The 109,312-nt window shown below is 61.8% G+C and overlaps 4 protein-coding genes across 15 annotated transcripts; 2 read left to right on the top strand and 2 right to left on the bottom strand.

Annotated features, from left to right (window-relative positions):
• Positions 1–15,765: 15,765 nt before the first annotated feature.
• Positions 15,766–43,290, bottom strand: CTBP1 (C-terminal binding protein 1). 5 transcript variants are annotated; one of them, XM_037126823.2, is made up of 11 exons: positions 36,262–36,468; positions 34,109–34,323; positions 30,280–30,475; positions 28,219–28,373; positions 21,649–21,793; positions 19,853–20,059; positions 18,981–19,195; positions 18,255–18,385; positions 17,605–17,732; positions 17,017–17,134; positions 15,766–16,682 (listed from the first exon to the last, which is right to left on the bottom strand). In XM_037126823.2, exons 3-11 carry the CDS (start codon positions 30,284–30,286, stop codon positions 16,496–16,498), a joined length of 1,293 nt encoding a protein of 430 aa, XP_036982718.1. In that variant the 5' UTR covers positions 30,287–30,475; positions 34,109–34,323; positions 36,262–36,468; the 3' UTR covers positions 15,766–16,495. The 5 variants fall into 5 exon arrangements, with proteins under 5 accessions (XP_036982718.1, XP_036982719.1, XP_036982717.1 ...); XM_037126824.2 differs by lacking the exons at positions 34,109–34,323; positions 36,262–36,468 and adding an exon at positions 42,334–43,290; XM_037126822.2 differs by lacking the exon at positions 34,109–34,323.
• A 5,444-nt stretch (positions 43,291–48,734) lies between these two features.
• On the top strand, positions 48,735–69,096 carry MAEA (macrophage erythroblast attacher, E3 ubiquitin ligase). 4 transcript variants are annotated; one of them, XM_037126865.2, is made up of 10 exons: positions 48,735–48,846; positions 59,058–59,240; positions 61,178–61,381; positions 62,194–62,316; positions 62,872–62,985; positions 65,090–65,166; positions 65,918–66,026; positions 67,390–67,523; positions 68,129–68,311; positions 68,435–69,096. In XM_037126865.2, the coding sequence occupies exons 1-10, from the start codon at positions 48,778–48,780 to the stop codon at positions 68,631–68,633; spliced, it is 1,395 nt and encodes a 464-aa protein (XP_036982760.2). In that variant the 5' UTR covers positions 48,735–48,777; the 3' UTR covers positions 68,634–69,096. The 4 variants fall into 4 exon arrangements, with proteins under 4 accessions (XP_036982760.2, XP_036982761.2, XP_036982762.2 ...); XM_037126866.2 differs by having other exon boundaries at positions 48,736–48,846; positions 68,129–68,324; positions 68,435–68,623; XM_037126867.2 differs by lacking the exon at positions 62,872–62,985 and having other exon boundaries at positions 48,736–48,846.
• Positions 69,097–75,132: 6,036 nt separating this feature from the next.
• On the top strand, positions 75,133–98,933 carry UVSSA (UV stimulated scaffold protein A). 5 transcript variants are annotated; one of them, XM_037126911.2, is made up of 14 exons: positions 75,133–75,208; positions 75,904–76,003; positions 77,005–77,335; positions 78,407–78,527; positions 79,196–79,594; positions 80,244–80,356; positions 80,431–80,559; positions 86,229–86,340; positions 90,170–90,308; positions 90,717–90,842; positions 91,360–91,543; positions 91,938–92,049; positions 94,326–94,500; positions 95,145–98,933. In XM_037126911.2, exons 2-14 carry the CDS (start codon positions 75,906–75,908, stop codon positions 95,236–95,238), a joined length of 2,133 nt encoding a protein of 710 aa, XP_036982806.2. In that variant the 5' UTR covers positions 75,133–75,208; positions 75,904–75,905; the 3' UTR covers positions 95,239–98,933. The 5 variants fall into 5 exon arrangements, 4 of the variants coding, with proteins under 4 accessions (XP_036982806.2, XP_036982807.2, XP_036982808.2 ...); XM_037126912.2 differs by lacking the exon at positions 75,133–75,208 and adding an exon at positions 75,458–75,540; XM_037126913.2 differs by lacking the exon at positions 75,133–75,208 and having other exon boundaries at positions 75,752–76,003; positions 77,005–77,074; positions 77,159–77,335.
• Positions 98,934–104,350: 5,417 nt separating this feature from the next.
• Positions 104,351–107,533, bottom strand: NKX1-1 (NK1 homeobox 1). Its single transcript, XM_037126815.2, has 2 exons — positions 107,071–107,533; positions 104,351–105,213 (listed from the first exon to the last, which is right to left on the bottom strand). The coding sequence occupies exons 1-2, from the start codon at positions 107,531–107,533 to the stop codon at positions 104,351–104,353; spliced, it is 1,326 nt and encodes a 441-aa protein (XP_036982710.2).
• Between the last annotated feature and the right edge of the window lie 1,779 nt (positions 107,534–109,312).

The raw sequence follows: 109,312 nt of genomic DNA, 5'->3' as shown, positions 1-109,312 counted from the left end.
GACTTCCCTTGCTCCTGTGGGAATCCTGACCAAACCAGCCTCACTCCAGGCATGAGGGTGGGCAGACAGGCCCCAGTGCAGGAACTGACTAGCACCCCTCAAACCACCTGAGACTGTGGGTGTAGGGAGACATGGTCATGATGCAGCATGGGCCCTGAAGGGGTGGAGGGGCACGAGCAGGAAGGCCAGTGAAATCTGGACGAGGGCTGCAGCTGGTAGCGCAGGTGTCAGCTTTAACATCCTGGTTTTGATGGCTGTGCAGGGATGGTGGTGGATAAAGTATTAACGTTAGAGGAAGTTGGGTGGAGGGTACAGGGGGTGCTACCGTTTTTGCAGCTTTTCCGAAAGTTTAAAATTAGTTTCACAAACTGGTTGTGTGTGTGTGTGTGTGTGTGTGTGTGTGTGTGTGTGTGTGTGTGTCTTGACAATAGACTTGGTGAGAGCAAGACATATGTGATCTGCCTGAGGGTGCCCTGTCCCCTGTCCCCCCAGGACATGCCTGCTTAGAGGACACTGAGCTCACCTGGTCAGAAGGTGGATGCCTTGTACCCCAACCCCATCCCAACATGGGGTCCCATGGCCCTGCCCCACCATTTCACTGACCAGATGAGATGGTGCTGGAAGCTCCCTCACTCTTCCCTCTCACTTGTAGGTGGTTGGGGGGTGCGGACCCTTTATTTTAATCAAGGCTGTCAAACTCATTTTCACTGGGGGCCACATCGGCCTTGTGGTTGCCTTCAAAGGGCTGAATGTAATTTCAACTCCTTAACAGTTAAAGAGTAGTTACATTTATACAGTCCTAAAATTATTTGACACCCCTGATTTAAATCGTTCAGAGCAAGGCCTACTTCCTTTGCTTTAAGACAGCCTTCAGCTTTCGGGAATTCCTAGGAGGAAGGGAAGTGGGCACTTCACAAAGGGCAGCCAGGCAGTGTTGGCTCCTGCTGTGTCTCAGCTCCAAGCCCCCAAGTGGCTTCCCACTATGGCAGGTGCAACTCCAGGGTGCCCTCCTGGGGTGCAAATGCTTGGCCCTTCAGCAGTGGGGCCTCTGGCACCCAGGAGCATTGGGATGCCTGGGCAGGCCAGAGTGAAGGTGCTAGACTTGGGTGCTGTGGGTGAGGGGCCCTCTGGGTCTGCCCGGGTAGGTGTGGCTTATGGGGGTGAAGTGGACTGGGGAGAATGGGGTGCTTGCCTTTGGTGACAAGCCAGCCAGACCAGGTGTCCAATGGAGTCACATCAGGAAAAGGTTAATGAGGGACCCTGGGTGGGTGCCGGGGGATCTGGAGAGGCTTGTGTGCCAGGGTCCCTCCCTCTAGCTGAACAGTGAGGAAGTGGTGGCTGGAGCAGGGGCTCCACCGGGGTGGAGTGGTCCCTGTGGGGCTGGGGCCCCCCAGGCAGCCTGGCTCCTCGTGCTTCCTTCCACTGGCTCTGGCCTCGGGCCAGATGAGCTAATGCTGACCCACATTTCCACTGCACCCGGCACAAAGTAGGCCATGGTGAGGCTTGGAGGTGGGTCGTGCAGCCACAAGGCTCTGGGGCTGCCAGCATCCGCTCAGACTTTCCAGGCTCAGAAGTGGGTCCTGAGGAGGGAGGAAAGCCTTTCCCTGGTCCTCCTGGAGGTGCTGGCCTTGCTGGGTTCCAGGAGGGGCAGAGCCCTGCCAGGAGGTAGCTGGGGCGAGGGTGGGGGCAGTGCTGGGTTACTCTGGCTTAGGCTGGGAGCCCAACCTGCCCTCTTCCATGTGCCCCTCTGCTCCCTCACCAGAGCCAGCCCTCCTAGTGGCTACGCGTCCCCTGGAGGGAGCTTTTCCTGTGGAGATGCAGCTCCTGCCCTTGTGCTCATCAGAACACAGCTGTGTGGGAACAAGAGCAAGAAAACCATCGGGAAGAAAGGATGAGAATTAAAGCATAAACCCCTAATCTCAGGTCCCCTTCCCAGGAGCCACTGTCAGGCCTGCTGGCCCCGGGAAGGCTGCCAGCACCACCAGCCTGACTCAGAGCTTGAACTTACTTCCAGCAGAGCTGCTGGGCTGCCTGTGGGTCACAGGGGAAGGGGTCATCTCCACTGAAGTATGTGGAGGTGGAGGAGCCAAGGGCCAGGGCCATCTGTGAGCCTGTCCCATCCCACGCTCTGCAGAGGGGAAAGGAAGTCTCAGGAGGGTGTGGACATGCAGGGTCAGGCCATGGGAGCCATGAAAAGGCCTGTGCAGAACCCTCGGCCTGCATCTGGCTCAGGGCTCCCTCTGCCTGGCCTTGCGGAGGAGGAGGTGAGGGGGTCTCAAAGCCCGAGAGCATCTGTTGCCCCCTCAGAGCCCAGGAGTACCTGGAAAGGGGACCTGTGACTAGTGGGGCCCAGAAGGAAGGGGGCTGGCTATGCCAGGAGCCCCTGTAGGGTCCTTCCACTTTGATCCCAACACCACTGGGATCGTGTGCAGGGAGGCTGTGCTCTCGGAACTTCCCGTGTGCCTTCTGGGCAGTCTGAGTACAGCAACACTGCCCCTGCTGCACCCTGGTGGGAGCACCACTGCCCCCCAGGCCGTCTCTGTGGCATCAGTTCCGTGGAGGGTCCCAGAGGGGCAGTGTGCAATGCAGATCACCTCTGGCCGCCCCTCATGCTCTCACAGGCGTCTGCTGATAAACAGACATCTAAGTGTCATCTCCCCAAGTTGGCATTCTCCTCTTACAGGGACATTTCTGTGGAATGAAGGCAACCTCAGAGCCAGCTGGGCCAGGCCATGGCCCAAGCCTCTGGCCCTGAACTACCTGGGACACAGGTGCTGCCTGTCCTGTGAGTGTTACCTGGGACACGGCTGCTACCTGAGAGCCCTGCCCTGCCAGCATAGGAAGGACACTGTTGTCTCAGAAGGGGCTGAGCATGGTAAGCAGCCATCTCCTCAGCAATGAAGCTATAAAGTCTTTGACAAGAAAGATGCACACTGGACACGAGAAGAAGCAAACAGGAAGTGCTAGCCAGTGTCAAGACTCTGCCAGCTCCTGGGATTGTGGGTGCCTGTACTTCTTGTTGGAACCCCAAATTTTCAGTTGGGTGCAGCAACCTCCAAGTTACTGAGGAAAAGGAGTGCCTGGCAAGTAGAAGGAAAGAAGAGGAGGGACCTGTCCAAATCCTGGCAGCGGTCAGCTGCTTGACCCCGGCACTGACTGAGCCTCCCTGTCTTGGTTTCCACATCTGTCATATGGGACAGCGGGTGAGCACACGAGAGGTGCCTACAGCAGTGGCTGGTGCCTGGTGAGCTGAGTAAAGGTCGCCCCTCAGTAGTCCTGTTTGCAAGTCCAGCCTGTGCATCTTCGCACTGAGGGCAGGTCATCTGGCGCCTGGAGTAGAGTCTGCAGCTGGACTCTGGACCCTGTGAGAGGCCCCTGAGTGAGAGACTGGGGCAAATGGTGGTTGTGATTGAGACCTGAAGATAACATTTACAGGGATGGAGCAAGGAGGTCCTTCAGGAATGGCTTGGGGCCTAGGTCAGTGCCAAGGTTGGGTGAGGAGCTGGGACCCTGCCCAGGATGAGGGCTGTGGCCTGAAGAGGGGGTTCTGGGAACCCATGAGGTGTCCATCCGCATGACGTGCTCAGTCTGCCGAGAATGTGTCCACTGTGAGCTCACTGCTGGGGACTGTGGTTTCTGCTGGCTGCCGCAGCTGACAGCTGCTCCCCATCAGGGCCACGCTGACCAGCTGGGCTCTGGCTACCCCTTATTTTCCAGCAGGTAGTCAAGGCTGTATCTCTGTAGGCCAGGTGAGGATGCTCCTCCCACCAGCACCCCTTCTGAGACCTCCTGCTGAGGGCAGGCCTGTGGGCCAGCAGACAGGGCAGGGAGCAGGCAGAGGCTGGGTGTGCCACACTCTCTTCTGTGCGATGTTACCAGGCTGGGGTGGGGGCGGGGGGGGTGATAACTGTATTGAGGGCCCTTGCCACAGGGCACAGGGCAGCCTGTGCTCCTGCCGAGTAGTCTTGGGCACCCAGACCCAGGTGGATAGACACACCCTCCAGACTACTGGCTGAAAGCATCTGGCTCCCTGATGGGTCCCACCAGTCACAGTCTATAGGCAGGGACATTCTGGGTGGTTCAGACCCTCCTTCGGGACCTGACTCAGCCCTGCAGGGCATTTCCCCGCAAGCTCAGAGCCTGGTCCCTGTCCAGCTCCCTGGTCTGGTCCCCTGCACAAGACCAGGGCCAAACCCTTTGTGTTTGAGTGCTGTGCACTGCCTCCTCCCAACCCTGTGAGGTCTGCTGGGGGCCCTCTGGGTGCACCTTGCCTGGGTGCCCCCACCTTCCCACATCTAGCTGGGCCGAGTCCCCTGCTCCCTCAGTCCCACCCTACAGTGGCTAGTGGACAAATGGTGGGGCTCCCCCCAGGGCAAGGGGCAGCGCCAACTAAGGCTGGGATGAACGGGTTTCCCCTGCTCCCCTACTGGACGTTCTGGACTGGAACATGTTCTTCGGGTTAGGAGCTTGCTCTCTGCCCTGCTGACCTTTCCTCAGCCTGCAGTGTGGGGCCAGCCCTTTTCTGCCCAGAGCGTCCCCTGGATGGGCCCTGCCAGGCCCCAGAGCTCACCTCTCTGTACGGTGTGGGCGCTTCCATGGGCAAGGCCTGTGCTCAGCTGTCCAGGTGTTGTGCGTGTCCAGGTTGCCTTCAGGGAGGATAAAGAGGAGGCACCCGTCCTGGGAGAAGGCAGGGGGACATTGCATACAGCAGAATCATGTACTATATGGGCTCCTGCGTCTGCTCTCTCTGGCTTCATGTCGTGTTTTCAATGTGTGCCCATGTGCATACACACGTTGGCACTTCACTCTCTTTGTGCCTAAATAGTGCTCTGTTACGTGGGTTTACCCCTCAGCTACTGCAACTGACACTGCTGTGAACCCACGTGTGCTTGTGTGGACACAAGTTTGAGGTGCTTGGGGTGTGTGCACAGGTGTGGCGCTGCTGGGCACCATGGGAACTCCACGTGTAGCATCTTGAAGTTTGTCCAGCACACCCCACAGCAGCCAAGCAGGAGGGTCTGTCTGTCCACACCCTCGCCAGCACCTGTCCTTCTCTGGTTTTGGACTCTGGCCTCCTGGTGGGTGTGACATGCTGGCTAATTTGACTGGCACCTCCCTGGGGACTCGTGATGCTGAGCATCTTTTCACGTGTCTGTTGGCCATGTGTGTCCTCTTTGGAGAAATGTCTGGGTCCTCTGCCCATTCTTTAATTCAGTTGTTTACCTTCTTATTGTTGAGTTCTTTTTTTAAAAAGTTATTTATTTTTAGACAGAGGGAAGGGGAGAGAGGAAGAGAGAGAAACATCAATGTGTAGTTGCCTCTTGCACACCCCCTGCTGGGGACCTGGCCCACAACTCAGGCATGTGCCCTGACTGGGTCTCAAACCAGCAACCCTGTTGTTCTCAGGCCGGCACTCAATCCACTGAGCTACACTAGCCAGGGCATTAGTGTTGAGTTTTAAGAGTTCTTGAGCACATTGATTTTTAACCACCTCACTCTGGAGGTGACAAGCTTGAGTTCTGCTCCTGTCCTTGGCCAGAAACAGCCCCACGACCTCAACCTAGCTTGAAGACAGGTGCTGTACGGTGGGAATCTGAGAGTGGAGCACAGTAGTAAGAAGAAGAAGCAAGAGAAATTCCTTGACAAGTGGAGTGAGGGAAACAAAGTCTTAAAACAGGCCCAATGAACAATTTACAGCCAGCTGATGACCACAAAGCTTTATCTTCCCTAACCAAGGACTCAGGAGCCAATGGTTTACACATTCCAGACTGCCTGGGGGGGCAGACTGGCCTTGGTCCAGGTCCCTCCTCAATGACGTTCTTGATGACCTTCTTTGAAAATAAAACGGACCAGAAAATGACCCTGACTGCTCTGTGTGCACATTCTGGTAAGTCAGCGTGTCAGAGAACACACCCGAAAAGCTAAGGAAGACCCATCCTGAGACCTCCTCTAGGGTCCCCACTGTCACCAGAGAAAGATAAAAAGCCTCAAGACAGAGGGCCCATTGCGCACTTTCCCTAGAGCATGCCCACGCCACCCTGTTAGCTTCACTTTGTTCCTCCTAAGCTCCAAGGGTCTCCATGAGACTCGGGACCAGGGGAGCAGTGGGCAGTGGCAGTTCTCCTGGGCTAACCCCCTGGGCTAACCCCCTGAACCTGTTTCCAAGGCCCTTTTTTCTGTCTCTTGTTGCTTCTTCTACCTGGAGCCCTTCCTTGTCTCACTATTCCCAGCTTTCATAACTGCATCCTCATAGTCACCGGGCTCATGCTGTGAAGTTTTTCCCATGCAAAGTCAAGAACCCACACTGCCCACCCTGGCCTGGACCCCAGCCGGCAACCAGAGCACGGCCTGACAACATGTAACTGCTCCCCTAGCTCCCACTGGTTGGTCCCCTTTCCCGGAGGCTGGCTCCTTGTGTATGTAGCTCTACTGTGCTTTGTCTGGTGACAGATACCTGGCCATTCACACACCAGCCCGCACAGTGTTGCCAGCTGTGGCCAAGAATGCACACTGACATCAAGTCCCCGTAGCTCCCTTGCTGGTCTTCAGTCCAGAGTCTTCTCAGTCCTTGTTTGTTTTCCATCGTCAACCTTCCCATTGACTTACCTAGTGATAAAGTCTTCGGTGCCACTTCGATGAGCTCAGGATGGGGTGGCATCTTTGCAAGGCTGGGCCTGCCGTCCCAGACAGAGGTGCCCTTCCTCGGGTGGACTGAGTCCTCAGTGGCTTTCCAGGCTCTATCACACACACCTGGCACACGTGTGCATTCAGTTGTGAGCGGTGCCTTCCCTTTCTCCTCTCCTCCATGTGAACACCCATTGGTGCACAGCTGCCTCCTGAATTCCCCTGTGTCTTCCAACAGTGTTCTTGGCTCTCCCTGGGCCTGCACAAAGTTTGGGGTGGGGCAGGGGGTGTCCTGGGTTCTTTCTGGCTCTTGGCCAGCTGAGTCATGCATGGCCCAGCATTATCTGAGGCAGCAGGTCCGACCAGCCCTGCCCCTGTGCTCCATGCTGCCTGCCTGGCTGGGGGCACATTGGCAAGACAGGTGGAGGCCTGAGGCCCCTCGAGTCCGGAGTGAGGTTAGTGTCACCCTGGGAGTCCTGCAGGCCAGGGACCTTCTCTCAGCAGCTGTACAGGGACGAATGCCCATGACCCTGCTCCCCACCTCCCTGTCTGCACAAGAGCTGTGTGGTGCTTGCAGAACTGTGGGCTTTATCAAGAGGGCTCAGAGCCTAGCACAGTGTGGGGGGCTTGATGGGTGTTAGGATTTAGGGCCACGAATGGGAGCCCATTTGTCACTTGGTGGGGCCAACCCTCAGCCTGGCACCCACCATCCCCAGGGCTCCACTGGGAGCCTGCTGTGCTCTTCTCACCTGGCCACATGTCCCACATGTCTACCAGCAGCCCCTCTAGGGGTGGCAGCTTCAGAGACAGTGGGTGGCTGCAGGGGCTGGACGTCATCTGGTGCTGATCAGGCCAGAGGCCCCAGGCCCCTCTCAGCACGCCTGTCTTCACTTACCTGGACACCCCACCCGCAAGTGCCTGGGCTATCTGCCACTGCCCAGACCCCACTCGATGTTCCACCCAGGGGGTCCTACTGGACAGCTCCCCCTCTGAAGCTGGATGAGCTTTAGCTGGGTATGGAGGCTCAGGGCTCAGTGGACAAGCAGGGATTGGGGTCCTTGAGGCCCCAGGCCCTAGGGGACGGAGGCAAAAGAAAGCAACCTCATCGCTGACCCATGACCTTGAGCTCTCTTAGGGACACCCGGTGGACATGGATACCTGCCGTGGCCTCTGTCTCTGCCCAACCCCCATCCCCACAAGGAAGGGGCTGTGAGCAAGAGTAGGGAGTAGAAGCCCCCAGCCAGGCCCTGTCCTACTGACCAGCTTGGACCAGGGGAATGGCCATCCCAGCATGTGGTCCTCCTGCAGGTGTGACTGCTCCTCCCGTGGTGCTCTCCCCCCAGCCTCCTGGGCTGTGCCCATGGTGCACCCACCCCTCTAGGCCCCAGTGGCCCTGGACCGGGGGCCATGGGAGCCGAGAACAGCCAATGGGAGTTGGAGGTGGTGGCCACAATGGGAAGAGGTGGGATGATGGGGCTGGAGGGGCTGGGACACAGCAGGTGGTCTGGGCCCTGCCCAGGCCTGGAGCCCCTGCCCTGTGGGAGGACAGGTCTGCTCACTGGAGGGCTCTGCAGGCCATGGGCACTGGCCACCCCCTGGGTCAGAAGTCCTGATGCCCAGTCACAGCAGTGGGTCCAGCACACGTCTACTCCCCCAGGCTCAGGGCAGGGGCTCCTTGAGGGACGGCAGGCCTTGCTCTGGGAGTGTTGTTCAGGGATGAGAAGAGTGAGGAGTGCATGAGGAGCTGTGGTTTTAGCACCCGGCCAGGAGCATAAAAAGCAAACCAACCCAAGCCAAGCCACCGGGTGTGTATGGGGCAGAGCAGGTGAGGAGACAGGTGGGGGGGGGCATGGGAAGGGAGCAGGTGAGGGCGCGGTCCTCAACTTAAGGCCTCACTAAGGCTGTCCACCTCCCCTCCTGTCCACCCTGCACCCTCTTCTGTGACCCAGGGAGCTGAGGGCCGCTGCTCCCCCATCGCTGTCATCATCTTGGCCAAGCCTGGCTGTGCCCCAGGCCTGGTTTTTCCCCAGCAATTTCCAGGATCTTCCATTTGCTAAACTTACCACTTTCATTGGAAATCTGGCCCCCAGCCCTGGGCCTGGGCAGCCCATCCCGGCTCCCAGGGTGACTGCAGGGTCACCCTGAGCACTGAGCAGACCACAGGGACGTGGAGGCAGAGACCACCCACTGCTTGCGTGGATAGGGACCTGTATTCCCACCGAAAAGACAGAGGGGGCCTCTCTCCCTGGCTTCATGTAGGCCTGCCTAGGCCTACACCCCACACACACTAGCCTGCCCCCCCGTCCCTGAGTACCTCCTCTGCCTGCCCTGCCCTCCCAGGCCCCCTTCTCCCTGTGCCTGGCCAACAGGGGTAGGGCCAGCTCTGTCCTGGTCCTCACCAAATTGCAGTACCCTGGGGACAAAGGACTAGCTCACACCAGATGTAAAGGTCAGGAGCAGGCGAGGGGGAGGGACTTGGAAGGGCCGTTTCCGGGAGTGGGGCCTCCCCAGAGACTCACAGCTCGCGAGGGGGCCCTTCCCCTTTTGGGGTGGGGGGGATACTATGTGTGTGGGGGGTTTGGGGATTCCTGGAACAACCAGGAAGTAAAAGGCAGGTACGGGGCCTGGCGGTGCTCAGAGTTGGCCTGGCTGCTGTGGGGGATCCGTCAGTGCCTGCCGATGTGAAATGAGCCGAGAAAAATGCATTTGACCCTCAAGGACAGAGCGGAGCCACCTGCCCTGTCCCTGCCTCCAGGGTGGGACAGCTGCAGCTCCTGGATCTAAGCCCCACACACAGGCCCCACCAGCCCCTGGCCCTTGGTTGCTTTAGGATGATTTTCCTCCATAGGAAATTCTAGCTTCTGGACCCAGTTAGAACCATCAGATATTAGCTGCCTTGGAAAAGGTCCCCTGGCCCTTAACAGAGCAAGGAGGGAGCCTGTCTCCTGTGCAGGGGACTCCTGGAGGGTACCCTTCCCTCCTGACCACCCAAGGGGCACCCCAGCCTGTGCGTCTGGGCCTCGGCCTGGCCTCCACTCCCAGCAGACTGTTCAGAGGTGCTGGGCAAGCAGGGTCCCAGCTGTGCCTGGACCTGGGTGGAGTGGCCTTCAGGAAGCAGTGTGCGTGGGGGTGTCCTGCTTGGGCCACCAGCCACTCTGTGTCCTCCCAGGGCTGGCCGGCAGAGATGGGTGATAAATGTGCATGTAAACAATGAAGCAGACAGCAAATGAATTGTATTCACAACTCACGTCACAGACAAAATGTCTTTAGTACATACAGCTTTTAAAAGCCAACGAGGAAAAGCCCAGCCATGATTTCCCAAACAGAAAATACGTGTTTGAACGGTGATGCGTGGGGCATGGGGACTCGGGCAGTGCAGAGCTTAGCTGGCACCAAGAGACACCAGCTGGCCTAAGGCTGCCTTTCTCCCAGGCCACACCCGGCGAACACCACGGCTGGGTTGCACATGGGCCTGCGGGCCGTGGGGACTGAGCACTCTCACAGGCTGCTAGGCTGCGAGTGCCTACAGCTCACGTGGTGGAAATGTGTCCCCAGACTGACCTGGGGACAAGCCACAGGCTGACCCACTGTTTGTACTGGGCTGGCCAAAAAGTCCATTATGTTTTTTCTGTGTGATGGCTCTAGTAGCGCTTGGCTGTCTAACTTCATTAGAAACAATTTTGTTAGATTGTATTGTCACAGCTGTCATATCCACGTGCATTAAAGAGACTTATCAAAATTGGTGAATTTTTACACAGCCATTTTAATATTAAAGATGGAAGAAAATACAGGAGTTTTTGGTATGTTACGCTTTATTATTTCAAGAAAGGTAAAAATGCAACTGAAACACAGAAAAAAGATTTGTGTAGTGTGTGGAGAAGGTGCCGCGACTGACGGAACGCGTCACACGTGCTTTGCGGAGTCCCTGGGCACTGCTGACCTTCCAGCCAAACGGCCCCTGGCTGTGGGGCCGTCTTCTGCATCGGAGGGTGTTCAGCAGCGGCACCAGCCTCTCCCCACGAGGAGCCAATAGTGGGAGATCGCTGACAGACACAAAATGCCCAAATCAATAAAGCTTTTGGTGCAAATGAAAAATATGTCTTTCATTTTAAGGAAAAACCTAAACAGACTTTTTAGCTGATCCAGTACAAGCAAGGACGGGAAGGCAGGAGGGGGGCAGGTAGGTCAGCAGTGGCTCCTGACCATAACGCATCCCACAGACGCCCAGGACCAAAACCAGCAGTGACGACTTACACAGAGGAACTGAGTCTGCCACCCTGTGGGAGAGAAGAGCACCGTGTTTGTGCCCCATGTCCACGAACACACGGCAAGGAGCCGCCCTGGGTACCTGGAGGCACAGCTCCTGGGCAGGGCTGTGTGAGCCACGGGGTCCTTTTGCACTTCCTGGATACTGGTCCAGGGTCCAAGTCTTCTGGCAGAGACCCCTGCTGGTCTGTGAGGACTGGAGGGGCAGCAGGCAGCCAGGGCCATCTGGGTGGGGAGAGCAAACTACTGCTTGGGCCTCGGTGCTCCAAGTCTGATGGGTGGGGTGCTGACGGGCCAGTGCATTACTGCCAGGGCCACTGGGTGAAGTGGCCAGGCTCAGTGCCAAGGGGAGAGGCTGCAGGGCAGCCAGGGAGCAGGGCTGGTCACAGGGCCCAAGGTCCTCCTCCGGGCACCGGGCGCTGACCCAGCGGGACCAGATGGTTGTCTTCACACAGGAGTGCTGGCCGCCAGGGCGGAAAGCTCAGCAGAGCCGTGCAGCTGGCCCTCATCTCAGCTCTTCTCCTTGATGTTGTTTTTCCTGGAAGACCAGTTCTGCAAACCCCATGGGCCCTGGCCAAGAGCAGTGGGGGTGCAGCGGTGGGAGCCGTGACAGACTTGGACTCGACGCCTCCCCTCTTCTGTCTTCTCTGAGCCTCTTCGGAGCAAAGGCGAGGAAGCGGGGAGTGGCCAGTCTGGGTGGAGGCTGAGTTCACAGGGGAAACCTGCCTCGCTGCTGTGTCTCCTGCTCTCGACTACCCCCCAGCTTCCTGCTCAGGGCCTAGCTGGTACCCACCCACTAAGTGTCCCTAAGGCCCTGAACCCTTAGAGCAGGGCCCAGATGGAGGGGAGAGGGCTTAGGACAGAGGCTGCTGGGTTCCTCATAACCACGGGGGGGGGGGCCGCCTGGTGGGAGCAGGGTGGCCAGTGCCTGTGTCCTGGAGCCTCCCTGCTGGCACCCCCCCCCCGCCCCCAACGCATCTACCCACTCCCCCGGCCCCTCGAACCAGGCCTGAGGAACTGCCTCTTCACTCCACACCAGGCTTCTCATTTGGTCCTTGAGGATGGCAGGACCGTGAGCAGGAGTAACCCTAACCCACCCCACCCTCTCTCTGCCCACAGACAGCTGCCTTCTTCCCTGTGAGCTCTGCTGTGTCACCTGCTAAGGGTGCAGCCTTTGCCACTGGCTTGTGCACTTCTCTTGGATCACATTTGAGTTTGGGCGCGCATGCATGTGCACACGCACACTCAAACACACACGCAACCACATGCCCCAGCCAGCTCTCTTTGGGTCTGTCTTCTGTGGAGACCCCATTTGTCTCTTGTCGCTCTGTTGCTATGTCTGCTTTTATTTTATTTTTTTAAGATTTTATTTATCTTTAGAGGGGAAGGGAAGGAGAGAGGGAGAGAAATATCAATGTATGGTTGCCTCTTGTGTGTCCCCTGCTGGGAACTGGCCCGCAACCCAGGCATGTGCCCTGACTGGGAATCGAACCGCGATCCTTTGGTTCGCAGGCCTGCGCTCAATCCACTGAGCTACGCTAGCTGGGACCGTGTCTGTTTTTTAATGTGCCTTAAGTCTCATTACCCCAAATTCACAGAGCTTTGTTAGTCTCTAAATTTAGGGGCAAGATTCTTGAATTTGCTGAAAAGAGACAGCTAGCATTTTGTCTGGGATTGCAGTGAACTCCCATACTAATTTGGAGAATATGCATTTTCACCACATGAGCACAGGGGTTCTGATGGTTTAGTGTCCACATGCAGGCCGGTGCCCTCTGCTGATTCCCAGACCATTGGCTGCCTGGTGGCCAGTGCCAGGTACCTTCATTCTGGACCCAGCACAGGTGTTACTCTGCGTGTCCACACAACAGAGAAGACAGTGAGGGACATGGAGTCCCTTCCCTCATCAGCAAACACTGCCTGGGGGCCACTCGCCTGGATGATGGGAGTTAGACTAGCAAGTTAAAGCGCCCAGTGTGGCTTCAGCTCTGGCATGTAAAGAGCTTAGATGTTGTAGCTCCTGTCCTTACAACAAGGAAAAGCTGAAAACTCAACAACTTTTCTTGGGTTCCTCACAGAACCAAGGTCACCGGGCAAGCCAGCACCCTGAAATCTGGAGAGACAGGTAACAGGGTCCCCGCGGGGACCGCTCACCCAAGCAGAAGCCACTGGAGCCACGACACGCAGGTGACTTGAAGGTGACTGCTGGAGGCTGTGTGGACTCGGGTGGCAGTGAGAAGCTCTGGGGAAGGGAGCCCCCGGTCAGTAGATTCTCCGTCCTGCTGCGGGAGCTTCGTCCAGAGGAAGCCTGTCTCCGCACCACACACGCGGCCCTTGCTGTGTGTGGACCTGCGAGGCGGTCGCTGTCGTGGCTGCAGGGCTCTCACCGCACCACCACACCCGACGTCCATTCCAACGTCGGACAGGGCAGTTTCGAGAGGCACTTCTGGGTTTTGATCCTTACGCTAAAAGCAGCTGTCAATGCGCCCGTACACATCTTTTCGTCACTGTATGTCTGCGTTTGTTGGGAATTTACCAGGAGTGGAAGTGCTGGGTCTCGGGTGGGCTCCCTGGGAAAGACTCTGAGATAGGCGTGCGCACGGCTGGTTCACACATGAGCAACCTCAGCAGCGCCCTCCAAGTCACCGGGAGGCGTCACCGGGCAGAGGGCGCTCGGCACTGAGACCTTCCGAACTGTCCTCCGTGAGCCAGAGGGGCCAGATCTTTGTACCACAAGTCACCTCGGTGCTGCGTGTCAGCCTCCCCGGGAGTCAGTTCTGCGTGGCTGAGGAGTATGCCCAGGGAGGACACGTGTGAGCTGTCAGCACCCGGCGCGTCGGGTGGCCGTGGAATGGTCGCTGTGGCCCCCAGGGGAGAGGTGGGGGCCCCAGTACAGGCCGCCCTTTGCTCCCCTCGGAGCCAACGTGCAGAGCAGGTTTGCCTGTCTAGGAGCATCCCACATGTGACTCAGACGTCCTTTTTTTCTGGAAGGGATCCGGAATCAGTTAATGTAACCTCACAGCGGGAGTTGGGAGTGCACCCTCATTGGTATCCTCTGGAAGTTGGGGTGAACTTATTTCTTCTTCAGGTATGTGTGAAGACCAACCCCTGGATTGTGGTTTTCTTTGAGGAGTTGTTTTTTAGGCTCATTTCTTTAACGCGATAGAGTTGTCTGATCTTTTAGGTCCTGGGTCAGTGATGGCATGTGGTTTAGTTCTTCTGAGTGGTTGGCATATCTCGCCCCTCTGGTGACCTCAAGAACCGCAGTGATGCCCGACTTCCAAGTCCTCAGAGTGGATGTACTTGTCTGATTCTCTTCATTTATCTGTCAGTTTTCCAGGTTTACTGACTCAAAGAACCAGCTATGGAGGACTTGACTGGTCGTCTCTCCTGTTTGTTTTCCATGTAATTCTAGTCTTACAGATACTATTTCTGCCCACTATTTTTTAAAAGTATTTTATTCATTTATTTTCAGAGAGAGGGGAAGGGAAGGAGAAAGAGGGAAACATCAATGTGTGGTTGTCTCTCATGTGTCCCCCACTGGGAACTGGCCTGCAACCCAGGCATGTGCCCTGACTGGGAATCGAACTGCGATCGTCTGGTTTGCAGGCCCGCGCTCAATCCACTGAGCTACACCAGCCAGGGCTCTGGCCACTATTATTTTAAATTCTTTTCATCATTCCTTCTCTGGTTGCTTCAGACATAAATGTATCTTAATTTCAGCCTTTCTTTTCTAATCCCTGCACCTCAGTCTCTCGCTTTTCTCCTAAGTTACTGCTTCAGCTATTTCCATGGTCACTCAGCATTCCTAACAGAGAAAACGAGGGAAGCAAAGTGGGCAGAGCCCCCGAGGGCCTCCCCGAGCAGAGGGAAGACACGGGTTCACCGGCTCACGACGTCCAACGGGTCCTGGGAACAAGTGAAATGGAGGCCCCTGCGCCCCGGGCTGTGGTGACAGAAGGGACGCAGAGCAGAGGGTTCTGAGCACAGCCACAGGAGGGGACCCTGGAGGACGCGACCAGGACTGAGGCCGAGAGCTGACAGGAGGTGCGTCTGGGGTGGAGACACAGCAGCTCCTACTCTGGAGTTCCAGGCTCAGCCGACACCTAATCAAGTATGTGGGCGAGACGACACCTCCATGAACTCCCCACAAAAGGTGTGTGTGGGGAGAACAGGCTCGAAAGACCATTAAGGGTGCACACCAGGAAGGTCGATAGAAAGGAGCAGCCAGAGAACCCAAGAGGTGACCCAGGCGCCGAGTGGTGGTCAGGGGCTGCGAGGGAAAGGCAGGTTGGGGAGGGGGCAGCGGGGCACAGCCCCATGTAGTCAGATGAGTGAGCACAGCCTCGAGTTAAGGCCACGACAGTGCCCAGGAGAGTGGAGGGCGGGGGGAGAGGGGAAGGGCTTTGCGTGGGAGCTCAGGGGCATCCTGAAGCCACGGGGCACAGGGAGGGCTCGGAAGGTGGTCAGGGTGCTGCTGTGTGCGTGGGCTCTGCTCCCCACGTGGCTTTCGGGACAACTGGAAACCATCGGCTGTGGTCTGTGAAAGACACACAGTTTCACAAGCACTGGCCCACTGTGGGGTGCACGTCTCTGTACGTTGTGGAACTGGGGTCCCTGCTCTCCCAAGTCCCAGCATGCGTGAGGAAGCGGCACGGAGAGCCGGTGGGCCCCTGTCCCGGCCAAGGCTGGTGCACAGACTGCTCCACTGCCTGGCAACTCCCTCGCAGCAGCACACGGCCGCCTCACACTAGAGGACACGTGACCACTGCCCCCCAGGTCCCCAAGGCTGCCTGCTCAGCCCCCAAGGCCATGACAGCCAGGACCGAGAGCTGCCATTGTCGCATGAGACAAAGCCACTGAAACAGACGCTGGGCGTGCCGGCTCTTTCTGGGGTTTTATTTCTTTAAAATAATTCTTACAAATGGTTACAGTCACAAACATGATTTTAACCAAAATATTGCTAGCCTACCACATCAGCAGGACGGCACCTGCGCAGGCCGGGCGCTGCGCCTAGCATCCCCGGGGCAGCGCCGACGGCAGAGCGCGCCGCGTGCACCTGCCTCTCCAGCCACTGCGCAGTGCCGCCTTCATTTGGAACAGGGGGGTTCATGCCAAAATTAGGAAAAACAGCCTTTTGTTTTTCTAAATTATTCTAAAAATAAGACAAGCAGGTAGAAAAAACAATGCACTGAGTGGCATAGAAAGAAAAAGAGGAGGATTCATTGTCCTGAGAAGTTTGCCAGCTGCCTTGCTCCGGCACGTCCCGCAGGAAAGAGGGCCGGTCTGAACCGACGTGGGGCTGGCTCGGGGCGCTGGTCGTGGGCAGCTAAGCAAACAGACCCTTGTGACGCTCTACAGGCTGCACACAGACGAGGACGCTCGTGGTGGAGTTAACTACTAACTGGTTTTGCTCGACGAGGACGCAGAGAACACGGGGCGGCACAGCCGGGCGGGGCCGGGCAGCGTGGAGGAGGCCGGCGCTGCCTCCCGCGCCTGGCGCCCGGACAGTCTCTGGAGTGCCGCTGCCAACCAAGGGCACCTCCCCTGCACACGCCTGTCCAAGGTCGCGGCCCACTGGCGCCGAGGCTGCGGAGCTGCGTCCGCGCTACAACTGGTCACTCGAATGGTCTCTATCCGCCTCGGGCTTCACGGTTTGGCCAGGAGAAGGGGCGTGGGGCGGGTGGGACACGGGGGGCAGGCCGTGGGAAAGGGACATGGCGCTGGGTACAATGCCTTCCACTGCGGCTGGGATGCCACTGGGAGCCACACTCACCACACCTGGGGGGTACCTGCTGGGAGAGGGGGGTGGGCGCCATGAGGCTGGCGGGAGGGCAGGGAGCTGCACCCCAATGCTGCCCGCTGCGCGCACCTGGCCCTGGCCCGATGCCCCTTCCAATGCCCTGGGCCCTGTCCCAGCGTGGCCCCCACCCAGGCCCCCCTTGTGTCCTCTAGGCCCAAAGGCCACCCCTGCTGAGGCTCTAACACCTCAACTTGTATGGCCACTGGGGCTCACGTGAGCACACACGTCCAGGCCCAAGAGCACCCTGCTGGGCCACTGTCCCACCCAGAATCATCATGGGGACCTGTGTGCCCCTGGCCCACTGTGCCCCTCGCCCACCAGCTCACCTGTAGGCGGCCCCATTGAGCTCAGGGTGCACAACAGCAGGGTCCATGCTGGCCCAGTGGGTGGCGGCTGTCAGGTGATCCTTGTTGACACAGTTCTTCAGGCTGTCGGGGATCCGGCCTGAGCGACACAGGAAGGACAGTGTCCATGTGAGACACTGAAGGCGCCCCAGGTATGTGGCAGCTCAGTGGAGAACATGGGGCAACACACGGGAAGTCAGGCTGCAGGGCCCCCCAGCCACACCTCCCTCCCTCGGCTGTGCAGTCCCCCTCCCAACTCAGGGTCCCACCGTCCGTGAGGCCCGGGGATTTTCAGAGGACAGCTGGCAAGGTCCAGTCCAGGTTTGCAAGTGTAGTATGACTTTTTTAAAGTCTAGGGACAAATGACACACAAGCTGAAACCCCTCAGTGGGTGAGAGTGAGCAAGGGTCATGAGTGAGACAAGTGTTGAGGGCCTGGGCTGCTGTGACGTCTACCTCCCTGCCCAGCACCAGCGCAGGAAGGACTTGGCTGAAGGAGTGAGAGACAGAGGTGCCCGGCCCCGGCCACCCAGCGGGCGCGCCCCTCTGAGAGGCCTCCCGCCCAGCCCACCTGTGATGGCTCTCCGGATCTCCCGGGCTGCCTCCTCGCGCATCTCGATGGACGCCTGCTCGCTGTACCAGGCCGCGTGGGGGGTGCAGATCAGGTTGGGGGCATCCTTCAGGGGGCCCTGGCTGAAGCTTAGATAGCACACCGCAGGTCAGTGCCAGGGCCCAGGTGCCACCCTCTCCCTCAGACCCCGTGGGTCCCCAAGACAGTAATGCCTGCCCACGAGTGTCTGAGAGCAGCGGGCAGCAGCCTCACCTGGGAGGCAGGCTGCCCTGGCTCGCAGTGCAGGGTCCTGAGAGCTTCTGACTGTCAGACCCCAGGCCCCGCGGGACCACCTTTCCAGGGTGGAAGACCTCCCAGGGCTGGCCTGCTGCCCACACTTGCTTCTCAGCTGTGGGGGCTCTGGACGTTACTCCATGGGCCTGGCCGCCTGTACCCCTGGGCAACCCATCAACACAGTGCCTTTGGGCATTCAGCAGGAGGTGCAGATCTGAGTCTCTCTCCCTGCCCAGCAGGTACAGGGCACATCCACGCATCGGAACCTCACTTCACAGGTGCTACGCTGGCTGGTGGGAGGTGGGAGCCTGGGAAAGTAAGTGCCCAACTGGGGAGGGGTGCCAGCTCAGGACCACCCAAGCACCAGCAGTGGTCACCTGAAGGGCTCCGACTCATGCACATCCAGGGCTGCCCCGCGTATCCGGCCCTCCTTCAGGGCCTGAGCCAGTGCCTTCTCGTCCACCAGGCCACCACGTGCTGTGTTCACCAGGAAGGCCCCTTGTCTCATCTGCAAGACACCAACCCAGCTCCAAGCGTGAGTGAGCATGGGAGCCTTCTCACGACCCTGTCGCCGGGAGGAGGGCAGGGCAGGGACGTCACACTGGGGCCTTTCCCAGACAGGCCACCGGGCCTGTGGTTCTGCTGGTGAAGGTCCCCAGGGCTGCACCTCACGGCCCTTGCCCCTGGGCTTACCTCACCACTGTGGGAGGCGGCCCTGCTCCCAGCTCCTGCCAGACACAGGGCAACTCAAGAATGCTGGAAGCTGCACCAGGGCCACCACTCAGCTGTGATGGAAACCTCAACCCTTAGGGAACCCCAAGACCCTTGGACCCTGTTCACCCTGTTTGCTGGGAACTTGGCCTCAAAGGCCGCGGGGCTCCACCTCTGTCACAGGCCCACAGCCCTTTTGGAGCCTCGGTACGGATGGTCCAAAGCAGCTTCGGAGCAGGAACCAGGCAGCTCGGCTGCAGGGGTCGGGGAGGGAGCTGGCCTGGGACGAGGGGGTCCCTCGGCCAAGGTGGGAGGCACTGGCAGGAGCGCCATGTGCCGGCTCCAGCGGGCACCCCTGCCACCAGGCTGGACCTCCCCAGCCCATGTCCCACCTGCTTGACGGTGAAGTCGTTGATGAGGTGGTGGTTGTGCTCGTTGAGGCCGCAGTGCAGGGTCACGCAGTCGCTGTGGAACAGCAGGTCCTGCAGGGTGCTGACCCGCTGCAGCCCCAGCGCCCGCTCTGTGCCGTCCGACAGGTACGGGTCGTAGAAGAGCACGTTGAAGCCAAAGGCCTTGGCCCGCAGTGCCACCGCCTGCCCCACTCGACCTGGTGGGAGACTGGCGTCACCTTGGCAGGGGACCCTCCCTGCCTCGGCGCCCACACTGCTCAGCATGAGGTACAGCCCTCTGAGGCCCAAGGCTTCTGTCTCCAGATACTGAGCATGGGGCTACCAGGTCAGTAGCCACGGGACCCCCACCTGGCCAAGTGGGGCATAGGGGCTTCAGAGAAGGGGTGAGGGCTGGAGGCAACCCCCAGGAAGCACACAGGATGGCTGGTGTGTGGGGTGGGGCGAAGAGTCAGGCTGCTCCGTGTGTGTGCTGGGCCCAGACCACCGTGCAGCCCAGGACAGCCACCTGCTGCATGAGCAGGCAGGGACAGGAGTGAAGGGCTGCGTGGGCCCCGCCCTTACCCACAGTGGCTGCTGGGGACAGCCCTGAAGGGCCAAGGTGGGGAGAGACCCCAGGGTCATCTGGCCCTCACCTGAAGGGCACATCGCCTCTACTGTCGCCACAGGCTGGGGGAAACCACAAGGTAAATGTATGTGTGACCCTGTGGGCACCTGTTTGGTATCTGGGCATGTGGCCCAGGCCTGGTGTTCCTGGGCAGACGGGGGCTTCCTCTACCCCACACTGTACCTGGGTGAAGGGACCCCCTCATCCACTGAGCCCCACAGAGAGAGGGTGGCAGCAAAGGCTCACACACCTAGTCCAATGATGCCCAGGGTCTCCCCACGGATCCTGGCAGCTCCGGAAGCCACTTCCCGGATCTGCTCGACGCTCTGGACCCGCGTTCCTTCCCGCAGCGCCTGGTGCAGCCAGGTGGTCCTGCGGTACAGGTTGAGGATGTGGCACATGGTGGAGTCAGCGGTCTCCTCCACAGACGCTGCTGGCACATTGCAGACAGCAATGCCTGGGGACACAAGACATGCCTGGGTGGTCACCAAAGCCCATCCTGGTCTTCACCTGTGAAAGGGCTGGAGGACATGTGCCCAGGCCACCCCAGGAAGATACAAGACAGACACAAGCAGGCACATGCTCCCACTGGGCAGACAGGGAGGGGACAGGATGCAAGTGTCACACTTGGTTCTGCCCCAGCTGGACCGCCTGCCCCTCAACCTTCCAGGAAGGGATCATGGTCAGGACAGACTCCAGAGCCAGCCCCACAGCCACCAACTCTACAGGGACTGCCCCTTCTGTCTTCCTGGGCTCCCAGCCAATGGGTCTCGCTTTAGATGGGTTGGCCCCCGCCCTCCCATCCCCCACAGCCCCATGATCCTCTTTCTTCCTGTCCACTGCAGGCACCCCAGACCCCCATTACCCCATGCTCTAGCCTCTACCCACCCCCCCAGCAGGGGTCACAGGAGCAGAGGAGTGACCCCGGAGAGTGAGCTGGCTCAAGCTTCCCACATTGAGCCTTGGCCGCCACTTCTCTTTGCATGTCCCCTGCATACACTGGCTGGTTCCACTGAGAGCTGACGCTGCTCCTGGGCTCGTACCCCAGGTGGCCCTGGCCCCCCTTCCATTCACCCCCTGCCCCGAGCCCTGACCCCTTTCACTTTCACCTCTGACAGCCTCCTTGACTGCACTCTGGTGCCCCTTCTGCCTCCCCAAAAAGGAGGCTCCTGGTGGCCAGGTGGGTGCCTGGCAGAGTAGCAGGGTTGCACCCCAGCACCCTGTGAAGCGCAGGTCAGCAGTCATGGAGACTAAATGGGAACCAAGCTGTCCTACCCACCTGAGAGAGCACAAAGGTCCCAGGGACTTCCGTGTCCTCACCTGCCAGGGGCCTTAAGGGGGCGATGGCCTGGCCTGGCCCCAGACTGCCTAGCTAAAGGACAGAGCTGGCCATGAAACCAAGGGCCAGCTCTGCACAGGGCCAGGACCCTGAGGGAAGTGTCCAGGCCACAGCTTGACACTGCAGGTGCCTCCCTGGAGATGTTGCCCAGGGACAGATGTTGGCAGTAGCACAAGGGGCTCACACAGGTTGTGTGAGATCAAACACTCAGCTGCTTTGGTTCTACTTCCCCAAGTTGCACCAAAGGGTAGAGAACAAGGCCAGACCCTAGAGGTACCAGCTTCAACTGTGGGCCTGCTGGGGCACAGCCTCGCCTTGCTGAGCTGTGAGCAGCACAGCGCAGAGAGCGAACCCAAGGGGGCGTCAGGGAAACACCAGACAGCCTGGAGCGGCGTCGGTGCTGGGTGTGAGGTATGCTTCTCTGTGCCACACGTGCAGACACTCACGCGTGTCCTAACTCACAGCACGAACTCTGAGACTGGAGTGCCAACTGCCCAAAAGACAGAGAACAGGAGCCCAGCAAGGCTGAAGAGAGCAGCTGTGACCCTGCACCTGCCCAGGAAAACCACGTGAGGCCCCAGACGCCAGCTCATAGGTCACCTTCAGCCAAACCAGCAGGGTTCTCAGCGGAAGTACAACACAAACTGCAGCGCAGTCACACGCAGGACATACGACAGGACACCAGGGGGAGAAACGGGCCGTCCTACCTAAGTCCCCAGCGGACTTGATGTCGATGTTGTCAAAGCCACTGCCAATCCGGACGATTATCCGAAGGGCTTTGAATTTCTCCAGGTCCTCCCGGGTCAGCGTGATGGTGTGATACATGAGCGCGCCCACCGCCTCGTTCAGCACCTGCACAGAGGACGGCTGCGGTGAGTGCCCGCCACATGCCAGTCCCCACCGGCCTGGCCCTGGGGCGGGAGGCACTGCTCCCCCGGGACCCTAGCAGCCTGACGCACAGAGAGGCCACAGTTCCCTGCAGCTCTGGTTGGGGTGGCCGAGGGGCCCGCAGCTTCCAGGGTGCGTTGCAGGCTTCCTGGGATCAGAACCCCCCTGATCCCACCAAGGGGTCCTTCATCAAGGAAACCAGGGATCCCACCCTCACGCCCGCCCACCCAGCACAGGAAGGGCACGGACAAATGCAACACGCTGAGCCTTGCGAGGACAGAGCGCCTGGCACCGCAGACCACCGGCGGCACGGAGAGCCAGAGGCCCTAACGACACCGCCAGGGGACCGGGGCCGCCACGCGACCGTCACTGACACGCAAGAGCAGTGACTCCGTGGCGGCAGAAACGCACAGTGAGTCTCAGACCGTGAACCAATTCCCACAAAGAACCTCATTGCTTTCAACGCGCGGAGGGACACGGGCGCCATTACCGGGCCTTCCATACCGTGCGGCCCGGCGCCAGGTCAGTCCGGGAGGTCACGCCCGGCCGGAACTCACTGCTTCCGGGGGCGGGGAGTGCGCCAGGCCTGCACACTGTGGATGGCGCCCTGAGACATGGGGAGGGGAGGGCAGGGTGGGCTGGGACTGCGGAGGGTCCGCAAGGTCTGGATCGCAGGCTCAGCGGGCTCAAGCACAGCCTAGAAGTACATGCAGGCCGCGAGGGGCCCAGTGGTTGTAGCGGTGCTCTGTGCACCGCTAGAGAGAGTAGCCGCGGGGATCTGGAATGAAGGGCAGAGCGGTCAGCACAGCCCTGGACCCGCCTGGGTGGTGGCCATGTGAAGCCCACAGAGACAGGTTGGTGCGAGCGTCCCGAGAGTTCAAATGACACAGACGCGCCTTTTCAAAACCGCCAACCGGCGTAGTAACCTCGGCACCGGCAGGGCCTGTGCAGGGTTGCCCCCACAGAGCTGTGATGTGGGGGGACCCTCAGCGCCCCTGCCTGTGCAAGCCAGCCCACCTTGCTCCCCAGGGGGCGCCCGTGGCTCCATGGGGGGCAGCTCTGTGTTGAGTCCACACGGGTCAAGGAGTGGCAGGCCCACATCCCAGGACCTGGTTCTCGTGGGGAAAGGATCCAGTAACAGCCAGACGCGGGCAAAGGACCCACCATGTCCACCCTCCCGGGCCAAGGGCAGAGGCTGCGAACCTGGGCCACCCCCATGGGACCCGACGGAGGCACAGGACGATACAGAACTGTCACTGTTGGAAGATGGGCTTTATTCCGGACAGAGCAGTAGGCCTTGTTATCAGGGACACCTCAGTCTTGGTAACCCAGTGACCCACAGAGACCCATGGCTGCTGCCTCTTCCTCCTCCAGACTGAGCTTCCTGTGCTGGCCCCAGGTCTCCCGAACCCCCCGTACAAGGCCTGACACACCCAGGAAAGCCTGGACTTCAGCCGTTCTGTGAAAGAGCAGCGCAGGCTTCCACGTGTGGGACGTAGTGCTGCTAACTGCCCGTCTCCTCCTACAGTGGCTCCATTTCAGCTGGACACATGTCCATCCAGAATACAGACAGTTCCCGGGGAAGTGGCCTAGAGGATGTGGCCTTGGGGACCACTGACACAGCCAGGCAGGCTTGGACTTTGGAGGTGAAGGGGGTGGCCCTGACTCTGTTCCTGTTCTCAAGGCCCGGGACCAGCTCCTGGAGGCAATAGCTGAGTGGACGTGCAGCTGTCCCGGCTGGGTCCCTGGCCCTGGGGAGGGCATCAGGCCGGGCAGGCACAGACCCTGGTGTGGAAGGGCAAGGACCATCGTGTGACAGAGCAGCAGTCAGTGCCATGATGGGCAGAGGGGCAGTGGACACTTGAGGGTCACAGAGCAGAGGGGAGAGAGCTGGACTGGTGGGACCTCAGGAAGACCCCTCTGGACCCCTTTTGCTGTGTGGACTGGCGGGTGGCCACAAGAGCCAGTGAGGAGGGACCCCTGTGGCAGGTGAGGCAGGTGTGGTGGTGAGTGGAGTGCAGGCAGATGTGTGGTGTCCACCCTGAGCAGACAGCCGTGCCCCAGAAATGGAGAGGTAGACACATCCAGTGAGACTGCGGTGTGGCCCCAGCCTCACAGACTTGTGTTGCAGAGGGAACGAGACCAGAGGTGAGCCCTGGTGCCACCCTGAGCAGGCCCGTGTGGGTCCCTTGCAGAGAGGAGGGTGTGGAAGAGGCCTGGCTGCAGACAGGCTGGACCAACAGGCCCTGGACACACAGGCTCGTCCACATGCCGGTGGCACGTGGCTTTACTCCTGGGCATCCAGCCATGGATGGCAGTGAGGTGTCCAGGCTCAGCCTCCAGAATGTTCGTTCATTTCCTGGAGGTCTGTTCTTAGAAATGCAACTAGTGGTGATCAACGGCTTCCAGCCACACCCAGGGACTCGCCCAACTTTGATCGCACAGTGCGGGGCACACCAAGGTTGAAACAGCAAGCAAGATGGATGCAGATTGGTGCCTGTGACTTTAGCTTTAATCTGAATTTCTGAGTGTGACTTGCCCACATGTTGTTCTTGGTAAGTTACTTTTCCAGGTCCTCGTGCTTTCCCCACTGAACATGCTTTCAATAGCCTGGTGCCAAGCAAAGCACTCAGAATAAAAATTTGGACGTGACTCAAAGCTACTCCTCTCCCCACAGCACAACCAGCACCGGGGGAGGGGGGGGGCACACTCAGACGCAGGAGGAAAGCCTACTGCAGTGGCGGCTCTATCTGGAGATCCACCCATGGGCCAGGGCCGCTGAGGCCGCCGTGTCTGGTGTACAGGTCCACTCTCCCTGCAGGTTCCACTATTTCCTTTCATGGTTGCAAAGTAGCTGCGACACCCCCAGGTATCATATCAATCTCCCAGGAAGTCTGCAGGAAGCCCTATGACCAAGACTGTCTCTCAGGTTAGGAACCAGCAGCCTCTCTGAGACACCCCAGCAGATGTCCACTCAGGTACCCTCTTTCTGCAGCTGTGTGACCAGGCTAGTGACTTAGCCCTGTATCCTCAATTCCGGGATGGAAGTGGCACAGGTCCTGCTGGTAGAATGCTCAGAGCACAGCCACCAGCACTCGTGGGCAACACGGCAAAGGGAAGCCAGGGCTTGGTGGGCACCGGCCTTGGCTGGTCCCTCCTCACAGAGGCAGGTGTCTCCTCACCAAGTCACGCAGTGCTGGCTCTGAGTTCTCAGGGGCGTCTTGCTGTCTCTCTAATCTTCCCAGGTCCACAAATACAGGGAGGGCAAGTCCAGTACCACTACCCACACCTTTCAGGTAGTTCCTGTGACGAGCAACCACATGCGGGCCCAGAGCGGACGCCTCGGGTTTCCAGAGCTGCCGTAGTGCCATCAGAACACAGTGCACGTCCACTGCACAAGCGCCCAGCGGCCTTGGGCCACAGCCCAGGATGTTCCCACAGCACAGGGTGCCCTGACCTCAAGGCACGGGGCCTGTTACCAACCCCCCCCTCCACTGGTCTGTCTTTGCTGTGGGCTGCAGCACCGATCGCCTGGTCCAGTGTCAGCCCTTTGGCAGCTGCAGACCCTGCAGGCACCGCTCTGTCTCCTCCTGGTGGCCGGCTGTGTTTTCCCGCATGGCCTTCCTCCTCTTCCTCCACTCACGTAACCAGCACACCCCCAGGGACACTGCACATCTCAGACAGGACCTCAAGCTCACCAGGCCTTTGCCTAGACTGAAAGCCACTTCCTGTGTCCCAGGATCCCCCAAGAGGGGACTGTTTCAGGGTTCCTGTCCCATCCACTTGTTCAGCACTGACAAACCACCCTTCACTACAAAGTCGGTTTGTGCATTTTTCCTGGATTTTTATCTCATTTCCTACACAGCCTCAGCACCTTCTTCCAGGGGCACCTCCGTTGGTGCCTGGTCCCCCGTCCTCCTTTCCAAGGGCTGCCTCTTATCTCACAGGTGCCATGTCTGAGGAGCTCCGCCAAAGCACCGGGAAACCTGCCTCTGCTGTGGGTGGGCAGGCCAGTCCGATGCGCAATCCTGGGCTGGAGACCATCTCCCCTGAAGCTTTACAGCACCCATCTTGGTTTGTGCTGGTAAAATTTGGAACTTCAATGGCACAGTGTCCTGTGGGCCCCCCCCCAGTGTGTGTTGGGTGTTGGTGGCAGGGGAACTGGAGTCCCGCTTAGTTTCGGAAATGTGATTCGCCACACGGTGGCAGTGATGCCAAGCTTTCCTTCTATAAGGGGTAATGTCGACATCCCCCTAGTGGGGGACACGTGGGGCACAGCTCCCAGGGCCTGTGGGCAGGCATCTCCTCCCCCCTCATTTCCATCTTTCTTCTGAGCTTGGCTTGACTGTGTCTTCCAACTTTCCCACAAGAATCACATTTTTGCCCACTTGAAACTTCCAGGCTCCTGTGGGGGCAGCTGTGGTTTGTGTCTCACTGACCAGTGCTCCCTGCATCAGGGGCAACTTCGGGTGGGAGGGCAGGACTCCGGCCGTGACGCGGGGCCCGTGCTGGCCTTCCAGGAGGCAGGGGCCTGGGGGCCCGATGGAGCCGGTGTCCGTCCACCATCCTGAGGGCCCTGCCCCGGGTCAGGGTGGCCGTTCACTTGCTGAGGCGGGCTTTGCATCAGCTCGCTGAAGTTTAGATAAGTTACAATTTTAGAAGAAACCATCTGTTTTGTCTTAGTATTCAAATTTATTGGTAAAACTCATTTTAACACTGCTTATGATTTTTTCAAGTTTCTATCTGCACATCTTTCACTCCATATACTGTTATTTTAGGAATATCCTGTCAGTTCGAAATAGTGTAAGATTCACCAAAACCGTAGAGGTTCCCCAGGCCTCTAGACGGCTCCCCTGGGGACCACCTCGCCCACTCCCCCAGCCCGCACCCAGCTCTGTGTGACTCCGTCACCTGCCCCTTCCGTAGCTACCACCACACAGGGGCCGCCAGCACCAGTCACCACGTGTCAGCTCCTCAGTCCGGTGCGCACCCCACCCACGCCCCCGGCAATACCACGCCCGTCACCGCCACCTCGACCGGGAGAGGCCCGCGTCACATCCTCACAGCCCTCGCAGGTCAGCCTTGCGCCCAGGACCCGACTGGCGGACCAGTCGGCGGCTCACTCCCTTGCCTGCGTCTGTGGCGCAGAGGGCGACCGTCCGCGTCTCTGGGTCCAGTCGTTGGGAGGAAAGCCGCCGTGCCCCGCCCTGCCCAGCGGGTCCTCCTGAGGACAGGAGCTGCCTTCCTCTGGGCCAAGCACCTAAGTGTGACCATGTGGGCGTGCAAGAGGCGTGGGCCCAGCTTTACAGGAAACCACACGTGATTTCCCGGGGCCACAGTCTCACCTCTGGCCATCGTCCCTTCAGCCCTGGGAGCGGTCAGCGGCGGCTGGGCAGCTGTTGCGTCCGTCCTACCCTCCGTCGCGCCGAGATGTCGTCAGCAGCGTGCGCGCTCCACCCGCGCGGCCCCTCGCCTCTGCCCCTGCTTCCTGGGTCCCCGCCCCTTCCTGCCTGACGAAGCCTCACTGCCGGCCTGGCCCTTCACTGCTAGATCTCCTGAATCACTGACCCGCATCTGCTATGTCGCCTTCATTTACCAGTTCCTCGTCGAACTTCAAGCTTGGTTCTCCCTTTGTCTGTGGCTGGCCCTGTGGCCCTGGGGGGTTTTCGCTCGGCCCTCATCGCCTCCACTGCCCGCTCACCCTTGACTGTGGGGCAGACATCTGAGACCGAGCCCAAGGGTGCCTGCTCCTAGGAGGCTGGCACCATTTGTTGGGGCAGCTGATGTGGGGTCACCTATGACCCAAGTTCAGGGCTCAGTGCAGACCGCAGAAGGGCACGTTGGGTTCCACTTTGTCCTTTCTCCAAGGCAAAGCTGCCAAAGCTGCCTTGGCCCCTCAGCTGCCTCTTCCAGAAGAGCAGGCACCAGGCCCACACCACGGGCCTGCCAGTCCCTGCAGACTCTGCCCTCACGGGACCCCGCGGGCCCTTGAATGCTGTTGGGTTTTTAAACTGTGTCCAGCTTCCTCCCCTGTCTCAGCAGAAAGGTTGCTCTGAAGTACTTAGTCGGCCGTAACTACAAACAGAAAACCAGATTAACACCCTTCACATCTTGGGGACCCCGTGACCGTCTGAGCAGACACCAGAGGTGAGGGCTGCCCACCTGGCAGGGACCAGGAAGACACTGCATCCACGTCCCCAGGCTCCACTTTCTGGGAAAAACCTGGTTATGAAGGAGATGACTCAAGAAGCCACAGAGCAAAACCCATCTACTCTCCAGACAGGGCCAGAGACAGCAACAGCCCTGCCAAACTTCCCCAGGTCCTGTCCGGTTGGCACAGCCTGGTCCCACCTGCCACCCTCACTGCCCAAGCCCCTCTACACTTTTACCTTCTCGTGGATCTCCTGTGTGGACTGCGCGTCACAGAAGGCCACGGTGGCCACGTCCTTCAGGATGGGCATCTCCACGGTGCAGTCCCGGCCATCCAGCAGTGCCACCAGGGGCCGGGGGTGCAGGGGCCCGTTCATGATCGGAGGTCGGACGCCTGAAATGACAGGCACAGCTGCTCAGCCTCCCACCCCACAGCCACAGGAAACCTGCTGGCCCCGCCACCCAACATTGCCACCCCTGAGAACAAGCATCCTCACTCACCGTTGCTGGGATCATGAGAAACCAGCCAGGAAAATTAAAAATAAGCTGGCATTCGAGACAGCTCACTGACTCCTGAACGAACAGACCAGTGGTGACCGTCACCTCCCCTATGGGCGCAGGGTGCAGAGACAGCCTGGGGGTGGGGCCAAGTCCCTGCGGCCTTATGCATCGTCACTGTATGGCTAGAACATGCAGAGCCTGACGTCATGGAACATGCCTCAGGCTACAGCCTGGCTGTCCCCAAACCTGACAGGGATGTCTCCCAGGGCATCACTTCCCTACTGGACCTGAAAGGGCAGACACCTGGGGTGCAGCTAGAACCCTGTCTTCCCACGTGAGGCTTAGCGCGACTGCAGCCAGCTACCTCCAAGTGTGAGGCAGAGCACCTCCCTCCAGGCCAAGGCAGACATGAGGGCTTCATGGAGGATGCCTGTGTGTGCTGGGCCCCGCCAGCCCCGCCCCCACCCCACAGCGTTGCAGACTCTCGCCAGGGAGCCAGCTGTGCAGGGCAGCCGCCAGGTGCAGGATGGAAGCCAGAAGCAGGGTGACTGTGCCAGCCCCCCACTGCCCATCTCAGCTACTCCTCCAACCCACCACCTTCCCAAACAGTGAAGGTGCAGACATGCTGAGGCCTACATGCCAGTGGCCCTCTGCGTGGAGCTCGCCCCGTCCCCAGGCCCGCCCTCTAGGCAGCAGAGCTGGGCAAATGCGACTGTGCCATCGTGTTTCCGGCTCTGCTGGCAGAGCAGTCGCTTTTTTATAGCATATTTTTTTCCGTTACAGTTTACTCCCTTCTACCCCTCCCCACCAACACACACTGTTGTCCATGTCCAGGAGTCCTTGTGCTTTTTTGCTCAGTCCCTCCACTCCTTCCCCCACCCCCACGAGAGCTGTCAGCCTGCTCTCAGTCTACGTGTCTGTTTCGCTTGTTAGATCGCATGTGCGAGTGCCGTCACGAGGCATTTCTCCCACTCTGACCAGCTTCCTTCACTCAGCAGAATGCTCTCCAGCCCACCCACCCTGTTGCATCAATTTCTCACGTTAAGGTGCCCCTCACCTTAGCATGTAACGGGTTCATCGCTGCTATCTTTAAGTGACTGAATAAGCACCTACTTCCAGCATTTCTCGGCTTTAATTTCCAACACTGATTGGCACAACCCACATGAGCCGAAGGCAGGGTCCTCAGCGATCTCAGCACGAAGCAGGGAGCAGAGCAGAGTCTGAAGCTGCTGCCCAGGGGACCCTCTGCTGAGGACCAGAACAGCAGACCGGGAGAAGCAGACAGAGATGCTACCGTGGGACTGCCGAGCTCGGCGTCGGGGCCCAGGGCCCGGGGCCTAGGGCCCAAGGCCCACGGCCCTGGCCAGAGGGGCGCCAGGTGCCAAAACCACACACTCGGTGTGCAAACACCCAGCACTGAGTTCACAGAACAACCAGGACAACCTCGATGTCCACCTGCTCACAGGCCGGAGGACCAGCAAAGGTTGCGGGTCTCCACCCGTGCCTCTGAGGACCCACCCTCCCTGCCGCATATGGGGCCTTGGCTCCCACCTCCTTCAACGCCTCTCAACAGAAACCAAGCATGGCAGCAAACAAGGGCACCTGGGCATCTGTTCCAGAAACACAGAGAACGCTCCCTTGGACAGCAACACTGCCCTGACCCCCTGAAGGCCCAGGGCGCACTGGTCCCTCCAACAGCACCTGGTCCCCAAGGCCACAGACCGCTCTCCCAGGGGCAGCGCCTCCTGGTGGGGCAGTGGGATGGGTTCAGACTGCTCACACTCAGAGCCCCTACCAACCTGACATTGCCTAATATGGGCTTGGCTTCCACGACCATGAATTCCACTTTTCAACGCGCGTTATCTTCTGAATCCCCAGGCAGAACCGCGTCCTGTCACTGGATCCTCATCCCACGTCTTTTATTGTCTCGCACCAAAGCTCTCAGACTCCTGATCCACGGCGACCACTGACGCCTGCGCCGAGGTCAAAGTCTGACTAAAAATCAAACACAAGAGACACGTTAAAATCCCATCGAGGGCCCACTGGAACCCACACTCGAGGACAACAGGGCTGCTCACGCACTCTCAACCCCACGCCTGCGGCTGCTGAGCTAGGACCTACCTGGAACCAGGGGCCCTGCCACCGGGACACAGCTGGGATGAAGACTCAGTAAAAGGTTTGCCCTGGAGGTCCAGCCCCCACGTCCCCTCCATGTGCTTGGGAACCACCACGGTGCTCTGCCCCACCCAGATGCCACCCATGTCTGTGAAAAGTGCACTGGGCACTGGGAGCAGGTCTGCAGCTTGCAGCCTAGAAGCTTCTGTCTCAGGTTCCTATAGCTCCCTGGGCCTCTGTGATTTCCAGTGAGGCCCCCGTGGAGGGGCTACGGGTGCAGACCCGACAGGGACAGCAGTTTCCTGCATCCCACACACAAGCCCATATGGGGGCTCCCCCAGGTCGACGTATGCACCACCGCTCTGCCCAGACATCACCCCAGGGACCAGCACTTGACTGAGGCACGGGCCTCCCCAAAGTGCCACACAGCTCATCCCAGAGGCAACACAAGGGCGAGGACTCACATGCAGGGCGAGTGTGCGTGTGGCCACACACCCATCAGGGACCAGATGGAGGAAGTTTCTGGAGCTGGGGACAAGCACAGGGGCTGAACTGTGGGTGGCTGGAGGCCACAGGTGTGCACCAGGGGACATCAGGCAGCCCTGGAGTGGCCAGCTCAGGACAGGCTCTACAGCAGGAGAGGTGTCCCTGCCCACTGCTAGCCACGGAGAGACTGGACAACCTGACCCCGCTGCAGCCCAGGGCAGCTTTGCAGATGTGCACAGTCCTCCCCCTCACAAGCCCCGGGGCTGTCAGCCACAGCAGGGGCAGCCACACACCTGTCCCGGGAGGCTATGGTGTGCTGCTGGGGCCGTCCACTTTCCAAGGTCACCTCTGAGGCTGGACATGTGTCCCTTCCAGCCCCTCTGTGGGGTCAAGCACCCACACTGACGCCTCATGGTCTGCTCCCAGGAGACGCCATGCATGGCTCCACACCAACGACTGTGGGGCTGACAGTCCTTTCTCCCCACAGCAGGCTCTGCACCAGGCCCTTGGCAGGAGGAAGGGGTCCGAGAGACCACACCCCGTAGGGGAGCCTGGGGTCCATGCAAGCCTCAGCTCCTCCTCAGTCCCACGTGGCCATGTACACGGAGTCCCTGCCAGGCCAGACCCCCACCTGGATCCTGCTCCCAGCCTCGGCCGGCGGCTTGCCAGCATCCCCAGGCTGAACCTCCCTCCGCTGTGGGTAGCAGAGCCTCTCCCTCCGTGCCCCTCTCCAGCCACAGCCACCAGCACCTCACCGTTGGGCGGGAAGTGTGTCCAGGACAGGGCTCCACCCAGGTCACAGGTGCCAGCCCCCCTACCACGCCCACGCTGTGGGGTGTGTGCAGAGGCTGAGCTGGGGGGGGCGTCCTCCCAGTGTGAAGGACAGGATGCCTGGGGCCCTGCTCCCCGAGCTCTCCAGACAGGGACTCGCAGCCACACTCAGCTCTCTGTGCTGTGACGTGGCTCCAGAAAACACCAGGGCACTCGATGCTTCCACACTGCAGGAAGCGCTCGGCAGGCTAGAACCCCCACCGTCACCCGCAGACTGAGACACCAACTGACTCCGGGGGCTGCGACCCTCCGGGGCTGTCCGTCCCCTCCACCCTGGAGGGTGAGCCAGCCCGAAGACACAGGCTGCCCTGGGGACACCAGCCCCCAGGTCACAGCTGGCTCAGCAGGGGAGGAATCCAGTCCCCAGGCCTACATGTCCCAGCAGCGAAGGACTGACACAGACCCCCAAAACAGCAGCCTGCGTTGAGCCAACACCCTCACCTCTTCACTTCCATGCTTGCCTGACTGTCACAAGCTGACTCCAAGCACACAGCACCCCTCCCAGCAGCCAAGCTGCCTGGGCACTGTGGCTGTCACAGTGAGCCACGTCCTGCACACCAGCTACATGCCTGATGGCCAGGACATGTCCCCGCCCTCCAAGGGGCACAGAGCTCCACCCCACGTGTGACACACGGGCCCTGCGCTCGGGTCCTGAGTGTCCTTGCAGCCCCAGGAGGTAAGCCAGCCCCTCAGGTGCTCGGGGCACTGCGCCACGGGCCTCCCTGAGCCCACTGCTGGCCTTCCTGTGAAAAGTTCCAAAACGAATAACCGGGTGACTCCCGCCCATGTCAGGCACCACACAACTGTCTGCTAGGCTGTCCTGCCTGCCGGCCTCAGCTCTCCATGGCGCAGTCACTCTCAGGAGGGGCCAGAGCTTGCAGCTGGCACACTCTGGGGTCAGGAGTTGCTGAGCCCCCCACCAATCACAGCAGGCCCCTGTCGCCCTTTGCAGCTCCAATGAGCAGCTCACATTCTGCTCACCCAGAACAGGGCCCCAGGAGTCCCACTCCTCTCCAGCCTCGGTGACGTGCCTGTCCGCGCAGGCCCCACACTCGGAGCCTGGGATCCGAAGGAAGCTCACAGAAGGAACACTGGGGCAGTGACGGCCCCTGTGCCTGATACGTCGTAACTGTGCAGAGAGACCCCTGGTGGGAACCACAGGACTCAAGTCAAATCGAAGAACACCTTGCAGTTAATAGCCAGCCAAGTGGAGTCACAGCCCCTGCCACAGATGGTACCTGGTGAGTCACTGTGGACACTGAGCTCATCTGCAACAGGCCACAGTCCACAGCTGGGGGGGTCCACAAAGGGCCCCCTTCGGGCTGCAGTGCTGCTGCCCCTGTCCCCCCACTAGCTGGACCTGCCGACGTTTCTTTGGAACCACCGCAGGTCCACTCCCACCAGGTCATCACCCTCCTCTATGGCCAGGCGCACAGCCCCACCATGGCACCATCTGCAGCCAGGCTCCAGGACTGAGGGGTGATGTAAGGAACCGCCTCCCCGAAGATGATATGGGCAGGAACTATGGCACTAAGAGCCTCCCCTAGTCGTCGGTGTGACAGCAGGCCTTCCCGAGTTTCGTCAAAGGATGAATGCTTCCTCCTGGGAGTCCAAGGGGCTTGGGGGACTGCCACTCCAGGACCCCAGGGTCCTAGGCCGGCACACAGCCCATGGGCAGGTCGGAGGCTGACCTTCTGGAGGAGACAAGCCCTGACCTGTGGTGTGAGGCCCTGTGCTGGGGGGGCAGAGGGAAGGGTGGTGTTTCACTCCCACCTGCATAGACAGCAGTGCCAGGGCCACCCAGGGCTTTAAGCCCTGCACCACAAAGAGTGAGGGCCAGGGCACAGCCCAGGTCCTCCCTCGTGCCACTGGCAGAGGGAAATTTTGGGTCTTCTAGGAGAACTGTTACAGGATAAAAGGCCATGCCTTTGACCACAGGTGGCACCAGGGCCTACCTGAATGGAGTCTCAGCTACAGCACAGGCTGCTGTGGGGAAGCATCGCAGCACCTCCGGAGCACAAGCAGAGCCTACTCAGAAGTCACTGCCCTGAGGCTGCTCACACAGGAAACTCCAAGGGCAGGGGACAAACCATCAACAAGAAAAGCCCCATCACCGGCCCGATGTTCTGCTCGCAGCCAGCTGGCCACCAAGCATCACCCGCCATTAGGCTGGTGGGGAGCTGAGGCTGGACCTACCTCTGAACCTGAGTGCCTTCTCCCGCAGAGAAGGGCTCCTCTGCGCCTGGGGTTGCTGGGGGGACATGTGAGGACATGTAGTACGTGGCAGGATCCTGGGGTGCCCCCACACAGGGTGGACAGGCTGCAGTGCCCCGCACAGGCCCAGATGCCCAGGTCTCTGCTGAGTGTATTTCTACACAAATGAAGTTGCTACTTTCAAAAGAAGGCAGGTCCTGGAGAGGGGGAGAAAAGGCATGCTGTCCAGGCCCCCAGTGCCCATGTGCACACAGCCTGACCCTCCAGGGAGAGGTAGGAGCTGGGTAAGGAGGGGTTCTGCGTGCAGGGGAGAAAGCCACCGAAAGCCATCCATTCACCTCTCCAAGGTGGTGGCTCCCTTCCCCCAACAGGAAGGCGAGTCTGCCCTATCCCTAACCAATCAAAGAGGTCACCAGAGGTCACTCCTGTGAAGGAGTCTGGCTCCTGGCCAGGTTCAGGCTGCTCCAGGAACTGCCAGCTTAAAGGCTGGTTCACATGCACCTCCGAGGTGGCGCCCTGGTTTCTTCGCGAGCAGGCTGAGACTGGGCTGGGTGCCCTGCCAGAGAAGGCTCCAGCCTCCAACCCCCAGGCTCAGGTGTAGTGGCAGCCCCGCCCTCCCGCAGACCAGAGCCCCGGGGATCTGCAGGCCTGAGGGGGGTGGGCGAGGGGGCAGGATGGGGAATAGGAAGCCGAAGACCCTCCGGCAGCTGGGAGACCTACCGGCCCCTCCCTGCCCCACCCTCAACGGCCCCTCCCAAGAGGAGGCCCCAGCCCTGGCAGAGGCTGGAAGTTAACAAGGACTGCAAAGTGGACAAGATGGCCACCGGCAGTCGGGCAAGACATGAAAGCAAGCCATCGTCAGGCCAACTGCCACTGAAGGGCCATCCCCAGCTCAGCCTGGCCCCTCCACAGCCCCAGGCTCAGGGACCCCCCAGTGTGGCTTAGACTGCCCGAGAGGGCCCTTGTCTCTGACGCCTTTCAAACATGAGGGGGAAAGGGAGCCTTGTGACAAACACAGTTGGGGCCAAAGCTCTTGAATTATTAAGGTGGAAACAGACTGGCTCAGGAAAGGGCTGCAGTGTGCAGTTTGCTAAGTTCCGGCAGCGCAGATGGGCTGCAAGGCTGGGGGGGCCTCCTGATGCCCCCACCTGTGCACCCACGAGGGGGGCTGCAGGGCTGTGCCAGCTGAAGGCTACAGAGGGAGGGCCGCCTACCCCACCAGCTGGACGCTATAATTTCATACATTTTTAGAAATGGACAAAACATCCCAATGATAGTACAGAGCCAGCTGTAAAACTAAGCGCCGCTGAAACCCCCCAAATAAATGACGGGGGTTGGAGCCAGGGTGCTCCCGGGCCCGGCCCCTGTTCCTCAGAGGAGACCCTCCAGTTCCAGAGCTGCAACCCGTCAAAAGGCCCAGCGTCCGGAGCTGGACAGGACCGCGAGCCTCAGGACGGCCACCCTCCCACGGGGCCGAAATACAGTTCACGTCCTCAGGACGCACGAGGTCGTCTCCTTCCTTCCAAAGCCGTCTGCAGTGGATCTTGCCCTGTGCCACTCAAGTGTCAGTCCCTAGCCTGCTCAAGCCCTGGGGGAGTATTTACAACAGGAAGTGACACGTGAAGCTCAGGCTTCCCCTCAGGGAGACAAGGCCCGTGGCTTCAGCACAGACTTGGCTGAAAGCTAAGGGCTGAGGCCCTGTGGCCAGGCACCAGGGTCGGGTGGGGGCCGGGCACCGGCGGTCTGGGGTCCGAGGTCGGAGGGGTCGGGCATTGGGATCTGCAGCCTGGGCACCGTGGGTCTAGGAAAGCTGGGGAAGTCTGGATCAGGGGATCGGACAAGCCTGGGACTGGGAGTCACGGGATCAGAATGCAAGGGGCGGATGGGCAGCGGTCGGAAAGGTCGGAGCCCGACGCCCCTTTGTGTCACCTGCGCGGGCGGCGGGCGTGAGGGCGGCGCCGGCGCAAGCGCACTAGCACGCAGCAGCCCGCGCACGCGCTCGGCGCTCCCAGCCCCAGCCCCGCCCCAAGCCCGGTGGCGCGCGGGCACCGGCGCGCACGCGCACTCGCACACAAAGCAGCGGCCCCGCCCGCCGCCCCGCCCCCGCGGCCGGAAATGCGCGCGCGCGGCCTTACCCAGTGGCAGGCCCTTGTTGAGCAAGTGCGAGCTGCCCATTGAAAGGCGCGGGCGGCCGCGAGCTCCGACGAGTCCGGCGATCTCCGCCGCGAACCCGGCGCCTGGAGCGGCCTGGACGCCGTCCTCTGCTCTGCCGGCTTGCCTGCGCCCGGGCGCCGCCGTGCCGAGCCGCGCCGCGCCAGCAGCCGCTCCACCGGGCGGGCGGGGACAGGCGCGCGCGCGCGCGCGCGCAGGCGGGGCTTCCGGCCCGGCGGCCTCCTGTTTCCCGGAGCGGGCACCGCGCAGCACCATGCGGGCGGCTGCAGACGGCGCCCGCCCGCTCGCACGGTCCGGGCCAGGCTACCCGCGCCGGTACCGGTCCCGCACCAGCATGTGCCAAGCCTGTGCCTCCATGCTTCCCTCCTTCGGTTGCACCAAACACGCACCTGCCCCAAACATGCAAGCACGGTACTGCGCCTGCCTGCACATGCAACCACTGGTCCCCACCTGCCTTGCTTGCACCCGCACAGGCACCTGCACACTTTCCTCCCCCTCACACGCACGTGCTGGGCTGCGCTTTCCCAAGCAGGGCAGCCTGGACAGGAGGAGCCTGACGAGCTTACCTAGTCTGCTGGTAGCACAGCGCTAGAAACTAGCACCAAGACTGAGAAGGCAGAGCAGGGGCTTCCTGGACTTGGGCTGGGAGGGTCCCTGGGAGGTGGCCAGGTGTGGCTGAACCGGAGTCCACGCCCCAGTCTGTCTGGCCACCACCCCCAGCCCGAGAGAGTGCCCGGTGCTTACTTAGTTCAAGAAGTACAGAAGGGGCCCTGATGGTGTAGCACAGTTGGCTAGACCATAGTCCCCATCCTGGACTGAGCACATGCAAGGGTCCATCAAAAGATACATAGGTGAGTGGAACAACAAATCGATGTCTATTTCTTCCACTCTGGCCCTGCCCCCCTCTAAAATCAATGTAAAAAAAGTCCAGAAGTAACATTGGCCATTGGGGGAGCTAGTCTGGGCCTAAGGCGAGGTCATCCGGTAATGGGAAGAACCACAGGCCCGCCCTGGGAGAGCCTTACGTCCAGAAGGGGCAAGCATTGAACTATTGGGGCAGTTCTATAGAACCAAGTGGGCCATCCTGAAATCATTCCTCTTGTCTGTCCATTTTCTATCCGTTTTTATAACTAAGAAGTCAGTGAGAAAGTGTGGAAGGATTAATAAATGATGGCTGGGAACTGGGTATCTGTTTGTCAAACGCTGTTTTTTTCCCCCTTAGATTTTATTTATTTTTTAGACAGAGGGGAAGGGAGGGAGAAAGAGAGGGAGATAAACATCAATGTGTGGTTGCCTCTCGCAGGCCCCCTACTGGGCATCTGGCCAGTAACCCGAGCATGCGCCATGACAGGGAATTGAACTGGCGACATTTCATTTCATAGGCCAGAGCTCAATCCACTGAGCCACACCTGCCAGGGCCAAACAAGTGCTTTTAAAGCCTCACTTGGTGCCTCCCAAACTCAATTACTCAGGACATATGAGGGTATGGGGTGAGAAAACAGGATATGCGTGAATATGTGGCAAACATCTTAGAGAACTTTCTTAAACAATGTAGAGGCAAAAGGAGCCAGAAAGAAAAGATTAAAATCCCAGACCAGGGTGCATGTCTCACCCACCTGCATTCTCTCAGGCAGTGGGTTACTCACCGACATTGTCCTAGGCCAGAATTGCTGGAGACACCTGGACCAGCTCCTCCCCTCTTCCTGTTCTGCCTCAGCACCTCCCATGCTGAGATCCAGGCTGCCCTCAATACCTGCTTTTGCCACCTCACAGCTGCCCAGAGCAGGGTCTGCCACATCATTTGTTCCTGTGACTGGCCTGAGAACATAAGTCAGATTCTATCATCTCCTACTCAAAACCCTTTAAGGTTTCCATCCCAGTCAGAGAGCCCTGGGTTGGGTACCCCGGACCCCCAGTCTCCCGGTGACTCTTCAGCCACATGGCTCTCCTTCCCACCTGTCACATACCTCTGAACAAGCGCTTTGGCTGCCTGCCCCTGCTCTTCCCACAGCCACCTCCTCCTCCCTACCCTGTGCCCAGAACCAGCATCTCCACTCTGCCCGGGGTTTCTTCCTGCGACAGTCCAGTGCAGGGGTCTCTGCTGCCCCTGCTCCAAGTCTCCGAGGTGGCCCTGTTCCATGAAGACGTGCCTGTCCCTGCGTGCCCCTCCATCCTCAGGACGGGCAGGTAAGAGGGCTAAGGAGGGGTTCGTCCCCGTCCCGCTGTCCCCACCACAGCCCATAGGTGGACCTGACCCCTAGGACCACGCCTGGCCCACTGAGCAGTCACCTCCTCCTGCTAAGCCGTCCCCTCCAAGAAGAACGCATCATCTGGGAAAAGCTCCCACCCTTTGGTCTTCAGCTGGACCCAGGTTTGTGCCCCAAGAACGTCCTGGCCCCTGAGCCCTGCCTTTTGTGGGAGCAAACCAAACTCTGCTGGCTGCAGAATGCTGCCTCGGGCCCAAGGTCACAGGCTGTGCGTGTCTCCTCTCTTGGGAGGAGGCCAGGCCCTCCCTGCCAGGTCCCCAGGGGCAGAGGCGATGCCCCTGCAGCCCTACTGCCTTAAGGAATGCTAGAATTTTTCAACTGCCAGAAGTTAAAACATTTTCCTGCTCTCTCTGCGGATAAGTAACGAGCTTTCAACGAGTAGTTGTTCTGAGTACTCTTTGCTGTTGCTCAGGTACCTGCAGAGTTTGTAGATTGGGGCTCAGAGGGGACACCAGGCAGTGCTCCGTCCCCGGCAGTGGCTGTCGGACACTTGTCTGGGTTCGCTCAGGGGCTCCTAGGGGGCGTCCTGGCCACCCCAGAACAGGGCGGCCAACCACCTCTGGTGGACATGGAGAAGTAGCTCGGGTGCAGCTTCTGGTTCAGTGGAAGCGGCCTCACGATTCTCAGACACCAGGCCTGCTTGTGTCCACCACAAGGCCCAAGGTGTCCTGAGGGCACGCTGGCCACCCCGTGGGCCTGTGGGGCACATGGACGGGAGACCCTGGAGGCCTCAGAGGAGCCTGGGAACTGACGGCCCAACAGTCGGGCCCTGAGGGGTCGTGGAGGAGGGGACAGGCAGGGAGTCCTGATGGGGGAAGGGGCAGCTTACAGAGGTCTGGGAAAAGAACATTCCAGAAAAGGAAGCAGAAAACTTTGAGGCCTGAGTGAGTGCAGGGGGCAGAGGGCTGCAATGGGGGAGGTGGAGGGACAAGAAGCTTGCAGGTTAGGGGCTCAGGTTGTATTCCTGGCTGCCGGAATGGGTGGTATGGGTGGCGGGGCGCACAGGGCAGGGACCCCACTTGGAAACCCAGGGGACGGCCAGCCATAGTAGGAGAGGCCAGTGCAGATATAGGTAATAGGGTCCAGAGGACCGGCCACCGGGCTGAAGAAGGGCTGGGATGGAGGGTCCGGCCACTTTGCCCTCTGCCGCCAGTGCGAGGCTGCAGTCTGCCCAGGTGGGAGACAGGGCAGCGGGCTTGGCCAGGGAGGAAGTCCACAGCTCTGGCCGGGACTTGCTGAGTGGGACAGGGATACCACACGGCAGGGTGTCCAGCAGACTTTGAGTCAGACTCTGAACTCAGGCCTTGACTGCCCATTGTGGAGCCTGCAAATAAGGGCTGTGAGCCGCTGCCTTGTGATGTAGACCAGGGATCCCAGGATGGTGGGCTGTCACGGGGGCCAGGGCAGACAGAGTGAAGGGTGGCCCAGGGTCGAGCACTCCAACACCATAAGGGTAAGGACAGGCCACTCACAGGGCGACATTCTCAGGAGGAGCCGGACAGCGGTGTGTGTCCACAGCAGGGTGGCAAGGAGGCCACAGGCCCGGCCTGCTCAGACGCACTGCTGCTGAGAGTTTGTGACCATGGCCCAGGGTTTTCAGATTCCACGGTCCAGGCCCATTGCCCCTGTGGCAGGTGAGTTCACCAAAAACCTGGGCCCAGGACGGAAGCAAACACAGCACTGTGGGGCGGAGCTTGACGCAGTCCTGTCTGGTGCACTGGCCAGCATGAACTCACCATCGGGAAAGTGCACAGCACATGACAGAGCCACCACCTGGTGGGGACGGCTGGCAGGCCACCAGCAGGTGCCCATGCTCCCCAAAGAACATTGGTGAGTCCATCACAGCAGGGACCGCGACCCACCTGGTCTGCGTGGTAAAGGACTGATGGAACAAGAGGAGTGGGACAAATATGGACAAGGTTCCGTGGGAAGGGTGGCCGGCCCGAAGCAGAACCCAGCAGGGCGTGTGGGGAGCCCAAGTCACTGAATGAACCAGCAGTGGGTGTGCAGGTGTGCAGGTGTGCTGTGTGTGTGCAGGTGGGCTGCCTATGCCAGACTGTGCCATGTCAGGAGCACTGGGTGTGGGCGTGCCGAGTGTGTCGGGTGTGTCCTGAGAAGGACACAGTTGGAACAGTGAGCACAGATGTATGGGTAGCTGATAATCAGAAGCAAACTGTTGTAATTTCGTGGAACCAGGTGACATTGGCTTTAGGACAAACAGCATGGCTGGCGACAGAGTGGCCACTCCATGAGCACAGGACAACTCCTCAGGAAGGCTTGTTGACATTGAATGTGCATGTACCACAAACACAACTGGGAGGTCTAGGAAGCAAACACTGGCAGAACTACAAGAACAAATGATCAAATCCATAACCACGGAAGGCAACCGTGACATATGTCTCTTACGGGATAAGGTGCGCTTGAAATGAGCCAGTTCATGAGGGACCGGGGGGCACAGTTAGCAAGCATGGTTCAGTGGACGTGCAAAACCCTGTAGCCCAAGCTAGAGAATTCATTATGTCAAGAGCACGTGGGATATTTACCAACAGAGGAGATGTTACAAGGTTATAAAACCAAATCCCAACAAAATGACAAAATCCTCTGTGGATAGGGTTCCCTGACCAAATTCAATGACAGTAAATCAAGAGCCGGTCACCCAGCATTTGGACATGTGGAGCCATGAAGTGCTGTTTGGCTGGTGCTTCAAAGGAGGAGTCAGAAGGGAATGTGAAACCCTCAGAGCCCATCCCTGGCTGGTGTGGTTCTGTGGGTTGAGTGCTGGCCTGTGAACTGAAAGGACCACGGTTTGATTCCCATTTGAGGCACATGCCTGGGTTGTGGGCCAGGTCCCCGGTTGGGGACGTGCGAGCGGCAACCGATCAATGTTTCTCTGGCATATGGATGCTCCCTCTCTCTTTTTCTCACAAAAAACAGCAACCAGGTAGAGCTCAACACTGAAGAAACCCTTTGTGCCCTGGCCGGTGTAGCTCAGTGGATTGCGCACTGGCCTTCGAACCAAAGGGTGGCGGTTCGATTCCCAGTCAGGGCACATGTCTGGGTTGCAGTCCAGTTCCCAGCAGGGGACGCAGGAGAGGCAACCATACATTGATGTTTCTCTCCCTCTCTCCTTCCCTTCCCCTCTAAAGATAAATAAATAAAATCTTAAAAAAAAAAAAAGGAAAGAAAGAAATCCTTTGTGTGAAGGTTTTTGGGGTACAGCCAGGCTGGTCCGTCAGCCCCCCTGCAACTCAAGAAGTTTTTAGAAAAGGCTAGAGTAAACCCTAAGCGATTGTGGATTAAAAACTAGAAAGAAAAGCCCTAAACTGGTTCTTTGGAAGACGCATGGTGGGGTGGCCTCCCAGAAGCCCCACCACTGGGACTCGCGCCGTCACCCGGGCAACGGTGACCGCCTCCCTCCGTAGGCAATACCCAAACCGCCCCCCAGAGGTACTTGAGGCAGCTATGAAAGGAGAAATGGCGTCTCAGCCTGTAAGCAGTATTGGCAGAAATCTGGCCCTGGCGGCCCGAGCTGGGAGGACCCCTGAGCCTAGCAGCTCTGAGGCGCTAAGGTGCAGAGAGGGGCTCATCCAGTCGCAGCACACACCCATCCCTGTCCCCACCCAGCGCTCCCCGAGAACCCCCAGACCCTGCCGAAAACACAGAGCCGCTCCACTCGTCCCCCCGTTTGTTCATGACGTGTGTTTGGCACGGACCGTGAGGGGCTAGATGCAGCCCACGAGGACACAGAGGGACGGAGATGTGCCTGACCTCACAGTTGAAAGGAGGAATCGGCACCAGGAGTAGTCAGATTATTCTGGCAGTGAGTGGGTCAGCGAGGGCGCCTTCAGCTTCGTGCACCGGAATGTCTGGCCCCAGGTGACTTCAGTGCGGGTGGTTATCATCTCCCCAAGGGGCTGTCCAGGGCCAGGGGGCTCAGAGCGGATGGACCGGTCCTGTGAGCAGGGGCTGCCTTGGCATCAGCGCCCCTGGCGGTCTGGTGACCTCTTTCCCCAGGGTCTCACTTCTGCTCCAGTTTCCAACATCACATATGGACCCGGGCCAAGGGCAAAGAGCGATGGCTAATTCCGGCCACCCACCCTTCTTTAGTAAACTGCCCTGGGGCCCACGTGCCTCCTCAGCAGGCACTTCTCGGGCCCAGTGAGCTGGAGCCGGGCGGGCCGTGCGAGGAAAAGAGGGACGAACCCGCCGCGGCCCCGCCGGGGCTCGTTCCCGGGAGCGCCTACGTCCGACCCACTGCGCGGGGCACCAGGAAGGACGAGGCGCACGTGCCAGCCCCAGCGTCAGTCGCCGAGGCGGAAAGACGCCGGCGCTGACAAGCACAGCGGGGTTCGCAACAGGCAGTCCGGGACCGAAGTCCGAGTCCAGAATGGACCTTCTCTGCGGATGAAGAGGTCGTCAGAAACGGCAGCAGGACGACGTGGCCCGGCGGCGAGCCGGACTGACGTCCTCCCGGGTAGCTCCGCGGGGAGCGGGTGGCGGGCGCTGTCAAGGCGAAGACTTTTTGAGCTGGGGCGGCAGCCGCCCGGGGCCGTCCAGGCCCCTCGGGGAACTACTCCGCTTCCCGCGGCATCCCCCTCTCGGCCCCGGGCCGCCGCGGCCCGCCCAGGCAGCCCTCTGTCCCTCTCCCCCCGGAGGTCCAGACGTCCGAAGCTACTGTGCCCCGCCGGGCTCGTGATCTCCACGGATACCCCAGGGGAGGGCCGCCCGCCGGCGCTCGGGTCCCCACCCCACCCGGCACCTGGGCCCGGAAGCCTCCGCCCGCAGCTGGAGCGAACAAGGGCGGGGCCCTGAGAGCCGCCGGGCGATTGGCAGGACTTGAGTGACGTCACGGGGAGGTGCGGGGGTGGGGTGGGGCGGGAACGCAGGGCGGCGGGTATAAAAGCCCGCGCGGGCCGCTGCGGGGTTCCTGCAGCGGTTGGGTCGGGGCTCCTCCCGCAGGTGTCCCGGGGTCACTGTTCCCCGACCAGTTCTTTCCTACCCTGCGCTCCGCCTCCGCGTTGTCCTGCCTTCGCATCCTCTGCGGACATTGGGTCCGCGCACGCGCTGTCGCCGCGGCCTGAAACTGCGCCCTGCGGCCCGGCAGCTCGCCTCAGGGGTCCCCTATAGGGTGCGGCAGTGCCGGCGCACCGCACCCTCAGCCACCTCGGGAGGGCAGGACTCCAGCATCGCACCCGGCTCCACACGAGTGGGCAGATTCCCCGGACCCCGAGCCCAAGGTCTACCCCTTGGATTTCCTGCCCCACACGGGGCAGCCGCTGACGACTGAGTACCCTGGACCCCTACCCCCGCCTACCGGGAGGAGGCCACGCGGAACGCCGCTCATGGCAGCGTGGGCCCTGGCTCGCGGGAGCCTGCAAACCAAACTCTGCTGCTTGGATCTCCCGCTTCACACCAGGCAGCCACCGGTCCGTGTTCCCGGCTTCCAGGTCCCCACCCACATGCTCACAGGGTGTCCAGCCCCAAGGTGTCCCTCCACGTTCTCTGAGTCATCACCTGCCTGTGGCCTTCGGGCGAGGTGGCTGGAAGAGGCTGCTATGTGGTAGAGGAGAAATACCTCATACACGTCCTCTGTCACCCCATTATCAAGGTTTCCCCCAAGAAATCACCCCAGAAGGAACAGGTAGTGAGGTGAGCCTCCTGGCCACCTTGGTCCCAGCCATGTCCCTGGCTTCCAGGTGGTGCCCCACCACCAGAGAGGGAAGAGCCAGCCTCAGTCTCTCCGGCAAACAGGTGAAACGAGGCAGGAAGAAAGAACAAGCTGAAGCCCAACGGCACCAGGCCAGGAGGAAGCCGCCCTCCAGGTCAGGGGAGGGTTGAGAAGGGGGAGGTTGCCGCTTCTGTCAGAGGTGGGTCCTGGCAGCCAGTGGTTGGTGGCTGAGTGTTAAGGCCTGGCGGGTACTGAGCTGCAGGTGGGCCCTCGGCTGAGGACCAACCTGGGGACATGGTGGCGTGTTATGCGGGGTGCTTTTTTTCCCGGGGATTTCTCTTGCTCATAGAGAGGAAAACATGCCATTCTTTCAAGCGGGACCAGGTCTCTGGAAAGGATCGGGATTGGGGGGTGGCGGGCAGGAGCAGGTTTTGAAGGATACCCAGGCCAGAGCGCAGGCTGAGGACAAAGCTCCCCTCTTCAGGTGCCACACCCCTCCCAGCTGTCTTTGTTCCTTCAGTGCAAGTGTGGCCGGAGTAAGGGACAAACACCTGGGCCAGCATGTGAAGCAACTTGTCCCCTTTTGTGGTGGACAGATAGCTATTTAACCACTCTAACACCCTCTGCTTAGGTAAGCCACAGCTCCCCAATCTGTAACCACTTTTGCACGTTTTTGCAAATACACAATCATGTTGGGGACCTCTTGCATGACTTGTGACTTCCAGCCTAGCTCTCTGCTGGCTTCGGTCAGGTCTCTGAGCCAGCTTCTCGAGGAGCCTCAGCAGCAGGTGGCCCGAACACGGCAGCCCTGCGTGTCAGCCTCCATGGGCAGTGCTGGGAGCCACGCGAGCCCTCATTGGCCCTCCACTCCCAAAGCAGTGCCTTAGGACCCTGCTGGAGCTCCAGTGCCCACCCACCCCGGTCTCCCTGGGTTTCCTGGAGCCCCTGCTGGCTCTGCCGGAGTTGGCAGGCCCCTCACAAACTGTCACGGAGCAGCATGTTCACTCCCAGCCTCTTCCCAGGACTAGACCCATGTGCTTGCAAAGATGTCCCATCATGTTTATCTATGTGTTGAAATGACAGGCAGTTCCAGGGTTCTCCTTGGTAGGGTGAGACACATGCTGCTATGATGCCCATGAGCCACTCTGCTGCAGAGTGAGCGAAGGCCACCCGTCAGCCAACAACTGTGACAAACGGCACTCCTAGCCCCCAGCGGCGGTGGAGGAAATGACACACTAAATTAATAAAGTAGACTTCAAAGCATACATTTTTATTAAAGGATAATATTGTGGTAACCAAGTCATGCGGAAGCCTACGTACAGCAGCTGGGAAGGACCAATGGGGCAGGCCCGGTGGCTTCATAGCATCACATGTGCAAGGCGGTCTTCACTCACATGCCTGCTGCTCACATCTAAGCCCCTGACTTGTTACTTCTCGTGTGGAACTGTCACACAACAAGTTAACCCTCATCTTGACTTCTTAGAGTACAGTATTATGGGCTTAGAGACATTTTTATCTACAGAATTGGGAATGTTTTTTAATGTAGAATGTCAGTATTTGTGCACCAAGCATATACTTATTTTTTTATTTAAACTATTCCAAATACCAGCCATGGACTCCGGGACCCACCTGCTCCTCCACCTGGGTGGGAGGAGCCAAGTCCCCTCACAAGGTGTCTCCCACCTCCAGGGCCACCCTGCCTTCTCAGGGACCCTGGCTGCCTACAGCCCGTACTTCGGCCCTACCTCTCCATGGACTCTTTGTGGAAACATCTGTCAACGTGCTCTAGTCCCTCTTTGGTTCCGTGTCCTTCTGCTGCCACCATGGTTAGTCTCCTCTGCTCTACACCCAAACGTCATGGAAGCCGTGTCACCTCATCATGTGCTGTGGGACACGTGTCCCTGCCGGCTCTGCACTGAGTTCTCACAGCCCAGCCCAGCCCAGCCCGTCTCCTGGGCTCAGCCGCATGGCCATTGCCAGGGTCAGGTCCACGAATACAATGGCAGGTGTGCTGTGACCTAGAGTGTCAGGTCAACACTCTGTACACCCTGAACTCACACAGTACTGCATGTCAAATATTTCCCAACTTAAAAAACATCCAGTTCTGTGAACCCGGAGAGAAGACCTGATGTCTGAAGGATCGAATTGCAGAATCCTGTTGGCACAAGTGTGTTCGAGTAACTTCAGGACCCATTTTATTGGCCACTTAGGAAGCTAAGCATTTTATTTACAAACGTCTGAAATTTGAAAAAAAGGTTAAATAATATAGTTTCCCAAAGCTGCACGTGCTTATTTCAAGTTTAGTTTTTGTGCTTGAAATAAAAAAAAACTTTTAGACTACTGGGCAGGAGTGCTACTGTTCTGATGACCTGTGGTTTGAGGAGCTGGTCAGTCTCAGCTGGTGCCATCCCTGTGTTCCTTGGGGACGCTTAAAAAATTATAGACCAGCTGTCTTTTTCTGGTCACACCAACATTGTGCTCCAAATGTCCCCTGACACGGGGCTCCATCTTCACCCTTCTCACTGTCACACACTTCTGATATTGGCGGGTACACGCCATGTGGTCTGTTCACCCGCAGCAAGAAGGCTGTAAGCTCTTCTGGTGATTCTGAGGAATTGCGCCTGTGGCCACGATCAAGTGCAAGGAAGCTGGTGTGTCCAGGACAGGCCGCCACATGGCCCGGGGCTGCACAGAGTCCTAGTGGTTCCCACTCTGGGGAGGCAACTTCACTTGTGTTGCCTGAAGGGTTTTGTTCCAGCACTAAATTTTTTTTTTTACTGTTTCACAAGTGAGCATGAACTGTGAAACATAAGAGATGGTTTAATGTGAACATCTAACTAATGAAATCTAATTTCTTTTCTATTTAAAAACAAGGACCAGTTATGTTTGAAAGTATAAGAATATGAGATCAACCAGACAATCGCGGTTCAATTCCCAGTCAGGGCACATTCGTGGGTTGCAGACCAGTTCCCAGCAGGGGCCAGTTTCCAGCAGGGGATGCACCAGACGCAACCATACATTGATATTTCTCTCCCTCTCTCCTTCCCTTCCCCTCTAAAGATAAATAAATAAAATCTTTTAAAAAAGAAGTTTTAAGTAAAAAAAAAAAAAGAATGTGAGATCATTGCCCTGACCCCAGGGCTCAGTTGCTCAGGCCTCCTCCCTCAAAGCGGAGGTCCCAGGTGGATTCCAGCGCGTCCCTGTCAGGGAACCACACACCTGGATTTCCCAGCTTGCTAACCGGCCCCCCCCCCCGCCCGTGGGTGCATGAGAGGCAACCGATAGATGTTTCCTCTCCCTCTTGCTCCCTCCCTTCCTCTCTCTCTAAGAATAAATAAATAAAATCTTTAAAAAAAAGATTGTAAAATGGTTGAAACCAAACTCCAGTGCGGGGGCTTGCCAGGGCCATGCCCCCGCCTCCCGTTCTGCTATTGGAGCTGCTTTTCTTGTAAATTATTTTTCTAAATATTTTATTTATTTTTAAAATCTTTTACTTATTTATCTTTAGAGGGGAAGGGAGAGAAATATCAATGAATGGTTGCCTCTCGTGCGACAACTGCTGGGACCTGGCCTGCAACCCAGGCATGTGTCCTGACTGGGAATCGAACCGCAATCATTTGGTAAATTACTTTTTTTAAAAAAATATTTTATTTATTTATTGAGAGAGAGGAAGGGAAGGAGAAAGAGTGGGAGAGAAACATCAATGTATGGTTGCCTCTCACACATCCCCTGCTGGGAACTGGCCTGCAACCCAGGCATATGCCCTGACTGGGAATCGAACCTCGATACCCTGGTTCGCAGGCCCGCGCTCAATCCACTGAGCTATGCCAGCCAGGAGCCAGTCAGGGCTGGTAAATTACTTTTAAATACCCTCTAACCTCTTCAGATAGGAAACCAGGGAATCCACATGTGGATCTAAAGCAGCTCTTAATCTGGAAATGGGGTCCAACGGCCGCTGGCCTGCAGACGTTTGGCCATATTGCCAGAGGAGACACTCAGGCAAAGGACCCACTAGTGCCACGAGGGGTCCCTGTCACCTGGGATCCCTGCCAGCCGGGGGTCCCTGCCACGAAGGGTTACTGCCTACAAGCGCGGCTCCGCAGGAATCCAGTCGTCCCGACACTCGCGCCCCTCCCGGGTCCTAAGCCCACCGGCTGAAGCTGGCCGCTTGCGTCCCCCATCCGTCCCACCCCTACGGGCTCAGAGAGGCCCGCGCGCACTGACCAGGACAGCGGAACGGACTGGCGCAAACCCCGGCCACGAGGCCACCCAGCCCCGCCCTAAGTTCAAGGAGGAAACCGCCCATCTTGTCTTGCCACTGATTGGCTGGACCAGAGGAAGGCCGGCGGTGATTGGTCGTGTCCGGTGCCTCTTGGCACGCACGCCGTAACCGCGCCTTCTTCCCCAACTAGGCCGGTGGGCGGACATGATTGGTGCAGACGTGTCGCCCCACCTACACACCCGGCCGCCCGCCCCGCAACGTCACTACCCGGCGTGCCGCGCGGCGCTTCTCCTCCGCCCGCTAATGTTTTGGCCGACTCAAGATGGCGGTACAGGAGTCGGCTGCTCAGCTTTCCATGACCCTGAAGGTGCAGGAGTACCCCACCCTTAAGGTGGGTCTGCGGGTGGGGCGACCACACCTGGCTAGTGCCGGCGGGATGCGGGGGGCGGGCAGCAGCCTGGGGCGCCTGGCGGTGTCGGGGGGCTGGGCTCCCCGGGTCTGTGGGGTCTGCGGGTGGGGGTCGAGGAGTGCGGGTCTGAGGTCCGGGGAGGTCGGGCTTCCGGGGACGGCGGAGTCTGGGGCCTGCGAATCTGCGGAGTGTGCAGGGTCCGGCTTCCGGGGGCGTGGGGGTCTGTGGGGCGGGGTCCATGACTGCGAAGTCTGAGGGACCGGGCTTCCCGGGGCGGCGGGGTCTGGGGCTTGGGGGTCAGCGCGTCCGGCCCAGCGGGTGTGGCGAGGTGTGGGGAGTGGCCGTGGCTGCTCTGCCCGGCCTGCAAGGGCTTCGTGGCAGGGCGGGGAGCGCGTCGGCCCGGCGCCGGCCTCGCCCTCCGTGGCCGGAGTGTGGCCCCTGCGTCTCAAGCAGACTGCATTGCCCCTCTGGTAGTCCTGGCGGGGCGGGGCGGGGCAGGCTGGTGACCAGGCCGAGGTGGGTTCGCGGGCGCCCAGCCTGAGGGCCCAACGATGGGTGGCCAGCTGCCCTCCCGAAGCTCCGTGTCAGGTGTGTGGCTCCCAGTCACTAATTAGGGAAGTTGTGAGCAAAGGAGAACCCCGATGGCCAAATGGTAGCCCATTTTGCGGTGTGTCACCAAACCTGAAATACAGCCCTTGCCACTTGGATACCGGTTGGGTGACCTTGGATGGTCACTTAGCCAAGTCGCATTCCATTAGGGTGAAATTGGTGTTTCCAGTAGAAGGGCCTGTACTTGCTGCTTACTGGATTGGTAAAGGATTTGATGGTGATTGACTAGCCTGAAGCACTTGGGAGTAAATGCCTTCAAAGGTCAAGGTCACAATATTCCAGGGACAGCTGTGGCTGGACAGTAGTGGTCTGGATTCTTTCCCTGGGGCCCTCGTGGGGACCAGTGGTGGTGGGTGCAGTGTGGCCTGGATGCTGTTGAGTCCTGCCCCCTGTTCACCACTTGCTGGCAGACCTCCAGCAGGAGGTGTTTGCTCCTGCCCGGCGTAGGTGCTGTGAGCTCCATGCCACCCGAGTGTGACCGCAACCTATTAGAAGATATGCGTCTGAAGCCAGGCTGCCCTGCTGCGCAGCAGTGGGTGTCCTGCTCTCCAACACAGGAGGGGCCCTGGAGCAGGCGCCTGTTCTAGGGACCTCTTTGGAGCAGTGCTGATCGGTGTATGGCTCACAGGCCTGGGTACCACGCTGCCTGAGGCCCCTCATTAAGTGGGGGCACTGTTAGGTCCTGTCCTGGGTCTCACTCAGTCCACCATCAGGTTGTCACCTGAGCTGACAGACATGGGCCGAAGGCCGGAACTGGTGGGTCCTCGTTTTTGGTCCTGGCTGGTGAGCATGAGACACCCGGATAGGACAGGGTTTCTCCGCCCAGCCCCCCTCCTCTGTCCTTTCATCACCATGTGGTGGCCGGAGTTCCACTAGTTAAGTAGCCTTTGATCAGAGTGGTTGTGGCCCCGTCCGGCTGGCTCAGTGGCTTTAGGGTCACCCCTGTGCGCCAAGGTTGTGGGTTCAGCCCCTGGTCAGGGCACACACAGGAAACAGGCCACAAACGTGCGAATAAGTGGAGCAACAGACCCGTGTTTCTCTCTTTTCTCTTTCTCTCGCTCTCCGAAGTCAGTAAGTAGAAATTAAAAAGAAATAAATATAAAGTTATTTCAAGTGAGTTTGCCATGTTTTTAAAAAACTTCTACTTCTTTTTTAGAATGATTTTAAAAGCCGAATGTTTGCATCCAGAGAAGCCATTTCCACCCCGCGTTGCCACGGGCTGGTCAGGTTCCATTGAGTCACCCTGCTGTTGTCGACACACGGCACTGCTGAGTTCACGTTTTCCCCAGAAGCTCTTGAACCGACTCCCCGTGGACAGCGAGGCGGCCCCGGGAAACCAGGGTCCTCAGCTCGGGCGGGTTTGTCAGCACAAGTGCAGCAGATGGGGGACGGCTGGTGGCTCGGCAGCCGGGCCTCACTGTGTTGTCTGGGGCCCCAGGGTGGGGGCACAGTGTAGAGTCGGTAAAGAAGGGGCCAGGGACACAGGCTAGGTCCCTGGACAGCGTTTTTGTGCTGCTCTGGTCTCTGGGCGTGTGTCCTGCAGGGTGACGGGACAGGCACGTACTGGACCAAGTGCAGAGATGTGACTGGAGTCCCTCGTGTGGGCAGCCTCGGTGGGTGGTCACGGCTGCGGGGCCTGGTGCTCCCGGTGCCTGGAGAAGCAGGATAAGAGAGGAGCCTCAGTGACGCGCGCCGCTGTCCCTGCTCTGGCACAGGCACCGCGTCCTCGCCGGTGCCGAGCCTGCAGCGGGTGGGTGGCACGGGCCCGTCCACCGCTGTGGATGTGGGGGCCCAGTGACTCTTTGCCGTGGGGGTGTGCGCTGCAGGGCGTTGCACAGCACCCCCCGGCCTCTGCCCACCAGACGGCAGCAGTGTGGCCTCAGAACTTCTCCAGACCTCGCCTGCTGTCCCTGAGGGCAGAGTCGCCGCAGTGAGAATCACGGCCGGATCTGGCCTCGTGGAAGCCATGTTTATGTTGCTGCCAGGGGCCGTGGGAAGGCGGCCTGGCTGTGTCCTTCCCTGGGGGGGGCTCGGGCGTCAGGTGTAGGGCACGCCCCTCAGGCCTCCATGGATGAAGGGGAGAAATGTGGATGCCTAGCCCACCACCTTGAACTTTGTTTTTAATAGTATTCTGATTACAAAAGTAAGTTATGTTTATTCTCCAAATTCTGCTAATTACCCCATTGATATTTTGGTGCATTCCTATTCTTTCAAGTAACTGAAGTCTTGATAGTGCTTAGATACATCCTTTATCACCCCCACACCAGGTAGTCTGCGTGGCGAGGAGGGGGAGCCTGGCCTTGGTCATCCAGCCACCTGGCTCTGGGCCCACCTCCCAGCGGTTTTCTCCTCACAGGAGGCAGGCTGGGGCGAGCAGGGTGTTGCTGCTGACGGTCATCTACAGGAATTTTAAATTGTGTGCTGTTAATCTGGTGACAGTCTTTCAACCAAGTAGTGCTCTGTAGTTTCAAAGCCTGGGTTTGTACTTGTCACAGAACATCTGGGGACAGTTACACGCCTGAAACTAACTTTCGGGGTGGTTTTCCAAACTTGGCCTTGGCTGGATTGGGGACACACGACCTGGAGTTTGCGAAGCGCTGGTAATCGTGAGGTGGGGACGTCAGAAACACGGTGCTGGGATCTGGTCCTGGGTGTGCCACGTCCTGGCAGTGGGCACGGGTGGTGGCTTATCTTCCTCCTACTTCAGGGTGTGTGACTTGCGGGGTCAGGGGTGTCTCCGGAGGGGGTGTCCTGCACGCACACCACTGCCTGCTCCGGCCCACGGCGCTCGAGTCGCAACGTCCTTCATCCCCCGGGCTCCCGCCTGTCGGGCCTTCACAGCGCGGTGCTCCTGCCCGCAGGCCTGCCAGACCACCGGGTCTGAGTGCGGGGCGGATGCCTCCTTCTCCGAAGAGCTGGGCCTGCACAGGCCCCCTTTGTCGGGTATTTGGCTGCACGGGCAGGGCCCTCGGTGGCGTGTCCTCTGCTGGGGCGTGTCTGCCCTGCGTGTGCTTGGGCCTTCCCCCGTAGTGCAGACCGGGTTGAGGGAGGAATCCCGCTTGCTGCCTGTGATTGTGGTTGAAGTATTGCTTTCAAACAAATGCCAAGTGTCAGAAACCTTGGTGGCCAGGATGAAGTCAAGGCGAGTGTGAGACGGCAGGAGGCCGGGGACCTGAGGAGTGGCGTCTGTGGGCAGCCTTGGAGTTGTGTGTGGGGAGAACCTTGTAGGCCGTATCGAAGTTTCGGCAGACCCCAGCCCCGCTGATGTGACTCAGGACGTTCCCGAAGCCACCCAGAGGCTGGGCTCCCAACAGGCTCCACAGCGGCCGGGCAGCTGGGACAGGAGGCCAGCGAGGGAGACAGTGGCCTCAGAGCAAATGGTGGCCAGTACCCCCGACCTGGGTGGGAGCAGGACGGCAGAGCCAGCGCTGCCCGTGGGCTCTGGGGGAGCGCTGTGCGGGGGCTGGGGTGAGCGCAAGGGCGCCGTGGGCCTGTTGGGTGCTTTGGCTGTGACCATGCGTTTCAGAGTCGTGCCCAGAGAGCGTCGTTTTGAAAACTTTCCGAGAAGGGTCGCCTGCCGTTGGAACGACTGCATAATGGGGCTGAGAACAAGTCTTCCTGGGCAGCGGAGGCTGCGGCTGTGCAGCCTGAAGTGGCTCTCAGAGCACTGGTGGGCTGGGCCAGTGTCCTCACTGCCCCTTGTGCTCCCAGAGGTCGCCTCGCCTGGCCCCTCACACGGCTGGGCCCTGCTCTGCCCACCCCCACGGTCACTGGTGCTTGGACCCCAGCCCTCCTTGCTGCAGCTCCAGCACTTTCTGCTCTCTGCTGCCTCAGTTTCCCCCTCAAGTGGCTTTGATGGCCGCATCCTCCCGCTGCTGCTGGCCCTCCCTCTGCCCTCCACCCCTGTCTCTGGGAGCTTCTGGTCTTTCTGGGTTAGAGAACCAGCGTTGTTAGCTTGGCCTCCAGGTCCTGGAGAGGGATCCAGGTGGCTTGGCTTCCTGTATCCCCTTCCATCCCCCCCCCCCCCCCCCCCCCCCCCGCAGTCGTGGGACACGCCAGCGTGGTGGATCCTCAGAGCTTGTGTGCTTGCTTGCTTTGCCCAGAATGCCCCCCCGCCCCCCCGAGAGTGCAGGGGGCATTTCCCTCCCCTGCTCTGGCCTTGGGGAGGGCAGAGAAGTGATTTTTAAGTTAAAAATTAGACTACTGCCATTTTGGCGACTTTGTCCAAAGCAGTCAGAACTAACACAGAAGTAAGTGCACGTGCTAGACAGGATGAGACATGACGTGTTACGTGTGCCCAGAACGCACGGCCCACTTGCTGGGAACGGACAGTGAGGAGCGGCCCAGCGCTCTGTGGGGGCTCAGAGCCCACCCCTCTCTGTACCCGGCAGCCACTGCGGCTGGACGCCACCAGCAGGACTGCGAGCCACAGGCGGCCCTGGCCCAGCTGAGGCGAAGGGGGCGTGTTTCTGTTGGAAGAGCGGTCGCAGCTGTTTGGGCACCGCCCACCTTCCTGCGCTAGCTCAGGTGCTTCCTGTTCCTCATCAGGAAGCGCCGTGATTCGGACCCTGCCTGACACCCGAGTGGCCTCGAAGTGCCGAGGTAACGACCTTGGTGCAAGCCGGCTGGTGGCCGTGTAAAGTGAGGGAGTAGCTGTGCTCTGTTGCATGTGTGGGCCGCCGTGGGTGCCCACCGTGTGCGTGTGCCCTGTTTGGTCCGTGAGCCTTCCCAGGCGATGGGCGCTGGACCGTGCGGAAGGCGGCCGGGCCTCCCATGCGCCGGCAGAGCTGGCTCCGTGCAGCATGCGCACCGGCTGACTTGGGAGGCGCCACCCCTCCTCCTCCCCTGCTGCTGCCCTTCCCACGGAGGCCAGTGGGAGGACGAGGTTTCCACAGGAGCCACCGGGTTGCGACGGGGAGGTCGCGTGAGCCGGGAGAGGACTGGGGGGGAGCTGGCCGCCTCGGGCTGTTGGTGACACCACCCATGAAGGTGACCAGAAATGTGTCATTTTTCAAGGAGCCTATTAAAACGGGGGAGGGGGGTTTGAACCACTCCCGTTAGAGGTGAGCCTCCCTCGGGGCGTGCGTTGTGCCGGGAGAGGCCTGGAGCAGGGCAGCAGGAAGCCCCCGTGGCTGGGAGTCGGCCCCCCCCCCCGCAGAGCTCGAGGCACTGCTGCAGGCCGAGGTGGGCCGGGCCCAGGACCGCTGTGAACGTGGCCCGGCACCAGGTCGTAAATTTACTTACGACGTTTCAAAATGTTTTTGTTTTTGTTAGTGTTTGTGTATTTAGCGTGTGGCCCAAGACAACTTTTATTCCAGTGCGCCCTGGAGATGCTGAAAGGTTGGGCACCTGTGCTTGATGTGTTGGCTTTGTGGCAAATATTGAGAAACCTTTTCAAAGGTTTCTTAATTGTGAAAGATAAAAATCTTCATGCTGTTGGGAAAATACTTCCTTCCTATGCTGGTGAAAGTGACTGAAAACAACGATGACGAGTGAAAATGCATCTTTTTGTCAGCAAACACTGTCAGCTGTGGTCTCAGCTGTGACCACAGGAAGGGTTGCTTTGGGAGCCCCCAAAGGCAGCGAAGCGCTGTGGGGACCACTGTGGGGACCGCCTCGGCCCCCTGGCCGAAGGAAGCTGGGCATCTTCAAAGCGGCAGCTGCCCGGTTACGAAGGGGAAACCCAGTCAGTCCAAGCCAGGCAGACTTGAGCCTCTGGGTTACCAGGTAAGGTAGAGCCAACATTTAGAAGCAAGTAACAAACTTTAAAAGTCCTATGAACCAGAAAGAGCTGAGTTCGGATTAACGAAGAAGACTGAAGGCCACTCTTCCTGTGGAGTGTCGGACACAGGTGCACACGGAGGATGTGTGGAAGGAAAAATGCGTTGGGCGAATCTCATAAAACCTCTGTTCTATAGGGTAGAAAGTGATGATGAGTGGATAGGCCTGTAACACTTACAGAGATTCCCAAAAGAACCGCGCAGAGAAAAGCCCCAGACCAGGCTTCATTGGTGAGTTCTGTTATTTGCTGAAAGAAGAATTGATGTGGGTCCTTGACAGACTCTTCCCCCCAGAAAAAAAAAATAGAAATGGACATTTCCCAGCTCCTGCCTCGAGGTCAGTATTTCCCTGATGCCAGAGCCAGACAAATCTGAGGGGAGCGGCAGCCCACATTCCATGTGAGTGAATATAGGTGCCAAGACGAACAGCGAGGTGAAACAAGCCCAGACAGCGCGTGGAAGAGGTGTGCACCGGGGCCGCTTGCACCGCAGCGCGAGGCCCCGCACTCGCAGTGGGGCAGCCCTTCCTCGCCCTGGTGGGGGCTGTCTGCGGAAGCCCACGGCCGGCACCAGGCTCCCGCTGAGGCCGGGCACATGGCAAAGGTCTCGTTCTTCGCTGCTGTCCAGCGCTGTACTGAGGGTCTAATCAGGGCGGTTAAGCAGGGAAAAGCCGGAGGAGGCGTTTTGACCGAGGGAAGAGGCGGCCCTGGCTGCTGTGGCTCTGGGTTGGTGCTGGCCAGCAGACTGGAGCCGGTTTGATTTCTGGTCAGGGCACAGCCCGGGTTGCAGGCCAGGGCCCTAGTGGGGAGCGTGTGAGAGGCAGGCGATCAGTGCGCATCTCTCACATCAAGTTTCTCACCGTCTTTCCCTCCCTCCCGTCCTATTTCTAACAATAAGTAAATAAAATCCTTAAGAAAGAAAGGGAAGGGCAGAGTGTTTGCAGATGAAATGCTCTTGGATGTGGGAAATTCTAAGGAGAGTGCACACGTCCCTATTAGAACTAATAAGCAGAAGATAAGCTCCATACATCAGATAAGTTGTATTTCTGTACCTGAGAAATGAAACTCAGAAAGGAAATCAAGAAAACGATTTTGTTTACAGTAGCCCAGGAATAATGAGGTACGTAGGGGTCGAGACTTCCTGTTAACAATGCTTCCCAAACTGATCTACGGATTCAGCATAATCCATATGAAAATTGTAGCTGGCTCTTTCCCGGAGATTGATAAGCCACTCCTGAGATTCTCATGGAAACGCACGGGACCCGAATACAGCAGTGACACGAGTCAGCCCAAGCTGCTGGAGAGGACCAGGGACTGATGGTCGCAGTTCTGGCGGCTGGCAGTTCAGGGTCGGAACGCAGTGAGGTGATGCCTCTTCTGAGGGCAGGGCCGGCTTGGTGGGAAGTGAGAGCCCTCAGGCCCCTGTGCCGGGTGCTGATCCGGTGCCTGAGGCCACTCCCTTGTGACTCAGTCACCGCCCGAGGCCCAGTCACATCGGGGCTGGGATGTCAGCATGAGCTGGGGGCTTGCCTCCTTCCTGTCTCTGGTTGTGACTGCTTTGGGGACGCTGTGGGGCTCCCACAGGCATGCCTCTTCTGCCTGCCTGCCCTCCCGCCACGGCCTGCAGCAGGGTGGCCTGTGGTTCAAGGCTGAGGGACACCCCCGTGTTCGGCCGCCCACCTTCACCCTCATCCGCAGCTGGACACGTGGGCTGCCCTACGTGCTGTGGTGCGCACGGGGTGCAGATGCCTCTCTGAGATGCTGTCAGTCTCTGGGATACGGGCCCCGCCAGCAAGCCAGGTTTGAACTTCCTCGTGGGTGTCTTCAGTACGTACAGTTGGCCCTTTGTGCCCTGGGTGTCCACTCGGAAACAGGCTTCCTCTCTGAGGTTGGGAATCCACATGCGTGGAGGGCAGACTCAAGTGTGTGCAAATTTTCAACTGTGCTGGGGTTGGTGCCCCGAACCCGCTCCCTCTCAAGGGTCCACCTGCAGTGCCCCCGGCGGAGGGGTTTGCCTCCGCCCGTCAGTGAGGGCCCCTCCTCTTTCCACCGCAGCGGCCAAGTCTGCATTCTCAGCTCAGGGCCCAGGGCGTAGGGTCCTGTGTCCCTCTGGCCCTCGTTCCTGGGTGTGGACTGGGCTGTCTTCGTGGTGTGAGCTGGGGCCTCCCCGTCCCTGAAGGCTGCAGGTGCCGCTGCGCCCGCACGTCTGTCTGAGGCCTGTGCCTGCTGCCTCCTCCGGCCGTTTGGGGCTGCGACACCGTCCTGTGTGTGTTGGGTGCCGACCATGGGAGTGGGGCGGTGGCACACACTTCTCTGCCCGGCTGCCTCTTCCCTGTGGGCGGCTCCCTCCACTTCTTGGAGCTTTGAAGTTGGGTGTGGTCCTCCTTGTCTGCTTCTGATTTTGTTGCCTGTGCTTCTAGGGATAGGCTTTCATTTACTTTATTAAGAAAACTTTTGCAGTCTGTTATCTTTCTAGTTGTGTTGCCCTTGTTTATTTTCAGGCCAAGTCTTGTTCCCATTTAGACTAACCGCGTCTTTGACCGGCTTCTTTCCTCACTGTTGGTTGTCGTGTCCCCTGCTCTGCGCCGACCTGAGCGTCTGGTTCCACTGAGGCCTTTCTCTGAGCTGGTTTTCCTTCCAGAAGGTCTGTCCCTGAGCTCGGTGTGGTTCCGAGTCCTCGGCATTTCTGGAATTCCGCTCCCTCCTTTGGGAACAGCCTTTCCGGAAGGAGGAGCCTGGGCAGGCGCTGTTGGTGGCAGCACAGCAGCAGGGTGGGTCGGGGAAAGACGGGGAGGCGGCGGCCCCACGGCTGGGCTCAGCCCGCCCTGTGCACGGGAGCACAGCACCCCAGGAGCCCCTCCGGGGCAGAGGGTGCTGGTCACACCCCCGACCGTGGACCGTGACCTCGAGCCCAGGACATTCCTCAGGTCCTGGGCTCGAGCCAGACTAGTAGGAACTGGATGGAGCTGTGGCATAGGACGCGGCTTGGAAGCTCAGTCCTGGGGAGCAGGCTGAGGGCGCAGGCCCTGGGGTTGGGGGCTTGTGAGCTCTTGCCTGGGAGGGGTAGTGGCAGGTAGTGCGGGTCCCGGCCAGTTGGGGTGAGTCTCATGGAGGTGTAGGGGGCACTCAGGTGACGGAGTGTTTGCCGCCCTGGAAGTGTAGACGGTGCCGCCGCACCCCAGGGTGGGCACCGGGTCCAGATTGGTTTCTTTCATTAAAAGGTAAAGAAGCCCTGGCCGGGTGGCTTTTTATCATTCCTACCAGTCGGCTGGAGAGACACCCTGTAGACCAAAAGGCCGTAGATTCGGTCCCCGGTCGGGGTACAACCCAGGTAGCAGGGCTGCTCCCGCGTTGGGACGCGCACCCTAGGCGACTGATGGGTGCTTCTCTCTCGAATTGATAGGTTTCTCTCTCTCGTTTTCTGCCTCCCTCTCTCTCCTTCCTTCTCCCTCTAAAATCGATAAAGATGTCCTCTGGTGAGGATTTAAAAAAACCACTAAAAAGTTAAGCTTTGTCTTAAAATACAAGTTTGGGGGGCTGATGATACCAGCCCCGCTGCCGTGTGGAGAAAAGTGGGACTGGACGCCGCGCCTGGCATCTGCCCGGTGTGAGGTCGGCTCTGTGGGTTCGGGGACAGTGTGTCTGCACTCACTGTGGTCTCTGTTCAGGAGCACGAGTGGCCGGCGTCCGTGCTGTCCTCTGCGGGCCCCAGGCGGCTGTGGAGGAGGCGTGTGTGTCAGGGAGCCGGACCCCAGGGGGCGCCGTGCCAGGTCTGCCACCCCTCAGCCTCTTCTCACTCCACCAGGTGCCCTACGAGACGCTGAACAAGCGCTTCCGAGCGGCCCAGAAGAACATCGACCGTGAGACGAGCCACGTCACCATGGTGGTGGCCGAGCTGGAGAAGACCTTGAGCAGCTGCCCTGCCGTGGACTCTGTGGTCAGCCTGCTGGACGGCGTGGTGGAGAAGCTCAGTGTCCTCAAGAGGAAGGTCGGTGCTGGCCCCCAGGGGGTCCGGAGGGAGGATCGCCATCGCCCGCGGGCGCTGGGACCTGGGATGGGCTGGGGGCCGGGGGGCTGGGGGGCAGGGCTGACGAGGGCTGTGCCAGGCCGCCGTCCCATCCGGCCGCCTGCTCTCCACGGCCCCAGGTATCTCCAGCCCTGGGCCTCTTCCCCTGGGCCCGGCCCACCTGGGGCGTGGGGCGGTAGCAGATTGAGGAGCTGTTCTAGGGTTTCATCTCGAAGCAGCGTGCAGGGTTTCTTCTTTCTGGGGACGGTAGATGGGGCGTCTGCACCAGTGTACTCACTGAAAACAACCAAAAGTGTCGTCTCTTACTTATTTATTTTTCAGCGTCCTTAGTTGGGACGTGTGTGTTGGTCTTAGAACTTCAGTCGGTCGCCTCCCACTCACGCCCTGACTGGGGATGGGACCCACAGTGCCGGTGCACAGGACGGTGCCGCGGTCCCCAGAGCCACAGGCCAGGGCAGAAGTAGGAGTCTGGCGTGCCTCTCTGAGCGTTTTAAAGAGCTGCTGAGAAGACGGGAGTCACCAGGGAGGCAGGGGCCAGAGAGTAGTCAGAGTAGGGCGTGCCAGCCATGCCTGGCTCATGGGAGCCTTGCCAGGGACCCCGCTGCACTGCCCCTCAGGGGAGGGCCCCCCACGGACGCCCTGACGAAGCCCTGCAGCCCTGCAGGCTGGTGGGAGTGGGCCCAGCTGGGGGCCCTCCTGGCACCAGGCAGGGAATGCAGTTCTGGGGCATGTACCCGATGACCGCGCAAGGGCCCAGGTGTGCAGGACACTGTGACGCTGCACAGGAAGCGCTGCGGCCAGGTCCGCAGACTCAGAGAGAGGTTGTCAGAGACCGTAGTGCATGCTATGCTTGCGGAATAAACCCGAGCTGACAAATACACACAGAGAACAGAAAGCATGGAAGTGATTCCGTTTAGAAAGAACCGGGTAAAACTTCAAGAAGTGAAAAACTCAAATGCTTGCTTATCATGGACATTTTAACTCTTTGCACGAGACGGCTGCAGTGAGAATCGGTGTCTGGAAGGCAGGCCTGAGGGAGTGTGCAGAGTGGCACCGGGCGAAGGGCTGGAGATCCAGCAGGGTCGGGGCTGCGTGTGTTTGCCAGGGGGGGGAGGGGGCAGGGACGGTGCAGGGAGCAGGGTCAGTCCACGGCCGGAACAGGGTGAACAGGGACGAACCCACACAGGCTTTTCACACAAAAACCATCAAGTCAGCCTGAGAAAAAAACCACCTCTGAAGAGCAGCAAGACAGCCCAACAGCTGACTTGGTGCCAGCAGCTGGAAGCTAGAGTCGGCGGGGTGGGGGGCTGTGGGGGAAGCCAGGCCGCAGGTGGGCCCGTTGACATGTGTGTCCAGCCTCAGGCCACCCACCCTGCCCCGGTCGGTGGCAGTGGCTGAGCCGCAGAGGCGTGTGGGACGATGCCGTCTGTCTGTGCTGTTACTGAACAGAACTCACCTCAACGGGGAAAGGACTGTAGCGGGTAGAAGATCAGCTTATAGCAACAATGGGTTACTTACTTACCTGGCTCAGCTGGCTCAGCCGGTCGGAGTGCATCGGGGGTCCATCCTGGTCGGGGGTGCACCCGGTCAGGGCGCTCCCCTCGGCCGCGGGGTCGTCCCGTGTGGACCCGGGTGCAGGCGTGTGAGGGAGGCAGCCCAGTGGTGTCTCTCCCTCTCCGCCACCCCCGCCGTCCTCTCTTCACTCTTCCACTCTCAGAAATCAACGTCCTCAGGCGAGGACGTAAAGAGATGTAGGTGACAGTAGAAGCAGATGCAGGTGGCAGCACAGCAGCGGAGCACCTGAGCCAGCAGCTGCTGTGGACGGAGCGCAGGTCCTCAGGGTGGCAGGTGTGGCGGTGGGGAAGGCGCGGCCTGAGCTCGCTCTCCGCCCCTCTCAGGCGGTGGAGTCCATCCAGGCCGAGGACGAGAGCGCCAAGCTGTGCAAGCGGCGGATCGAGCACCTCAAGGAGCACAGCAGCGACCAGCCGGCGGCCGCCGGCCTGTGGAAGCGGAAGCGCATGGACCGCATGATGGTGGAGCACCTGCTGCGCTGCGGCTACTACAACACGGCGGTGAAGCTGGCGCGGCAGAGCGGCATCGAGGTGCGCGGGGGGGCCGGGCCCGCCGGCCCGCAGCCCCGGTCCTGGAGCTGCCCAAGGGCCCCCAGGAGCGGCGGCGCGTTCTGCTGGGGAAGAGCGCTTCCCACCCCCGTTTGCTGGGGCCCCTTCCGGGGAAGGCTGCGCCCACCCGGTTCCTGCGGCTCCGGTGGAGCCGGCGCAGAAGCAGGCGCACGCTCCCCCTCAGTCACAGCTGCCCCAGGCAGCACGTGTCCCTGCCCTCACACTGTCCCTGTCCACACTCGAGGCGATGTCTGTGACCCACGTCCGTAGAGTGAGCTTGTTCCGTGGAGAGCTGTCCTGCGCCGTGCCCGGCCCCTGGGAGACCCAGTCCTCAGGGAGCCTGCTGTCCTCTCAGACGCGCGGCTCCCACCTGGGCCTGCCTCGAGTCAGGTGCCGAGCTGGGTCCCCATGCGGGACACTGGCAGGCACCCAGAGTCCCTGGGGTTCTCTCGAGAGCAAAGGGCCTTCTGTGCTGGACGCTGCCCATGTCCAGACAGGAGAGAGGTGCCCCGAAGAAGCCCCGTCTCCCTCTCGCGGTGGGGCGCTTCCTGGCTGACTGGGCATTCTGAGCGCCTGGCTCTGCTGGGACCCGTAGGTCAGCAGTCGTGGCCCCACCCATGTGCCCTGGTCACCCTGTGTCAGACCTTTCAAGTGTAAACGAGTCCTCAGAGGGACAGGCTGCCGACGGCGAGGGGAGGGCCGGCGTGTCCACGTTGCGTGTGAAGGCGGAAGTGGGGGCGGGGCTGGGGTGCCAGGGCCCCACGCTCTGAGCGCATACTCCTTCCTTTCCCAAGGACTTGGTGAACATCGAGATGTTCCTGACGGCCAAGGAGGTGGAGGAGTCCCTGGAGAGGCGCGAGACGGCCACCTGCCTGGCCTGGTGCCACGACAACAAGTCCCGGCTGCGCAAGATGAAGGTGCGCGGCCCCCGCGGGGTGGGCGGGGCTGTGCCGCCTGCTGCTTTGGAGCCCTTCCACTCAGGGCCTTGGTTGGGTTGCTGGGTTTGGGGTGTTTTGGGTGGTACGCCCCCTTCTGCGCTAGGCTTTGGACGGGTGTTCTAAGCATGGCATTCCGAGGCAGCGAGGTGGTGACCTTGTGGAAGCGGTCGGTGGCCCTGCCGGGGCTGGAGCTCGGCCATCCTGCCTCTGCCTGTCACGGGGTGCAGGGAGCCCTGGGCGGAGGCTGGCCTTGGCCTGCCTGTCGCTGAGTTTCAGGCTGGGGTGCTCTTGAACGCGGCTCTCGGGACCCACAAGCGGCTTTGGAAAGGGCACCTAATGTAATCAGAGTCCAGCGCGCCCAGGGAGAGGTGTTTGCACCAGGGCTCGCAGAGATGCACAGCGTGTGCCGACCCTCCCGCCTCCGTCAGAAAACTCCGTCTCCTGTTTTCTGAACCGAGCGCCTCTAACCCTCCCTGGTTGAGTTTGTCACGTGCACATGGTGACCAGCCAAGGGTGACACTCTCTGCCACTCAGGGCCGCCAAAGCGAGCATGACGCGAAGCCGGGACGGAAAAGTAGAGTGGCCAGTGGCTCCCCTAAGGAAAGTGAGGATCTTGGTATGGAAACCGTTAAAGGAAAGCCAGAATTGGTACGTAACCCCCGCCCCGCCCCCCGCCCCGCCCCCCAGCCGAGCTGCCCGCCCAGCGGGAGCGGGTCGGGAGGAAACGGGCGTCCTGTCGTCACAGGCGTCTCTGCGAGCCCGTTGCCTCCCAGACCCAGGGCTGCTTGGCGAGGGCGCGCGCACTCGGGGCTCGGACGGGGCCTGGCAGCCACGTGCGGGCCGGCAGGCGAGGCGGGGCCCGCCGATGGCTGTGGAACTCGAAAGAATGTAGTCACCTGAGAGTGTGCTTGGAAGATGCCCTAATGACATAACAGCGTCCGCGCAAAACGACGGCGTGTGTGCATGCGACCTCGAGCACACAGCCCGCGGGCCGGGAGGGGAGAGGAGCCTGGGAGGGCCACGCCTGGGCCGGCGGGGTGGTGCCCGCCCGTGGACGCTGGAGGAGGAAAGAAGCTTTGAGGCTTCACGTGGTCAGAAGGCGCTTCTGAAGGAGGTGGTTGTGCCAGGGCAGCGTCCAGTGTGTTGCCTGGGGTCTCTGGGCCGGTGAGGACGTGTGCACAGTGTGACACGCGTGTGTCTGTGGAAGTCACAGGTAGTGCGGGGCGTGGTCAGCGCTCCGGGCTTTGCGGTCACCTGCGAGCGGCCTGCAGTCGGCCCTCAACTTCTGCGCCAGCGGGCTCTGGCGGCCGAGGCCGGTAGCGCCCTGTGGGTGGCGGGACCGCGAAGAGCTGAGTGCCCGTGGCGCCCCGTCGATGTGTCGCGGAGACGGGGCTCGGGGTCCGCTGTTTGGACGTGTGGCTGGCAGAGCACCGGGCTGCCGTGCCCAACAGACATGTTGGCGTCAGGGCTGTGACCTGGCTGTCCCTGCAGCCCCTCCCAGGGGCTCTGCCGCTGTTAGACAGGATGCCTGGGGGGTGGGGCGAAGGCAGGGCCCATCTGGCTGTGAGCGCCTGGGGTGTGGATGTGCGGGTACCAGGTAAGTGACCGCACCTTTGCTGCAGCGGGCAGCACGCGGTGGCAGGCACCCCGCCCTTGTCTGTGGCGAGGGGGCGAGGCACTGCTGGCTGTGGGGCTGCGTGCGGTGGGAGGCCCTGGGCCGAGGAGCAGCAGCACCTGGGGTTGGCAGGTGCCGAGTGCTGGGCGTGTGGGTGGGCTGACCCAGTGTACTGTGGGCGGTCTCCGTCCACGCCACGTGGGGCTCGGGCGTGTGTTGTGTGGAAGCCACGGGCGCTGTGTGTGGCTGGCGTGCTGAGTGCTGCCTGAAGCCACGGGGAGGAGTTGTGGCCGGCGACTGCCCGTGGAGGCAGCGTGGTTTCCATCTCTGGGCGCAGTGCCTCCTCCCGTGCCCCCGGCCGTGTCGGGTCAGCACCAGTAGGCCCAAGGTCACTGCCACCCCAGAGTGCACCTGTGGGTGGCGCGCAGTGTTCTTCAACCTCCTGTACTGGTGCCTGCCAGACACACGGGCCTTGGCGGTGACCGCCTGCCGGCTCTACCCAGGCTGGGCCAGCCGCCGCCCGGGGCCTTTGGACTGGCTGTCCTCAGTGTCTGCACCGTCCTCCCCCGTGTCCGTGTGCCCCCACCTGCTGGCCTCTCCTCCCTCCAGGTGCCAGGAGCTGGGCCTCAGCGCAGGATGGGCCTGCCTCCCCCTGCAGCCCCTGTTCTGGTGGGGCCGACTGGAGGTCAGGGCAGGTGGGACTTAGACCGTGTGACTCTGAGGCCAATGGAGGCGAGGTCCCCACGGGGCTGGTGGCTGAGGAGGAGGTGCAGATAGGAGAAAGACTCGGTGCGGGGGGGACGGGCCACGGCCACCTGCTTTCCTCAAGCTGTTGTGCCCCACACACTGAATCGCTGGTGATGCCTGGCTGTTTCTCACCCAAGGTCGCCCACGGGCCACCCAGCTGTCCCCCAGGGCCTAGTCCTGTGGGTGGTAGTGCTGCTAGGCTACGTTTCACCAGGACCCAAGAGCTAATGGGCCTCGGACTGCAGCCCAGGTTGGGGTCAGGCGGCCCCGGAGGTTCCGAGCCTCCTCCGCAGGTGCTGCCTGCACAGCGTCAGGCCCGTCCGTGGGGCTGGCTGGGGTCGTGGCCGCGTGGGGCTGCCCTCTGAGCCTGCATCTCGTCTCTGCCCTCAGAGCTGCCTGGAGTTCAGCCTGAGGATCCAGGAGTTCATCGAGCTCGTCCGGCAGAACAAGAGGCTGGACGCTGTGAGGTGCGCAGCGGGTGGGCCTTCCGTTCTGGACGGGGTGCTGGGACTGAGTCCCCCCAGTCCGGAGTCCTAGGCTGTTCTGACCGCTGGGCCCTGGGAGGGGGCCGTGAGGTCTCTCTTTCATCATGGGAAGTGCCACGGCTCTCATCTCGGTGTCCCCACGTGCTGGGTCCTCTGCTGGGCTCCAGTGTTCGTAGGCCAGTCCTCCGCTGCGGGTATTGGAGGGAGCGGTGAAGGCATGCAGTTTGTCCCCGGGCCTCCTGGGCCAGTCCTTGGGGCAGGCCTGGCGGTCCAGGTGGAAGGATGGGGACACGGCACGGGCTCTCCCCCAGAGGGTGGACCGAGGCACCTGTGAGGGCAGGGTTCCTCGGTGACAGGGGTGCCTTTGGGAAAGGGGTGGGCATGCAGGCCCCGGAGCCAAGCGCCCCATAGCCCAGTGGCTCTGCTGTGTCCCTGGGGTCTCCTGGGGTCAGGGTGGGCAGTCACCGCGGGCTGGGAGAGCTGCGCTCCCTAGTCCCTGGGGGCCGGGCGCACATGGGGTGTCGGTGTGGAGTGCTGGGCCTGGTGCAGCTCAGTGTCCTTGGCCCCGTCCTCTGGGAGCGCTGTTAACTCCACTTCCAAGTGTCTGGGTGGGGGTCTAGCCCCTGGGAGCTGGGCTCCCAGCAGACCCTGTGCAGGTCACTGAGTGTAGAATGAACTCAGATTCTTAAAGATGAAAACGCAAACTTAGAAGAACTGAAACGCTGTTTTCTAGGCACGCCAGGAAGCACTTCAGTCAGGCTGAAGGGAGCCAGCTGGACGAGGTCCGCCAGGTCATGGGCATGCTGGCCTTCCCACCCGACACGCACATATCCCCCTACAAGGTAACCTGTGGGTCAGAAGAACTCTGTGTGAGCCCGGGGAGCACGGCACCTCTGCCTGGCCATTGCCGGGGCCTCCCAGACTGTGGCTGTCTTTGGAGTGCCTGCCCTGCACTCGGGGACCATGGCCGGCTGTGTGGGGCCACCTTCTGTGAAGTCTGAGGGCAGCCCCCCCGACCTGCTGATGCTTGAATGGCCCCAGGGGCCCCCCTCCTCTCGTCCCGGAAGACATTCTGCCCGACAGCCAAGCCGGTGGCCTGCCTGCCTTCCTTCCTTCGCTCCTGCCTCTGCCCACCGTGCAGTGCTGGTCGCGCTCGCTCTTCCCCTTGGCGGGGCTGCTGGGCTGCATCCTCCGAGTTCCCTCCCTCGTCCTGACGCTCCGCTTCCTGTCCACGCACAGTCCCCACCCCCAGTCATTTCTCTGCTGCCGCACTTCACTGTGAAGCCTCGGGGAGTGGCTGCACTTCCGGCTCCTAAAGGGCTCTCTCCAGTGCCTGTGAGCGCCATGGGGCTCTGTGCTGTCCCTCCAGTTTCCAGTGACTGGTCGCTCGTCCCGACTCTCCCACCGCTGGCCTCTCCCGTCCACATTTGCACAGTGCCCTGCAGACCGAGTTCCCCTTCCCTCGAGCCCTCCCTGCCCCTGCTGTCCCATGCCCAGGCTGCTGCCCGGTGTGCGCCTGTGTCCAGCAGAGCCCTCCACACGCACGTCCTCCGTCACTCTAGCTGTTCTCACTCACACCAGGCTTGTGAGCAGCAGGACACACGTTATTACCCTCCCAGAGGCTGGGGCTGGGGGGTGGGTGGGGACGTGTGGTCGCTGTACCTCAGGGAGATCAGGGAGGCCCGGGGCTCCACCCCCTGGCTAGAGTGCCTCCCAAAGGCCCGCCTCCCTCAGCTCCTGTGGGGTGAGGGTTCACCCTGGGACCCCAGGAGCCCACGAGTACAGGGTGGGACCAGCCTTGCCGTCTGGACTTGGAAGCAGCGCCACCCAGGGCGTCCCCTGCAGCCACCTGTCCTGGACGGCCTGGTCCCACCCCAGCCCCTGTCCACTGAGCCCCTGAGGGCAGTGGACAGCGTGTGGCTACACGTGGTGTGGCCTCAGCTGTTCCAGGGGTGGTTTGTGACTAGTGGGAGAAAGGCTGAGCCTCTGGCTCAGGGTGGGGTGTTGCCCCAGGAGCCTCGAGAATGTCTTCACAGGCAGGGGCCACCTCCACCCCCTTGAGGGCAGCGGGCCCCGGGGCCAGTCTGCCCTTTTGTTTGGAGCTGAGTCTTCTGCCTGCCTGGGGTCCCCAGCCAACAGCCCTTTCCACCCACGAGCCCGGAGGCAGTGGCCTGTGCGCCACCCCGGCCTCTCTCTGCCTTCCAGGACCTGCTGGACCCAGCCCGGTGGCGCATGCTGATCCAGCAGTTCCGGTATGACAACTACCGGCTGCACCAGCTGGGGAACAACTCCGTGTTCACGCTCACCCTGCAGGCCGGCCTCTCGGCCATAAAGACTCCGTATCCTTCTGGGCTCACACTGCCACCTGCCCACCCCCACGGAAAGCAGCTGGAGCGGGAACTGCTCCGAGTGGCTTTCCCACGGGCTCCCGAGAACCCTGCAGAGCAGCAGCTACTCTGTGTCCAGAGAGCTGATGTTCTGATCCAGCGTTTCTGGGTCTCTCTTGAGTGTCCTGTGGGGTCCCCTCTAGGACCCCGTCAGGGCTTTGTGTCTCTTACTTGTCACTGACCCTGGGCAGACCTTGCCTGTGATGGGAGGGGTCTGCCTCCAAGCCCGTGTTGAGCACTCTTGAGAGGAAGAGCTGGTTCGTAACTCACTGCCTTCTGGGTGCCCCTGAGGAGGTCCCAGCGCACGTGGCTTTTGCCTGTCCTGTGGTGGGCGTGGGCACACAGGGTTGCCGGAGTGTGCTTGTCCTCCGCGCTTTCGTGCTGGGAGGGGCCTGGCTGAGAGGCTCTGGCCACTGGTTTAGCTCAAGCCTCAGGCTGCTGGACACTGGCTTCTTTGCCTTGGAAGAGAAACTGCTTGTTTTCTGCTTGGTGCTTCTCAGCAGGGAGTGGTCTCCATGCCCTGTGGCCCTGTGACCCTTCCTTAACCCGAGGCACAGGCAGTGCTACAAGGAGGACGGCAGCTCCAAGAGCCCCGACTGCCCCGTGTGCAGCCGCTCCCTGAATAGGCTGGCGCAGCCCCTGCCCATGGCCCACTGCGCCAATTCCCGCCTGGTCTGCAAGATCTCGGGCGACGTGATGAATGAGAACAACCCGCCCATGATGCTGCCCAACGGCTACGTGTATGGCTACAATGTGAGCCAGGGGGCGGGGCGGGGCGCCCCGATGGCTGTGCCTGCAGGGAGTGCAGTGCCTTGGGCAGAGTGGGGTGGTTGGTCCTAATGCCGCCCTGTCTCATTTTCTAGTCTCTGCTTTCTATCCGTCAAGACGACAAGGTCGTGTGCCCGAGAACCAAAGAGGTCTTCCACTTCTCACAAGCCGAGAAGGTGTACATCATGTAGGCCCGCGCCCGCGCCCGCGCCTGCCTGCCGCGGTGTTTCTGTTTCTTGCGACCAAAGATCCGTGAGCAGCGCAGACACTTGGGAGGAGAGGATGGAAGTGTGAACAGGCTTGTGCTTGGAAGCCATGTTGCAACCATAGGGTTTTGTGATGCGAGCCAGCTAGCTGACGCTTCAGGAAGGATTTGACATGGAGGGAAACTTGGGAGCGTTTTAGAAACGGCTCCTCCCTGTGACTGGTGGGGGCCCTGGGGCACAGGCGTGTCCTGTCTGGGGGCTGGGAGCGGTGGTAGCCAGGCTGGGTCAGCTGCTGTCACCTGCCCAGGCCCCCAGGGGACCCACAGAGTAAGTCTGCCAGTTCTGCAGGGTCCTGTCACTCGGCCTCAAACGCTGCCAGTCACGGACGAGCAGCACCACTGAGTGACTGCAAGGACTTGGGGTCGAGGGGCTGCTGTAGCCAACACCGCCGTCTGTAGAGGTTTGTATTTAGTGCTCAGTTTTGCATGTGGATGTTGCTTAGCTAATAAACTGTATATGTAAAACATGTTAATAAAAGGGTTTTCTATTTCTCCTTTTCGTGTGAGGAGGAAGCTACTGTGCATTCTGACACCTCAGTGTCTGCTGTCCCACCAGTGGTCCTAGTGCAGGGGGCAGGGCCCCTTCAGGGTCATCTGGAGACCATGTCCCCTGCTGAGCAGTGCACCCTTTCAAGTGCTAGGCTACCACCCCCTCCCCACTGCAGGCAAGGTCTCCTTGGACCCAGGCTCCTGCTGAGAGGGTGCTGGGCAGGGACTGGGTGCCCGGCCATGCACTACCCGGCCTGCCCCCGCCAGCATGCACCAGGGACCTGCGGGGCTGCAGGGTGAGGCTGTGCGGAGGCTCAGGTAGGGCTCCCCTGGTGGAGGAACGCTGCCCTTTGCATCAGTCCCCAGGAGCTACCCAGCTTTGACAAATTCCTTCTTATTCGTGTATCTTCTGTTGCTGTTGCCTAAGAGGGGGCTCAGTCACAGCTGGAGACCACACGCCTGGCTACTGCAGGACCCTGGGGCTTTGGGGAAGTTAGTCCTGTACCCCACCCTGCCAGGCACAGTGTGGGCCCCTGCAAAGCTGCGGGTGGTCTCCACAGCCCTCCCCAGCCCCCAGCTTCTCTTCCGGGGCTGTGCCTCCTGCTCATTGGCAGCTTCCTTGCCCCGCCCACAGGAGGTGTTGCCGTCCTCTCTGCTCAAACCTTGCCGGATACCCCACCACATCCCAGGGGCTACAGCCTGGGCTGTCGCCACCCCGTCTGGGGCAGCACAGCGCAGCAGCACCTGGCCATTGCTGTGTTGAGAATGGACTTGGGCACAAAGGCCCCGGTGGTGGCCCTGGCCTCCTGTGCAGCGTGCATGTCCTTGGGGCTGCTGGTCAGACTGGGGCAGCAGGGCTGCTGGGGGCAAGCCTGTCTGGTGGCCACATGGAGCCCCTCCCTGGCCTGTCCTTTGCTTACCTTCTTACCAAAGTAAATGGCAGTTGCACAGGTCTGTGGCCCCCAGACCGGTCCAGCCCAAGAGCCCAGGGCCTGCCTTCTTGTCATGCCCACAGGGATGGGCCATTGTCACAGTGGTTCGGCCAGTTATCGGACCTTGTGAACACAAAGTGGCAGTGTGACTCCTGACGGGCCCGGTGGCCAGAGCCCATCCTCTGCACTGCTGGGTAGTTCCTACTGGACGAGAGCACAGTGGCCCTGCCCGCGGCAGGTGGTGGGCACGGCTTCCACACTCATCTGCAGGGACACTGGACACAGCTGGCCGGGGCGAGGTGCCGGGCCCCCACCCAGGTGTGGGAGGCTCCTGTGACACACGCTCACTAGCCGGGCACCTGCCCGCCGGGCACCCGCTCACTGGGGGCTTTAACTGCGGTAAAGACGCGCATGCCCGCACAGGCCTTAAACAGTATGGTGAGTGCTGAAGAATGTAACCCCTGAGCCCAGCTACAGCCTTCCCAGACCTCTAAAAGTGTCGCCGTGACGACTCCTGACCAGCCACACGCCACCCTGGCCAGCGATGACTGGTCAGTCCCTGTCCAAAAACTCTGCCCTGCTGGGCGCCAACACATCTCACTTGGCAAGCCCAGGGGCCATTCCACGTGTCTGGCTGTCCACGCCTCGCTGAGGAGTGACTGTCCCACAGCCAACCACTCACTACCCATCCAGTCTCTTTGTCATGGGCGTCTGCTCTGTGCCCAAGTCTTGCGTGCAGTGGGCACCGCAGGGCATCTCTCTGGGCTCTCGCCTGGTGGGCCCTCCCTGGCAGAGAGACAACGGAGCCACACTGTCACTGTCCGTTCACCCGCAGGAGGCCTGTGTTCCTCCCTCCAGAGTGGCAGCTGCGCGGGAGGCCCCTGGGCCGCACCGTCTGCCCGTTTTAGCAGACTACCAACCTCCTTGGTCTGTGGGAATCTTGAGGTATTCCGGGTACAGGTCTGCTGTCGGATGTTCCCACACTCTGCGGACCGTTCATTTGACGGGCAGAGATTTGCATTTCGGTCAAGTTTATTGGTAATTTTTTCATGCCTGTCTGTGCTCTGAGACGTGCGTGCCCCTGAAGGCCACAGCACTCTCTTCGTCTCCTGGGAGGGTTAGGCTTTGCTTTTATGTTTCAGTCTGCGGGGGGTCGCAGGCTCCCTCGTGTGTGGGGCGGAGTCGCATTCGCTGAAGGGGTCTCACTGACCAGACCCCGGCTGGACCTCTTGGGTCTGTTGCTCGGTTGCTCTGTTCTGTGCTAGTGCCAAGCGCTGGATGGCACTACACGCCCCGCACCAGCTCCCCAGGACTCTTGCTGCTGCAGCTCTGAGATCAGTCTTGAATGGGGAGCCTGAGTCTTTTGGGGGACACTTACTTTCTACTTTTTCAAAGTTATTTTGGCTTTTCTAGTTCCCTTGCATTTCCACATAAATGTTAGAATTGGCTTGTAAAAGTCTAAAGACCTTTCCTTGGCTCTGGAGGCCAGAAGTCCAAGATTGAGGCGCCAGCAGCTGGTCCCTGGCAAGGCCCCTCCTCTTCTCGTACGGACAGCAGTCCTGCGGGAGCAGGGCTCTGTCTACCCTTAGGACCTCACTTCACCACAACTGCCTCCAAACAGTCAGCAGGGGTCAGGCTCACGGCTGAGTCCCTTACGGACAGTCTTGTGCAGCCCTGACCGGTGTGGCTCGGTTGGCTGGTCGTCGCCCTGCAGGTAGCCAGTTGACTCCTGGTCAGAGCATGTGCTGGAGCTGTGGGTTCAGTTCCCAGTTGGGGTGTGTACAAGAGGCATGATTGATGTCTACCTGTATTTCCCCTCCCTAAAAAACAACTCTGAACGGCTCCAAGTGCCCCAATCCACGGACACGGGACCTCCCCACACTGCCACCCACGCTCCAGTGTCGGGGCACACACTTTCTTACCTCCAGGCATGTTGTGATTTTTAAGGCTGTCACAAACGAGATTTTTTTTTTTAAAGATTTTATTTATTTATCTTCAGAGGGGAAGGGAAGGAGAGAGGGAGAGAAACATCAATGTATGGTTGCCTTTTGTGCATCTCCTGCTGGGAACTGGCCTGCAGGGAACAGGTCTGCAACCCAGGCATGTGCCCTGACTGGGAATCGAACCGCGATTGTCTGGTTCGCAGGCCCGCGCTCAATCCACTGAGCTACACCAGCCAGGGACAAACCAGCCAGAGATTTTTAAGTGGATACTGTGCTCTTGCATGGTAAGCTGTGTAACTGATTTTGTACATTGACCATATCCTGTGACTTCACTAAACTCACTTGTCTGTCTGGTGGCGTCTTGGTAAGAGTTAAAGCATCCCGGACAAACCCTGCAGGGCCCCTGCTCCCGTCTACACCCTTTCTCATTCCTACCACCCGCCGCCCCGCACTGCCCACATGCCCGGTGTGAGGAGGGTAACCGCCGAGGCCGCCTGGTCTCCAGTGTCCAGCAGACCATGTTCAGGCAGGTTTTTGGACCTGTGCTTCATCAGGGTGTGAACATCCACTTCTCACGTTCTGTTACCGAGGATGGACGCCGAAAACTGTCAGATGTGCTTCCCTGCACCTGCATCAGTCCTCGTGCTGGTGGCCTGGCCCACCAGCCCTTGTGTTCTCAGGCAGCTCAGGGTGGCCCGTTGCGTGCAGCCCACGTCCAGAGGAGCAGGGCTCTGCGGGTAAGCCATCTGTGGCACGCCCTGACGTCCCCCAACCTGGGACCTCTGTCGCTTCTCTTCCTATTGATTAGTCCAGCCAGGGGCTCATCGGTTTTAAAGGTGATTTCAAAGAACTGCGTTTGGAGCCAGGAAGGCCCTGTGTGTAGTGTGAAGGTTTCATGGTCTCAGGGATGGGAGCCAGTGCAGGGGCAAAGGGGTTGTGGGATCTGACCTTAGGCTTGAGGGGTGACTGGAGGATGGAGAACAGACTGCAAGTACAAGGGCTGAAATGGGACCCACTGGGGGGCGGCGCCTGGGACCTGCGGGTGGCAGCAGGGTGGTGGAAGGGGCTCCCATCGTGAGCATGTTGGGAGTGGGGCTGGCAGGTTTCAGAATGGACTGGACGTGGGCTGGGAGGGAGAGGCAGAGGGGAGGTTGTTCAGGCGTGTGCACAGGAAACAGCCACACGAACACAGGGGGCAATGAGGTGGATGCCAGTGCAGTGGACAGAGACCGTGAGGAACGGGCGACCACACGGCTCTTTCCAGGGACTCTGATGCAGGAGAGGAACCAGAGGCAACAGGTTGGAGAGTGAAGACGAACAGAAGGGTCTCATCAGGGGTAGAGTGCAAAGCTGCTGCTGAAGCAACTGCAGCCCTGGGACGGGCACAGGGGCACTCACCGGCTTCTCCTGTCGAATGACAGCCTTTTCAAGGTGTAACTCACACCGTGAAACCCACCCTTTCCAAACATACACTGTGTGTTTCAGTACTGTGACTGGGTGGTACGGCCATGCCTCTTGCTGCAGATCAGCCCACAAAGGGCCCTGTGCCCAGCAGCGGGTGCTCACCCCGCCCTCCTGCCCCCACGTGCCCTTGTCCACATCCGTGTCTGCGAACTTGTCTTTCTGGACGTTTCACACAAGTGCAGCCATGACACCTGGCCTCTTGTCTGGCTTCTCTCATTTGTCGTGATGTTTTTAGGCTGAAGGAGACACATTGTGTTGTTCACCTGTTGACAGACATTTGGGTGTTTCCACCTCTGGCCACTCAGGACAGTGCTGCTGTGGACGTGCATGTCCACACGTCCATGTGGCCTCCAACCTTGGTGCTTTCGTCCCATTCCGCTGCTGCCCCAGGAAACTTCCAGTCTGCAGCTTCCAGTCTGCAGCCAGGCAGATGAGGAGGGGCCCCAGGCACTGGGCACAGATAGGGGGAGTTCCTGTGGAAAGGCAGAGGCAAGACCTGGAGGGGTGCCACTGTGGTGGGTGACAAGGTGGCCCAGGACAAAACACAAGGGGAAGGCAGAAGGGAGACTCCAGGTGAAGGTGAGGAGTCCGTCTTGTCCTGAGGACCCCTTGGGCCCCACAGAGATGGGTGCAGGGGCCTGGTGTGCTCTCCGCACTGTGTGAGGGTGACCCCAGAGAACCTCAGAGGATGCAGCCCTAGAGAGCAGGTAGGTGATGGCCAGGCTGGGCTGCCTGGGGAACACCTGGGTGCACAGGCCCAATGCAGCTGGACCACAGGTCTGGGCCTGGGAACGTATTATCTGGGCGCCTTGGTTCCCAGGCTGCACTGAGAGCAACACAAATTCAGGGATGTGCTCACATCCACACACCCACTCAGCCTCCCAGGACAGAAGTGGGAGACTGGGGGTGGGCACACCCTGACATGCGCATGGGTTAGGGGCTTCCTGGGGCAAGATGAGGCCAGGGAGAGTCGAGGGGTGCGGAGGGAGGCCCACATACAGAGGTAGATCCCCGAGGGGTTGTGGCCCTGGATGCCCCAAGATGCGTGGCCCGGCAGCGGTACTTGAAATGGCCACGTGGGCACACATCCTTGGGGGCTGGTCAGGGACCGGGCCATCCCGCCCCTCCCTGCAGGCTGCAGACTTTCTGCCTGTCCGCCCCTTTCCACCTCCACGTTGGGTCCCATGGAGCCGGTCCCTTCCCCAGAGGCAGCAGCCACCCCGTCTTAGACCCTCCAGGCAGCGGGGGTGGTGGCTCTGGTGCTCGCCAGCAGAAACACACGCCCGCTCCCAACCGACCCGGTCGGGTGATCTCAGAACAGGGTCCAGGGACCTCAAGCCTCCTGGTGGCCGTGGCGTGCACACCAGGTTGTACTCCTCCGGCCAGAACCTGTGGACGGCCGCGCCCGGGGCTCCTTTAAGAACACGTTGCGCCCTCCGGCTTCCTTTTTCTTGAACATTGCCCTCGAGGGACGCGACGCCCCGCCCCGCCCCGCCCCGCGCGAAGACCTCTGCTTCGCCCCTGCCTCTGGCGTCAGGGCAAATCAGTGGGTGGGAGCTAGGGGAACTAATAGAAGGCGGGCCCTCCGCCGGAAGGGGCGGGGGTAACGTGAGAGGGGCTGTGTCGGGCGGTAGAGGCCGTTATAGCCTCACTGGCCCCCGAGCGCTGCCGGAGCCAGGGCAAGCCAATGACTGCAGCGACCCGGGGCACATGATGGGAGGCGGGGCCTTCGCCGGAAGGGGCGTGGCAAGGCGAGGCGAGCGACCTGTTGACGCGGTAGGTTCTGGGTGGCCGCAGTATTGGGCGCAGGGTGCGAGTTCCGCCTTGGGGGCCGCAGGGGCGGTCCCGCAGGCCAGTCCTCGGGACGCCCCCTCCTCCTCCCTGCACTCACCTGCCCGGCCGGCCCCTCCTTCCAGCTAAGGAAGCCGAGTCCGCAGCCCGCCCTGCTTCGGATCCCGCGGCCCGCTGCGCCTTGCCAGCGCCACATCTGGCCCCCAGGGGGCTCCCAAGCGCAAGTCCGGTCCCCTTAGAAAGTCCGAGGCAGGCAGTTAGTTCCCTCTCCAGAGGCTGAGTCTCGTGCGCATTTAGTGCTGGCGGCAAGGGAAAAGGTAACACAGTCACACTGGGGAAAAACTCACGTAAACGAAGACGCCATGTTCTCTCCTCTGACGCGCGCGTTCGGAAACGCAGCTGTCGTCGCCACCGCACCCACTCCGTGATCGGAAAGCGCCGCAGTTAACGTTCCCCAGATGCACTTTTCCCAGTGACCACCCGGAGCGCCGTGTCGGCCTTGCCCGGAATGTCACTTTGACTGGTTAGATCTCAGTATCCAGGAGGCCACCCCACGTGGGCCGGGGCGGAGGACCCCATCCTCGGCCCCCCACCTCCAGCTCTGGAAAGTGTTGACAGGAGAACTGGGAACTGGAAAGTACTAGGTGATCCCTGAGCAGCTCCGCCTTGTATGTTTTTAGACATGGACCAAAGACTTTCAGAGTTGGTAGAGGACCTCACCACTTCGGGAGAGCCCCAGCTGAACCCTGAGAAAATGAAGGAGCTGAAGAAAATTTGCAAGTATGTCTCTGGGTTCGGCATTCCACGGCGACTGGCTGGCCCCGCAAGGTTGCTGCCCGGGGTGTTTGTGAGGCCTTCCCCAGGCCAGGCCTGCGTATACCTCAGCCCTGCCTGCCCCCATCTGCTGGGCAGGGACCCCCAAAGGACACGCCTAGCGTGTTAACCCTGGCGCTGGGGTGTGCTGGGGCTGTGGCCCCGGGGTGGAGGGTGGTGTTGGGGGAGCACATTAGGACTGCGGTTGGTTGTGCCTATGTTCACTCTCCTGTGTGGGTGACAGAGCACCTCCCTCCCTTCAGCACACGCATGTGACTCAGAGATGAGCCACACCTCTGTCTTCACTGTCGGAATGTGCAACATAAGTCGAGTTTTGCTGGTCATGCTTAGCCTCCTGTGTTTACAAAACAGGAGACCTTAGGGTATTGCTGATGGAGGGTGTACATTTCGACAACACTTTCAGCTCAGGCCCAGAAAACCCCCAGCAGCAGTGGCTCACGGGGCAGGGGGGGGCACTCAGTCCGAGCAGGTGTCCCAGGGGTGCGAGTGGGTGGCAGGGCCCCCTCAGGGAGGCGTCCGGGGCACTGACCCTGAAGCCTCGTCTAGTCATGAAGTATGATCTTTGATTCATTTCCACTGTTTTAAAATGTAAAAGCCATTTTTTAAATTCTCACCTGAGAAAAGGTTTATCCATTTTAGAAAGAGAAGGAGGGGAGAGAGAGAAACATTGGTTGCCTCTCATAGGTGCCTGACCAGGGATCAAACCCGGGACCTTTTGGTGCTCGAGACGATGCTCTGACCCACCGACCCACCTGGCCAGGGCCTGTAACACATTCTTGGCTTGTGGGTTTCATAGAAGTGGGCAGGAACCAGGTATGGCCTTGCGAAGGGGCAAGTGGGACCTGGCAGAGGGTGCACATCCCTGCCCCTCGTGAATACTGTCCCCACAGTGTTTAACTATCGTGTCCCCAAGTTGGGCACTTGGTAAGAACTGATGGCCTCGGCAGGTCATCGGAGGAGCAGCTGAGCCGCGCCTACCACCTGCTGATGGCCCAGCTGAGCCAGGAGCACGCCGAGGTCCGCCTCTCTGCCTTCCAGATCATGGGCGAGCTTTTCGGCCGGTCTCACCTGTTCAGGGTGCTGGTTGTGTCCAACTTCCAGGAGTTCCTGGAGCTCACATTGGGCACTGACCACAGGAAGCCTCTGCCGCCGCCCCGGGAGGTGGCCCAGAGGCTGAAGCAGGCCGTCGCCCTGGCTGTCCAGAGTTGGAACGAGAAGTTTGGCTCGGCCTATAAGAAGCTTGCCTTGGGCTACCACTTCCTGAAACACAGCCAGCAGGTGGGTGGGCCTTGGCCGTGCAGTCTCTGTGGACAGGTGTGCCTGGATGCCCAGCTGCTGGGCCAGGGCTGTGGACCCAGCAGGCCCGAGAGTCACCAGCAGGTGGCGTCAGGCTCCTGAGAAGGGGAAAGCTGGAAGCTGCTGGGGGCGGGGTGGGGCGGGTGGCTAGCCTGTGGAGCTCCATCCTGGGTGTGCCAGTGAGGCAAAGGGCAGTGGATTCAGCTCCGCAGACACAGCCCTTCTCAGCCATGAACTCCCACTGTCTGGGGACCACCCTCAGACTTTGTGGTCACCCGGGTCCCTCCACCTGTCTCTGCAGCCAGCCTGGGGGTGCTGCCACCCCAGGGCCCATGCTCAGGAGGTGTTCTCTGGCCCCCGGTGTGACCTGCCCCGGCCCCATCTGCTGGTCGGAGCCAGCCCCCTCCCCCTGCAGCAGCTTGGGGCCAGACCGAACCCACAAGCCAGCGGCTCCCTTTTGCTTTCAGCACTGAACTAAAGGTGCCCTCCAAGGTCTGGCTGTGTGCTGGTGCTGCTGTATCTCCTCTTTGGCCCGTTTTCTCTTTTTACTTGTTGAGACTTTATCTATTTAATTATAGAGGGGGAAGGAAGGGAGAAAGAGAAAGAGAAACATCGATTGGTTGCCTCACGCGTGCCCCCATCTCAGGATCTGGCCTGCGACCCAGGCCCACGCCCTGGCCGGGGGTCGAGCTGGTGACCAGTTGGCAGGCCGGGCTCAGTCCACTGAGCCACACCAGCCAGGCCATTTTTTTAAGTTGATTTTAAAAAACTTTTAAATTTATTTGTTTTTAGAGAGAGGGGAAGGGGGGGGGAGAGAGAAACAGACATTGACACGAGAGGGAAACAGCAGTCAGCTGCCTCTTGAGCGCTACCAACTGGGGACCAAACCTGAAACCCAGCCGTGTGCCCTGACCGGGAGTCAAACCGGTGACCCTTTGCAGGATGACATCCAACCCACTGAGCCACAGAGGTCAGGGCTTCTTTGCCTCATTTTGATTTTAATTTTCTTTGTGTTCCATTCGGTTGAGTCTCATCTTTACCTCAACTTCTCAGGTGGATTTTCAGGATGTGAACACTAGGACTCCGGTGGAGAGGAAGCGAGAGGAGGAAAAGCAGAGGCGCTTGGACCGGATCTACCGGGAAAGGTCCGAGCAGGCCGTGCGGGAGATGCAGGGTGAGGTGCTGGGGCCTGACCGTAGGTGAGCGACCGCAGGGGGACGAACCAGCTGGGCAGAGAACCCCTCCCTGCCCCAGGAGCCGCTCCTGGTCGGCACCCTCATCTCGCCTGCATCCTTGGTGGTTAGGCTGGCCGGGCAGGGCAGAAGAGAGCGGGTCCTCGGCTGCTCTGGCCTGAGCTTCCCCCTGCCTTTCCTGGCCTTTCTCGCTCTTGCAGCTCCTCCCCCAAACTCCAGCATTTGCTTTCTGGCAGCCAGGGTGTGAGGAACAGGGAGGCGGCCAGGCCATGAAGAAGGCGCAGAGCGGGGCCCTGGTCCCGAGGTGGGAGAGCCCTGTGGGGAGTGGTGCAGGTGCAGTGGGGCTGGAGGACCGGACGTGTGTCCTCGCTGGTCTGACCTCCCGTGCATCCTGCCAGCCTGTCCCACGTGGAGCTCACAGAGGCACTGAGGAGGCCCTGGGGGCACCAGCATGTGGGTGGGCCAGCCCCACAGCTGCGGCAGCCCGGCTGACCCTTCAGTAGCCACCAAGCCTCCACTGACCTTCAAGGCCGGGACGTTGGCCCTGCTGGGGAAGGCCTCCCTCGGACACGCTGTCCAAGGCCCTCCTGCCTGGGGAGGTGGTGCTGTCCCGGGAAGCGCCCAGCAAGCCACTTCTTGGTCTTTGCAGAAATGTCTGAAGAAATCCGGGGCTGCCTTGTGGAGGCGGACAGCTGCTTCCGGCTGCTGCTGCCCTTCGACTTGGGGCCTTGCCTGGGGGCTACCCCACCCACTGAGGCCCGTGCTATGTCCAAGGAGGGCACCCCCTGCCCAGCCAGCACCCCTGACCTTGGGGACGAGGAGCAGCCGTGCTGCAGCAAGACCCTGCCTGGCTGTGCTCGCCCTCCAGTAGCCACCAGCGGGGAGGGGCTGAGCCAGGCCTCCACAGGGGCACCCTCAGAGGAGAAGGAGGACGAGGAGGAGGAGGAGGAGGAGGAGGAGGAGGAAGATGACAGCGACCAGGAAGAGTTTGTGCGGCACCACGGGCTGGGCTCCCACAAGTATACGCTGGACGTGGAGCTCCACTCAGGTGACACGGGCTCCGCGGCTGCCACTCTGGGTGGCTGCTCCACCAGGCCTTCTGGGCCACGGCCGTGGGGTACTTCCCACAGACTCTGTGGGGCCGTGGGTGGGGCAGGGACTCCTGAGGCTGAGGCGAGGCTGTGGATCCCCAGGCCCCGCCCTGCGGCCCTCACTGTGACCTGCAGGCGAGGTGGCCAGGGTGCCCTGGAAGCTCCCGCAGTGGCTGCGGGCTGCTGGGCGCAGCTTCCTCACAGGCGTCTGCGGTCCCTGTTGGATGTGGCTGGGGACCTTCGGGTGCCTTCTTGGGTGGAGGGCAGCCAGCTCATAGCTGCAGGAAGTCCTGCCTGTGGCGGGGAGCGGCGTGGCCCAGTGCTGGAGGGGGGCAGGGGTTAGGGGGCCTCCCACTGAGGGCAGCAGAGGCAGGGATCCTGGGGCTCTAGGGACGGGCTGGCCTGTCTGTGTCCGAGGAACCACCCAGGTCTCAGCCTGGAGCGGCGGGGCATTGGGGTCAAGCTGAAGCCTTCTTCCCCAGAGTTGTCAGGCAGCGACGACCAGCGACCCAAGGGTCGAGGTGCCTGTGATGCAGACAGGTGGAACTGCAGGTGACCTGCCTGGGGCCCCTGGTCCCTCTGGTGACCCCATACACCCCTTTGCAGACGGCCTGAGGGTGCATGCGGATGAGGACAACTGGGCTGTCATCCAGTCGGCCCAGGACACGCTGAAGCTCATCCAGAACAAGTTCCTGCCCGCTGTGTGCTCCTGGGTCCAGGTGAGGCATGTGGGGAGGGCTGGGGGCCGGTGGGGGGGCCCAGCCTGCCAGGTGACGGGCCCTCTTGCTGGCAGCTCCTCACCCGTGCAGGGACACACCGTGGGCACTTAGAGGCTGCTATCGACCTGAAAGCGGAACTGGAAGCTGCCCTGAGGAGATCCCGAGAGCTGGACATCGAGCCCGCAGGGCTGCACAGGAGGGAGGTGCGTGCCATGGGCCGAGCTCAGCCTCTAAGCAGGAACCACGGGGCTCTGGAGCATCCCGTTCTTTCCTCACTAGGGCCTGGCATGGAGGGTGGGCCCAGCCCAGGGCCTCCCCAGATACGGAGGGGCTGGGGCAGGGAGGCCTAGGTCCCTGGGGCTGCTGCTGAGCATTTGGTCCCTCCTTGACTTTGCAGGCGCGCAGCCCCTGGGGACCAGCAGGGGGCGATCTTGTCTTTCTCCTCAAAACCCAGGCCAGTGAGTGAAATTCACAGCAGGCTGGGGGCAGGGCACGGTGCGGTGAGCCTGGTGTGTCTGCTGGTGTGGCCGTGGGCTCACTAATTCCTCACAGAGGCCATCGTCAGCACCTTGGTCACCTCGGAGCTCATGTGTGCCTCAACCTCTCGCTGGCGGATGCTTTGCTGCCGCCCCCAAGGCATTTGTGGGGCGATGTGTGGGCTGGGAGGCATGAGTGTCCAGGCCTGGCCACCCGCGGGGCCTCTGCGGGGTTGCCTGTGGCCGGAGCGGACTTGGGGTTGGCAAGATGCCATGTTCTGTTAGGAGGGCAGGGACCGACCTGGGGATGGTAGGGTAAGCTGAGGCAGGCACCGTGAGTGCGGTGGGGGTGCACAGGGCTGACGGAGGAGGGGAGCGGGAAGGCGGGCTTGGCTCTGCCTCCAGGAGCTGACGGAGACGGAGACAGGCTCCTTCCTGGGCTGTAGGTGGGGCGACGGGGCTGCGGGCTGAGTGGCAGCGCCCTGTCCCCAGGGCAGACTGCGGCACCTGCTCCCCTTCTGTGCCGGCAGCCACCCTCGGTCTGGTGGTTAGAAATGAGTGCACGTTGGTCTGGGCTGGTTTTCCTGTGAAATGCCTGGTGGTTGGGTCCCTGGCCTGGGCTCTCCCCACTTAGCTGGGCCCTGACCGTGCAGGGAACGGGTGGAGCCCGGAGCTGACTCGATAAGTGACACAAATACCTGAGACAGAGACGGTGCTGCTTGCTCCAGTGACCACAGGCCCAGGGCCAGTGGGGCAGCGTCTGCCCCTGGAGGCCGGCGCCAGCCTGCCCGAGACCGTGCTGCTTGCAATCCCCGTGGGATGGCGGCCGCCTTTTCCTTTTGATTTTCTGTTTTTGTCTGTTGCTGGTTTCTGCGGACCGTTTTCCTTTTGATGTAGGTGTTACGTCCTTAAAAGCTTCTAAGCTGGTGTAGTAGGTTTAACTGGGCTTTGTGCATTGTGGCTCGTCCGTCTGGGGGCGGCAGGGATAAAGCTGCCGGGTCGATGGGAAGCTGGTCGGGGAGATTTAGTCCGCAGCGTGTCCGTTGGCGAGCAGGGCGGTGATCCGGGGCCTCTGCGTCCGTCACACTGATAAACATCCTGTGAGCGCTTCCGAATTGCCTGCCGCTTAATTACGTAGCTAAGATCACTGAGTATTTTGTGTCGTGTAATTAACAGAACAGTGATTTCTCACTAATCAGTAAAGTCAGAAGAAAACAACTGTAGTCATCGCTCTGTTCAAACTCCCAGCTGTGGGTTCTTTTTACATGTTGACTTAACACGTTTCCGGGGCAGAAGTGCCCCCACAGGTGCTGCCCTTGTCCTCACCTAGCACCAGTCGGCGTGGCAGCTGCCGGGCCGCCCCAGCGCCCTCTCCCAGGGCCCCCACTGGCTCCACGCGAGGTTTCCTGAGCCTGCTGGCGGCCACGGACAGAGGCCATGCGCTCTGTACTGGCCCTGTGGGCCCGCCTTCCTGTAGGTGAAAAGGACAGAGCAGGAGGCACGGGGATGAAATGTTGGGGGCGTTCGGCTCCCAGGGAGGCAGGGAAACTAAATCAGCGACGTGAGGACCTTGGACGCGGCAGGGCCAGTAAACAGCCTTCCTGGGGACGCAGCCCCTCCATCACGCCGAAGGCCGAGCTGCGGTGGGGGGGCGCCCAGAGCAGAGAGGGGTCTGCACACGCTCCCGTGAGGCCTGGGGGGTGCCGCAGCCCGGCCGCCCCCTCCCGCCCCCCAGTGCCCCCAGTGTCTGTGTCACCTCCCTCTCCCGAGGCGCCTGCGCCCAGACCCCTTCACAGGTCCTCCGTCTGGTTCCCGCAGATGCTCCCACAGGGGCTGTGCTACAGGCGGGGGACTGAGTCAGGGCAGGTGTGTACGTCCTGTCTTCCCCTCCAGGTGGGGCCCCCTGCAAGCTGCCCCAGCGTCATGGGGCCCAGCCGCGCCTCCTGAGCACCTGGAAGCAGCCAGGGCTGGGGGGGCGGCGCGCGACTCCTCGGGGCTTCCTCTGCACGCCGCCCGACGCCAGTGCACGCCCACCCATGTCCTCGCTGGGGGAGGGTGCCACCCTCGTCCCCTGGGTCATGGGCGCACCCTACCCATCTGTCCACTGCCCTTCCAGACCCTGCAGAGCTCTGGACCCCAGCCTCACCCCAGAGACGCCCGCCCACCCCCAGCAACGGGACAGGGACGGGGCGCCAGAGCAGCTCCCACCCGGAGGCCTGCTGCAGTGCCCTCAGGCCAGAGAGGGTGGGGACAGCCCTCGGGGCCGGGGCGGTTCCAGCAACCGTATCTCAGATTCTCCTTCGGCAGGGCTCTCGCTGCACCTCGGCCCAGGCCGGCTGTGGGGTCCGACTGGCCGTGGTCAGCTGGCCCCGCGTCCTCTGCCCTCCAAAGGCGAAGGTGCCGAGATGGCGGCCTGGCTGGGCAGTTTGCGCGGCCTCCAGGGAGGGCATTAGCATATAAATAGCCGCCTGACGCCGGCCACCACAGCTGAGCACGTTTAATTTTTAGTTTATAAGAGAGAATGGGCGTTAAACGCGCAGCCGTCAAGCCCAGAGACAAATGCAGGTGGGAGCCGCTGGTCTGACGGGCTCCTGCCTTGTTTTTAAAGGGAATCACGCAAACTGAACAAAAGTGATTTCTTGGGTGAAAAGTAATTGAGATTGCGCACCAAGTTAATTAGATCGTACAAAATTTATTGAATGGTCCCAGCTGTATCTCGAGTGCGCACTGGCGGGCGACCGCTCCGGAGCGAGGCCGCTCTCCCCGGCCCCTTCTCAGATAATTAGTGACCCCGCTGCCCGACGTGCGTACACGGGTTGTGTTGTATATTTTAGCTGTTTTACTGCTTGTTTAATTATGATTGCGGAGACTCATTCTTCTAAATCCTCTTAGCTTGGGTGAGAATCGGGTTGTCTGCTTCCCCCAGCCGCCTGCAGCCGCTGTGTGTCAGGCCGGCTTCAGTGCAGGGCCGGCCGGCTCCCCCAGCCTCATCTGTCAGTGGGGGTGATGGCTGCTGGGCCTGGCCTGGCCTCGTGGCCCCCGGACCAGGGGGCAAGGTCTGCTTCCAGTGCCACTGGGAGGGGGACTGGCCTGCCTCAGCCGGTGCCTCCTTGGGCTGTGGTCCCCTTCCTCGAGACCTCGGGTGTCCTCGTCCCTACTCTGTCCCCAGCACCTCCCTGCTGCTGGGTCAGTGCTGGCTTCCGACCCCACCCCTGACCTTGCAGGGAGGTTGCCACCATGCTGCCTTGAACTACTGGGCTGGCCCCAGCTGTGCCGTTTCTGAGGTCGCCTGGCGGGCGGTGCTGCTTTTGTCTGAGCAGGCGCCTGGTGGACGGCCCATGAGCAGGTCATGCCGGGGTCGCAGAGCTGTCTGTGACTCCCCTGACGTGCAGTCCGTCTGGGGTCCAGCGCGTGGGCTCCCTGTCCCCTGACCCTGGGCAGCAGGAGCCCACGAGCCAAGCGCTGTGTCTTTGGCAGCCTGACCTGTGGTGTTCCAGGCAGGGGTGGGCCGGCCACCGCTGGGGCTGCTCCTGGACACGGAGCTAAGTCTTCGGTGGCAAGGCTCTGCCTGGGGACCTGGCTGTGGGGGCACGAGGGAGGGCAGTTCCTAGGGGCCCAGCGCCAGCCCTGCATTTATGGAGGATGCGGCTGCTCCTGGACCGGGTGCTGCCCACAGTCACCTGTGCTGACCTAAGGACAGAGGGTCCCGGGCTCCGGGGTCAGCGACAGGGACGCACCTGCTAATGGGAGAGTCAGAGGGTGTGATCCCTGGTAGTTAACGAAGCAGCCGAATGGTTTTTAGGAAATGGAAACCTCCTAAAAGTCCCCAGGGAAATGCAATGGTGGGAGCAACACACGTACCGTTTTACGGAATGACCCCCATATTTAAAGCCCGGCGTCCGTGCTCTGCCTTGTACACCCGGTCGGCCCACATCCACCTTTCAGAAAATTAAAACACATAAATCCCGTTTAGTGCCGATCACACGGCGTAGGCCGGGGACCGCGCGCCCGAAAACCCCGGGCTGCTCTCCACCTTTCATAAATTCCTGGGAGGTTCTGCACAAAAATAATTTTCAGGTCCGTGGCTCATTGTTATTCAAACGTGATTGATTGTCGTCATTTGCTCAGCTCGGGAGTTAAGTGCCCCTGTCATTTCCAAAGAGCGTAATTGGGACGTTTCACAGGTCAGCGGCGGAGACCGGCTTCCCTCTTGATCAGTGTTAGACTGATAACAAAAATTACAGTTTCCCGTGATTAATGTCCCCGCACCTCCAGGCGCAGGGCTGCGGGCTGCACCCAAACAAAGTGCATCTGCATCTGCTTAGGCCTCGGGGGTGGCACCGACGGGGGCCGCCACGGTGGGCACGGCTGGTGAGGCGCCCTGGGCGCGGGCGCTCGGCGTGGCTGTCGGGGTGTTTCGGGGCCCGTGTCAGATGGCTCCGTCCCTCGTGTGCCTCGGGCGCCCCTGCAGCCCCGCTGCTGGCCGTCCCCAGACAGGGTCTCCCTTCCGGGCCTTCGGGTGGGCGGCAGTTGGCGGTGTCGGCGAGGTGGGTGTGCCGCTCGGCTGGCCCCAGGGGGCCGGAAGTAAGAAGCAGCACCGGTGGGCAGGGGGCAGGGCCTTCTGGATGCCTCCCACTGTGACCCCCTCAGGAAGGACAGGTCCCCACGAGGTCGCTCCTGTGAGAGGAGGGGGGCGAAGGGGGAGGAGCCGGCCCTGAAGGGTTTTCTGAGTGGGGCTGGCTGTGGGCACCTGTTCCGGATGTTCCTGTCCCAGTGTCCCTGGCACACTGGTGTGTACGAGTGGCCTTGGTCACCCAAGTTGGTGAACTCCTCTGGGAGAGCTGTCGGCCCACCCCAGGGCCTCTGTTGCTCCTACCGAGCCTGATGCAGCCCAGAAAGAGGGTGGGGGGAGGTCCAGGCCCCCCCCCACGTGGGGCAGGGGCAGAGGTGCACCACCTGCGGGAGGTGGTGACCCAGGCTGGGAGGTGACCTTGTCCAAGGGGTAGAATATTCCACCACAGCGGTGGTCACGTCGGCGCCCCTGAGGTCAGAGCGGGGTGTGGCTTGGGGGGCCAAGCAGAGGCTGGCCCGAAAGGGGGGATGTCGGGGGCCTTGGCTTTTTGGCGTGAACTCTGCTCTGTGAGGCTTTGAAGCGGTGCGGGCTCCATGCAGGTCGAGACTCCGGGCAGCTGGGAGGTTACACGTCAGGTCGGGTTCTGGATGCCAGGGGAAGGCACGTGGAGCTGCTGGTTTTAGGGACGCGGGGGGGTTGTCTGGGGGACAGGCCAGTGTGCTCAGCTGGTGACGCCAACACCCCGGCCTGCAGGGCCACTGGGGTCAGGGAACCTCCAGCCTCTGGCTGCTGTCACCACGCAGGTTCTGGGGTGTCTCCACAGATGGCGGCCCCGGGGGATGAGGACGAGGACGACGATGATGACGACTTCGTGGAGGTTCCAGAGAAGGAGGGCTACGAAGCCTGTGTCCCCGACCACCTGTGGCCCAAGGGCGGTGAGTGGTGGGAGGGGCACTGGGGGAAGGGTCCTCAGCAAGGGTCCCTTGGCTGTGACCTCAGGTGTGGGACCTACAGCCCCCTGATCGGTGGGGGGTGGCTCTGCCGGGCCAGGTGGCCCTGGGGTTCATGGTGGCCGCTGGCGACGAGGGAGGTGCTTTCACTGGCACCGGCCCTGGGTGGTTGTCTGGGGGGCCTGGCAAGGCGCTTCCTGCGTCCAGTTAGTGTGGGGCCACCAGATGGCCTCGGAGGAGGACTGCAGAGGCCCCTGTGCTGACCGCCCGCTGCGGCGGGGGCCACCCTGCTTGGGAGTCGGAGGTCCCGGCCCCGGGGGGTGAGTGCAGGGCTCCACTGTGGTCCCTAGAGCGGCTTGGGGGGCCTGCTGTGGGCACAGAGGGGGCCCATGGCAGTGGCCACTCCCTTGGGTGCAGTGAGCACCCACATTCCCCAAGCCGTGCCCCCGATTGCTGTTTCTGGAGGTATCGCAAGCAAGGCAGCCCCCCTCTGTGCCGCCCGAGGACTCGCAGCCCCCGGGTCCAGCGCAGGTGTGGGTGGGCTCCAGGCCTGGTCTCTGCCGTCTGGACAGCTCCGCCCTCCACTCGCCACGGCGGCACCCAGGGCCGCAGCCCTCGGGGGCAGGTGGGGCCCAGCGGCAGCGCCTCACAAGGGCAGCAGAGACCCCACAGCCCCTGGGGCAGGAGTCGGCCTCTGCTCTGGGCAGCTCACGACAGTCCATTTGCACCTGGAGGGGCGGGTGGCGGGTGCTATCTGACCAGTGTCCTCTGGCCACCAGTGTCCTCTGAACAGCTGTGAGCAGGTGGGCCTGGAGCGCACCAGCCGCCCCGGGTCCAGAGTGGGGTTCCCGGGGCCCCGTGCAGAGGACCGGGTGGGCGTCCTGTCCCGGACCCTGTGCTGCGCTCCCCCAGCCTCCTGCCCCACGGTGCTCTCAGGCCGGCCCTGCACTGCCTGGGGCCGGGAGCTGAGCGCTCCCACCTCTGAATTTTCAGAGGGGCTTTTGTCTTCCCCTTAATCCTGGCGTCTGCCGGTGCCGTCAGCTTCTGAAATTTACATTTTAATCGCAAGGCCAGCTCGGGGAGGGGAGATCGATCGTGGCAGGCGGGAGGCTAACTTTGCGCCAGCCCCAGCCGCTCCGTTTCCTACCATCGACCGTCCCACCCTGTCCGCCTCTCTGCTCCCTGTGGACACAGTGCCCCTCGGTCAGTTTAAACAGAAAAGGGGACGCGAGCGTTTTTGTGATTAGGCGGTGGCAGTCAGCTGGCGCCAAGACCCCGGGCTTGATCAGACGCCCGGGGGTCTGAGGGCTGGGGGCTCCCGCTCTGCCAGCCGAGTCCTCCCTGAGAACCACATCCGCTTTCTGGGTTTTGCTTTGCCAGTGTGTCAGTGAGATTGATTTGCTACCACGACGTGAAGATGGTGGTGTGTTTCTAGTGCCCCAAGTATTCACCTTGCCCTAACACACTCACCCATCTTTTTAATGGTTTAAATAAAGCAACAGATCAATGAAAAATGTAGTTTATTCTTGTAACTCAGGAATTCTCACCTTGATCTTTGGCTCTCACTGCGTCCCCCGAACACTGACGCTCACTGACCAGCCTCTGCCTCCCGAGCGCGTGTGTGGCCGGCGGAGCGTCCCGCTGACTTGCAGTCAGAGTCCCGGGCGGGCGAGTGCGCGCTCTCGTCGGTGGGGCCTGCGATGCGGTGTTGGTGACGGAGCCGGGCCCGGACTCCAGCCTCCTGCCCAGGGCACCCCGGGGCTCACAGCCGTGCCCTCAGGTGGCAGAGGTGGGCCTGGCCACCTCCAAGTGGCTCTGTCTTGTGTCCTGTACTTTCAGCATGAGACCCCAGCAGTGGGGGGGAGACCCCCGCTCACGTGACAGAGTGCAGGGCAGGCCACGTGCACCCTCTGCTCACCTCCGAGAAAGGCCAGGCAGCCCCAGCCGGCAGGTGTAGCCGCAGGCAGAGCGCCGCTGTGGTCTGCCGTCCCCGACCCTGGCCCGTGCCGGGGAGCCACAGCCTGAGGCAGAGGTGGCCCTTCTGGCAATCTGGCCTGGCACCGAGTCCTCCCTACAGCCCCCCCTTCCCCAGGACGTTAATCCAGGGGCAGCACCCCTGCACCCCTGCACCCTGTACATCGGGCTCTGTCAGTCAGTGTCGCTGGGACCCTCTGCCCCAGGCAGGGCTGGGTGTTCAGCAGGGCTGTGGTTTCTCACCTGGTAGCCATCAGCCTGCGTGTGCTCGGCAAGGGCTTCTCAGCCTCGAAGCCCATGGCGCTGCTGGGTTGGGTCCCCCGTCCGCTCCGAAGCCAGGATCACACCCATTTGGTCCAAAGCCACAGCCCGAGGGCCGGGCGTGCCTAGCAGGGGTTCCCTGTCTCCTCCTCCCTCCCTGTAACCAAAAATCGCTCTCACTGACGCGGCTCCGCCCTCGGCCCTTCCAGGTCCGTCTGCAGAGTAACCCTCCTCTCAGCCTCCATTTCCACCCTTGTTGACCCACTGTTTGCAGAGACAACAGATTTTAGACGCTTTTCAACTGAGTAAGCCTGTCTCTTAATTGGTCTTCATCTCTTTAATTACCTATCACTGTACTTCACATGGGTCAGCAGTTGGTTGGTTGTTTTTAATACTTTCCGATTTGCTGTTTTGTTTCTTTCCTATTTTCATCTTCTGTTTGCTAAATTAACTTGTCTTTTGCTGGTTTAAAAAATGGTCATTCAATAGAGTAAAAGAGTAGATACTTTTGTTCCGATGGTTGTCCTTGCTAATTAAAGACTCACACTTATGAGGCCCAGCCATACACTGTGAAAACCAGACATTTATTGAGGACGACCCGCAGGTACGAGACACACTGTACAGAGGACAGTGACACCTCAGTCCCCTTCAGAGCAGGCACCTTGGGACCTCACGCAGGTCTCCCAGTCATCACCAGCTGCCCTGTTGTATTTTCCTGAGTCTCATCAACAGTCCGAAATCTCTTCCCTTTCATCAAAGGTGATTTTAGTTTGAGGAAAAGCCAGAGGTTGCAAGGCGCCCAGTCTGGGCTGTGGGGGCTGAGTCCCCCGGGCGATTTGATGTTTCACCAAAGACCTGATGTACCTGAGACCTGACGCTTGGGCAGGCGCGTTGTCATGACGAAGCTGCCAGTCGCCAGCTGCCCAGAGTTGCAGCCTCTGAACCAGCCACTAGTCCCCGTGGAGCCGTGATGCCGAGTCGGATACAGATCCGTGGCTCCGCTCACTCGGTCGTTCTGAACGTGACGGCCACAGGGGACACGCGCCCACACCGACCGGTGCAGTGAGGCCTCCACTGCTCACACATGCGCGGTCCAGTGCACTCTCCTTGGCTGCCAGGTCACATAGGTGTCACACAAACTGTTCCCGTCACGTTAGCAGTGGCTGGGCTTTTCCAGACACACTTCACGTGTTTGCTGTCCCCTGTTAATTTCTGCGGTTCGTCAGCATTGTGCATGTGTCCCCACCGGGCAGTGACCTGGCTCCTGGGAGCAGGCTGGGCCCCCACAGGGGTGCTGGTGCGGCGCTGCTGGCCAGGGGGACCAGGAGCCACTGCCCTTGTCTTCCTGGAACGGGAGGGTGGACCCTGGCCTTCAGGGGGTTTTAGCCGTGCCCCGTGGGGTGTGGGCACACTGCAGTCTCGGCGGATGCAGCTGTGAGCTGCAGGGGGAGTGGCTCACAAACGTGAGGGCTACATCCTGACCCTTCGGTCACCCCCTTCCCTCCCTTTGGGGTTTAGACCGCAGTGTCCCCGTGTCTGTCTGGGGGACAGTGCCCAGGAGAAGATGAATGTGTTTCAGGGCTGGAGACGGACCCGGCTGTGCAGGCCAGGACGAGGGTGAGGATGGACGAGGAGGCGAGTGACCCCACCTCTGCGGCCGCCCAACCTCACTGGCTGCGGGGCCACCTGACCCCAGCCCCGACGAGCCTGAGCCCCAGGTGACTCCCAGCCCCCTCACCTCTGCCCAGAGCACAGCCTGCCTCCCCAGTCTCCCAAGGTCGCTTGGCTTCTTAAAGGCAGCCCCAGAGGTGCGCCTGGGCCGGGCTGACCCTGACAGCTCTGGTGCCCGGGCAGGGGCGAGTGGGAGCGGGCAGTGGGGGCCCGAGGCTCTGGGGTGTGGGGGGCAGACGGCAGAGCACCCAGGCCCTCGCCCTGTGCCACTCCCTGGGGACAGTGGTGCCTGACTCCCCACAGGGCCTCCACGCTGCCCCGGAGCCCAACCTGGGGTGGAGAGGTCATTGGTCCCACTTGCTGACCCTGGGTCTGGGAGAGGGAGAGGCAGGTGGCTGTGGCCGGGCTGGGCATGCACGGTCAGCATGTCTGCCCTGTTCTCATGGTCCCTGCAGGGCACCACTGGGGCCAGAGGAGGCGGGGAAGCTGGCCGAGGAGCGGGCCCGGGCGCCCGTCCTGCCCTTCGGGGTGGATCTGTGCAACTGGGGCCAGGAGCCGCCGGCATCCGGACAGGTGGTCAAGTGAGTGTGGACGCATTCGGTGGGCGAGGCGGCCACCCTGCTCCTCGCCCCCACCCGGCGGGCATGCAGCTGGGCGCTGGCCCGGCTCCCCCGGCTCCCCCGCCCACCCAGACTGGCACCCGGCACCCAGGTTTCCTCTGTACCCGTCGCTCCCTGGCACCGGACCAGGTGGTCAGGTGCCAGTGCCCAGGGCGCTTCTCCACCTTTGGGCTCCTTCATCCCTCGTCACCACTGTGTGTGTCACAGCTGTCCTGGGACCCCAGTGGGCTGGGCCCGGGCTCTGCCGGGCATTTCTGGAAAGCCGCCCCCGGTGTGCTAGCGAATGTCTTCTCCGGCACCACGGACCAGGGGGCGCGTCTCCTTGAGGGCCAGGCCCACGGTGCCTCCTCACCTCCTTGCACAAAGCCCGTGACCAGGCCTGGAGTCGGCCTCTGCCCTCTGGCTGCTGGTCTGGGCCTGGCCCCCGGCAGTACTGGGCGCACCCGGCGTTGGCCCTGACAGCCTGGCCGTGCCGTAGGGTCGAGTCTCAGCACCGCTTCTGGAAGCCCAGCGAGGTGGACGAGGAGGTGACCTGCGCCGAGGTCTCTGAGGGGCTGCGGAGTCGCCGCATCACCTTCGCGGGGCGGTTCGAGCCCGTGCAGCACCGGTGCCGCGCCCCTAAGCCCAACGGCCAGCTCTGTGAGCGCCAGGACCGGCTGAAGGTTTGGGGGGCGAGGGGGCAGGGCTGCGGGCTGGGCAGGGCTGGAGGGGCAGCTTCCCCGGCCAGTGGGCTGGGACCCAGTTGCCTGAGGGCAGGGGTGGGGGCAGCGCCACCCTGGGTACGCTCGTCCTGGCTGCAGCAACCCTTTGGCTACTGGGCTGTACCCACCCGGTCCCAGCTGGGAGCCCTGCAGGCAGGACCCTCCTGTGTTCCTCGCCTCACCACCCCCGACACCCTGCCTGCCTGTGTCCGGGTGCTGGGTGGGGAGGGGGTCACTTTAAACAAGCGGACTCAGGTGCCAGAGGCCCCTCCCCTGGCTCTGTGAGGGCCCTTCTGTGGGTGCAGCACCAGGTGGCAGAGACAAGGACAGTGACAGCCACCTTGCTTTCCCATAGTGCCCATTCCACGGCAAGATTGTCCCCAGAGATGACACAGGGCGGCCGCTCTGCCCAGAGGACAGGGCCCGGGAGCAGAGGCAGCAGCTGCAGAGGCAGGCCCAGCGCCCAGGTAGGCACGGGGGCCAGGGAGGGTGGCCCCCACGCGTCCGTGTGACCCCTGCTCCTCCTGCGGCGTCACCTGGGGGGCCGAGTTGCCCGGGAGTCTCTTGGGTGCTCCTGATGGGCGGTGTGGGTACAGCCACCACCAGAACCCCTGTCTCCACTGGTTTGGTGGGACTCTGGGTGCTGAGCCGTGTTCTTAAGCCGATGAAGAAATCGAGGCAGGAAACCCTGGCTGGTGTGGCTCAGTGGACTGAGCACCTGCCTGTGAACCAAAGGGTCGCAGGTGCGATTGCCAGTCAGGGCACAGGCCTGGGTTACTGCAGGCCGGGTCCCCAGTTGAGGGTAGTGGGAGGCAGCCAGACATTGCTGTTTCTCTCCCTCTCCGTCCTGTTTCCTCAATAAAATAAATTAAATCGAGGCAAGAAAAGCCAGTTGGCCAAGCCTGCGGTCCCGAGAGGAAACCCCTGCAGCAGTGAGTGTGCATTGCACCTGCGGTGCCTGCGTGTCTGGGAGGCAGGCAGGGGCTGCTGCCAGCGCCGACTCTCCAGGGGCTCCTTGGGGCTCCTGTCAGCCAGGGTCCCCGTTTCCTGGCCAGTGTCAGATCAAACGGCTGCTGGGCTGCAGCCGCAGCCCCGGCGGTGTCATCCTGAGGGCAGCTTCGGGGCTTTGTCTCCTCACAGCACGTGCGTCCGCATGGACCAGCCGCCCCTCTGCCCTGTGGGCCCGGACAGCGGGGCCGAGTGGTGCCCAGCAGAAGTGGCGGCGCTGGCAGCATGTGGGCGCCCTGGTGGGCCGGGGTCCTGCCCCGAGGCTGGTGGCAGCGTGCGGCCGTTTGCCGTCACCTTCGTCTTCGGAGGCAAAGATTAGGGTTCAGCCTGATCCCCAGGGTGGGCACCAGGCCGGCCCTGGATGGGCCGGAGGCCTGACCTGCTAATCCGAGGGCTGTGAGCTCGGGGGCAGATTAAGTGCCTCCTTTTCCTGTCAGCCCTGAAGAGCCCCTGGTTCTGCAGCCCGCGGTGACTTGTTAACAACAGGTGCGGGCCGCGGGCCACGCTGGCCAGTCAGATGTGAAATAGGATCTCCCCACTAACTGCGGTATCGATCCCGCCTCCTCGCACGCGGGGCAATTTTCTCTCCCCGGCCCTCACCCCAGTGACAATGCGCGGAGCTCCGGGCCGTCGGCGCAGGAAGGCCCTGCGGCCTGGCACCTATTGATTTTCCTCAAAGGCTTTTAAATTGCTCCTTCATTTTCCCGAGATGCTCATTCCACCCCGAGCAGGCGGCGCGTCTTCCCGTTGTGTTTAAACAATCGCTCCATTCACTGGACTCCTAAACTGTGACGCCTTCTTATTACTGGGAGATAAACTGTTCAGACAGTTTGCCTTAATCTTGGATTAATCGCCTCTGTGTCTGCGCTGTGCGGGCCGCTCTCCTTCACTCCAAAAAATCAGCCCGGGGAGGCCTCGCCATCCGTCTGTGGGACGCACGCGGCTCCCCCCGGCCCGGCGTGTCCTGCCCTCGCCCCTGGGCCCCCCCCCATGCGTGGTGGGTGTCCTGCTGGAGCCAGGGTGCCCACAGGCCTGGTGGCTTCCCTAGCCGGCTGGGATGGCCCGAGGCTGCATGTCCGGGACACCCCGGGGCCTTCGGGAGCATATCAGCTGCTGATGGGGATGCAGAGCAGGGACCTGGCGGGCTGGAGCCTCGGCCTTTGACCCCGATGCTGCCCCTGCCCTTGGCCCAAGACCCCCTGAGACAGAGTTCTCGTCAGTCCTGTGAGTGAGCACCCGGGCCCGGCCTGTGGCTGGTGACGTTCTCTCCCCGGAGCCGCCTCTGCTGCCCCTCGTGGCCGGCCCTGCGGGACGTGCCCGGGAGCAGCAGGGCCGTCTGGGCCGGTGAAGCGCTCGTTGCCGAGACACCTTGGGGCCAACACAAACCACGCCCTGTCCGCCCTGACCCCTGGCTGGGCCGCTCTGGCCGTGCGCACCCCTGGGCAGAGGTCGTCGAGAGGCCACTGCTGGGGGTCCGGTGGACCCAGTCCAGCCTGGAGGCCAGGCAGCAGCCGTGGACAGCTCCGTCCCCTGGCGCTGCTCCTCCCGGCCCGTGCGGGCCGCGCCCGGGGTGGCGGCGGTGAGGAGCGCCTCCGAGGGTCAGCCAGCAGGCCTCCCTGCCCCGCTGCCCCTGCCGCCATGGTGGGCGAGCCAAGTGGCCCTAGTCAGGAAGAGGTCGGGGGAGGCGCCGTTGTTGGCGCCAGGCGTTTTCTGGAGTCTCGGGGTCTCTTTGCAGACTGGCAGGACCCCGAGTTGATGAGGGACGTGGAGGTAGCCATGGGGGTGGACCTCGGCTCGTCCCGGGCCGGCGGGAGAGGCAGAGGCAAGAGGAGGAGGCACCCCCGCCTCACCAACCTGAAGCAGCAGGCCGACACCGCCCGCACACGCATCGCCAAGAAGGTCTTCGCCAAGTACGAGCCCGGTACCGAGTCCTGGGTCTGGGGGTGCCGGCCAGACCCCCAGCGTCCCCAGGCCTCCGTGGTGCCCCCTGCTGCACGTTTCTCCGTGACCACGGGCCCCCAGGCGGACGGACGGCTGTCCCAGTCAGTGCGGGGGGCGGTGGGCCCTCAGGAGCAGAGCCTGACCCACGTCTTCCTGGAGGGAAGGGCCTGCGGGGCTCCAGCTGAGGCTCCGGGAGCAGGGCCCGACCCGGAAGGGCTGGGCGCTGGCCTAGCCGGGCCCTCATGGTCAGGCCCGGGGTGTCCACATGGTGACTTCAGGGAGGCCAGTTGCCCCCCAAGGCCGGCAGGACGAGCTCCGAGCCGTGTCCGTGCTGCGTCCTCAGGTGTCTGCCCACAGCCTGCACGTGGGGCACGTGTGTGGCCGCAGAGTCTGAGTGCGTGTCCCCGTGTCACTGCCTGTGTCACCCCCACCCCCAGCTGGGCAGGCGGTGCCCCGGGCAGGGCAGCTGGCCCTGGCTTGGCCACCTGTGGCTCCCGGCCGGGTCGGAGCACTGTCACTCCTCAGCTGGGAGTCTGCGGGGGGTCAGGGCCGTGGCTGCCTGGGACCCAGCGCCCGGGCCCCTCCGTCACGCCGCGCTCTGCTCTCCCTGCAGGGCGGCCGTGCGGCGAGTGAGCGCAGCCCTGGACCAGATGGACCGGAAGAAGCACAGGAAGTTCGAAAACCAGTTCAACTACGCTCTGAGCTAGGGGTGGGGTCCGCAGTGCCTCGGTCCACGGGCTCGTCAGCCCCTCTGCCTCCCCTGCAGTGGGCGGGAGGGCGCCAGGGGGAGGGAGATACAGGGTGTGCCGTGGCCCAGCCCTCATCGCCCAGCCTTCTGGGGTGGCCACTCGGGAAATCGAGGAAAACCCACACTTGTGTGTCAACGCTCTTTCAACGCAAATGCCAGGGGGCACGACCCTCCCACTCTGCCGCTCTGTTTCCTACTGCAGCCGTTCGTCTCCGCGTGGAGACTCCCTTCCTCTGTCCAGGAGAAGCCTGACAGGGCAGGGACGCACCCGGCGGGTGGCTCAGGGGCGTCAGGCACGTGTCCCGTGCGGTCCCGCGCCCCCCACCCCCGGGCCCTCCGAGCCCGCCTGTGTCCATGCTCCCCGTGGGGGTCGAGGTGGTGCATGGAGCCGTCACGGGCGTTCGTGTCTGGCTTCTTGGAAGCACCCGGCCCCAGGGCCCTTCCAAGTGGCAGTGTGGGTCGGGTGTCGGTCCCCTTTATGGCCCTGCACGCTCCACCGTGCGGAGGCCCCCCTGATCCGCCACCCCTCAGCTGCCTGTGGTGGTCGGCACGTCCCGGCTGTTGCGGGGAACGTGGCTGGAACACGGGTGTGCCACTTCTCTCGGGTGCATAAGTAGGAGGGAGGTGCTGGGTCACCTGGCATCTGTTCATCACTGAACCCGCTGCCCACAGGGGCTCGGCCTCTGTGAGCTCGCGAGGTCGCGAGGGTTCGTCTTCCAGCTGCAGCCGCCCTTGGTGGTGAGGTGCTGTTTCCTAAGGGCTGACGGCGCTGAGCACCTCTTTGTTTTTTTAACTCCTCACCCAAGGAAACATTTATTGATTTTAGAGAGAGAGGAAGGGGGAGGGGGAGAGAACATCGATGTGCGAGCGAAACGCCAGTGCCCTGCCCTGGGCTCGAACCCACAAACCGGGTGCGCAGGACGACGCTCCGGCCCCGAGCCCCTGGCCAGGGCGTGGGGAGCACCTTTCTCGTGCTTGCCGGCCGGCCGCCCGTCTTCGGAGGGAGGTCTGCTCGGGCCCCGGGCCGGAGCGAGCGAGTTCCCCGAAGGGCCGGCCGGGGCCCCGCGCCTGCCCGGCGGAGCGTCCCCCGCTCTGCCTTTGCCTTTGCCGTGGTGTGTTGTGAGGCACAACGGGCTGTTTTCTTCTTTCCTTTTTTTCCACGTTGGGGGTGACGTGCCGATGTGATGATAGGTTTGCAGGGGCACGTGTTGCACAGGGGTGTGCACACCCGGCCGTCACGCTTACGAGCTGCAGAAGGGTCAGCAGTTGACTTTGACGCCGCACGGAGCCTGTGCTCCCGCTCACTGCCCGTGCGTTTTCTGAGGGTGTCGCGGGCTCGGCTTCTGAGTTCAGGCCTTCGCTCCTTTCGAGTTGACTGTTCCCCCCGGTGAGTGGCCGGCTCCCAGTGGCGTGAGCACCTTTGGTGAAAGGGCTGTCCTTTCCCTGTGGAAACATCCGGCAACTCACTGATCGTCAGTTGGCCACAGACTCGAGCTTATTTCTGGGCTCTGGTTTCCGCCGCACAGAAGCCCTGGCGCCGGCTCGGCTGCGTCCTGGTCAGCAGGGCCTTGCGGTGTTTGGACGTGGGGAGAGTGGGCCCCCAGCCTCGCTCTGTGGCAGAACCGTGTGGGCGGTTCTGCGTCCCTGCTGCTTCCAAGGGCATTTCAGGGTCGTTTCTGCGAAAAGAGAGAACCAGCGTGAATTTCGGCAGAGGCCGCTCGGACTCCGAGCGCCACGTGGGACAGCGCCGCGCCCTGACGCCGTTCTCCGGTCCGCGGCGCCGTTTCGCGGCCGACGCTGGCGCAGCGGGTGGTGGTTTCTAGCACCGGCTTCGCACTGACCTAACTATTCTGAGCATTCCTTTTTTTTTATGCTTTATAGAGGAAATTGTTCTCCGAGTTTTTGTTTTTGGCTTGTTGGTTGCTGGTGTGTAGAAACACAGCTGATTTGCGTGTCGGCCTTGCCTCTGCGGCCGTGCTGAGCACAGGTGTCAGCCCCTTCAGTCCTGCAGGGCCGGGGGGTGTGGGCCTGTTCCCCCGGGTGGGACTGGGGGCGCCGTGCTCCGTCCTGTCAGAGGGGGGGGCTCCTGTGCTTCCCGCCTCTCAGCCGGGGTCCCGGCGGGCGTCCTGGGTCTTGACGGGCGTCCTGGGTCTTGGCGGGCGTCCTGGGTCCTGGAGCCAAGCGTGATTCTCTCTGTCTTGCCGCCGCTGAGCTGAGCAGCGTGAGGTGGGCTGGGGCCTTCACGTCTGGTCTGAGCAGGGCGTTCTCTGCGTCCAGCTTGTCTGGGGTTCTTGTCACGAAGGCCTGCGGGTGGCGAGTCCCGCCAGGTGCTCTCCCTAACTCGACGGGCAGCCCTGCCCTCCAGCCCGGCACGTGGTGAACTGCGGTGAACCGTCGTGTGTTGGACCGGCTCACTGGGAGCTCGCAGTTCCATGGCGTAGTTGGCGTGTTTTCCCGAGGTGTCTGCGTCCGTGCTTCTGAAAGACAGCGTGTGCGGCTTCCTCCGGGCAGAGGCCGTGTGCGAGGCGGAGCGGGTCCTCCACTGCCGTCTGTGGGCCTCAGACGTCGACAGTCACCAGTGAAGCCACCCGGGGCCGTGCTCTTCTCGGCGGGCAGCTGCCCTGCTGGCCCGTCCCGCTGCTTGTCCGGAGCCTGCGGGGCTGGCGGGGCGTCCGCTCCTGCCCGTGTCGGGGGCAGTGGTCGGTGTGTCTGCGAGTTTGCCTGCTTCACCTCAGTGTTTTCTAACTTTCTGGGGACTTCCGTGTTTACTCATTGGGCACTTAGGAGTGTGTTGTTTAATTACCACATAATTGTCAATTTCCCTAACTTTTCTGTTATTTCCAATTTCATTCCATGGGGCCAAAGAATATGTTTCATGGGATTTCAGTCCTTTGAAATCTGAGGCTTACTTTGCGGCCTTCCCGCTTTCCTGTGTGTCTCCCAGTTTTTTACTGTCTGTTGGACATTTTCAACACCAGATGTAGCAGCTCTGGAAGTTGGACCCACCACTGCCCGATGTGCTGTGGCTGCTGTCCATCTGTCCAGGGTCTGGATGAGTTCTGTAAAGCCTGTGTCCTTTGTCACCCGTACCCCTGAGGTCTGCGCGGTCAGCCGGGTGACCAGCTAACGACGACCAGAGCGGCCCCTAGAGGCTCTGACGCACCCTGGCCGGTGTGGCTCAGTGGATTGAGTGCGGGCCTACAAACCAGAGGGTTGCCAGTTCGATCCCCAGTCAGGGCACGTGCCTGGGGTGTGGGCCAGGTCCCAGCAGGGGACGCACGAGAGGCCACCACACAGTGATGTTTCTCTCCCACTCTTTCTCCTTCCCTTCTCCTGTCTCTATAAATAAATAAAATATTTATTTAAAAAAAAAAGGCTCTGACCCCAGAAGTCTTGCGGCGTTGTGCTGACAAGCCGTGGGGGCCCCTCAGCCCCCAGCCCCGCCTTCCGGCCTGTGCACAGCCTGTAGGTCGGCCGGACAGAAAGCGCGGCGTCTCCTCGGTGCGTGGAGACCCCGGCCTTCCTCTCCTTCGCCGCAGCCACCGGCAGGCGCGTCGCTGCACAGCCCTGCGGGTCATCCTCAGCAGACCAGTCTGGAGCTGGCCGTGTGGAGCCAAGTGAGGACGAGCCTGGCGCGCGGGGCTTTTCCTGGCAGCAGCTGGACAAGCCACGTGGGGGCAGTTCTCTGACAAGGAGGCTTTTGGGGTACCCCCCCCAGCCTCTGCCTCCAGCAGCGGTGACCTGCCGGCTCTGCAGGCAGACTCAGAACCCGCGCCGGCCGGCTGGGCGACTTTCCTGGGACACACCTCTCAGGCTGGTACGAGTCTCGGGTTAACTCCCAGAGCTCTGAAGAAGTGGCCTTTGTCAGGCTCTGCTGTGCATAGGGGGACAGGGGTCTCTGAGGTCTGGCCCTTGCCTCTGGAAGAGCCACTCTCGTGGCTGCGCAGGGTCCCGTCCGTTCGGGGGGCAGGGCCCGGCGTGGACCTGAAGGGCTCAGCGACAGGCAGAGAGGTGCTGCCTGGCCGCTCCGTCCCCACCGCCGCCCCCCGCAGTCCTTTGGCAAGTGTCCGTGGCCACCTGTCCTCTCGACACAGAGACGTCTCCCAGGGCACGACCCTGCGCGTGGGGTTGCGGAGCCAGGGCGCTGTGCACGTGCAGCCTGGCGGGGGCTCTAGGGGTGCTCCCCGGGGCGGCGGTGGGCGGGCGGCTCTCCCACCAGCTGCTGACCAGCGTGCTCGCCACCCCACCCCCACCCCCACCCCCGGCGTGTTCGCCGAGGTGCATACTTGCTAAGTGGTGTGAAAAAGTGCAGTCTCATAGTTCAGTGGGTAACGAAAATTTCTCTTAAAATGAAATTTGTTGTTTTCCTTTTCCTGTGCTTATTTTCTATTGTCTTGTTTATTTCTTACTAACTTGTAGGAGCTTTTTATTATTAAGACAACACCTGGCTGGTGTAGCTCAGTGGATTGAGTGCTGGCTTGCAAACCAAAATGTCACTGGTTCGATTCCCAGCCAGGACACTGTAGGGGGCGCACAAGAGGCACCCACAAGCTGACATTCCCTCTCTCTCTCCTCCCCTCCCCCTCTCTAAACATAAATAAATCTTTCTTTTTAAAGAAAGAAAACTAGATCTACATGTTACATTGCAAATATTTCCTCATTTTTTCTGATTTCCCTTGTGTTGCTTTTTGCTGTGTGGACTTCCTGTGTAGTTAATTTCATCGTTCGTGCCTCCTGAGGCTTGTGTGTTTCTGCACTTGAAACCCCGCCCTGACCTCTCACCGACGTCTCCCGGGCAGCGTTTGTGTCTGCCGGCTCAGCTGTCGCCGTGCTGTTTGGGTCGCGGCAGCCGTGCCGTGTTCCCGGGCCAGCAGTCTCTTCACTCTGTCCAGAGGTGCGGGGAGAGAGCTGGCAAGCTGGAGAGGGGTCCCCGTGGGCGTCTGGTGAAGACGAACCTGTGGGTCTGTGGAGGGCAGGCCCGTGTGGCCAGCAGGTGGGCGCTGGGGGCCCCCTCCCCTCAGGCCCAGGTGACGTGGAGGAGGCTGCACCTGCGCTGGCAGTGTCCTCGGTACGTGTCACTGGGCGGTTTGGGTCTCCGTGACTCGGAGGGTGAGGCGGCCTGGGGGGGCCTGGCCACTGGATGGGTTTGGTGCAAGAGGTGTGAGCCCACCTGCAGGAGAGGGGTGGGCACCCCTTACGTGGGGGACTCGGGCGAGAGCTGGGCAGCAGCTCCTCTTCCTCCCACCCCCCCACACCCCCAGGATTCAGCCTGTCCTCAGCCGCGGCGAGGTGGGGGCAGGGACATGGCTGCTTCAGAGGGGCTGCCACACAGGACGGCGGGAGGGGCAGGACACAGCGTCCTGGAGCACTGCCCGCCTGTGGGGCGAGGAGCTGGAATGAGACCCCCAGGGACCTGAGTCCCACCCTGGTGCCATGCCCTGCATCCCGGACACAGATCTGCTCAACCAGTACCCCCCGCCCCTCCGCCCACCCCACGGCGCCCACTGGCGCCCCACTTGGGGACCTCTTCTCCTCCCCCGGGGCTGGGGGGGCTTTCTCTGTGCTTCGTGACACTTCCTGGTGGCATGTCACACTCGGGGCTCCCAAGATGGAGACCTGGGGACTCTGCACCGGTCCTGGGTGCCACCCTAGGATGCTGGACGTGACAGTTCAGGCCAGCTGCCCAGGAACCGGGGCCAGGTGACGAGTGACACGGGCAGGTGACAGCAGAGGGACAGGAGGAGCACCACTGAGTGTGGGGAGGGCACCCACAGAGCCTCCTGCTGGGGTGGGGGCTGGGGTCCAGGGTTCGGTGGCTGGGCCATCAGGGGCCACACAGGGCCACCAGGGCTTGCTGTGCAGTTGGGTGGGGGCCGTGGTGCCAGCTGGGTGACAGCAGTGGCCATTGTAGGGCAGGAGGGGCTGTGACCCCAGGGTCCCTGTGGTTTGGAGGAAGATGAGGAGGGAGCCGTGGAGGAACCCCACAAGGGAGTGGGGTGCTGGGTGGGAGCAGCGCAGACAGCAGGTGCCCCCCGAGGGTGCGGCCATGGCTGGGGAAGCCCCAGGAACCCTGCATCCCAGTGGGGTGGGGGCAAGGGCTCTGTGCAGGGGTGCCAGGTCCCACACCTGTTCTCCCCTTTTGACCTGGAACAGCACTTCAACAGCTAAAAGACTACATTTCCCAGCCTCCTCGGGCTAGGAGTGGCCATGTGACCGAAGTGGCCAGTGATGTGTGAGCAGCTGGCCACGTCAGGGAAAAGGCATGTTCTCCCCCTTCCAGCCTGGAAAGGGGATGCAATGGCTGGAGCTGTGCCCTTCCCTTGGGTCTGTGAGGATGGGACCCTGCCCAGGGGGTGAGTGGGAGACAGCAGGACCCAGCTGGGTCCCCAAGGACTCTGCGAAGGTGCCAGAGTTGTGTAGGGCCACCAGCAACCAGAATGAGCTCACACAGAAGAAAATAAACTCCTTCCAACACTGCATTTGGAGTTTCTTTCCCTGCAGCCCCAGCCAGTGCTGACCAACACAGCAGGGGCCAGCCCCGGGCAGCGGGCAGTGGGTTGGTGGTGGGGCGGCGCAGGGTGGGCGCCCCAGGGAGGTCTGGTCCGGGCTGGTCCCCAGTGCCAGCCTCGCTGTTTGGCAGGAGGCACCTTCCATGCTGGGTCTTTGTTGTGGGACCCACACGAGTAAGATTTGGGACGGTGAGGTGGCCACTGGGCAGGACGAGCCCTAGGAGCTTTGGAGCCTCTCCAGATACTGACACCAAAGTGGGGCCGTGCGGAGGGTTCAGGGGTCAGCACGGTCACCTCTCTCTCTGTGCCCAGCTCAAGCCCTGGGGACCCCAAGTCAGACACAGGAACCCCTGGGCACTGGGCTGGCAGGGGTTGGGTGTGGCACCAAGCCCAGTGGGAGCACAAGAGGTGGGGCCAGCCTGGGGCTCCTGGGAAGCAGCCAGAGCAGCCCCCCCGACAGGCACACGGTGGATGCTGGGCTCCCAGCAAGACAGTGAGCTGCAGAGCCAGGGCGGAGCCAGGGCGGTGCGAGGTGGGGGCCACGTGCACCGAGCCTCCCGGCCTCCCAGACCCAGTTCTCCCCGCGCACTGTGCCGTAGCCACAGCTCAGAGCCCAGGGGTCACTGGGAGACTCGGACGGGCTGGTGCGGCCTGTGCCTTCCAGGGCTGGCACGAGCGGCTGTGCGCGCAGCCTCCAGGGCCTGGAGAGCAGCCTGCTCGGCGAGTCAGAAGAGCCTGGAGGTGGAGCAGGCGCGTGGCCGGAGGGGGGGCCGGGGGAGGGAGCGTGGCGGCTCCGTGCCTCCTCCAGGCCTCCCGGCACCTGTTCCACGCCAGGGTTGATGTCAGAGGGTCCACGGTGTGGCTGCTATGTTTAGGGTGACCCTGGCAGATCCCCAGGGCTTGGTGGGTGAAGGGGACAGGGAGGAGACCAGAGCGGGGGTACCTGTGTCTGAAACTCCCCCTTGCCGGCCTCTCTGGTGGAGAATGTTGAGGGGCCAGGCAGGTGGGGGTGGGTGCAGGCATGACAGTGCTGCTCCGCTGAGACCTACGCGCCATGCAGGGACTGGGCTGGTGTCCCGTCCACACCCAGATGAGCTCCACAAGGAGGGCTCCGGGGAACCAGGGCCCCTTGGGAGCAGAGTGGCCCCTTCAGGGCACTGATGAGCACCCCCAGCTCCTGCAGGTGGGGCACTGGCTTGCTGTTCTGGGCCCCTCAAACCCCACTCAGGCTGAGGGCTTAGCACACTGATGATTCTGCCTGCGGCCAAGGGCCTTCTGGAGACTTCGAGAGCTCCCTGGGGCTCCTCAGTTGCCTATACCCTGGAAGCCCTGTCTCAGTGTGGGGCTGGGGGTGTCCTGGCCTTTCTGCACCCCCTTCTGCCCCCACCAGCGGGGTGGTGCTGGGCGCTGGGTGCCGGGCGAGTCCGGCCTCCGGGCTCTCGACCCTGCAGTGCCCCTCCCTGTGGACCTGGAGGCTGGAGGTGCAGGTGGTTCCAGGAAGGGCCGGGACTGAAGGCCAGGAGCCACCTGAGGGGCCAGCGCCCAGGCCGTGTGGGTGGTGGCACTAGAGCAGGCTGCTGCCCCACGGCCAGGGCTGCCCCTCACTGGCCACCCACCGGTGAGGGAGAGGCCGAGGCGCTCTCTGCCACTCCCGTGGTACCTCCTCCTGCCCCCTCGCAGGGTCATTATGCTCCTGGCCAGGCCCCCCTGCCTTGGGGAGGAAGCGGACCCAGCACGGTGGTGCCTCTTCCTGGTGCCGCTCCCGCCGGGAGGCCAGGGCAGGCGCACACCCCCCGCCCCCGTGTCCTCTCCGAGCCCACGGAGGTGGCTGCTCTTCAGCACTGCTGCCCATGCCCCAGCAGCCACTTGGGTCTTTCCAGGAGAGCGGCCACACTGGAGCCCCAGGCTCCGACGGGCGGACTTGGGGAGTTCGGCTGGGGGTCTGCACCCCTGCAAGCCAGAGTTTTCCTCCACTGGGAGCGGCTGGAGCTCCCTCCTCAGGGTCTACCCTGGCCTGCCCACTGCTCAGGCCCCGCGGGGATGAGGGGTGAAGCGCTGCGACCCTGCGCCAGCTGTCCCACTGGGCATCCCGACTCACCCCCGAGAGTGCCCCGGGGCTGCATAGCGGGGGACAGAGGACTCCCCCGGGCCGCAGGGGTGCGGGGTAGGGCCCCGGCGAAGACGCTGGGCTGGCGCAGCCGGCGAACCTCTGCGCCCGCCCCAAGGGCACGGGGTCCGCCGACCAGTTTGGCTGCGGGACGCCGACCCGCGGGGAATCTGGGACCCGAGCCCCACGCCGGAGAGAACGCCCCGCGGGCCTCTCGGTCGCACTGAAGTCCCCGAGGAAGAGCCGCGAGGAGGACGGAGCGCGGGCGGCGCGGAAGCCGGAGGGACGCGGGCGCGGCCTCCTGCGGTTTATTGATTGAATAAGTTCGGCAAAGTGCTTCCCAGCGGGGCGGGCCCGACGCAGACAGTCGCTTATAAATTTAAAACTCTTCCGTATCAACCGGCTGTACACAGAGTCAGCGACCGCGCCTCACCGAAGGGCCGCCCGGGCCGCGCTCAGAGGTGCGGCGCGTAGAAGGCGGGCGCGCCGTAGGTCTGCGAGCCCAGCACGAAGGGCGACAGCACCGCCGGGCTCGACAGGAAGGGCAGCTGCGCGGCGCACACCAGGCCGCCGGGGCCGTGCGCCGGGTACCCCGCTGGGCCGTGCATGGCGAGCGGCGCGCCCATGGGCGGTGACGGGCTGAGCGGGCTGAGGCCGCCCGGCAGCCCCGCTCCCGGCCCCGCGCCGGGCCCCGGACCCCCGGCGCCGCCGGTCGGCGCGCTGGTGTCGGCGCCCGGGTTCTGCTTCTTCCACTTGGTGCGGCGGTTCTGGAACCAGATCTTCACCTGCGTCTCGGTCAGGCTCAGCGACAGCGCCAGGTTGAGGCGCTCGCACACCGACAGGTAGCGCGTCGCCTTGAACTTGTTCTCCAGCGCTACGAGCTGCTCGTAGGTGAAGGCGGTGCGCGCGCGCCGCGGCTTCCCGGACTTGGAGTCAGAGCCCGTGCGCTTGCGCTTGGGCTTGGTGGACCCGGCCGTGCCCTGCGGGGTCGTCCCCGCGCCCCCCGGCGCCGGCGCCCCCGCTGAGGCCCCGGGCGGGCCCGGGGCTCCCGGTGAGTTTCCCCGGGGGCCGGGCGCTGCGGCCTCGTCCACGGTGCCGGGCGCCTCCTCGGCCTCCGCTGCGCCCGGGCAGCCCGACCCGCGGGCCGCGAGGCCGCCCCCGCCTCCCGATGCCTCCTCCACACCGCGCGCCACCCCAGCCTCCGGCGCCGGGTCTTCGTCCTCCGGCGCCTCGTCCCCGCTGTCTGCGCTCGGACTGCGGCCGCCGCTGCTGTAGCCGTTGGCCTCGGCCTCGTCCGCCTGGTAGGGGTCGCCGGAGTCTGCGGGCGAGGACGGGACGGGACGGGACAGTTAGACTCGCGCCCTCCTTCCCTGCTCGTCCTCCGCCGCTGCGGCCGTTCCCGCGCCCCCGCGGGGATTCCCTTTTCCCGTTTCGTTGATTCTTTCGTCTGTCCGCCTCCTTCCCTTTTCCCCTGAGCCTTCGCCCTCCTTCCCCTCGCCCCTCTTTTCCACCCGCGCTCCCACCGCGCCCCCGAGCCGCGCGCCTTTGTCTGAGCGGGACCCGCGGACTTTGCGGCAGGAGTCAAAACTCAGATCGAACCGCGGGGCAGATACAAACTTAATTAAACTCATTTGTGTAACGTGCAAACTAGTTAAGGGCCATTTAATTTATTTCGGCCTATATCACCCTCTAATGACGCAGGGCGCGGGGCCAGCCAATTACCTAGCACCTATGAGCCGCGGGGCCAGCGGCGGGAGTGGGTTGGAACAGGCCGCGGGGAGGGTAGGTCTGGGGACCCAAATCGCCGGCCCAGGCCTACCCAGAGGCCCGGGGGGAACTGGAGCCGGATCCTCCAAGCAGAGGACCCGCGGTGGCTGCGTTCTGAGCCTTGGGAATTTGGAAGAACGTGTCTGTCCTGGGCAGCGCCTGGGAGTGGTCTGTGCAGCTCCCAACCCCACAAGTGGTTCTACAACCAGGAGAGAAATCAGGGCAGGTGCCCTTCATGGTGCCATTCTGTCCAGCACCCAGTCCGCTGTGGGGTCCGGTTGGCACCCAGAGACCAGGGAATAAACCACAAATTCAGCCCTGGCGTGTTCCTTCAGGGTAACCAAAAGCAGAGCAGGTGCCCAGCACCCCCCACCCCTTTAGCAAAAGCAGGGGACCCCGAGAGCCCCTGTGCATCCAGCCCCTGCCCTGTTCAGAGGTGGGATGAGGAGGAGGGGCCCCACCCGGCTCCCTCTCTGAACCAGCAAGAGCCTGGCCGTCCACCTGGGATGGGCACTCTGCCGGAGTGGAGGCTCTGGGAGCCCCAGCCAGGCAGACGCACAGGAAGGATCGCCTCCGGGAAGGGTCCGCACCTGGAGGAGCTGAGTGCAGGTGCCAGGCGGGGCCCCTGCCCCAGACCCTCCCACGCGCTGGTCCCAGGGAGCCAAGGAGCCTGGAAGTTGGAAGGAGGAAGGGCCTGGGGAGGGGCACAGAAGCAATCAGGAGCTGGTCGAATGCAATTCCTGATCAATAACGGCCCCTAATAAGTGTAATAGGTTTTAATCGAGTAATTATCCGAATTTTGACCCTATAATTTAGATGTTCGGGGGGAGACTTCGCAAGGTGCTTGAAAGAGATACGCACGCGGCCGTAATGGGATATCGACCGGCCGGGCGCGGGCCGCCCCATTACCAGCCGCTTTCCCCCGCTAAGCACATTTCCCCTTAACTGTAATCGAAGGGATTTAATTGTTTTTGCAGAGATAACCAGCCTTTTGTCACAATTAGTCTGATTTGTTTAAAAAAAAAAAAAAAAAAAGAGGGAAGGAGGCCTCAGGCGGCTGCGATGGGGGTGGGGAGGTCACCGGCCCGCCGCCTGCGCCTCCTCGTCTCTTCCGGCACCGCCGACACTGCCCTGTGGGCACACGCGGTGGCCAAACCCCGGCCGGCCTTGCGGCCCGGCGGCCTCGGGCCGGCCCCGCAGAGCCATCCGGGAGGCGCGGTTGGGTGCGGGACCCAGAGTCCGGGTCGGAAGGAGGCCGAGGGCCGGCTGGTGCGGCCCCGCGCGCTGCGAACTTTACACTGAGCTTTGGCCCCGGCCCGACAGGCTCGAGGAGGGGTTCCGGAACGTAAACGCAGAGCACTGCCCGTCCCCTGCCCCCGCCACCCGGCGCCGGCGGTGTCCTACTCACGCGCTGGCTCCGCTCCGGTGGCGGTTCCAGCTCCTCCGGCGGCGGCGAAGGCGCGGCGCTCCAGCTCCTCTGCGCGCGGCGGACGCCCCGGGGCGGCGGGGACCGGGGCGCACGGGGCCGGGGCGCACGCGGTGGGCGCCACGGGGCCCAGCAGCACACAGCGGCGTCTTCTGCTGTTGAACTTGTTGGGGTCCAGAATGTCCAGCACCGAGAACGAGGTGGGGCGCGGCGGCGGGGCGGGGCGGGCCACCCCGGCTCCCTCGGGCGCCGCGGGGGCCGTGTCACCGGCAGCCAGCGGCGGGGCTCCGGCCCGGGGGAAGGCAGGCAGCTCGGCGCGCCCGTCCATGGTGTCCCGGGCGGCGGCGGCGGGCTCAGGCGGTGCGGGCCCCGGGCCGGGTGCGGACGGCAGCGGCGGCGGCAGAGCGGGGCCGTCCCCGGGAGCCGCCGGGCCGCTCGCGCTCATGCCGGCCTCCCGCCGATCCCGCCGCTCCGGACTCGCCGGCTACTGGGCTCCCATCCCTGGCGGTCCGCGCGCGGCCGCACAGTCTCCCGCAGGCCGCCGCGGCGCAGCTGGATCTCCGGGACGCGCCCTGCGCCCCGCGCTGGGCCGGTGCTGCCCGGCGCTGCCGCCGCCGCCTCAGGCGCCCGCCGCGCCCGGTCCGCGCATTTATGGCGGCCCCGCCGGCGGCGCCTACGCGCCCACACGCCGCACACACGTGCGCCCGCAGGCGGCCGCGGGGCTCCGCCGCCCTCGTTAGCGCGCGCGCCTAATTGGCTGCGAACGGTCCCGGGCGGAGGAGGCGGGCCTCTCGCGGACACACAGACGGAGTCCGGGCCCGACAGACAGACGCGAAGCCCGGAGCAGGAGCGCGGCCCTCCGGCGGCGGTCGCGGTCAGCGCGCGTCTCTGCGCCTCCGCTGGTCCGGAAACGGCGCTCCCGCCTCCTGGGCTCAGGGGGAGGAGACAGCCCGGCTTTTAAATAATTGCGGGATCAATCGGCGGCGAAGGGGCTGCGGGGGCCCCGGGCGCGCGGTCGGGCGAGCGCTTGGAGTTGCTGGGACATCGCGGCGCGCGGGCCTCTGCGCTCTGTGGGCTCCCGAGGCTCCGGCGACCCTGGGCGGCGGGGCGGGGAGTGAAGTCCGGCCCCCTCCCGGTCGTTCCTTCGGAGCTCCGACTCGCCTCCCTCGGTCGCTCCTCTCCTGTCTCGGGGTCCCCCTTGACCAGGGTCTTGCCCCTCCCCCCTCCCCCTGCCTCCCCCTTCCCGGCGTCAAATTAGGGTCCGGCCTGGCGTCTCCGAGGGGGCGGGGCGGGGCGGGCGGCCCCCAGGGTCCCCCCTGAGAAGCGACGTCGACAGTGAGGACGGCAGGACGGCCCTCGCGCCCCTGCCCCGCCCCCAAAAGGGGGACCGCAGAACCGGACGCGCGGCAGACGACCCGCACACACACCCGTGCCCTTCACGTGGCGGCGACCTCCCTTCCCCACGCGAGGGGAAGCGGGACGCCCGCGGCCCCGGCCTTTATCTGTGCACGTTTATCCACAGCGGCGAGGGCCGCGCTGCAGGCTCGGCGCCCTCGCCCTCGGGGACCGCGGGCGCCTGACCCCCCTCCTCCAAGTCCCACGAGCACACCGGCCGCCGGTGGGACCCAGGTGGGAGCCGCGCACGAGTGTCCAGAGCGTGTGCGGCTGTGTGTGACGGCGGCGAGTGCGCGGGCGTGCGCACGAGCGGTGTGCGCGCCGCCTCACACTGCGGTCCCCGGAGCCTGCTCTGCGCACAAGGACAGGTCCTTTGCAATTACCGCGGGCAATGATCCTTTGGAAGCAGAAATTAAAAGTTGGGAGAAATAATGGGGGGCCGATGGGTTGTAATTTGGGCCACGCTCGGACATGCTGAGCCCCCGGGAGGCTGGGACTGCGGGGGGAGGCCAGGCAGCCCCTCCCCCCGCACGGCCCCTCCCCCGCGGGCCAGTGCGTCCGAGATTCTAATCAGACCCACAACACTGTGTCCTTCCTCGCCAGGACTTGATTATTCTTTATCTTTAAATTATAAATCACCTCTGGGGGAAGGAGGGCGGATAATCTCTCATCTCGGGGAGGTAATTATCTCCTTCCCGCCCCCACCTTCCTGGAGGGCTCGGGCTCTGTCCGCCCCTCCCCCGGCCAAGTTTGAATAGAGATGTGCTCACCGTTCACACACACTCACACGCGCTCATTCACCAGCACAGCCACGCGCCAGCACATTCAT

The sequence above is a fragment of the Artibeus jamaicensis genome, unplaced genomic scaffold, assembly GCF_021234435.1.
Source record: "Artibeus jamaicensis isolate MK-2021 breed Jamaican fruit bat unplaced genomic scaffold, CSHL_Jam_final contig_76, whole genome shotgun sequence".
NCBI lineage: Eukaryota > Metazoa > Chordata > Mammalia > Chiroptera > Phyllostomidae > Artibeus > Artibeus jamaicensis.
This window is presented reverse-complemented; position numbering and strand designations above follow the sequence as displayed.

Bases quoted from the DNA above. Each gene is read 5' to 3' on its own strand.
- MAEA (XM_037126865.2), top strand. From the start codon at position 48,778: ATGGCGGTACAGGAGTCGGCTGCTCAGCTTTCCATGACCCTGAAGGTG. The intron at 61,382-62,193 runs GTGCGCGGGGGG...TCCTTTCCCAAG, and splicing joins CGCGGCAGAGCGGCATCGAG to GACTTGGTGAACATCGAGAT. The intron at 68,312-68,434 runs GTATGGCTACAA...CTCATTTTCTAG, and splicing joins ATGCTGCCCAACGGCTACGT to TCTCTGCTTTCTATCCGTCA.
- UVSSA (XM_037126910.2), top strand. From the start codon at position 75,894: ATGTTTTTAGACATGGACCAAAGACTTTCAGAGTTGGTAGAGGACCTC. The intron at 90,309-90,716 runs GTGACTCCCAGC...TGGTCCCTGCAG, and splicing joins CCGACGAGCCTGAGCCCCAG to GGCACCACTGGGGCCAGAGG. The intron at 91,544-91,937 runs GTTTGGGGGGCG...GCTTTCCCATAG, and splicing joins AGCGCCAGGACCGGCTGAAG to TGCCCATTCCACGGCAAGAT.
- CTBP1 (XM_037126820.2), bottom strand. From the start codon at position 36,301: ATGGGCAGCTCGCACTTGCTCAACAAGGGCCTGCCACTGG. The intron at 28,374-36,261 runs GTAAGGCCGCGC...CTGTCATTTCAG, and splicing joins CAACAAGGGCCTGCCACTGG to GCGTCCGACCTCCGATCATG. The intron at 16,683-17,016 runs GTGAGCTGGTGG...CCCCTCTCCCAG, and splicing joins CTCAATGGGGCCGCCTACAG to CAGGTACCCCCCAGGTGTGG.
- NKX1-1 (XM_037126815.2), bottom strand. From the start codon at position 107,533: ATGAGCGCGAGCGGCCCGGCGGCTCCCGGGGACGGCCCCGCTCTGCCG. The intron at 105,214-107,070 runs GTGAGTAGGACA...CCTCGCCCGCAG, and splicing joins CACCGGAGCGGAGCCAGCGC to ACTCCGGCGACCCCTACCAG.